The sequence below is a fragment of the Paroedura picta genome, chromosome 12 (genome assembly GCF_049243985.1).
Source record: "Paroedura picta isolate Pp20150507F chromosome 12, Ppicta_v3.0, whole genome shotgun sequence".
In the NCBI taxonomy this organism is placed as follows: domain Eukaryota; kingdom Metazoa; phylum Chordata; class Lepidosauria; order Squamata; family Gekkonidae; genus Paroedura; species Paroedura picta.
In genome coordinates, this window is record NC_135380.1 from 32,012,567 (window position 1) to 32,156,221 (window position 143,655).

Consider the following 143,655-nt stretch of genomic DNA (forward strand, 5'->3'; position numbering starts at 1 on the left):
TAAGCACAAAACTTGTTTTTAAAAATTTCTCACAGTCCAGGCATGGAAGGACCAAGTACTTTGTTATAGGTGAGGGAATCACATTTGAGAATATTCTCCTACACTGAAAAAAACCCAGCTAGTAGAAAACTAGTATAGCAGGAAGTAAAGCTAGATTATAACCTTACTCATTGAAGTATTATTATTTTTTTAAAGCGCAATGAGTTTTCCTCATAAATGAAGCATAAAAATTACATCCGGCACATGTAACAGTATGATGCACCTTACCATTTTAGGATTCTACCACTTCCTTCTGTTGTACGGGGGATGGTGGGATAGAATGGGCTGCACTTCTTCAGAGGTGGTAATCCACATTTTGAATACTCCTTTGTGTTTTTAAAAAAATTTCTTGTAAGTATAAAAAGGAGCACAGCAGAAAACAGGTTGCGCTAGAACTATTCTCATTAACATGCTAGATTTCTATTTGCAAGGTAGAAATTTTTCAACACAGGAAACTATTAAGCATCTCCTGGCTGTAAGGCTAAGCAAGACAGTTAATTCTATATAGATATGGGATCCCTCTGTTTGAATAGCCCCCTGATTAAAGTCCAACAAATTATAACTCCTGCCTGTAAAACAGACAATTAACCAAAAGGAAGAAGACCAAGCCAAACCGCCCCCTGCCCCCAAAAATGCTTCAGTTTGATTATTTTTTTAACACGGTGGGCAAGAAAGAAATAGATTATTTGTCTGAATGTCCTCTTGAACTAACCTCAACAACTGAAATTATCTCTTATCTCTTAAACACATAAATAAATTCAAAAACTACCGCAGCTAGCAGGCTTCAGATGTTCTTTCTCAGGTACTAGATTTGTTTTCCTTGCAGGAAAAGAGTTAGCTTTTAATAGGGGACAATACCCCCCCCCCGCGCGCCAATAGCCTAGAGTGGTACATTCTATTTCCTCCTCAGAATTCCTGTCTAAATTAATATCATTAATTCTTTTTTAAAAACCCTCATATAAAACTTTCATCAAAAAAGACAGCCTGTCGAAAGCGCTCTTTCTCTCTAGGAAATTTTAAGTTTAAGAAATGTAAATGTAAAGGACACGACATCCTCCCGGCAGCCCCATCGTAGCTTCCTGCTCTTCTCCGCTTCCCCGGCCCTCCGCCCAGGGTCTGTCACCTTGAGTGTCGTCGACCGCGTTCCCCACAGTCTTTCCCCCTTACGCACTCCCTTCCCGCTCAGGACTACATTTCCCAGCCGCCCCGGCATGCCTTTCCCCCTTTCCGCATGCGCGCTGCTGGTTCTCGGGCTGGGAGAAGCGGAGGTAGGTAGGCGGGCGGGCGGCCCTACGAGAAGAGCTCGCGCGGGGCGGCGGGTCCGGAGCGAGGACGAGGCGGCGGCGGCAGTGGTGTCGTCGAGGGCGGCGACCTCACCCTCTCAGGTCGGGCCTTCGGGGGAGCGGAGTCTGGCCAGTGCGACCCTCCCCCGAGTTCCGCGGTAGGGCTGTACAGGCATGGCGAAGGTATGGTGGTCGGGGGCAGAGTCCGCCCTGGGTAGGGGGCTGGGCCTGGCCTGGCCTAGTCTTTCTCCTCCCCCTTTCAGCCCACGGCTGGGATACTCCACCCCCTTGTCAGTCGGCCCCCCCTCCCAATAAATGTTGCATTGATTTTGCTTCCCACTCTAAAGAGAGGAGTTTTCTTGTCCTTTTTCTCTCCCCCCTCCCCGACGACTTCAATTTGAGATCAGGGTGTTTCTCGTTTACCCCCTCAATGTCATTTGGATTTGTTACCTCCCCCCGCCACATATTTTGCTTTGCTATCTTCTTACAGGAGACTCCGCCCCCCACATGCTAAGAATTCTCTCTTTAGTAGATATGTGTCTTTTCTTTACATACCTCTTTTGTTCAGTCTAATATGGGGTTATTCCACCCCATTACAACATGGTTTGCAGTGACATTTCACACACACACACACACACCCCTCCTTCTCTGACAGAAGGTTCTTCCATGCTGCCAGGGTCTCTTCTCTCTTTCAGCCTAAGTTCAGGATATTTTTCGTTCTCCTAGCAAATTTGTTTTTTCACTCCTCCACTCTATTTTTACTCACAGTTCCTTCTCTCTCCTTACAAAAGGAGTAGAGTTGTTTCTTCTCCCATTCCCATCACCCTAAGATCACTGTAAACCTACTTCCCTTGTCATTTATGTTCTCAAGATTTTCTATTGGCTTTTCTCCTCTCTGAATGAAATGTTTCCTCCTTTAATTATACCAGTATCTTCATGGGGTGGAAGGTTAAAAGTAAAGGGGAGTGCTAGGCTTTGAAGTCTTTCCCTGATTGTTTGGAAGAGTCTGATTCTCCACCATGTGTTGTAATTTCTAATGTGAAAAGTGGCACTTAGGGATATAGTTTGGGGAGAAGATGGCTCTAGCTTAAAAGGAAATCTTGTGTAGCGGGCTGGGAAAGACCATGAAGAGTGGCTGCCAATAATTTGGGCATGACAAGCCAGATTGCTGGCTGAGTATACAGCAGCGTTCTAAAATCGATCGGCATTAGGTTCAGTCCACCCAAAAGGAAGTATTTTTGACAGCATGTAATTAATGTAAGGAATTCACTGCCACAGCATGTGGTCATGCAGCTGCTGACTTAGATGGTTTTTTTCAAAAGTAAAAGTTGATTATGTTCAGGAGATAGTCCCATTAAAGGCTATTAGCAAGGTTAGCCAAATGAAACATCCATGTTTAGAGGCAGTATACCTCTGAATACCAAGTGCTGGGGAGAAAACAGAGGGAGGGTAATTCTGACGCTTTTATGCCCTGCAAATTGAAAATCTAATGCTAACATATATGGGCTTTCAATCTGATCTATCAGGACTTTTTATTTGCATCATAAGCCTGGCTCAAAGCCATGCCCTTTGATGCTGCGGAGCCTTTTCCCTCTCATTCGTTTAAAGTATTTCTACAGCAGTACTTATAGTGATTTGGAGTGTTCTGTGCTCTTCACGTATTTTATGTTGTCCTGTAGATAGTTAGATTGTATGTGAAGGAATTTTATATTGCAGGGATTCATAGTGTGGATGGCGTGGATTGGTGCGCAGTTTTGTATCTTTGCGCATGTGTGGGATCCCTGTCACTGAGGGACTTACACAATTGTGTGGGGGAGAGATCCTTTCATGGCCCTGTCCTATCTGATTGCTGAGGAACGAATTGTACATTGCAAAGACACCCCCTTGCCTCTGGAGTTTAAACTGTTTGCAGGATCCCTGAGGGTAATAAGTAGGCCGCCTAATGTCAGTACACTTCAAAGTGTAAGACTGCAGTTAAAAGAAAAAGTACAAGAGGAATATGTGGCTTCAGAGCTGAAATTGCCTCTGATGATACTAGGTGCTTTAAAAATCAAATATTTTCTTTCTGAATAACCTCTTTTCTCATTCCTGTTTGCTGGTTGTGCTAGTATGTAACAAAATATTTTGAGGGTGACCTTAGGAAACCTTTCTGTCTCCAATTTTATTTTATGTAATAATAACTGAGATTATATACACTGTCCTGCTACCTTCTTTAGGTACAAATGCCAAAGATTGAACCTGCGACCTTCAGCATGCAAACTAGGTGCCCTACCATGGTGCCTTGATTTCCGTTGCTACCTTAGTGTACAAAGCACTACAAAACTCTCAAGTTAAAATAACTTGCTTGGAGTGCTGCTCCCAGTCAGAGTCACACTAGGCTAAATGGGCCAGTGCTCTAACTCAGCATGAGGCAGTTTCATAAGTTTAAATAAGGAGGGGCACGCAAAAGGACCTTGCAATATCCAGTATAGGAAGTAGGATTTATTTGGTGTGTTTCTTAGTTGATTCATGGCGACCCTGTAGGGTTTTCAAGACAAGAGGTGTTCAGAGGTGGTTTGCCATTGCAGGCCTCTGCATAGCAACCCTGGCCTTCCTTGGTAGTCCCCAAGCCAATTGCTGGCCAGGGCTGACCCTGCCTAGCTTCTGAGATCTGAAGAGATCGGAAACAGTAGGTACTGAGACAGCCTTTGCCTTGTCAAGTGTAATAGGGAGCTGCTGCCACTTACATTGTTCTGGGCTAGCGATGTTTAAGAGGGGCCGGGAAAACATGTTCCTTCCCCAAGGAGGTTATAAGCCCTAAGGAAAGTAAAATGTTAGGAGCGGTGGAGGAATAACTGTGAACTTTAATATATATAGCAGTGGTTCCCAACCAAGGAGTTGGGACCCCTTTGGGGGTCGAATGACCCTTTCACAGGGGTTGCGGCAGGGCAAGCAGCTTGGCTGGGAGGAGGCGCCATTCACACAACAGCCTTGCGGGGTAGATCGAGATAGAGCATTCGTCTGTCTGGAGCAGTGGAAAAGAGCGAGATCGGCATCGGTGGGACAAGAGGCTGAACTGAACTGAGAAACCCTTAAAAAAAAAACAATGTATTGACAATCATGAACAATGGATCTTCACGCCATTGGTCAGTTTTGGTTTAATTTCTGTGAAAGAACACTTGCATAATTTTATGGTTGAGGAACTGTATTAATGGATCGTGGCATTAGGAAGGTTGAGAACCACTGTTATATAGGAATTGGTGTTGGCCCAGATGTATGGGGCGGGGGGAGCTGGTTGCTATTCCTGAAGGTCACTTTGCATGTTACACAAAAGTGAACCATTGATCATTGGGGATTTTGCCCTGAAGCTTGTTCTTAAAGTGGAAGGAACATCTGAAGAAAGACAGGGATGCTTTTGTGCTTATGTTAATACTTGTCCTTCCTCACTGAGGGCTGTTTCACTCAGCATAAATGTCTACACTGAAGGATTTTGGGTGACCATGTGGGACAGAGCTTTTTCTGTAGCTGTGGTTCAGTTATGAAATGCCTTCCCCTTCAGCTTGCGCTGAGTGTGTGATGCTTGCAGCATAAACTAAAGGTTTAGTTACCCAGGCTTTAAAAAATTAGCAATTTTAGTGAGATTTTAGTAGCATTTTTAAATGGTTTACATTTTTAAATTGTCTATAAGCAGTTTTGAGCATCTTTAGTAATGCATGACTGGGAGAGAAATTATTAAATAAGTAAGGAGAATGAAGAGTGTGAGATGCCTTTGAAACTTGCACACAAAGTTCAGGCACAGCTCCGATAAGACTATTTACAGACTGAAACAGACAGTGATAAGACAATCTTCCTTGCCTTGCTCAGCTCCTATAGTGGGATAAGTGCTCATCTAGTGTTGCAAGGCTACTGTCATCCTCCCCATGGGCAAATGAGGAGTTATGTTCACCTGAGAAATTAAAACTGACTCCAGGTGAGCAAACAAGGAAGAATTACAAAAGTTACAAGTAAAATGACCCTGGTATGTTAGTAACTCTTGTGGATGTATTTTTCAATGCTAGTTGAAGACTGGAAACATGTCAGTTATGAAGCCATGCCCTGCATGCTCTCCCCCTAACACTGGTTACCGACTTATGATTCGATGACAGAAATGTCACAGCTACATAAAGGTAAAGGTAAAGGTATCCCCTGTGCAAGCACTGAGTCATGTCTGACCCTTGGGGTGACGCCCTCTAGCGTTTTCTTGGCAGACTCAATACGGGGTGGTTTGCCAGTGCCTTCCCCAGTCATTACCATATGGTTGTTTATAACCTGGCTGACATATTCCTCGCTTTTCTTTGGCATTTACCTTGGAGGTCTGGAGTGCCTTGCTTCACTGTGTGTCAATAAAATCTTGGGTGAAAAATGTAAAGGAAATAATTTGGAATCTGCTCTAGTAACTGTGTGTTTATGTCCAGTGGCACCTTTAAGACCAACATATTTTTATTCAAGGTGTAAGCTTTTGTGTGGATGCACACTTCCTCAGATACAGTGAAATGGGAATTTACCAGTTCACACAGATAGGCAGAATAAATTAGTACACAGCATAATAAAAACGTTTAACAGATTCATGGATGATACAGGAGTAACAAGCTAAGTTGAGAAGATCATCACTTATTTGGGTTCAGCTCTGCTGGGAAAACATAGTGAAGGAAATAAATATGTCAAAACTGGAGACTAATGGACAGATGCATCCCCAATTGTGGAACACAAATTAACTGTAACAGTTTTTATATCTTTTTCTCCTCCTTCCTGTTTAGAACCTGGAGCCATGGACATGATGAATTTGTATATCTCACTGGGAGGAAATGAGGTTGCATCGTTTGGGATTTTTCAGGAAGGAGCATTGTAAGGGCTGCGTAGGCACGATCCAGTTAAAGAACTTCTGTCATGTGGATTGTGAAACAGAAAAGCCCTTAAAATCTACAGTTGAATTCAGTGTGGACTTGAAAAATGCCTAATTCATGGGCATAATCCCACAAGTCTTCACATCTTGTTCTAAAATTAGTTTTCTGCTTTAACTCTTAGTGTAGGGGAAATCCTCAACTTATAATTGCCAAGCTAAAAATTTTTTTTACATTCCTGGGTACCAGCATTTGATTAATGTAAGACAGGACCAAGTCTTTTGACCTTAACCCTGTACAGTGAAGATCATCAGTTTTCCAACTAGTACCATCAAGCTTCTGACTGCCCTGGCTTTTCCCCAGCTCCTTATAGTTGACATTGGCATCTTATTATCCCTGCTAGGGCCTCTTCTCGCATGAGCCAAACCTCCTACGCACTCTGACAATGACCATTCATGTGTAGCCAGGTATGCAAATATTAAACATAGCCAGCAGGCAAGCAGCCAAGAGGGCTGTAAAGAAAGAAAAAATCAGATTTGTAGGAACTGCTGTCATGCTTTTCAGTGGCCTGTGGTGCCAGGTCCTTCTAATAGAAGGTGCTTGTCATTTCTTTTTTCTAGCCCTGGTAGCTGGCCTACACAGGCAGTCCATGGATCAGCTGTTCAAGCAATTATTAATTTCCTATATAGCTCAGCCTTGTAAATTAGCTTTCAGTCCTTACTTACCTGCCATCACCTTTTCTTGTCTCACCAGTGCTGACATTTCCTGATCATGAGTTAAAAGAAAAAGGACTGGTTACTTTCTAGTTTACAAAAAGCTATCTCTGCCTGGTTGCCAGCCCTCAGTTCTTAACTTTCCACAGGCAGGTGAGCGCCTGGGTACAGGTTTGGTATTGTATAATTTGGATAGAATGGAATTAATAAGCCAGCTATCTGTGTCTTCTTTTTCCCTTTTTTTTTTTTTTTTACTTAGAGGACAGTAATTTGAGGCTAGGTGCTATCTAAAACAGCTTCCTCCTTTTGTTGTTATTTTTGTAGGTGGTAGGAAGTGAAAAGTGTTCTCAAAGGCAGGCTATTCCACCGTTGTTTTGCCTTGCTCTCAGCTTGTGCTTGACCTGCCTACTTTTTCGTTGGTAGATGAGTCCTGTGTTGGCTGCTGCAGGCAGCATTCAAGGAAAAACATAAATTCACTGAGGGTTTCTAAGATGGGAATCCTTATAGAGCTTGGTCTAAATTCTGTAATGCTTGATGTGGTCAGTTAGGGCAGTGGTCCCCAACCTTTATTAGGCTGGGGACCGGCAGGGCATTGGGCCGCGCCCGCAGGGACCGCGCGGGCCACGCCCACGAGCCGCGCCTGCGGGCCGCACCCGCGAATCGGGCCGCGCCCGCGAGCCGCGCCCGGCCGCGCCCGCGGGCCGCACCCGCGGATCGGGCCGCGCCCGCGAGCCGCGCCCGGCCGTGCCCGCGAATCGGGCCACGCCCGCGAGCCGCGCCCGTGGATCGGGCCGCGCGGGCGCGGCCCGGCCCTGATTCCCTGTCCCCGCCCTCCCCGCAGTAAGAAGCTTCCCGGGCCGCAAGCTTGCGGCCTGGGAAGTTTTTTACTGCGGGGGGGGGCGGGGAGAGGGAGCCGCGGCCCGGCGCCATGGCCTTTGCGGCCCGGCGCCGGGCCGCGGCCCGCAGGTTGGGGACCACTGAGTTAGGGCATTGCGCCAAAGACTGAAAGCAGGCCCTCCTGTTGCATGTGTTGTCTGAGCCTTGAATCATTAGTGGAACTGAATCTTACCTACTCTGTCACAAGCAATCAGTTTTCTTTCCTGTTTTGCAGACTTGATTCTCAGTTGCTGATGTCACCAAGGACAGGGAGCAAATTCAGGCCTGCTCCAATGTGGGTGTCACCACTTTACTTTCTCCTATATTGAGGATGAAGGGCCAGGCACTGCTATGCGAAGAACTGGTTTTTTTTTTGTCCCCTGCTTTTTGTTACCTGAAGGAGTCTCAGAGCAGCTTAACGATTGACTTCCTTTCCCCACAACAAACAACATGTGAGGTAGGTGAAGCTGAGAGAGCTCTGAGAGAACTGTGAGTGGCCCAAGTTGAAGAAAGGCAAACCACTACACTCAGGGAAGCATTTGAATTTAAATAAGCCCCGTCTTTCTGCTCCTGGCCCTCTCTGCCAAAGCAATGTGGCATCAGTCAGGGACCCCTGCCATATACCAGGTGGCACACGGTATCACCTCTTCAGGTCTCTTCTCAAAACTTTCTTTTACTCATGGCACATCTGGGAGTGCATTTTCTTGATCTTGAATCCAAGCCAAGATTTTCTGAATATGCAGCCACATTCGCCTACTCACATTCATCTCTCAGTATGCTCCTCCCTTCCTTCTCTTGGTATCTCCCCAAACACAAAGGAATCTGTTGTAACCTAAAGACTGAACAGGTTTAAACTTATATGTCAAGAAACCTGTTAGCCTTTAAGGTGCCTCGAGATGAGATTTTCATGTTTTCGGTAATAGTTTATTATGGGCACCACATTGGAATTTGTTTCCCCCCCCCCCTGTTATAAACTGTAATCTTGTGGTCAGAGATCTTTTTGCTTACGTTGGAAGGGGTCATGGAGAAATAGAAATAGTAATTTATAAGCATGCCCCCCTCCCAATCCATTGCAGTGACAGAAAGCCAGTCCTGTGTAGTGGGTAGAGCGTTGGGCTATGACCTGTCAGACTGAAGTTTGAATCCCCCTCTACCATGGAAGTTTGCTAGGTGGTCTTGGTCCTGTCATACATTCCCAGGGTTGTTGCAAGGATAAATAGGAGAGGAGAAAGATATAATTTGCTTTGGATACTGAGTGAGGAGGAAGGCTGGGTGTAAATGAAGTAAATAAGTAAACCCTCCTCCTCCAGCAGGCTGCAAAATAGGGTTTTCTGTTTTTCTTTTTGATTAAGCATGCAGTGGACTTCCCTTTTATAGCTGCTGTGCTGCGGTAGGGTTAAAGAGTTCAACAAGCCCAAATTACCCTATTCAGCACCTTTAATCTCTAAATGATCTCTGTTCTTTTGATGTTTCAGGATGAAATTCTCCATATTTTATACTGAGCTGTCCCAAATGAATAGGTTAGAGTCTGCTAAGGTGGATTGTGTGTTTTTAACACTTGAGTTGCTGTTTAGGAAGATGGGTAGTTGTGTTATAGTAAAGCACTCTCCTGACTGTATGCTTCTTTTGTACATTAGTATGGTGGCATCCACTATGAAACAAATTCTGTTTATTTTGCGAGCTTACAGTTCCATTTGCCCTGTGGGATGAGATGAACACATTGTTTCTGCTGTTTTTCAACCTGATTTTATATTTGCATGTTTAAGGCAGTCTGCACTTACTTTTGTTTATTCCATTGTCAATCCTGTTGAATTCAGATTGATTTGAACTCGGGTCTTCCTCTTCCGCCCCCCTCCCCATTGAAACAGGAAAGTGTTCTGCATGTGGTTAGGGTAGTTCAGAAGGGGAGGGGAGCCAAGACTCTTTCTTTCTTTTCTTGAGGGGGGGGAGAGGAGCCAAGCAGGGAGCCTCTTTCTTTTCTTGGAGGGGGGGGGGGAGAGGATTGAAGAAGGCAGAGAAGGGAGAAAAAATCCAAGGTGAGAGAAATTAGGGGCTTCTCCTTTAAGGCAAGCTTGTCACATGGCCACCTTTGGCTAATGAGGGTGTCTCTACCACGGAGGTTCAAAACAGCTTGCTTTCCCAATCTGAATCTTGAAATCTTGAGCATTAAAAGCACTCTAAGATATCGCACAATAAAGGTAGGGTCATTTCAAATCCATCCTTCTTGCTGCAGAAGAAAAATTTAAATTGCCCAAAATCAAAATGGAAATTGCATTCTGTGTAGATGGCAGGGACTGAATCGACCTGGGATTGGAATAAAAGCTCCGTGCAGTTCACACCCAAGATGAAGTATTGGAGTACTTACAGAAGTTAGTGTGTCAAAGGACTTGCAAACATTACATAGTTCCTATGTAATGGAATTGAAGCCCATGGCCATAAGAAGTCCAGAGCGCTTTTGCTCGTTTATGTGTCTTTGAACAACCAGTGTAATATCTCTGCAGTGCCAGCATAATGTCATGCTGTAAATTTATAAACAAGAGCTGGAAGTCTCTCATATTTGCTTCATGGAATTCCTTTTGGAAGCAGTGTATCCACCTCAAAAACAAATACAATCTATGCATTAGAAGATAAGATCTGAAAACCGAGTTAACTCTTGCTGAGTGGCTTTTAAAAATAATCCTCTGAAAACAAATATATGAAAAAGATGTATCAGCGTGGTTTGCTCTGGCAAGAGAGGTTCTGTCTTCCTATTGGTCTACTGAGAGGGCTCCTCCTTCACCCACCATTACCTGTACTGTTCCTTTGGGAAGTAAGTTAATAGTTGACAAAGTAAAAAGTGCATACATTTAAAATAAATAAATTCCAATAATTTTTCCAAATGGCCACACTCCTATGATGTCTTTATAAAGTAGTTCCAATTGTTATGCTAGAGTTGAGTCCAGGATTCCAATGTTTAGCACATGCGCTAGCCCAGTGAGTGCATCTTATCTTAATCACAGATTTGCTTTGCTTATAGTGGCTTGCCTGCCACTATGATTCCTCTCCTGTAATCATGAGTTGAAGTGTGCCTTGTTCCCTTCAAGAAATCCAAATGTAGAACATCTGTAATAGATGCCTTTCCAGCCTCCGCTTAGAAATCTCTAGCATTCTTCCCTGACTCAAGGTAATTGGTGAAATTTACCCTTTTGTTACTTAAGCCCATGAGATTTAGTCTTCCCCACAGGAACAACAGAGAAGAAGTCTTTATATTTAAAAGCCCCTTAGGTCCTTATCTGGCCAGATTGGGGAGAGTTGGGTGCATTTTATGGCTAGGGGTTACTTAGTTAACACATGCCTGGAGTGAGGCCCCGTGGTCTGTCCTCATCTGAGCTGGCACCCTGGAGTATTTCCAGTAGACTCCTCGGTAACATGCAGGGTTTCCTCTACAGAGAAATCAGATGTGGAAAGAGAGAAGGAAGCTTGAAACCCAGTGGCGTAATGCATCTTGGAATACAATACCCTGACCAGGGAAACTTGAGCGAGGCTGTCCAGAAGCAGCTTCACAAGTGCCAGTGGATGCTATCCCAATTCTGTTGTTAGTTGTGGAAAGCAAAAGCTCCCTGCACACATACAGACCTTGTTTTCCTCAACCAAATTGGGACCTCTTGAGCTTATGGATCTCAGCCTGTATGAATTTCCAAGCTCAAGCTGACCTTTTCCAGGGCTGTGGTGTGCCATTGTTGTAATGAAGGTTTTTTTGGGGAAATGAATATTCATAAATGTTGCACATCTGGGAGTGCATACAAGAGGCGAGGTGGGAGGAAATCCATCAAGCAGTATTTTATAAATTCATGCAATGTTTGTTCATGATGTTCTTTGTCAGACACCACAAGGACGCTTGGTCCTGCTTGTATTTTACAGTAGGTCCAAACAGTTCCAGGACTCTGAAATGTTCTTGGAAGATCATCCAGGGTTTCTTAGTGGGAACAACCTTGAGGAAAAGCTCTGTAGAACATATGTTTTTCCTGCAGAGAATTTTAATCCTGGCAACTCAGATAGCCGGTGAAAAGTCTGCTTTCCCCAAAAGCTAATCAAAATAAGCAGCGCTTAGCTAGGATCAGTAAGTTTTGGTAGAAGACAGTTTTGTGTGTCATTTCATACCACTTGCTCTGAAAGAGCCAGAGAAAAGAACAAGGATTCAGTAGCACTTTAAAGACTAACAGCATTTGTGGCAGGGCATGAGCTTTCTTGAGTCATTGCTTGCTTCTTCAGAAAGAGCCAGTTAGTCATTTTCCAAGCAGAGCACAATTGCAGCATGTAAACGATTTGTAACGTTCACTGTGGAAATCTGGCAAGGGAGGGAACTTCACATATCTGGGTTGTAATGATTACACTTTGCAATATGATCTTCTAGAATGAGCTGTGCTCGCAACATCCACACGGGTTCCAGTGAAAGTGAATCTGAAGGGCCCAGTCATCTCTCGACAATATTTCCCTCCTGCTTCCCATTTTGATGTATCCAAGTATTACTTTTAGTCACACACAGAGTTTTACATACTTCTGGTTCTCTCTGCTGAAATGTGGCAAGCAGCTTTGATCTCTGACTTCTAGTCAGAGTTATGGTTGATGCTCTTGGCTTCCATGGGACTGGAAAAGATATATAAACCAGGAGAGGGGGTAAGAGTTTCACAAAAGGCAAGAGCTGGAAATACACACTTTCAGGAGGTAGTACAAAGCTTGGCAGAGGCAGCTTGGTGTAGTGGTTAGGAGTGCAGACTTCTAATCTGGCGACCTGGGTTTGAGTCTGCGCTCCCCTACATGCAGCAAGCTGGGTGACCTTGGGCTTGCCACAGCACTGATCAGGCTGTTCTGACCAAGCAGTAGTATCAAGGCTCCCTCAGCCTCACCTCCCTCACAGGGGGTCTGTTGTGGGGAGAGGAAAGGGAAGGTGACTGTAAGCCACTTTGAGACTCCTGGTAAGAACCAACTCTCTTTCTCCTTCTTCTTCTTCTCCTCCTCCTCCTCCTTCTCCTCCAATTAAAAGGGTGGGGGCCTGGTGGCGGTGCTGCTCTTTCTACAACATGTTGCTCTTAAGCAGACTGGCTCAAAGCGATTTCCTAAATAACGCTTCTGTTCCAAAGCCTGCCTGTGACGCACTGTGTCAACAGTGCACCACCCAGTATGGCTGTATAAAATCTCTTGTGAGGACTAGTTTGTAGCGTTCCTTAAAGGGAGTCATTTTGCGAAGGAAACACAGTGCCCTTGTAGCAGGCTGTAGAAGCTGTGGCCACTGCGGTGCTGGAAGGCAGTTTGCAGAAGAAGGGGAGGCTACGGCTCCATGGAACAGCACATGTCTTGCATGCAAATGATCCCTAGTTTGATCCTCGATATTCATGAATCCGTTATGCGAGGAAGCAAGGTGGGTTAAAATGACTTGAATATATCTCTTGTTAAAAGGCTTAGCAAGTAGAAGGGCTGCCACGTACAGTCAGTCAAAGATAGACCAGTGGCCTGACTCAATAGAAGCCAACTTCACGTGCTTCCTTCTGTTCAAATGCCGTGGCACTTTTCTCCCCTTCCATTTCCAAGTGGTTGGCTGTGTTTGTGCGAGATGGCTTTGAAAACACGTTCTTTTTTCTTTTTCTGAGTGAATAAAATCATCCCACGCAGTGTTGTGTGAACATCTATTCTGAGGAGGGTGCGTTATGATAGAAATGCTGAATAGTTCTTTGACTAAATTGCTCCTTTGTGAAACATCAAGAATACAGCAGAAGCACACGCTGCCACTGTTTTGAAACGGAGCCTTTATGACATCCCATGAAAAGAGGCTGTTGGTGGGAGGTTTTTTTTTCTGTATGCAAATGTGTGTAAATTAAAAATATATATATGGCTTTTGTTTTTCAAAGGCCAGCATGATCCTGATATTGCAGCCAGAAGGAATCACTGCAATTATGTTACTGTGCACATCTTTAGAAGGAAGCCTGTGAGCGCATCAGAGCACTTAGCTGAAGCTGATCTACCTCTGTTTTTCTTCTTCTTTGCAGTAAGTAACCCACAGTTCTGCTCCCCCCTCCCCCTCCCAAGATGGTGAAACTGGACATTCATGCGCTGGCTCATCACCTCAAGCAAGAACGGCTCTATGTCAACTCGGAGAAGCAGCTTATCCAGAGACTGAACGCTGAGGTGCTGAAAACTGCAGAGAAGCTGTACCGCACAGCCTGGATTTCCAAGCAGCAGAGGATTAACCTGGACCGGCTGATCATAACAAGGTGAGAGCAAGTGTATCAGAAACAAAACATCCAAATCTCTCTCTTTCCGCTGCTCTTGCTGGATTCCACAGATTGAGTTAAGGAGATGTGTCCGACCACTCTGCTCAGCTCTGATGGTGATGTGTTCCCTAGGTGCCAGGAACCTTTCACAGATGCAAAAGGCTCTTCCTTTGAGCTCCTTGCACCAGAGAAAAATACCCATTGATTGTGCAGTTTGGAAGGAGAGAAGTCAGTATCTTCTGCTTGACTTTTTTCTCTTCTGTTGGTAAAGTGATGAGTAATGAAGAGTAGTTCTGAAGGTCTTTCTACTCTGAAGCAGTGCAAAAATTATACCAAATATCTTTTATACTAATTTCTAAACAGATAAATAAAAAATAATCTTCTTTGCCTTAAAAAAATCTGTCAAGGCAATTAAAAAATGTTTGTGATAAAAGCAGCAACATTCTAGAGAGATTAAAACAATCTGGAGGAAAAACACAGAGAAACTAAGAGTGGCCACTGTAAAGTGTATAGCTTGTTTCAAGTGTCGATATCAGATTCTTTTGGTGAACATAAAGGGAAAAAAGCTGTGTGCTAATTCCAAAGTACAACCTGCTTGGTCCCACATCTGCATGGGTATGGCTACCTCATACTCTGTGTGTGTTTTAAAAGCTGCTAAGTTGCTTCCAATTTACAATGGCCCTATGAATTAATGTTCTCCAAAATCTTTAGCAGCCATTCTCAGGTCTTGAAGCTGAGTGTCGTGGCTTCTTTTATTGAGTCAATCCATCTCATGTTGGGATTTCGTCTTTTCCTGCTGTTTTCAACTTTTCCGTGCATTATTCCTTTTCCCCAGTGAGTCTTGCCTTCTCATACTTTAAATAAGAGGAAGGTATATATAAAAATCCCTTCTTGTTAGTCTGTGTAAGGGAGAGGAGTTTTTAATCCAGGCTTCTCTCTGGCGTGTTGGTTTTCTGTGAGCAGGTTTTATTTTATTTTTACAGGCAGGAACATTCAGATATGCAGTCCTCCCCACTGCAGTTTGAAGATATGTTGTTTTGAGAGAACTCTTGCTAGAATTTTAAGCTGAATAGTTTGTGCCAATTCTTAAGCATTTTTTCCTAAAATTATTTGAATGGCTTACTCTTCCCTTATCTCACTGGGTTTATTGTCACATTATCAGTCACTAGAAAAGTAACATAAAACCTCAGCAATGAAACCACTGTGAAAGTTACAGAAGAATCCTGTGTTAACCAGAAATTGGATTCAGGAATCTACCAGTGAAGCTGCTAAGAAGTGCAGATTTCGCCTTGTTCCCTTCCTGCTCCTGTTCTTTCTAACCACAGAAAGTTGATTACTAGGGTAGCAGGACCTGCACATATTAATAATCATATATGTTGGGAGCTGCACTGGGGAAGGTGGTGAAATGATTTCCCTTCATTTTCTGTTTGTGCAGCTTTTTTTGCTGGCCCATGGGGGGTCCCCACAACCCTGGAGTTGGAAAGAACTGCTTTCAGGGAGGGAAACAAAGGAAGGATCCATCACTTGTGCTGATAGATCTCTGGATTGTTAACCCTGCGGACAAGTACTGAGAAGACATTTATGCTGGGGATTATTCTGCTTGCACATAAGGAAGAAGTTGTAAGCCGAGTGTTAGTTTAGAAAAAACTAAAGCAGGGATCATACATGAAAGATCACATACCCAAAACATAATTAACTTTTAGAATTCATTGCCACACTATGCAGTGATGGCTGCCACTTTAGATGGGCTTAAAAGAGTGCTAGACAAATATACCGTCTTCCAGTAGGTACTGCCATTATAGCAATATTAAACTTGAGAGGTAGTTCAAGATGGATAGTTGTGTTGGTATGTCTGTAGCAGTAGAAAAGAGTACAGGGTAGAGTGGGACTATTGCTTTCACCTCCCATTTGTGGAAGCATCCGGTTCTCCACTGTTGGAAACAGGATACCAGACAAGGTCTGATTCAGCAGTTCTGCTTTTAGTTTCATACAAGAACCTTTAAAAGTCTCAGGTCTGAGGTGTTGCATTTCTAATTGGCTTCGTTTTTTTTTAATTTTAAAGTGCTGAAGCTTCCCCAGCTGAATGCTGCCAGCATGCCAAAATCCTGGAGGACACGCAGTTTGTGGACGGGTACAAGCAACTGGGCCATCAAGAGACACCCTATGGAGAATTCCTCAACAGGCTGCGTGAGAATCCTCGTCTTATTGCTTCTTGCCTGGTTGCCGGAGAGAAGCTGAACCAGGAGAACACTCAGAGCGTCATTTACACTGTGTTCACCTCCATCTATGGCAACTGCATCATGCCGGAAGACGAAAGCTACCTCCTCCAGGTCTTGCGTTATTTGATCGAGTTTGAACTCAAGGAAAGTGATAATCCTCGGCGGCTTCTGAGGCGTGGCACTTGTGCCTTCAGTATTTTATTCAAACTCTTTTCCGAAGGGCTGTTTTCGGCTAAGCTTTTTCTCACCGCCACCTTGCACGAGCCCATCATGCAGCTGCTGGTTGAGGACGAAGACCACCTAGAAACCGACCCCAACAAACTGATTGACCGCTTTTCTCCCACCCAGCAGGAGAAACTCTTTGGAGAGAAGGGCAGTGACAAATTCAGGCAGAAAGTTCAGGAGATGGTAGAGTCAAACGAAGCTAAGCTGGTGGCCTTGGTGAACAAGTTCATCGGTTACCTAAAGCAGAACACCTACTGTTTCCCACACAGCTTGCGGTGGATTGTATCCCAGATGTACAAAACACTTTCATGTGTGGATAGGCTAGATATTGGGGAAGTCAGAGCGATGTGCACAGACCTTCTCCTGGCATGCTTCATTTGTCCCGCAGTGGTCAACCCAGAACAGTATGGGATTATTTCTGACGCCCCAATCAATGAAGTGGCAAGATTTAATCTGATGCAGGTAAAATATCTTCTTAATTAAAAAAACACATATACGTTTGAACTACGAGTGCGTGTTCAGTATATCTGAACCAATATCAAATTTAAAGGGCATTTAAAAGGGTTGCAGTCCCGTTAAATGCCTTCTGGCTGAATCACTGCTAGCAGAATACATTTAAAGGGGCAGTGAGCTCCTTTAAAAGTCTTCAGAGTTAGCTCGTGGCTTCCATTGAAAACACTGAAGGATGATGGCACCATCTTTTTTTTAATATATACCGTATTTGCCAGCGTATAAGATGACTGGGCGTATAAGACGACCCCCCCCCAACATTTTCTCTCAAAATATAGAGTTTGTTACATTACATTACAGTACCTGTCATTGTCACCATTGTACGGCCGCAGAGCGACCGCAGCGCCTCTGGCCCGCCCCTGCATCTCCCTATGACTGGCACTAGTGGGCAAATGCGCATGTGCGAGCTCTGCATAGACAAGGGGCGGGCCAGAGCGCCACTGCTTCCTGCCAAGCAGAATGGGCTGATCACGCCGAAAAGGCTGTCACTCCTGTCTCGCTGCTGATGCTTGCCGCAGCCACGCTGATGACCCACCGCGGCTATGCTGGATACCGCGAGATACTGGATAGTATGTAGAATGAGGTGGGCGGGCATTGGGAGGCCACTATGGGCACCAGGAGGGCATCGGGAGGCCATTATGGTCAGCTATGTCTATCCCAACTGAAGTGCACCCGGCGTATAGGACGACCCCCCCACTTGGAGGCATGTTTTTCGGGGGGGGGGAAATAGTCTTATACGCCAGCAAATACAGTAGATTTTTATTTTTCCAAAAAAGATAGAAATAGAGTAGATACATAAAATAAACATTGGTGAAGCAATTGTTTAGAGTCTAATCATATTAAAACCATCTTAAGATGGTTTTGTTCCTTTTTTGGTTTACCATCTTAAAAGGCCCATAAAATTGAAAGTTGGTAGGTTCTTCGAGGACAGGCACCAGCAGCTATGCTGCAAATTAGGTGTCTCTACCTCAGACATGCCCCAAAGCCCCAGATGCCTTGGATTGATTCTCCATTACACCCTATGGGGACCGTTGACTATAATGGTCCCCATAGAATATAATGGAGCTGAAAAAACTCAAGATTCCTAAATATTTACCAAATCTGAATACCATATTGGTATAGGGATTTGGGAATATTGGGAAATACTGATATTTTTGGGTCTGCTCTTCCTGTAGAAATCCATGCTCCGGGCCAAAGAAGTGTTTCAAAATTCTTGGTGCTATCTGCTATACCCCTCATATAATAAATAGTTCCCAGCTGCCATCAGGTTTTTTAGGAGCTCAAGCACCAGGAATTTTCTGCGAGTTTAGTTTTTAAACTGCTATCATGTGTTTTCTCTTAATGAGAAGCAGGACAGTATCCTAGTTTCTTCTTTATATAGGTGCTGTTTCAGTATCTTATTTATTATCAGGGTTAGGTGGTGGTGATTGATATTTTTCCTCTTTTGCTCATATAGTCTTTTTACTGTAAAAGGTGGATTTTAATAGGGGAATTCTTTGAGGGCAGCTGTTTGGGAAATTGTACAGGAGAATTAAGCTTGTATTTAAAAGGCAGTTTAGCATCAGCTCTTTTTGAAGTCAACTATAATGTTACAGTGAAGGGAGTGAGTGTACTGAAATGAATGTACGTGTAAGCTTGTGGTTCCTGCATCATTATGGGTAGCTTGGGGATTTGTGTGTGGAACCTCTTTGGGTAGAATCGATCCCACAGTCGGTTACCTATTGGCCTGCTAACTGGCCTGTCCCTTCTCTGTCAAGAAAACCAATGGGCAGGAGGGGGGAATTCTCTAAAGAGCTGCCAGTATGTACTTCTCATGTTTCCTACCTGTGCTCCTCTTCTTCTGAGTGCAGTCCTAAATAATTAATCCAGGCAAAATCCAATTAAATCAGTGGGATTTGACTGTAGTGACTCTGTTTTGGATTTCATTGACAAACTTCTGGTGATGTTTGTTCAATTCTTGGATGAGCTTCAGAAGACTTCAGGCTTCCTCCTGAGGCTCTCTCACTTGCAGAGTTCCCAGTTTGTACTGAGCTGCCATCTTTTGCGATACATGCATTGTGTGAAATGAGACTTTGCAGTTACTTCCTTGCATGCAAATCAGGGTTCCAAGTTGGGGTTAAACTGATGTGTAGACAACTGGATGGCCATTTGAATTCTCCCATCCCTTTTCTGTGAAAGCCAAGATGTCAATCAATTAATTAATTAGAAGAACAATAATAATAATTGGTTCTTATATGACACTTTTCTCTACCAGAAGGAGTCTCAAAGCAGCTTACAATTGCCTTCCCTTTCCTCTCCCCACAACAGACACCCTGTGAGGTAGGTGAGACTGAGAGAGCCCTGCTGTTACTGCTCGGTGTACCACATTACTGAATATGGAAATATGGAAATACAATACTTAAAATAAAGTTTAAATTTTAAATTAATTTAAAATAATTAACACAGTAAGTTTCAAATATCACCCATATTCAGAGTATCTGTTGCTGTTCTCCCCGAAGGCCAAGCTCCAATCTGGGGCTTCTTACATAGGGCCTGGTAGATGTTAACTTTGGCCCCAACCAAAGTCCTGGTGGAAGAGCTGTGTCTTGCGGGTCTTGTGGAACTGTGCCATCTCCAACAGGGCCCAGATATGTTCTGGGAGCTCATTCCACCAGGCAGGGGCCAGGACGGAGAATGTCCCAGCTCTGGTTGAGGACAGATGTACCTTCCTGGGCCAGGGATCACCAACTGGTTGCTGTTAGCAAAGCAAAGTGCTTTTCAGGGGTATATATAGAAAGGCGGTCTCTCAGATACATAGGTGGCCTTATGGGTAAGTACCAATACCCTAAACCTGAAACAGAATTCAACTGGGAGCCACTGCAGCTGCTGAAGCACAGGTCAAATGTGTGCCCTCTAAGGTGGGCCTGTGAGCACCCTGGCTACTGCATTCTGGACCAGTTGCAGTTTCCAGAGCAAGGATAAGGGTAGGCCTGCATAAAGCGGGTTACAGAAATCCAGTCTAGAGATGACCATTGCTTCAATGACTGTGGCTAAGTGTTACGGTGCCAAGTAGGGTGCTAGTAGTTTTGCTTGGTGAAGGTGGAAAAACTCTAGCTGCACTGCTCTTGTGACCTGTGCCTCCATAGGTTAGGAGGTGTCAAGGGTCACACTCTAGTTTCTGGCTGAGGTGGTAACTGACAGTTGGACCCTCTCTGGACAGGCTAGACCTCATTTCTTACCCAGCCACAGGACCTCCGTCTTTAAAGGGCTGAATTTCAGTTGACTCTGCTTGAGCCGTCCCATCACTGCTTCCAGGCATGTAACAGAGTTGTCTGGGGGTGTCTCCAGGCAGTTGTCCATCAGGAGACATTTTATATTCTGTATTTATGCAACAACCACACAAGTGTATGCACTGTGGTCCATGCATAGTCCTGTAGCTTGTTTTCAGTGCATAAGGATATAAATCCACTTGTCAAGCAATATTAAACTAGTTTGCTTATTAGAGAAAAAGGCTTTGCATGCATTCCATGTAATTTTGTACGAGCAGAGATATGAGAACTATAAAACAAGGCAATCTTTAAGTTGATGGAGAGGTAGTCAGAAGAGTTCTCAGAAGTACAGAAATTGTGTTCAGGAGCATTGCTATGAAAGTCTCCATATAAAATTTTCGTTCAGAGGCAGATGTATGCAGTGTTTCAAATCTTGGCAAGTGGAATATGAGTTGGTCTTTCACTTCATTTCAAGTGAGGAGGATGGCTTTTTTTTTTTGCCCTCGATGTCTAACTGGCTTCTTGTCCTAGGTTGGGAGACTTCTTCAGCAGCTGGCGATGACTGGTTCTGAAGAAGGAGACCCTCGTGTGAAGAGTAACTTGTGTAAATTCGACAAAGTAAGAGGCAGGACTCTCTCTCTCTCTCTCTCTTTCTCTCTGTGTGATGTATTCTCTAACCAAGACATAGTGCAGCAGCAGGCCTTTGCAAGCTGCACATACCCTGCCACTCCCCAAAATACTTTTGCTAAGCTTTTTCCCTGAGCTGTGGGCTGCTAAAATACCATAAGCCACACCTATTTGTCCGCCCTGAATGGGATTGTCTACTTTGACTGGCAGTGCTCCAGAATCTCATGGTGGAAAAAGATGCTTACTATGTTTTACTCCATGTAGTTTTTCACAGTTAAAAAGTGGGAGTAGCACACAACTAAAAGAATTTAGTCACTGAATGTATTAATTCTGCTACATCTGCCGAGATCTGCATATGTAAAAGAAAAAAATTGGGAAAAACAACTTTGAAATGATTTTTTAAATCCTTTGGCAGATACCTTTTGGTCTATGAAAATTTCTCTTCGTTATTCTAACTAATTAATTGTCTGCCCTAAATGTTTGCAGTGCCACTTTTAAAAAGACACAGGGTATTACCACTTACCTTATTGTCAGTTTTTATGTCATTGCCAGTTTTTATGACATTGCAGTTCTTACTCTCTCTTTTCTTCTGCTGTGCTTTTAATGGTTTTAGTATCTTTAGTTTTTTCTCTAATGCTGTATTTAATGCATTTAGTCACACACGTAACTTTTTTGGGGGGGGTTAGTTTATTGTTTAGCTTTTTGTTAGCTTTATCAGCTGCTGTGGATTTCTATGGGGAGGCACAGGAGAAAAATAGTAAATATGGAAGAGGTACTAACTGTTAACAGAATGTAGATGCTGCCTTCTGAAATGTTGAAAACGACTCACCAAAGTTTTGGCTTTTTTCTGCCCTTTGCAGGGTTGTGTAGCTGCATTTCTGGATGTTGTCATCGGTGGGCGTGCCGTGGAAACCCCTCCCATGTCCTCAGTTAATCTTCTGGAAGGGCTGAGCAGGACTGTGGTTTACGTGACTTATAGTCAACTTACTGGCCTGGTAAAGACTGGGCTGTTTGGTGGGATTCTGCAGACATTTGCTGGTTTTTACAAGGGGGGACATAATGCATGTGGGTAATGTTTCCTGCTTATTTTGATGATTCCTGAATTTTCAGGTCAGCTTTATGAGGAATGTCATGTCTGGTGACCAGCTGAAGGAGGATCGGGCAGCTCTGGAAAACCTCCTGTCAAACTTGCCCCAGAACAAGCCGGGGAAGAGCAGCAGCTTGGAAATGACACCTTACAACACCCCACAACTTTCACCGGCAACCACTCCAGCCAACAAAAAAAACCGATTGCCTATAGGTGAGCAAGGTCGAAAGTATGGGTTTTTTACAGGCATAATTTCCTGAGGGGGGCTTTGAAGGCTGCCCCCTCTTCTTTTGTTATAGAGCACTGGTTTTTAATTTTCAAATCTGCAGAACCTTTTTCTGCTCTGATATGTGTCAGTGAACTTCTGTGTACCTTCTGCAGTGCCATATAAATATTCTGGTGTAGATTGTAAGGTGTGCATGCAAATCACCCTAGGGATTTGGGAGGAGCCTTGTCAGTGCCGTTTTTGAACAAAAACTCATGCAGCCTCCTGAATTGTGGACAATCATTAGTCTTCTCATCAAGGAATTGCGAGTAAGCTTGCAAGGAATCACAACATCCCTTAATGCAGTTTGAAAGCTGCTGATATAGCATGTTGCTGGACATTTTTGTACCCCAGTCTTTTGCCACAGGTACAGCTTAGGACCTGATTATATGGGGTGTTTTACTGAATAGATGCAGTGGAATGGAATCAGAAGGAACATCTAATCCTTCTGGCCTTATTACTTTAAATCAGGCTTTCTCAAATAGTTTCCTGAAACCCTGGGGTTTCTTGATGGCCCAGGAAGGGTTTCCTGAATGGGTGGGAATTATTTTTTATATATATGTATTTTAAAAAATCGTTAAACAATTATTGGATGATATGACCATATATGATCATATCGACCTGCCTCCCCTCCTCCAATTTTTAATGATGGGCTTGGAGGGGATGGGAAGATCAGGGACCCCAAGTGGGTGTGTACACAGCTATGCTTCCCAACCATATTCTGCACAATTGCGCAACTTCTCTGGTTTCTCAATGTTTCAGGGGGTTCTCTGTGGTAAAAAAGTTGAAAGGCTGCTCTAAATAGTATTCTAGTACTATGTTGGCTTCCCTTATACCTGTGTGTGGAGTTTCCTACTGGAAATAGGCAAGGCTGTAAAAATATTCATCATCTCCTTATCACAGTTTGATCTTGTCTTTCCTCCCAGTTGCCCAGGGTAGTGTAAATAGGATTAACCCATTTCATTATTACATTAACCCTAAAGAGTAGACTAGGATGAGCACTCAGGAACTTTACCCAGGCCACCTACTGTGTTCAGGACTTGAGTATAGTTTTCAACTCAGGTTTCCATTGAATCATATTAATCTGTTGGTGGCATGTGTATTCTCACTGGTTCCAGGCCTTTCAAAGGCTTATTGGTCTGACTCCCCATTCCTGTTCTGTTTTTGTTTGTTTGTTTGCTTTAATACAGTCCTTATTCCTTGGTTGAAGGATGTCACAGGCTTTCGTAGTAAATGCCCTATTTTTAAATGCTGCAGCAAGAAAAAGTTGGGCTCTTTTTTTTTAGGGTCCATCCATGGACACAGCGTAGGGTTGTGTGTACTCTGCACTGAAATAACCCACCTGAATTTCCACCCAGAAGAGCGAAATTCTTTGACCTGCTAATATGATGGAATTCCCCCTGTATTTTGCTTATTTACTCCATCTGTTATTTTTACTACTGGGTAGTAGTCTTCTAATCACTTGGAATCTTACTTGGAATCATCCCTTCACTCTTTGAGATTTTTCCAGATATATTGAGTATATCTCTACAATCATGTGTTAGCTTAACTTTACAAAAACCTTACTAAAGAAACTGACTTTTGTACCCCATCTTTGTAAAACTATATTCCTCTGCTGGGTTGGAACCAGTTACCTACTTTAACAAGAATGACAGATTTTCCTTGCTTCCTACAGCAATCCTTTCCAGCCATGGGAAAGTTGATTCTGAGGGTTATAGAAGGGACCTGGTATAATAGGCACACTGATCTGTGGGCTACTCTAAGGAGCAAGAAGAGGGTAGAATTATACCCACCTGCCTCTTTCATCGGTGCTGTGCTGACAGGAGAGACAGGAAGTGTGATGTTGCTTACTTCCTCATTGTTGTCCATGGACCTTCATGGCTTCATGCGAGGCCCCACAACCCCCAGAATTCAACTTTCCTGCCACTGGAAGGGACTGGTCGGAGTGGAGGAAAGCTGGTGAAAATGGTGGCTGTCAGAACCTTGCACTGACAGATCACTTTATTCAGTTGACTCTGAAATAATTCCTGGGTTTCTGTGTCCTTTATTTTATGTTCTGAGACATTTGCTTTTATTTTTCCTTCACAACTGAATATCTCTCTTGTCCAATGGCTTAATTCCTGTTTCTTTTTAACACTGTCAACTCAGGACAACAGTTGGCAGCCATCACTGCCTGGGACACTTCGGCCACCAACCTGACAGCTCACATAAACCTAGTAACCCCTTTTGGTGGGTAACAGAACCCTTCCCTCTTTCCTCTTTTTATTAGCACCTCCAGAAAGCCATTGCTGTTTTGTGTGCATGTTTGTGTCACTAGCTACCCTTCCAGCAGTAAACACCTTCTTGTTAGAAGCTTGCTGCTTTTCTGAAACAAAAAAATTAATAGCTGGAGAAAGTATTGGAAAACTTCAAGTCAATTACTGCATGGTAAACTGGGGTTCAGATTCAGAATGTGACTCCTTGAAGTGAGCATAATGGGGAGAAAAATTCAGAAAGCCTCCACTTAAATAATATATTGCAGTTGTGGAACACCCCCTGAGACCTGGAAGGTTCCCCCATGATCTAAAGAGGTGCAGTGAAGCACTGCTGCATGCTTTCTAGGCTGTCATGTTTACTTTCTTCCATGCGCATCTTGTACACTGGAAGTTGTTCTTCTGTAAATTTCAGGAGCAACTCTCCAGGCGTTGCACATTGTTCATGCTTGCAAAATCCACTGATCTCCGGCTCCTCTAGTGTCATCATGTTCATGTAAATTTTCCCTCAACATTTAAAAAATAGTAACCTGCTTATTGGATATATTTTTTTAAAGCATACTTGTAATCTGCTTTTCAGTTTTAAAAAACAAGTTCTCTTGTCAGGGTTGTTTAACTTCTCCTTTGCAGTGGCTAGCTGCGCTTTGAGCCAATTTATATAAAAGCAGCAGAATCAAAGCTGCGCCTGGATTTACCACAGCTGTTTCTTGGATGGTGGTGATGGTGTTTGAATGTTGTCCCTTGGGGGGGGGCATCCTCTCCATGTATGTTGGAAAACAGCATGTAAGTGAGACATGGTCAGCCTAGTGAATGTCTAGAAATGCAGATTTCTATTCATAGAAGGGTGTTCCTCCCAGGTGCATTGGGCAACATTAAAAATTACAACGCTGCTTTGCAGTCTGAAATAATTCAGCCCAGTTAGAAAGTCCAGCAACCTGCAGCTTGCTTACAGGTTAACTGGATTTAGTCCCCACCACTTACATAAATTCTGAATCAGAGTTTAGTCTAGATTTAGAATCCTGGTTTGGCAAGAGGGTGAGTGGGGACAATGCTGGGTTCACCTAAGAGCTCTCATTTCATGCATTACAGGTAACGTGAGCTAGTTTCTGGCAACAAGCTGGCTTTGTGAACGCATTGATTCATTATTGCCTAGTATCATCTGAGTGCAGCTTTTGTGTGTGTTCTAGGTTTCTCCCCAGGCTTGCTTAGGTTCCCTCTTATGCATTATGATTGCATTAAAAGAACATTATTTAAAAGGTTCAGAACTGCTAAACATTATTCTGCATACTCTCTAATGTTCAGTTATTTGCTTAGGTCTTGGTGTGGTACCAATTGCTTGAATGTAGTGACTGTCCAAAATCCAGACCCTGCTGTTGTCTGGGCATGGAGCTGTTTCAGCAGTTGTCACATTTGCAGGATGTACTGCTATGTAAGGGTTTTTTGCCATAGTGGATTATGTGGAATGCTCTTCTCTCCCATAAGTTTGCTATCGTCTCTGCCATGATTTTTTTTTAATTTTCCAAGAACGGTGAGGTGGAAATGAAAGCATGCAGACTGTTTTGCAACTGATGGTTACTAGATGGTTTAAAATAGCAGAGCACCCACACTTAAGATGTGCTGTGGTCCCTTTTTGCTGTACTCCATGTTTTTATCTTCCAGGTTTATTCAAACATCATGGAGACCTTGTTTGTATTGGTGGCTTAGGGGTATCACTATTTAGCAAAGGAAAGGAAAACCTCTGCTGTTTGAATTGTAGACAAGCTGGGAAGCTTTTTAAGGATCTGCAAAAGATGTCAGTACCAATATGAGGTACTAATATATGGACTTCTCATTGCTATTTCAGAAAGTGCCCCCAATCTACAGTATTTGAGGCTCCAGAACTCTGAATGCAGTGTAGATTTGAGATGCAAACAATAATGGAGGTCAGATTATTAGGTTGAAATGATTCTACCAGGTTAGGTAGACTTGATTCAGACATAAGCCATGGTTCATTTTAACAATGGCTAGTTTTTGAAGCCAGTATTTCTAGAGGAGGGGCTGTCTATCAGTGGCACAGCATCTTCTTGGCATAGAAAAGTTCCCAAGTTCAATTCTCACCATCTCCAGCTAAAAGGAACACATGACCGCGATATAAAGCCTGAGACCGTTGCTAGTCTGAGCTGACAGTTCTGACTGCGATGAACCAATGGGCATTATATTCAGCATAATTCCGCGCTGCGGAACAAGACAGAATATATGTGTTTATTTGTCTTATCTGCGGTTTTGCATGAGTAACTGTGGTTAATAAACCAACATCAGATCATGATTTCAGATCCTGGTTAGAGGAGTGGCTTACTTCTAGGCCATCACACTGCCCATCTTTGAATACATTTTTTCTGTGGTGTTTGAACTGAGCCATAGATTTCCTTTTCAAAGAAAAGGATGATGGAGAGTTGGCATTTAAATTTCTGGGAAGTAGTAGGATCTGATACTAAAATTACTTGTGGAAGAGAATTGTGATTTCACCTTTGCAGCGAACAAAATACTATGGAAGCTGTATTCCTTGTAAATTCAGAAATGGTGCAGAAGAGGGAGTTTTTTTAGCAAATGGAAACATTTTCCTTTTGCTAAGTGAGGTGTAATAAGACCCAATTTTTTTCTTCGGTATATACAGCTTTGTTCTCTATTGAAACTGGCCATTGGACCTTTGGATGGTCTGTGATTCCGGGACTTTTAGCCTAGTGGGAATGTGTAATGTTAATGTTTTCCCTGATGCCTCTTGATGGAAAAGGGTGTGGCATTGAGATACTAGTATGAACTTCCACAGCAACAGCAATTGAAGGGGGGATGTGACTATAATGTTGCACTGCCCATGTGCTTGTCCATAAATGTCATCTTGCATGTTCTTCAGTCTGCATGCAATAGAGAATGATCACCATGCAAGGCCCTTCTAGAGTTTGCACTTGTTCTGTTTGGACTTGTCAAGTAGTATCCTTGTATAAAATGATCCCACAAATGTTCCAGCCACTCGCAGCAGGAGCCGGTCAAATATCCAGATGGACCAGCATGCTGACCACGATGGGCCCTCCCAGGAAACAATACAAGAAGTTCAACCAGAAGAAGTTTTGGTTATTTCTCTTGGGAACGGACCCCAAATAACTCCAGGAATGATGTCAGAAAATGAGGTATTGACCCATGTGGGGGTTGTTAAGAGCTGTGTGTTGCAGGGCAGACTATTGTCTCTAATACAGGAACTGTGGGCTGCCATGAAATTCTGCCATTTTAAATAGCAACCAAGCATCCTGTCTGGATGTGCTCAGCAATCAAGAAGTAATACTTCCTTTTGTTCAGCCCAAGTCATAGATTGTTTCCCTGCACTTAACATAACTTTATGTGCACTTAAATATCATATGCCTTATAATAAGGCAGAATTTAAGAAGAGTCTCTAAATACAGTTTAAAGATGCACCAAACAGATGTATAGAATGAGAGGAATTTGGTTATGAAATTCCAGGACTGTAGTGAACACAGGTCCCATATCTTGAGAAGACATGCATTTATTAGCAGGATCCCTTCATTAACTGTATAGAAGCCATCAGTACAAGATGTAGTGGCAGTCACTACCACGGACTTCTAATCTGGCATGCCGGGTTCGATTCTGTGCTCCCCCACATGCAACCAGCTGGGTGACCTTGGGCTCGCCACAGCACTGATAAAACTGTTCTGACCCAGCAGTGATATCAGGGCTCTCTCAGCCTCACCCACCTCACAGGGTGTCTGTTGTGGGGAGAGGAATGGGAAGGTGACTGTAAGCCGCTTTGAGCCTCCTTTGGGTACGGAAAAGCGGCATATAAGAACCAACACTTCTTCTTCTTCTACCAGTGATGGCTTTAAAAAAATGGGATTAGATAAATTTATTGTGGATAGGTCTTTTCATTGCAGTTAGTGCTGCTAGACTTGATGGACATTAGACTTAACCCAGCAAGGCAGCTTGAACATTCTTAGAGGACCTCTGGGCAGGAGTTTCATTATTCCAGGCAGAATCCTGTACACCATAGACTCTAAATCAATGTTGCCAAATACCAAGGGATCACTCTCCCCATTTTTACTAGTTTCCCATTATTTTTCCCTTGCTTATCTGTTTTGGGAGATAACTAAAACCACCCATTCTTTCTGTATACACAATAATGAGCTTCTAAGTCTTAGCATCTGCTTTATCATGGGCTTTGGATAGCAGGTGAGCTGTTTTTCAGCATCTAGATTTGAGGAACTCTTTGCACTAATAAGGCTAGCCTCGTGTCTGCCGTGCCTGAGTTACATGCCCTACATTTCTGCATATAATTAACCCTGCTGAATAAGAGGCTCCCTTGATGCCTGCTGTGTTTAATAATGCTGAGCAAATGGGAGAAGTATTTTCACTCTGAGCTGCTCCTAAGAAACTTTTGATCTTGAAGGCCCAGAGAAGCTCTATATTAAACCTAAATTTCTACCTTGGATATTTAGCACATAGTAAAATGTTTCCCTGAAATCCTGACTTATATCTTGTTCCCTTGCTAGGTTTTAAACATGCAGCTTACTGATGGAGGGCAAGGAGATGTCCCTGTTGATGAAGCCAAGCTCCACGGTAAACCTGATAAAACCTTGCGCTTTTCCCTCTGCAGTGATAATCTGGAAGGAATATCTGAAGGTGAAGGGTCACTTTAGTATCTTGTGTGTCAGACAATATTTAAAGGAGCTTCTTTCATTGTAGCTAGTGTGTATTTTGGCCTGTGTTGTAAAAGATGTGGTAATCTGCTCATTCCATTGGCTGATCCGTGTGGGGAACATGTTTTGTCTCCAGGCTAGCATGTTCTGTCTTGCACAGCCTTTTTCACACTTACTGCTTATGCCTTTTTTTTTTACTGGACTCAGATTAACAGCAGAATTTCTTTCCACCAGGCCCTTCAAACCGCTCTAATTCTGTGTCCTCACTGGATTTGGAAGGGGAGTCTGTGTCTGAACTAGGTGCAGGCCCGTCAGGCAGCAACGGGGTAGAAGCCCTCCAGCTTCTGGAACACGAACAAGGTATTGCTGTGAGGATAAATTGGAGGAAGTACAAACAGTGTGTGTCACTGTGAGCCCCCTGGAGGAAAGAGAGCCAGTGTGGAGTAATGGTTCGAGCAGAAGTATTCACTCTGGGGCTTACAAGCTGCTTATGGCTCTTTCATATTCCACCTGTGGCTCTACTTTTAATTTTGGTTTTCAGGAGTATGTTCAACACCTCTGTGGGTCAGGCTGCAAATGCACAGATGCACTAGAAGTAAGGCAAGGTCGGCAACAAATTAGGGTTAGAGACAAACACTTTAAAGAGAAGCCATCCAGGAGAAAGAGGGGAAGGCAGGAGAGCAAACAGAGGCAAAGAAGCCAAGACAGGAAGGAAATGGCAGTCATACTGTAGTCACATGACTCTCTTGATTGATTATAATTGTGAATTATCTGCATGTGTGCTCCGAGTTATGCACTGGCACCCGCGCCTCCCCCCCCCCATGGCACAGCAACCCTATTGTGAATTTGGCTCTTCACAAAACTGTGGTGTGAGTAACGCTGGGTTAGACGGCTGGGAGAACTGGATGAGCTTGACAGAAGGAAGCAACGAATCCAGCTCTCTGAAGAAGGATGTTTATATGACATATAAACACATGTTTATTATTATATACATGTACATAATGTACTAAAATGTACTCAAATACACACATGGACATATTATACATTGGGCTAGGGCTCTGTGCCAATGGCAAAGTCTTCTGATGAAAGTAGTACCTTCTGTCAGCAGGAGAGAATCAGTGGATCCAACCCAGTGTGTGAAGCCGCTCTAAACCAACAGAAGTGCTGGATTTCTTTATTGGCAATGCTGTTTACAGCTTTGCATGCATTTTTTGTAGTCATTCTTGGTGAACTAGAGACATCGGGCTTCCATGAAATGTTATGTTTTTTTATCAGTTTTAGAAGAGCATCAATGCTGTCTTTAAGGGTATACTGAGTTATACTTGCCTACAGGGGTGGGATTTTTCTGTAGGACAAACTCTGCTTCTCGCTGCCTCTGCTGACATCATTCTGAGCTTTGTCTCCAATCAATCTTTGTGGCATTTGTTGAGAAAAAACAATTCAGGGGCCCAGCATATTTACCCTTCAGTCCCCCATCCTTGACCACCCCCTCCTTCCACTTCCCTCCGAGGCTCAGAGGCTGCAGATCCCTGCTACATGAGAGCTACCCCTGCCAGTAAGTTCCCGTCCCGGTAGCCTCCAACCTGCAGCCTTTCTAGGTCTTGGGGGGAGGAAGAGGCCCCCCCCACATTCTTCCACCACCACCCCTCCTCCGATCTAGCACCCGTTGTATTCCTGAATGCAACGGGCTTTGTCACTAGTAAATACATAGTTACCAGTCCTCACCATACCAACCCCATCCTTCAAACCCCCCAGCTGCCATATCTCCAGGGATGTTGTTCTTGCTGGACACTTAGAGAAGGGGCAAGATTTCCCACTCTACCTGGCCTCAACCAAATGCCTGGAGGAAGAGCTCTGTCTTGCAGGTCCTGCTGAACTTTGGCAGCTCTGTCAGGGTCCTCAGCTCATTCCACCAGGCTGGGGCAAGGGTCGAGAAGACCCTGGCCCTGGTTGAGGCCAGGCAAACATCCCACAGACTGGGAACCTCCAGCCTGTTGGCAGTCACAGAGTCTAAAGCCTTTTAATTAGATGTTTGTTTAGTGTATGTTTAAGTACCAGTTCTCTTTTCTATTGGTCTTAAATATCAGTCACTATGATTACAGCTGAGAAGTATCATTGTGTAGCATCTATCTATTAAGTAATAATTCATAAAAACACCTTTCTTAGGGTGTGTCATGGGATGTCAGGATTCTTTCCCCAGGAAGAAGCCCGCCGTCCCCTGGAAAGAGTTATGATGATTCCTGCTTGGGTGGCATCCTTTGCAAAGGGAGATGGGAATTGTTCTGAATCAAGCTCCTTGTTTTCCGATAGCTACCACTCAGGATAATCTTGACGACAAGCTCCGTAAGTTTGAGATTCGTGATATGATGGGGTTAACAGATGACAGAGACATCTCCGAAACTGTGAGCGAAACTTGGAGCACTGATGTTCTGGGGAGTGACTTTGATCCAAATATTGATGAGGACCGCTTGCAAGAAATTGCAGGTAATGCACATTCCTTTTGATGGAACCCATCTTTGGCCAATACGTTGATTAAATGATATAATCACAAACAAACCTGTTTCTGCCTGTTTGAGTTTTCTTTTGCAGTGATAACAGATGGCCTAGTTAGTGGTATGAGGGCTCCTGATACTGTAATATTAAGGAAGCTAAAAAGGATCGTACTGCCTGTGCAGGTGACTACTGGGAGCCCTGCATAAACTGCAACAAAAGAATTATCTTAGCTTATCTCTTGCCAGCTTGAAGATTGACGCTGCTTACTAGTCATATGTATTAATAAAAACAGCAGTACTTTCAGGTTAAAATCTCACAATGTTAATCTGCAGTTATAAGCATTAAAAAGTATTAAATCCAGTCACAAGCCAAACAAGACCTTGCTTGTGAAGTGAAAGGGTTTCATCTTCTACTTGAAATTGGCCACATTCCAAATACCAGGGGCAGACCCAGAGAAGCCCATTTTCCTGACCCCTGGAGGGGGCACCGAGAGAAGGGCCTCTACCAAAGATTTCAGTCAAGCTTGGTGACATGGGTTACTTCCTATAATAGTTCCCCATGGCTTCTAGGACAAAGGTGTGGCAAGGGAAGGAACCATGCATCTTTAGGAATTGCTCCTCATACACATTACAGTTGTGATGTTGGGTCTGGCCATGGAAAACCTGCCACCTGATTCTGACTTACTGGGCAAGCCTATAATAGGGCATAGCATGAGCCCATGTTTCCTTGCACTCTTGAGCCCTCTTGCTCTGATAAGTCTTCTGCAGAGAGTGTTGTTGGATCTGAGCTGGCAAACAGCGGTTTGAGGCTCCTTTGCAGGCCAGTATTTGAAACTCTATGGCATGGGTGGTCAGACTGTGGCTCTCCAGATGTCCATGGACTACAGTTATCCCTTCTTTCAGGGGCCCATGGTAATTGTAGTCCACGGGCGTCTGGAGAACTACAGTCTGGCCACCCTTGCTCTATGGGTTGTAGTTTCCCAGTTCTGATTTGGAAGACAGGCATCATCCATCATCTGCTGAATCGGAAGCAAAGGCTTACCATGCACAGGAGGGAAAAGGGCACACGGTGTGGGAGGGGAGCATGCAAGCACGAGGTTTGTCCATGTAATGCCAAACCACAGTTTGAATTTCCATGTGAACCCAAACCACTGCTTTCAGCAATAGCTTTATCCTATGTGCAAATCGAGCTTTTGACCATTTAATTTAGGACAGGAGTGCTGATTGAAGCAAAGGAGCTCTCTGTGTGTGTTGGCCACAGTTAAGATGTTTTGCTTGTGCTTTCTAGGCACAGGTCTTTGCAGCCAGCCTTTGGGGGATCCTTCCTGAGGCCCAGGGGGAGGGGGTTTGATGCGATGGCTTTGGCATACCTCCCTGCCTTTTCAATGCTTTCAAGGTTGCTTCCGCAGGTGCAGCAGCTGAGAATATGCTGGGGAGCTTGCTATGCTTGCCCGGTTCAGGGTCAGTGTTGCTTGACCCCTGCACGGGTTCAACCATCTCGGAAACCACCAGCGAAGCTTGGAGTGTGGAAGTGCTACCGAGCGATTCAGGTCAGAATGCTTCACTTAAAGGACCCTTTGTCTGTTGGGTGGGAACCTCAAAAGAACGCAGCCCCCTGGCTGCTACCGTAGATGGAACCAGTGAAGGGAGCTTGCCTACAGCATTAAGATTCCTGCACTGGTTTTCCACCCCTTTCAGTCTCCTTGTCTTCAAAGACCTTCGCTTCTCGCCTGTTGACCTTCCTTTTTCATCCTGTCCCTTCCTTTGGCCTCCATTCCTCCAAATTCAGTGCAGCGGAGGAGTTAACAATGTTGGGGGATCGAGAATCAAGTGCTCTGCTCTCTGGGAGATTCAGTGGGTGACTTTGAGTGAGTTGCTTTCAGCCAATTCTACTTCTTAGGGCTGTTGTGAGAGCATAATGAATGGGAGAGGACTGTGCGCGATGCCCTGAACTCAAGGGTGGAAGGGTGGAACTAAAAGGAAATAAACTCTGCTGCCCTCCATTTAAAAGTTTTTTGCTCATCTGCCAAAGGCAGCGTAAATCGATGTAGCACAGACTTCCTGAAACTGCTGATGCTTCAGCCTTGGAATGATTGGCATGAGCCCCTGTGTGTTCTGTTCCCCATTTAGAGGCCCCAGACCTAAAGCAGGAGGAAAGGCTGCAGGAGCTGGAGAGCTGCTCTGGAGTGGGCAGCACCTCCGACGACACTGATGTCAGGGAGGTCAGTTCTCGCCCTAGTACGCCAGGGCTCAGCGTGGTGTCAGGTGAGTCTTGTGTTCCTGGGGAAAGACGGTCATGTGATGCAGCCTTGGAGCGTTGGCCCCATAAGCCCTGTCTTGGCTGCCCTGGTAGCATCTTTCCTGGAGCTCTAAGATCCCTTTAAGGGGAGATGCCTGGGACTGGAGCTGGGTCCTTCTGCCTGCAAAGCATGCACTCCACACTCACCTAAGCATACAGCACTGCTTTGTCCTGAGTAAGACTACTGGCCCATTGAACCCGGTATTAGAGTTCCCTGCTAGAACAAATAGACCAGAAGCTGTCAACACAAAATACCAGTCACTTACTAAAGCCCTGAGGGAATGGTGCCAGGGCCCATTTTGGCACAATATGTGAGGCAAGCGTTTCTGAAACCTATAGTGGGTGGCTTGGGCTAGTATTATTAGCTATTTATTTATTCCATTTATATACTGCCCTCCCAGCAGGCTGGCTCAGGGTGATATACAATATGAAATAAAACTAGTATAAAATAATAGCATATTAATATCATATCTATAACTAACAGCAACATTGGTTACAGCTATTATTTCTAGTGCCGTCCCCTTGAATAGGTCTATTATGAGATTAAGATGTTGACACCGGGGTGTTTTTTTTTTTAAGGGAGGGCCTTTTAGATCAGTGGTCCCCAACCCCCGGGCCGTGGCCGGTGCCGGGAATTGTATTCCATGGACATCTGGAAGACCACAGGTTGACTACCCCTGCCTTATGTTAATTCATTGAACCATCTGTTTTAGGGTTGTCTGATCAGCAGTGGCTCTTCAGGACCCCAGGCAGAAAGAAGTCTTTTCCCAACATAGAGGGTCTGAGATCTATTAATTGAGTCCTTCTGCAGTAAGAGTCAGAGCTATCAGAGAAAGAGGAGACGAGGAGAGGCAATGAAGAGAGGATGCATTTATTTATTTGCTTTGGGGTTTATATTCTAACTGTCTTTGAAAATGCAGGGCTATTGTGATCAGATTTGGCTGTGTGAATGTAGCCTTGGTTTTATTTGGGGATTAAGGTGTCGGAAGACCTCATGGACAGAATTCTGACTGCATCTCATGGGAAAGACACCTGGTGGGATGAGGTAGCTTGCCTTCTTTTTCATCTGTTTTCCTTCCTCATCTTTATCCAAGATGTGGAATGAGAGAGGAGAAACTGTGCACCCTTATGTACCTTTGGGTGTACCCTTAGGGTGCAGTTATTGCCTTGGCTGGAGAAGGGAAGGCCATGAAGGTTTTTTGGCCTCCCTGTGGAGGATCATTGTCCATGGGCTCACGATGGGTTGGACACAACTTCGCATCTAACAACAACAATCTTGTCATTTGTGTAAATTTTCTCTGCACTGAAACATCTGAGCTAAATAACAGTTTAATGTCTGTAGTATTGATCTCTTTCCTCTACAAGGTATTCTTCTTCCTCTTTGCTAAGGTATTAGTGCAACCTCTGAGGATATTCCGAACAAGAACGAAGACCTCCGATCTGAGTGTAGCTCAGACTTTGGTGGAAAAGATTCAGTAACCAGCCCCGATATGGATGAAACTGCTCATGGTAAGAGGCAGTGTGACCATGCTGTGCTGAACTTGCACAATATTCCAAAGTGTTGCCCCAAATGCTTAACTCGCCATTCCAGCCACAAAACATGGGCGTGAAAACTGATGGGAAGGTTTCCTGTCAATGCATGTTTCTATGGAGAGACTATAATGCCTCCTTTTCCTGTTGGGGTGGACAGCCTTTGTGCTTAGACAGTGTTCTCTCTTTTGGGTAGGAGATGTGTGCAATATGATTGAGGCTTCTTAGTGTACAACAGAGAGGAGAGATTGCTGGCAGTCCCCAGACTTGCCTATCCTAGGGCATGGAAACTGTTCTTGTCTGTTAAGTTTTGATTCTCCTCCCATCTTCTTAGGCCCCCCTTTCTCTGCCTTCTCCCAATAGTAAATAGGGGCAGGTACAAGACTGCTGACTTTCAAGTATAATCCAAGTCCAAAGGGTTCTTGGTCTGCTGCCTTGCCTCATCAGCTAAGATGCTTGTGGTGCTTTCTGACCCATTTCTCCACATTGCAGGTGCCAGCCAGCTGACCTCTCCTCCTTCTCAGGTGGACTCCTTGCTTGCTATGTTCGACCCCTTGGTGTCACATGAAGGTAACTTCCAGCATTATTGTTACCTGGGGTGCCATTCTCTTCATAGTTGCAAAGCAGCTGTGTGTTTGGCTTAACAGTAGGAAAATAGCGGTGAGCATAAAGTTTTGTGTCATCTGAAATCTGTGTTTTGTCCCACAGTGGTGAGGCCGAAGGTGCACTATGCAAGACCTTCACACCCTCCTCCAGATCCCCCGATCCTGGAAGGGACGCTGGGCGGCAACGAAGCCCGCCTGCCCAATCTTAGCTCCCATACTGCAATGCTCATAGACTCGGAAGCATTCAAGCAGCGGCATTCCTATCCCGAGAGGCTTGTGCGTAGCAGGAGCTCCGATATCGTTTCGTCTGCTCGGCGGCCAATGAGTGATCCTGGCTGGAACAGGCGGGCTGGAAATGAAGAGAGGGAACTCTCTGTGCCCCCTGGAAGCATGGGGGGAGCTGTTTTGATGACAGCACCTCAGTCCTCTTCCTCCTCTCCTAGCAAAGACTTCTGTAGAGGAGAGGTAAGAGAAAGCGCTGGCCCCAGCTGAGTTTGCATTGAGTGCTTGTTTTTTTTCTGGCTACTTCCTTGATACAGTCTCTGTATTTAAATTGTACTTCAGTGGCCCCCACGTTTGTGTATCCATTGGGCAGTCTCCCTGTTAGCTTGGAGGCCATCCATGGTAGCCCTTTAAGCTGAGTGCATTTTGGGAGACTTGGGGTGGGGTGGGGGGCAGCAAAGCCAGTTTGTAAAAAATGAGAAATCTGACAAAGGGAGAAAACATGTGCGTCTCCCAACAGGTTGAAGATCGGAAAGACAGCGATGATGAGAAATCTGACAGGAACAAACCGTGGTGGAGAAAGCGTTTTGTTTCAGCTATGCCCAAAGGTGAGGATAGAGATTAGATCTCCGGGTCAGCTTTATGGAGAACTTACTCTATACTTCTTAGCTTTTGTTTATGCTTGGATTTATAGCTGGCTAGTGAACCACAGTTTGTATTCGTGTTGTCGTGATCTGGAGTCACAGACCACAGTGGGTTGAGTAACATTGTTCCTCATGGTTTCCTTTGTTACAAAGGATGTTCTCCTTGCTGAAGAGGCCAGAAACAGGCAAGCCAAGCCAGAGCTTACAACACGGATCTGGTTGCAGACATTGACTATCCAGGATTTGTTGAATAAACCATGGTTATTGTGGTGGCTGAAAACAGCCTATATTGTAAATTCATCTGCAGTATTTGAAAAGTTAAATTTGAAGCCTGGCAATTAGACTCTGGGCTACCTGTTAAAATTGCATGGAGAAACTGGTGCAAAAGATAAGAAAGGAGATATCCCTGAGAGAGATTAAAAAACCAACTCTGTTATCTGTATCTGTACCATAAATAAAGCCAGATAGGGATAGTGGAAGGAGTTGGAACTCATTGTGTACCTGATTGGCTGGCCGTCCAACGAACGGTCAATCAGGTAGGCTGTCCCACCCCTGGCCACCTCCCCCTCCACTGCCAGCTCACTCCACTTGACTGACTGTGAGAGGTAAGGCAGCCAGCAAGCACCAGCTGGGAGGAGGGGGAAGGGCCTGGGACCACAGCCAGGACTGGTGCCTGGGAGAGAAGGGAGGCAAGCCCTGGCCTTGCCGGTGCATGGGGGGCAGGGAAGGCTGCCACCCCCGCCAATGCTCCCCCCTGTCAATGTTCACCCCATCATGGTCTCTCCAGGCCTTGGTGGGCCTACCTTGGTGGGGGGGGGGAGCGAAGATGTGAGTCCCTGCCACCGCTCCCTCCCACCCCAAGAAGGTCTGGCACAGCCTCTCCGGGCCTGCCTGGGGTGTGGGGAGAGAAGGCTAGTGCCCGTTGTATTTTAAATTACAAAGGGGCTGTTTTACCAGTTTATATATACAGCATAGAAGACCACTGAGGATGAAAACCTGTGGCAACAGACTGGGTCCTTATCCTACCACTCCACTGAATAAAATCCAATTTCCTATGTATATTTTTACAATATTTATACTGCTCCTTTCTTTTTGGCTCAAGTTTGTCTTCCAGCCTAAGGAGCCTTTCTGCTACTTATGCAGCTTTTCTGTTGGAGGAAGAGCCACTGAGGCTGGAAGAAGAATATAGGGAGTTTGGCTGGAACATCCCAGTATTGCTTTTGTGTATGAGTGGTGGGGGGAGTGGAACAACTCCTTCAGTATGGCAGGGCACTACATTGAATATTAAAAAATGGTCAGCTGGACACTGTTGAAATGAGTTTTGTTCTCTCCATTTTCTGTGCATTGTCAGGAAAGCTATCTATTGAAATGTGCACACATCACTTTTGCCTTACTATGAATATAAAATTGACTTCTCTCTCCCACTGGGATTTCTGTCCTCTTTTTTTTCTTCCGTTACTGTGGGTGGGAAATTTGTTTTCTTGTCTGTCTGGAATCTAGACTATGATACAGTCTCTCTTGCTTCCAAGTAAAATATTGCTCAACCCAACTTTTCTCCCCCCAAATATTTCCAGCTCCAATCCCATTTAGGAAAAAAGAAAAACAAGACAAGGACAAAGATGAGTTCATCCCAGACAGATATGGATCTCTACAAGGTCTGGAGTCAATACTACTCTTTTAAAGCTCCTGAATCAATTTTTTAAAAATGTTTACTGAGCATAGAGCATTCTTAGTATAGTTTGTATAGTTTAAAAACAGAAACAGTGTACAATTTTTTGAAGACCTTAATAGAATGGGATCTGCCTTTCCTTCACACTTGGAGACTCCATTTGTTACAGTCATCACAATCATGCAATCATTCTTTTCCTGGACTGAATTCCTGTAGGGACATGGCTAGGGGGTGGGAGAACATGTTTCATCCTCCATAAAAAACTCCTTGCACAAAGAAAAGTAGCAAGTGAGAAAAGGGGCACAGCCAATCTCTCATTGACCTACTAGGTTTCTACATGCAGACTGTTTCCCTCCCCATCGGTGATCACTTAAATGTACAACTGGCCCAGGGGCATCCCGTAGTGGAAGGCCTGTGGATTGTTGTCTCCCTTGATTTTTCTGATTGTGGGAACCAGCTTTTAGATATGTATGTCCCTGTCAGTTTAGCAAGTGCAGGATGAAGGGAGAATTTGCCTTAACTACATCATTTCGCCCAGAGAATGCTAATATCAGGCTTTAAATCCCGATGTGGGAATAAAAGTTGGCCATTAAAATTTGAGTCTCCCTGGTGTTTTATTAGCTGGGCTTCTTTTCTGAACTTTTGCTTCCCAGGCAGAATTCTTTCCGTCTCCCTTGGCTCCTGCAGCTGTCTGATTTAGGGAAGATAAAATAGTCTCCCTAACAGCTTCATCCCCTGGTAGTACATCTGGGTTCTCAAATGCAACCATGTTGGTGGTGGTTCTGTCATTCCACCCGCTATATCAGAAAAATGAGTTCATTTCTGTGATTTTAAAAAAATTTACTTGACATTTTAGATGATTCCAATCCTAGGCTGAGTGCCCAAGCACAGGCTGCAGAGGACATCCTGGACAAGTACAGGAATGCAATTAAGCGGACCAGCCCTAATGAAGGCGCTGCAGTGAGCTATGACAGCGCAGGTGAGAGTTGGGCCTGACCCATTGCGCTCCTCCCATGGAGAAGACTGGCTGCTCCCTTCTCTAAATGAGAGACAGTTCAAATTGTGCACACATGCTGCTTTGTTTAGATGCCATTGGAGACGGTGAAAGCATCCATGATTCTCCGCGCGATGACACCTTGCAAAACATGTCTGCAGACGACCTCCCGGATTCTGCTAGTCAAGTGGCTCAGCCACAGGATTCTGCTTTCTCCTACAGGTAACTGAGAGACACGGGAAGACAAAGACTTTAGACAGGGCAGAGGAGGGATAGATCCGAAGTTGGGCACTGACCAGGGATTTCTGCTCATGAAAAACCCAGCAAAGAGGCTTTGGGTATGTAGAGCGAGGCATGCAGAATTAGGGAGCAGTGAAGCAGGACTGTCATCTGCTGAGCACCACCCTCTGGCTGTGGAGTCCGCTCAGGTGCCCTCTGCTGGTGGAGGGTAGAACTGGCAACCTGTTTTCCAAATTCTCCTTCACCATCTCAAAGGCTAGTTAGTACCTTCCATGAATCAGGAGCCATCCTGTTTGAGTTACTCTCCTGCAGTTCTGTTGCAAAATTGGGAGTGCAAACTGAACCAGTTGTTTTTTTTAGCAAGTTGTTCAGAAGGTTACATCATTGCTGCTGAGGATGAGGATAGAAGTAAGGTGTTTTGTTTGGCGCAAAAGAATTTTTGGATGACTCTATAATTGACCAGCAGATGTTATTTTTGGCATTGTTTTTTGCAGGGATGCCAAGAAGAAATTGCGGCTCGCGCTCTGTTCAGCGGATTCTGTTGCCTTCCCCATGTTGTCTCATTCAACACGGAATGGGCTTCCTGATCATACAGATCCTGAAGGTAAATACTTTGCTGCCATCCTTTTGGGAGCTGAAGTACATCTGAAGTACTGGAGGTGCCCTGGACTTATGTACTCAAGGGGTTACTTTTGTCCCTTGTATCCCTACAAGTTTCACTGACCTGGGAATCCCTCCTGCCTGGAGGAAGGGAGAGCACAGAGCAGTAATAGAGATTTGGGGGGTGGGATCTGTGTATGAAGACTGATAGGTTAGTTTAGTTTAGCACAGAGGCATATTAGGGTTTCCCAGTTCCAGTGGACAGGAGAAGGTAAGAGGCGTGAATCGTCCAAAGCTTCAGCAGGCAACCTTTTGGTGTGTTCCTGTGCTATAGAGGAGCCTTGAGAGCCAGCTACTAGCTAAGAGTGGCAGCCTCTAATCTGGAGAACCAGGCTTGATTCCCCAGTCCTCCTCCACATGCAGTCAGCTGGGTGACCTTGGGCCAGTCCCAGTTCTCTCACGCTCATCATCTCCTGCCTCATAAGGGAGTCTGTTACTGGGAGAGAAGGGTAGGTGATAGTAAGCCGCTTTGGGACTCCTTTAGGTAGTAAAAAGCAGGGTACAAAAACCAACTCTTCTTGTGTATGGAGCTCAGGTAAAGCTCTGGATTACCTTGGGGAGAAGGGGGGAGGCCCTCTCTTGATCTTACAGTGCTTCACCTGAGGGGTACTGGCATTTGCACTGAATGCTTGTTCTGCAGAAGTTAGAATCCTGAGATGTCAAAAGACATTTTCTTTCTCCAACTTTTCTCTTCCTCCTTTCTTTAAAAACTCCAGACAATGAAATCGTGTGCTTCCTAAAAGTTCAGTTAGCAGAAGCCATCAACCTCCAAGACAAGAACTTGATGGCCCAGCTCCAGGAGACCATGCGGTGCGTTGGCCGTTTCGACAACAGAACCTGCCGCAAGCTGCTGGCTTCCATTGCTGAGGATTACAGGTAGCCTCTCCTGCCTCCCTATGTCACGGCACCAGGTGTTGTTTGTGTCCATCTATTTGCAGTTTGGGGCAGAATTGCCATGGTGGCAGGTGCTTTAGAATTCCTCCTTAGTAAGGCTTTAATTTGTGTGGCTTGGTGCTGGTCAGGCTGCCCTTGAAGACTCCTTGAAAGTTTCAGCTGGGGCAAAACTCACTTGCTAGGGACAGAACCTGTATAACAGCCATGCTTGCCAGTCTGCGCTCACTTCTTCCTGGCTTGGTGTAGTGCCAGTTTGGTATAGCGGTTAAGAGTGGCAGCATCTAATCTGGAGAATCAGGGTTGATTCCCTGCTCCTCCAAGTGCAGCAAGCTGGGTGACCTTGGTCTAGTCGCAGTTCTCTCAGAGCTCTCTCAGCCCCACCAACCTCCCAGGGTGTCTGTTGTGGGAAGAAGAATTGTAGGCACCTGTAAGCCACTTTGAGACTCCTTGGGATAGTAAAAAGTGGTTACAAACCCCAACTCTTCTTCTACAGAAGCAGACTGTTGCACAGTCCGTGGGGCAAGTGGTGAGCTGGATGTTTTTCTCTCTTCCTCCCATGCATCCCTTTATGATAACAAAAATTTGCTCTCTTCCTGGACATGAGGTCAGCTTAAGTCTGTACTTTCTTTGATGGCTGGCTCTGCCTGCAAGTGGGAAGTTGTGACACCTCTCAAGAAACATTTGGGTACTCGTGTCTGTGGTTTTTATTAGTAACTCGAGAAGTGACCTCCCCTCAAGAACAGAGCTGACGCAGTTCTGCTTGGCCTGTGAAACGGTGCTCTTCTGACAGGCCTGTGGTTAAGGCCAGGATAAAAACAAGAACAGCTATGGGCCTCCTTCCATCCAACTCCCACCTCTCCTATCGCAGTTTTCCAAATACAACTGGATGGTCCTCCACATAGAAAGATCGCCTAACCATAGCTCTGAAAAACTGATAGAATGCCGGGGGAGTTAGGAGAAGGATATTGCAATAGGTCATTTTAACTTGTAATGTTTTAATGGTTTTTATTTATGTTATACTGGGGGCCAAGCCCGTTGCATTCAGGGAGAACATTGTAGACAGCCTCCTCCTCCCCCCAGAAGAAGAAGAAGAAGAGTTGGTTCTTATGTGCTGCTTTTCCCTACCCGAGGGAGGCTCAAAGTGGCTTACAGTCTCCTTCCCTTTCCTCTCCCCACAACAGACACCCTGTGGGGTGGGTGAGGCTGAGAGAGCCCTGATATCACTGCCCGGTCAGAACAGTTTTACCAGTGCTGTGGAGAGCCCAAAGTCACCCAGCTAGTTGCATGTGGGGGAGCGCAGAATCGAGCCTGGCATGTCAGATTAGAAGTCCGCACTCCTAACCACTACACCAAACAGGACCTGGAAAGGCAGCAGGCAGCTGTTAGGGAACTCACCGGCAGGAGCAGCTCTCATGCAGCAGTGATCTGCAGCCTCTGAGCTTTGGAGGGAAGTGGAAGGGAGGTAGTCAGAGGTGGGGGATGGAAGACGATTGACTGGCTGCTGGATAGGCAAGCCGGTTGGAGTAGGAGGCACTCAGGGCTGGGACAGCTGCCCTGAGTGGGTGTTAAGCGCTGAGTGGCACTTAATCCATGAGACATGCTCCTCCTCCAAGGCCTTAACAGAAATATTAAGTGGATCAGATTACTGTAAGCTGCCTTTAGCATGCAGCCTAAAAATCAAAATATAATAATTATTATAATAATGATAATAAAGAACTGTTGCCAAGGATAGATCAGGTCTGCACAGCCCTTACTTCCAAGGCTTCCTGTACAAACAGTCAGTTCATTGAGCTTCTGGCCATTTAGAAACCTCTGATTGTGCTCAAGCTGCATGCAGGTCGCAAAGGGGACATTGAGAATGTTCTTTCCAGCTCTGTTGGGCTGGCACTGGTCACGGTTCCTCCCCGTAGGAAAATGCTGCCAGGTGTACAGCAGGGGAGAGATCTGCACTGAAGAAACTCCAGTTAAATTCCTCACTCCTGAGTTTTGCTCACAGCCACAACAACTCCCACCAGTCCAAGGTGGTTGGTGCTGAAGAATGTACTTTCTTCTTCCCAGGAAAAGAGGCCCATACTTTACGTACCTGACTCGGTGCCGCCAAGGCCTGCAGACAACCCAGGCTCACCTAGAAAGGCTGCTGCAGAGGGTCCTGCGTGACAAAGAGGTGGCTAACCGGTACTTCACCACTGTGTGTGTGCGGCTGCTTTTGGAGAGCAAAGAGCCAAAGATCAGAGAGTTCATTCAAGGTAACCCTGCTGCGGTGATTGGTCTGATTAGTGTCAGGTTTGATGCAAGTTATCTGCTCACCTCCTAAAGCTTCTAGATAGCTGGGGATGTACCGTGTGCACCTATCTGCATTTGATGCTGCCTAGAGCTCTTTGGGCAAAGGGTGGAATAACATAACAAATTTCACTTTCTGGTGTGGTAGCAAATCTGCTAGTGTTGATGACTCTTGACAGTGATTGGATGGGCTGTTCTGCTTTTGCAGGAGGGTTTGACAGATACAGAAGCTTAACCCATGCTCCCATTGGCTGAACTAGTCCGATGTCACAGGAAGCCTAGAAAAGGCATGGCAGAAGATGCAGAGGGGACTGCTTGACAGTCAGTTGTAACCCTCTGGAAGTGTCCTTAACCCAGGGAAGGGAGTGTTTTTGCAACCGTAGTGCATCTTAAGAGTTAAACCTGGCAGTGTTGAAAATGAGTGTCATCACAGCCTTGCTTGTGGTATGGTGGGAGTAGTTGGTTTGAGAGGGCATTGAGAGATTTCTGAAATTGAATGTGGGGAGGGTGCCCACAAGACAGCAGTTCCTCCCTTCTCTTCTGTGGCCAAAGATTTCCAGAAGCTGACTGCAGCAGATGACAAGACTGCCCAGGTGGAAGACTTCCTCCAGTTCCTGTACGGGGCAATGGCCCAGGATGTCATCTGGCAGAATGCAAGTGAGGAGCAGCTTCAAGATGCCCAGCTGGCCATTGAGCGCAGCGTCATGAACCGCATCTTCAAGCTGGCCTTTTACCCTAACCAGGACGGAGACATCCTGCGTGACCAGTGAGTAAAACGGGCCTCAATGGGGTGTCTTACCCCTTAATAACTGCCCTCCTTGTGGGGGTCTCTTCTGCTTCCTGGCACTTGTGATGGTCTTTTTTTGATTTTAGAAAATTTCCTTCTGCACACCCAACAAACCATACCAATTTGTTCACTTTCACATTTTTGTTCTGAACTTGGGTGGCTGAGTTTTCATTAGGGCTCATCATGTTAATGCAGGGGTAGTCAACCTGTGGTCCTCCAGATGTCCATGGACTACAATTCCCATGAGCCCCTGCCAGCAAACGCTGGCAGGGGCTCATGGGAATTGTAGTCCAGGGACATCTGGAGGACCACAGGTTGACTACCCCCGCTTTAATGGATTTGTCCTTGTATGTGACCAATTGAGTCTTTATAATGATGGATGAAAGAAATCTGCTGCAATACTGACTATGAACCTAACAAGTAACTGAAAGGTGGCTGGGCCATATTCCCTTTGCCAGCTTGGATGCAAAAAAAGCCAAATGGTTTTTTCTTTAGGCCTGCTGATCCATTATGTCACATTTTGTGCTTGAAAGGGGACTGTTCTTTTCCCTCAGGACCCCTAGAAAGGCCCTTTCATGGAGCCTTTGCAGTCCGTAAAGAATAATTTTTAAAAATAAAATTGATCACGCAATATCCAGGTATTTAATCTGTCAAATCTTCTGTATATTTGTAGTACTGCAAGAGAAGAGCATTGATGGGTCGGATCTAATGCAGCATTCTGTTTTCCACAGTGGTCATCCAGATGCTTTGGGTGGCATCTGGAAGAGGCACAGGGCTTTTCCCTGATCTTCAAAGGCATAGTTCCTCAGACATGGAGGTCCCCTCTAGCCATCATAGCTAATTCTTGTTGATGGACCTCCTTCATTTTTGTGGGGGCAGGATATGGAAAGGATGGATGTCAGAAGGAGAGCATTTGGGATGACTTCTGATGATGATGAGTTGTGTCCAACTCTTGGTGATCCTGTGGGTCAACTGTCACCACATTTTTCAATCTTGCACCGCTGCTTTTAGTTATATAATGCTCTGGCCAGTGTCCATTTTGATCTTTTCTAACTACCGTGTTCTTTGTTGGCCTGGTTTCCTTTCACCACCAACCAATCCTAACATAATCGCTCTCTCCTTTGAGTTGGATCGCATGATATGGCCAAAGTAAGTGAGCCTGAATGTTGTGATTTTTGCCTTCAAGACTGTAGATGCCCAAAGCACCTCCTTTACTGGGACAGTTGTCCTTACCAGATTTTGTCACTGATTTCTAGGCTTCTCCATGATCACATCCAGAGGCTATCAAAAGTCGTCAGCGCAAACCACAAAGCACTTCAGATACCAGAGGTAATCTACTATGAAGTCCTCCATTGGGGCACATTCTGTGAGACCTCATTGTAATCTTATGCCTGGACTGTACCACTCACTTCAGGCTGAAGATTTGGGGGCTCACAGGATTCCCTTTATTTATTTCACAGGAAGCCTTTTATTTATTTTGAATGAAGCAGTATTCCATCCTGTGAGACCCAACTTGCAGACCTGAAGCATGCAGCCTTGCTCACTGGCTTTAACCACCTTCAGGTGGGGAGGGAGGGACCTAACCTGAATGACTAGATGCCCTCCCATTGAATTTGTCCCACAGGCTCCAAAGGGGAATTAACTCAGCAAAAATGGAGCCTGCCTTCACCTTGCAGAGATTTTGGTAGCCTCTGCCTCTCCTTAGCCCAACCCAGCCAATGACCCTTCTTTATGGCCATGGTTCTAACCCTCTTCCTCCCCCCACACAAAGTCAGGGATGCAGTTTCCCAGTTTCACTCACTTTGTTTTCACCTTGTAGCTCTAGTGGAACTGAAGGTGAAACTAGACCAATAGTCCAGAGCACGTTACAGTAGCCAAGCATGGCTGCCATTAAGTATGCTTCTTTCCTTTGTAGGTCTATCTCCGGGAAGCTCCCTGGCCATCAGCCCAGTCCGAGATCCGCACAATTAGCGCCTATAAGACTCCTCGGGATAAGCTGCAGTGCATCTTGAGAATGTGCTCCACCATCATGAACCTGTTGAGCCTGGCTAATGAAGACTCAGTTCCTGGGGCAGATGATTTTGTTCCCGTCCTTGTGTTTGTACTCATAAAGGTCAGTGCCCTTCTCTTCTACGATCTCTCATTTTAAAGCCCTGGCCAGACTGTGGATTTGGCCTCTTATCAGCAGGGGGCACATTTTTTTCAGGGCATCGTTGAAAAGGTGGGCTCAGCTTCCCTGTCCAAAACATGCAAGAGTAAACTGTACCCCTCCCCGAGCAATCTTCTCCAGACACCAGTGTGACTGGGGGGGAGGGCCGGGGGGGGAGCTCTTATTCATGGCAGCCTTCAGTACAGTTCAGGGACACACAAAACACCAATCACTTGCCAACCTTGTTACAATAAATACTATATTGAAAAATTGACTACTGGGCTGTGTTCAGACATCCATTTATTTTATATTTTATTTATTTATAATTTGATTTATATACCGCCATTCTCAGAAATCCTGTCTCATGGCGGTTTACAACATGTAAAATCGACAATAGAATCACCTCAATAAACCCCCCTAAAAAAAATCAGAAAGATCTCATAATTCGCATACAAAAAATCCAAGGTATACAGCGTAAAACAATCAACTCCCATCTAATAACATCCCTGGGGGTGGACAGAGGGGTTCCAAATCAATCTAATCCACCAGTAGAGTAGCCCATGAAAATAAAGAACTGTGGCTTGTTTATGCTCAGGTTTGTTCAGGAGCCTCTGTTTTTACCTGCCAGACATAAGTAACAGACTCCAGCATGCCTGCTTGTGGCTCTCCACTCCAGTTATCAGTGGGGAGGACAATCTTTCTTTACTGTTCTCTTTATGGCCAGATGTTCACATGGGGCAATGCCACTCTAAGCAGTGGCTTGCAGTTCAGCATGGCCACAAGTCTCAATGGAATGGCAGCGGTAGTTAACAGACCAGCTGCAAGCCATGGTCTGAAATCCAGGCTTGGTGCCGAATAAACAAACTCTGGCCCTCCTGCATTCAGCTATTATAACCAGGGTTTGAATAAGCCATTGTTTAGTCTGACATGTAAATGCAGTACTCCAGTTTAGGCAGATTTCCCTCTTTACAGCACATGAACACTTGCTGCCTCCTTCTCTACCATAATGTAAAAGGTTGGGTGTTTGTTTCTTAAGTAATATTTTGAGCATGCTTGTTTAGTCCTTGTAATGTACGCCTGCCTCTTTCCTCCTCCAAGGCCAACCCACCTTGCTTGCTGTCCACTGTCCAATACATCAGTAGTTTCTACGCCAGCTGTTTAACTGGAGAAGAATTGTATTGGTGGATGCAGTTCACGGCGGCAGTGGAGTTCATAAAAACCATCGACGACCGCAAGTGATCCAAGCCAGCATCTTGCCGAATGGAGCTGCCCACTGAGAAGGACCTCTAAGAATGTATGTCACCTGTGCCCCCCCACCCCTCCCTGGCTACAGGTGTGGGGGAAAAAAGAGACTTCTGAGTGTAAATTTCTGTACAGGCATTTTACAACAAACATTTACTAATCATACTAGTTTCAGTAGGGAGGTTCGGGGTAATGGTTTGGTGGTGTTTTATCTTTCTCTCCTCCCTCTCACTCACCCCCCCCTAGAAACTTAGCACTGTGTCAAAATCACAATTAAAAGGGACCATGATTTATAGACATTCTGGAGCCTCCAGGCCTTTTGCTGCCACAATTGTCTTGTAGACGTCTTTTTCTAACACTTCCAATTCACATTTAACTTCTTTTTCTTTTCTTTTTAAAGCTCTGTTTTTTAACTTCAAAGGCAAGCACTTTCTAACAATCCATATTTAACACATTACATGTTTTCCTTGGCAAGAGGAAAGACACATTGGATAGCTTGCCATTGGGCGGAGGGCAAACTTCAGACACGGAAACAGTGTACATAGATAACCATGATTTTATTTTAACCAATTTCTGCTGCAGCTGGCCTTGTTAGCCTGCCTGCCTGGCTAAGAGATCGTGGCTCCTCTTTTCTGGGCAAATGCTGTGACCTCTGCAGATTGTGGGGGGTGGGGGGTGGGTGGGATGGGGACAAGCCAGAGTATTTATTAAAATGTCAAAGCATATGGAACTTGAACTAAAACTGGAAATTATTTGCAGAGCTTTCTCCTTAGCAAACTTTCTTCTTCCTTCCTTATAAATTTTGGACAGGGCATTAGAATATTCCTTCCTTGCACGGAAATGGTGAGGTTTTGGCTCTCTAAATTGAGAAGGGACTTTGAAAAGAAATAATATTTAAAAAGGCATCAATGCATTTTGTTTTTCTTTTTGAAATACTGTGTATACTGTACAAACCCCCCAACAGAATTTTCCCTATGAAACCAGAAACTGTAATATATATTTTGATTATTCATATTAAATACGTACGCCAGGGGTTTTGGTGAAGTCGTTCCTTTGTTCTTTCTATGCTCTCTCTCCAATGTGAAAGGGCAGGAGGGGCCCCAATTCAGAGACAGACTTGTTTGTTTTCATGCAGGTTTTCAAAATAGCCATTTGCCTGTTTGCTTGTGGTGAATTTCTGGTGCTCACACAAGGAGACTTTTGTGCACTGGAACAATCTGAGCCAAAACTATCACAGAATAGTGTCTATTCCAATCTCGTCATCAGGTAGAAGCTGATTTTTTTAAAGCGAGTTGAAAGAACATTGGTTCATGCCATGATCTTAAGGCCGCAAGACACTGCAAACTTGGATGGACCAGATGGTGCCAATTAATCTCCAGCTTTCTTAATATAACAATTAACTCCATTTTCTTCTGTGCTTCTCAGCCTTCATATGTTCTCTTTGGAGCCAGGGATATATCCAATCAACTATTTTCTTTTTAAAATACATGATTTTTATTAAATAAACTGTAATAATTGTCAAATGTTTTTTAAAATTTGAATTTCTCCTGGGGACTCATGTGAGCTACTGCTAAACAAAGTGAGTTGACATGCTGTCCCTCTGATCATTGATATCCCAAAAAAACAGCAAACAGAGATGCACCTGAGCAGGAAGGCTATGAAATGTCTCTTGGGCTAGTAATTATGCAGACTTATAAAGCTGTTCTTCCACTACAATCAGATCAACATGTTTGCACGTTCCCTTTTTTAAAATGCAGAATAAGTGAAATGATACCATTAACTGGGCCAGGTAATATTTAGACGACTGGGAAGAAGCCCACTGACTACAGATGATCTTCTCTGGAATAAACTAGCATGATAACCTCATACTGTTGGAGAAACACTGCCTCCCAATAAGCATTCTTCTAAAACTAAAGCCAGATTTCTAGCCCCACAGAAAACTCACACTTACCAACTGCCTGTGGATGAGCTTGAAGGCTTTGTATCGTCTCTTTGGATCGCAGTTCATCATTGCTGCCTGGTTTATGAGTGGTACCACCCAAAGGAGCATCCTGCAACAGAATTGATTCTCTCTTGTCTGTGTGCTAAGATTTACAATTACACACATGCACAAACGAGCTGAGAGGGGGCAGATTTGGTCCCTTGTGCAAGAGGACAGTATAGCCCAGAACCTCATTTCCAGGATGTAGTGAGGTAAAGGTAAAGGTATCCCCTGTGCAAGCACCGGGTCATGTCTGACCCTTGGGGTGACGCCCTCTAGCGTTTTCATGGAAGATTCAATACTGGGGGGTTTGCCAGTGCCTCCCCCAGTCATTACCGTTTACTCCCCAGCAAGCTGGGTACTCATTTTACCGACCTCGGAAGGATGGATGGCTGAGTCAACCTTGAGCCAGCTGCTGGGATTGAACTCCCAGCCTCATGGGCAGAGCTTTCAGACTGCATGTCTGCTGCCTTACCACTCTGCGCCACAAGAGGCTTTTTGTAGTGAGAGACAGAAGCAAAATACCATAAAACAACTGAAAACGTGTCTGTTTTCATGGAGCCATGAACCGTGGGGGCTGAGACCAGAGTATGCATCTGGCTGCAGAACAGCAATAAATTCAAATGGAAATGTTTAGAGAGGTCTTAACTAGAATACCTGAGACGGTTGGCAAGATGTAAATGTTCTCCACCACTGCAACATGCCATCTTTGCCAGAAACTGAACTTGAATTTTGTGGGTTGCCTGAGGTTCATGTTTGTCCTAGTCACAGCCATTAGCTGGGCGTGTCACATAGTATTTGATATGGCCTCCAACTGAAGAGGCGGAGAGACTCCCTTTGCTTGGTTTATCAGAAAGCTAGCTAGAATGAAGTCATGGAAGGTAAGCTTATTGTTTATTAGCCTCAGTAGCCAGACTGCCTCTAAAGAGCAGAGACCGGGAACAAGAGCAGAGGTGGCCCCTGCTGGAAACACGATGCAGGAATAAATGGATATTTGATCTGAACCCAGGCCACTTTTTTAGGTTTCTATTAGTACCTTCCCCCCCTCCCCCGCGTCCCATGCACGCTATTCTGATACATCCCAGACACAAAAATGCTATCTAGGGTTGCTAACTCCAACTTTGGAAAAATACGGAGATTTGGGGGCACAGTCTGTAGAGGGTGGGGTTTGCAACGGGGAGGGATCTCAGCAGGTTACAATGCCCTAGAGTCCGCCCTCTTAAGCTGCCATGATTTCCTGGGGAAACTGCACTCTTTCAGCAGGAGATTAGTTGTAAATCTGGGAATCTCCAGCCCTCTCCTGGAGTTTGGCAAACCCTGATTCTGCCTGTATTTTTGGCATGGCTCTTGCAGGTTCTAACTCCCCCTTGCCCAGCATAAAACTGCGGACAAGCGTCTCTTGAACTCTGGTCTGTTGTGCCACCCCTGAAGCCACAAGATCCTGGCCAGGAAAAATAAATCACACAGCAATGCTAAGCAACAGACTAAGAACACCAGGGCAGACGTACCCCAGTTCCAGGCAGAGCTGGGCAAGGATCTTCATGGGCACTGCGGAAGCCGGCTTCACACTGCTCCAGCAGATGCTGCTGTGCGCTGGAAAGGGCTTGGGCAGGGAGAAGAAGGCTGTTCTTCAGGGTGGAGCACAGGGCTGCCTTTTCACCCCCTGCAAAACCACAGTGTAGAAAATTTGCAAGGCCATGGGCTGGGTGGGCATAAAGGTCAAGGGGCTGGCCTTGCACTGTTGCCAATGGCAATATATTTAATCATAAAGGGGAATTTAGGTTAGAGAAAATGCAGAAGGAAAAGCCAATGTTTATACTGTGGCTTTTATGGTTTAAAAGTACTTATGTACATTTGGATGCAGGACAAGCTAGCCTTACCCTCGGCTCCTGACTCTTTGCTTGTTTCATGTCTTCATAACTAGAGTTTCAGGGAACTGGTTAGTCGGAAACTTGTTGAACCATTTAAAAGTTGTCCCTGAGTAACTGTGCAGCAGACTTAAACAGATAAAAGTGCTTAGGGAAAACCAGGGAAGGTATTGCTCTGTCTCTCCACAGGAGGGCAGGGGTGGATTGGGACATTGAAACAGCCCTAGAGCAAGCTTTGCTGAGGCCCGGCCTTGCTTAGCTGGCTCAATTGCTCCTGACTGCCAGCAGCCTTCCAGATGCAGGCAAGTCCACTTTTGCAGGAAAGAATCTCTTCTGAGATGTGACCTGTCATGCCACGATGCAAGCACGATTCGAAAAGCAAGCAATATCTAATCAGAACCAGCATACAGAACACACAACACATCAAGTTCACAAATCAAAAACAAATGAAGAGAATCTACATGGTTTTAGTTATTCCCATTTGTTTCTAACAGTTTAAGGATTTTTTAAAAAAATGCAGCCAGTTGTGGCCATTTCTTGTCATTAAAATATTATATTGAATGGCTGTCAGTTCCCACATATTGGAATCATCATCTGCCATAGGCACCACTGGTTGTTTCCCAATAACATGCAAGTACCATCCTCACAGAGATCAGAACATGTAGTAATACCACTCTGCGATAAGCAGTTATATCAATACATTTAAGAGATCAAATTCAGGTTTCAAATTAAGGACCAATCCCAAAGATTGCCTTTTGTAGTATTTTCTATTAAGCATAAACCCCTGGGACACAGCCACCATGCATGAATATTGTCTCCTTTTGGAGAGGCACAAATCCAACCCTTTTGCATGCAGGAGTAGCTTTTATACCTCCCACCTAAGGCTGCATTCCTTTGTTCCCCAAAACAACATCTGTATTTTTAACAGTTGCATATTTTCCTAGCAGCAGCAATGGGGAAAAGCTTGAAATTGCAGGGTTTCCTCTCTGCCTATAACAGATACAGGACATTCAAAAAGCATGGCTTTTCTCTACAGAGGGCTGCAGCCTGTTGAATGTCAGCCTGCTCTGCCACTATTAGTAGGAGTGTGACTAAATTACAGGCTGAACTGATCAGGCTAGGTTTTCTTTCCTGTAGTGCCATCTAGTGGTCACAGGTCCCAAAAGCACCCTCAGTGAGCAGTTCCCCTTTTGGAATCTGCCAGTAGGTCATTGAATCCACCCCCCAAAACAGCCATTTTCTCCAGGTCAACTGAGCTCTAATCTGGAGACCCGTTGTAATTTCCAAGTCCTACCTGGAGGTTGGCAAGCCTACTGAATTCTGTTAATTACTTTGATGTAGGAAGCTCTCAGATCTTAAGCAAACCAATAAACTAAAACTGCAGTCCTAAGATCCCATACTTAGGGAGTAAGTCCCACTGAATTCAGTTAGATTTACTTCAGAGCAGGGGTAGTCAACCTGTGGTCCTCCAGATGTCCATGGACTACAATTCCCATGAGCCCCTGCCAGCAAATGCTGGCAGGGGCTCGTGGGAATTGTAGTCCATGGACATCTGGAGGACCACAGGTTGACTACCCCTGCTTCAGAGTATTCATGCTTGAACCTTGGCCTGTATGGCCTGGTCTCATCTTATCTTGAAAGGGAACCAGGGTTGGTCCTGGTTAATGCTCAGAGGGGAGATTCCCCAAGGAAACCCAGGATTGCTACACAGAAGCAGGCAAGGGCAAACCATGAGTCAGCTACAACTTGATGGCACTTCTACCACCATACATGATTAGGATTTCACTGTGACACACAGTGACAACACACACACATACAGAGAGAGAGAGAGAGAGAGACTGCAGTGGGAGGTGCCGCCAGCTGGTCAGTTAAGTAGTGGATCCCAGGGAATCAACTAGTGATGTGTGAATACTTTCCAAGCAAGGTGTATATTGTTCTGCCCCCAGCCTCTTGGGTTGCACTGAGATATCACAGCAAACTGTGGTTCGATCAAACCCCAATCAGTTATGATAGCTGAATGAAGACAGTCCCAAAAACTCTACACTGTTGATCGGCACCAAACCAGGGTTTCAAATGAGGGCTTATAGCTGGTTTGCTAGTGACAGTTTGTGGTTTGCTGCAACATCTGAATTCACATGCTATAGTTTGCTGTCTGTGCTCTTGCCCGTTCTCCAGCTTTGGCAGGGGATATCCCACCTCTGGCTTTCCGTGCTGCTTGTTGAAGCAGCAGGGAGGTAATGGAGGGTGTGGTTGTTGGTAGAAATTAGGGTTAGCAGCACTGAAAAACTGCTTCAGCTCACATAAGGTTTGGGTCACTGCTAGAGTGTTGCATAACCCCCCTGATGTCACTTCCAACTATTTATTTACTTTTGGCTCAAGGCAGCCTACAATAATAATTAAAAGATCCCCAGCTAAAACCAAGGATAGAATACAAACCTTGGATCCTTCTCTACCCCCTTAAAAGATGGCTGCTGTTCAGCCCCCCTCAAATGCCCTGGCTAGCAGGCAGGTTATGCAGCACCTCTTGCGTACCTACAAGGGCAGGGAACCTCTCACTTCTTCAGGAAGCCCATTCCACAGAACCAGAGCCATGATGGAAAAGACACCCGGGCTTTGGTCGATGTCAGACAGGATAGGTGACAGATGGCGGCCTTATGACCACAGCTGGCTCAAAGGGACATAGTGAAGGAGATGGTCTTCCAAACAGTGGGTCATAGGCCTATGAGGATCTGGGCTATACAGCCCAAATGACATCATGGCATCCCTCAGCTCCTCACCTCCCAAAGCTTTTGGGAGTTGCTATCATCACCCCTCATGTCCAGAGAGATGGGTCATGTAGGAACGAAGGTGTCTCTGCTGCAAAGTGGGAGAAGTGACAAGAAGTGGGCAAAACAGGGCTTACCCACAACGTGCGATTTGTCACATGCACCTGGTCAACTAACCAGAATTTGGCGCCCAACAAACCACAGTTTGTCATGTCTTTTGAATGCAGGCATGGAAGTTCTGTGTCTGTGTGTGTCTGCATGCCTGAGTGACTTCACAGCTGTTAGGATGAATCCTTCCTGACCTGGTTGGGCCTGCAAAGGCATCTCCCCAACACTGGGGCGTAAGTCACGCCGTTCCGGTCCTTCCGACAGCAGCCATTGTTCGTTCTGTCAGTCCCTGCCGTGTGATTGACCTTGAGTCTCGTTCGTTCGTTGCCGGCATTTTTCATCCCTTGGAAGGTGGCGTTTGGGGACCTTTCCATCATTAAGTGGATTTACAGCAATTTCCTTATGTGTTTTCTCCAAGGGATTTTGTTATGAGAGGCACATTAAATCTCCATTAATACCTCATTATCCCACTTATAAGATTACCATGATAATGAGGCAGAAATTCTAATTGTCTCACTTCTTATTGTGCCTTCCATTAAATCATATACCTGGAAGCATGAATGGGGGGGGGTCTTTAGCCAACAGGCCTAGGGAGGAACCAGACAGATATACCCCCCCACCCCTCTTCTACAAAAGTTTGGGCGGGGGAGGGAGGAAATGTGCACCTGAGATTCTCTCGGGCATGCTATTTAGCAAAAATGCTGATGATTGGCTTGAATATTCTAGCGCTGTCAAAAACCCCCAGCATTTTATTGAGTCTGACTAGTAAGCACATTTCCGTTGGACTGTCATGATCGTGTCTGAATGGCCAGTGACCTTGAGATGGTGCCACAGCTTGCCAGTGCTTTTGGGCTTCACCTATCACTTCCTGGATCTATATGTGCCAACCCTATTTGCCAAGGACAATCGCTATTTTCTTTTCCCTGTTCCCAGTGAACCACTGTCCCTATTTGAGTGTGTGCGAAGTCAGGTCACAGCCAATTTGTGGCAGTCCCCTAGGGCAAGGGACAAGCGGTGGTTTCTATTGCTTCTCTCTTCTTAGAAACCCTGGAATTTCTTGGGGGGTCTCCCATCCTAGCTTCCAAGATCTGACAAGACGGAACTGGGCCATTTAGGCCATGGTAATAAAGTCTTGTTAAGTTGCAGAGGACTGGGTGACCCCAGCAAGGAGGTTTCAAGGCAAATGAGAGGCAGAGGTTGTTAGCCGTTGCCTTCTTCTGCAGAGCCTTCCTTGGTGGTCTCCTTTGCATATATTGAACCTGCTTAGCTTCTGAGATCTGACAGAATATGGCTATACTACCTTCCCTCCTGAGGGGGCCAGGGTGGTGTAGTGCAGGGGTAGTCAACCTGTGGTCCCCCAGATGTTCATGGACTACAATTTCCATGAGCCCCTGCCAGCATTTGCTGGCAGGGGCTCATGGGAATTGCAGTCCATGAACATCTGGAGGACCATAGGTTGACTACCCCTGGTGTAGTAGTTAAGAGTGGCGGCCCCTAATCTTGAGTACAAGTTTGGATTCCCCGACTCCACCATGTGCAGCCAGCTGGGTGACCCTGGGCCAGTCACACTGTCACGTGGAGAGGAAGGCTAGGTAATAGTCAGCTGCTTTGAGACACATGAGGCCTGCTGGGTGACCCTGGGCCAGTCACAGTTCCCTAAGAACTCTCAGCCTCACCTACCTTAATAGGTGTTTGCTGTGGGGAGAGGAAGGGCAGGCAATTGTCAGCCACTTTGAGATTCCTTTGAGTAGTGAGAAGCAGGGCATAAAAACCAGTTTGTCTTTTATTAGCCCTTGCCTTTTGAGAATGGCCTTGCTGACATTTTTGATAGTATGAGGTGCTGGAACTGTCCTTATTCAGGGTTCCATTCCTGTGCCAGTGGCTCTTGAAGCTGGGGGAGAGATGCCTCTTGTGTGTATCACACATACAGATAAAACCATGCAGATTAGGAAACTGTAGAATAAATAATTACAGTTGTTCAGGAGTCCCCAGAGTGGTACCCGTGGGCACCAAAGGGCCAGCCAGCACATCGCCTGGCACCCACCAAGTGTTAAATCTGGCAAAAATAAAGAGTAAAGCAGACCTTACAAGGTAGAAGTTGACTTACTCCTGGAGGAAATAGTAGATTCAAATGAGTAGCTGTGTTGGTCTGAAGTAGCACAACAAAATATGAGTTCAAGAGCACCTTTAAGACCAACAAAGATTTATTCAAGGCGTGAGCTTTTGAGCCCATGCACTTGAAAGCTCACACTTTGAATAAATCTTTGTTGATCTTAAAGGTGCAATTGGATGCTTATTTTGTTGTCCTGGAGGCAATGGCAGCTTCAGAGGGTGGACTCTATGGTATCACATCTTTGCTAAGTTCTCTCCCCCCCCCCCAACTCCCCCGCTGAATCTACAGGAATCTTCCTTCCTAGAGTTGGTAAGCCTGTTCTCTTGACTTGTCCGTTTCTCTCCAAAGGGGCGTGAGGGTGGGGGGGGGGGATTTTGTTCAATGAAGCCACATCCAAGAAGCCCCTTTAAAAATAATTATGGGGAGATCCAGCCAGGGTAGGGATGCCAGTCTCCAGGTGGGACCTGGGGATACCCCAGAATTGCAGCTCATCTACCTAGTTGTCCAAGAGAAAAGGAATGCTTTGGAGGAAAACAAATGCTTTGGCATTGTACTCCATTGAGGCTCCTGTCCTCCTCAGCCTCTATCCCAAATCTCCAGGAATTTCCCAACCTGGATCTGGCAACCCTACGCTCTCATCCTCCTCTAGTGGCTGAGGGGGATCTGGGAGGCCTGAGCCAAGGGTCTTCTGGCATCTTGTCTAAAGTGAAGCCATGTTCCCAGAGAAGCATCCTTCTAAGTGACCTCATACATACCTACAGTAAAATCACATAACGTGCAATATGGCCATGGAGGCAGACTTGGCAGATCTACAGACTTGCAGCTCTAGTTAGCTGCTCTTTCCCCCCTTCCTCCACCAAGGCCGAGCCGCCTGTGCCGTGGAGCTGTTGGCAGGTGCCCTGATTGACAGTGTCCGCTCCAGCAATGGCAGGAGAAAGCCACGCTGCGGCAGAGGCAACCATTACTCACCGCCACCCTGCCAAACACTCCCCATTGGCCTAATAATGAGGCCTGCCATTAAAGGCCGGTCTCCCACAGTTCAGGCGGTTACAGCCGTGGAGCCCTTGCTGGGCTGATGGCTGTGTCTGCTGCAGACGGGATGGGATGGCTTGACCCCGCGACAGATTTCAGAGCCGCAGAACTCAACAGGCTGCTGGAAGCTTAACTCAGAGCGAAGGGCAACAAATCATTAAAAGCTATCATCCGAAATCAACCTGTGCAGTCATTTAGAAATGGCCGTTTAAAACTCATGCCAATATCTCAGGCTGTGCACTTTTGATCCTGCATTGCACACTGTGGTGTGAAAATAGCAAAAGGAAAGTCAGGAAGGTCTAGATTCAATCTGTCTGTCTGTCTGTCTGGAAAACCTATTGTCCAAACAAATAACAGAGCATATCTGTTTTTGGCATGTCTGTCTAACTCCTCCTGAGCCCATTAGATCAAGCAGCAACTGGCTGTTGGTTGGAAAGTGGTGTCATCCTCATGGAACCGCAGTGCTGCAAAATGGTTGTAAAGCAGCCATCAAGTTGCAACGCAGCTATGGTGACCGCAGGCAAGGGCTTTCAAGGCAAGTGAGAAACAGAGGTAACTTGCAGTTTGCCTTCCTCTGAAGAGTCTCCCTTGGTGATCTCCTATCCAAGTACCAACTTTGCTTAGCTTTTGAGATCCGATGAGATCAGCTAGAGCTGCTAGACCAATGGTTCCCAAGCTTTTTTTGGGCTGCCACCCTCTTGGCTCTCAAGCCACATCCCTAGTGCCCCTTACACACACACACACACACACGAACACACACCTCTTTCCTGGTGTTAGGTCTACTGCAAATTCAAAACACACTATATTGCCTATATTACTTTTTTGGTGGTTCTGCAGTGGTCATATTTTAGTCTGAAAAAAAATTATATAGGTTCTTTGTAAAAGTCATTTGTAACAGTCACTTTGGGTCCTCGAAGGAAGGAAGGAAGGAAGGAAGGAAGGAAGGAAGGAAGGAAGGAAGGAAGGAAGGAAGGAAGGAAGGAAGGAAGGAAGGAATCCGATGGCCAGGAGCAATCAGGAAGCAACCAGCCTTCCAAAGATGGAGACTTTGGGGGGAAGGCTGCCAATCCGAGCTAAGAAATTCTTAGAGATCTGGGGTAGAGACTGGGAAGGACAGAGTCTGAGGAGGGGAAGGAGCTCAGCAAGAATATGATCTCATCCAGCCCACCTTCTGAAGCTGCCGTTTTCTTCAGGAAGCTAATCAGGGTTGGGCCTGGTCAGCACTGGGATGGGAGGCCACTAAGGAAGTCCAGGGTTGCTACTACCCAGAAACAGGCAATGGCAAACCACCTTGGAACATCTCTCACTAGGAAAATGCAGCCGCAGCCCCCCTACTGGTCCCAAATTCCTCACTGCCCCCCTAGATCCTTCCACTGCTCCTGGGGGGACGCATACCAACCACTTTGGGACCCCCTAGGCTAGACCAGACCACTTCCCTCCTGTAAAGCAGCTTACAGTTGGAAAAATGCATTAGTAAAGCATTCGTAAATGAAGTAAAGAAAGATGCATTAGTAAAGCTTTTCCTGGGGTGGTTGTGAGGTTTTATTAAAAATACATTGGCCCAAAGGACAAAGTCCCTCTGAGATTGAGCAGAGTACCTTTCCTGTGTTGCTAGCAGTACTAGTTATACCTCCCACAGCTTCAGACACCAGCCTGGGAGCCACTGGGGTTGAGAGGCTGTTTCTCCTGCTCCTTCATTTTAACACCCTTAAGGCTGCAATATGCTGTATATTCACATGGTGAGAAAATCCCTTTCAACTGCCTGGATTTAACTTCTGAGCAGAAGAACTGGTGCCCTTACTGCCTGTTTGGTGTAGTGGTTAAGAGTGGCGGCTTCTAATTTGGCAAGCCAGGTTGGATTCCCCGCTCCTCCACGTGCAGCCAACTGGGTGACCTTGGGCTTGTCACAGCCTTGATAGTGCTGTTCTCACACAGCAGTAACATCAGAGCTCTCTCAGCCCCACCTACTTCACAGGGTGCCTCTTGTAGGAGAGGAAGGGAAGGTAATTGTAAGCTGCTTTGAGACTCCTCAAAAGTAGCATATAAAAGCCAGCTCTTCTTTTGCTTCTCTATCATCTGATATGCATATAGCCCTTCATCCAGTGAGTGTATGAGAGGTGTTGGTTGTACCTTCATAACAATCCTGTGAGGTTAGGCTGAGGCTGTAGAGGGACTGCTGGTCCAAGGCCGCCCAATGAACTTCAAGGCTACCTACTTTCCCACACAAGCTGACTGGCATTTCACTGTTTTATTCTTTCTGGACCAGCAATTTCTCCATCAACTTGTTTACTAAGGAAGCCCCTGTGTGATGCAAAAGATTTTGGGTAAGCGTGCCATCTGGTTCTTTATTTCAAGTCATGTTTCCTTGGTAGAAAGAAAAAAGGAACCTCTTTGTGCAAAAAAGCACTTTAGTACATTACTAGGGTGACACTCTCTGATAAAGTCCTGCTGATGTTATGGCACGTGTACTGCATCATTCTGGGAATCACTGTGCCGTAGCAGATAGGGTGCTGAATAAGGATCTGGGAGATCTGGTTTCAAAGCCCCATCGAGCATAAAGATCTGAGGTGAGGCATTCTTCTAGCACAGCTTACCTCACAGGGTTGCTGGGAGCATAAAAGGGGAAGAGAGAATCACATAGAGCACCCTGATCTTGCAAAATGTTGCTTAATTTGGACTTCTTCAGGTAGTGGCCATCATTCTGGAGTTCATCTGGAAGTGTGCATACAATTCCTGCCAGACTCCTTGGGCTCCTTGCTATTGCGCAAGTTTGGCTTATCCCATACCGCATCAGAGTTGTGGCTGGCAATGCATTCAGGGATGGGGTAATTTGAGGTGGGCCCTCTGCCGAAACGTGGCTACCATGACTGTTGACCTCTTTGTTCAAGAACTCCTGAGAAGCTCCATCTCCCACAGAGGCTCTCAAGAGCCCCGCCATCCCTCCCCACCTGTTCCCAAACCCACAGCTGCACCTGTATGGCGCAGGTGTAGCTTGATGGATGCTTAGCCGAAACGTGCCGCCTGCCTTCCTTCTGCCAGCCGTGCATCCACTTAACCAAATCGCATGCAGATTCATTGGGTTGGGGTTAATCAACATTCATTCATGTTTCCAAGTTTAAATGGAGCATTTGTTTAATTATGTGCAAGTAGCAATACATTCTGGCCATTATCTAAATCACTATTTTATTTCCTGGATGTGGTTTCACAATGCCCGGCTTTCACACTCCAGCCTCTGCATCATTAACACAGAAGAGTTAATGAATATAAAAGCATAAAGGCTAATTACACTTTAATTTACAATCATGATCTCATTTTGGGACTAGAGGAAATCTGTTTTGAAAAACAGCTCCCCCCCCCCTAAAAAAAGACCTCCCCGTTTTAAACGCCTGAAGGGTGGAATGATTTGGATTTTTCAGCATTCCATTCTCCCCACATCAGGAGAATGTGACTTTTGTTAGGGGTGCATGAGCATTGGGGGCACAATGGGCAAAGGGCTAGTGGAGGAATGGGAGAAAGAAAGTCACCTCCCTACAGCCTCAGATGCATTGAGAGATCACCAAGTGACCAGAAATACAGTCTTGCCTATTTGTGTGTGTTTAAGCACCTGCCCATATTTGCATCTCAAACTCCTATTACAGGCACAGGTGCAAAAGCCAGTTTGAAAGCTGGTTTCCTTGCACGTCTCCATAAATACCACCTTGTTCACCAGTTTTTTGTTTGTTCTTTTTACCAGGAATGTGTAATAATTCCCACACAGGCAACAGAACTCCTAACATACCACCAGAAATCAAGACATTAAGTAACGAAAGTTCTCTTCCGACACAGGCCACCTGCAGATAAGACTGCCTGTTGTGTCTCTGTGTGATTTCGCTGTTCAGCACTTGCCTTCTTGTAACTGGGCTTTGTTGCAGAGTACAGATTATCAAATACAATACAATCATTTGTTTGCTCCCGATGCAGACACACACGGCATAATCACCTGCCCCCTTGCAGGGAGCTGCTTGTTGCATCTTGGAGTGAGTCCTTCATTTGTACTGCCTCCTTCTAAACAGAAGGCATGCCTTGTGGCTCATAGACAAGAACATCAGAAGAGCCCTGCTGGGTCAGGAGATCTTGTCCAGCTTCTCGCTAGTGGCCCACCAGTTGCCCTAGAAGGCCTGTGGAGGGGGCACAGGTGCCAAAGTCTCTCTGTTATTGTCATCCACCCATTGACATCCAGAAATCACACAGCTTCTTCTGACCACGGAGATCCCTTTTAGCCATCACGGTTAATACCCATTGCTGGGCTTCTCCAGTATTTTTCCAATCCCCTTTAAAAGACAGTAGGCCAGTAGCTTTACTCACTACATCCTATAACAGTGAGTGAAGAAGGGCATGCTTTTGCCTGCTCTGAATAAATAAACTTCAGTTTGTGCCCATGCGCCCAAGACCTGATATTTTAGAATAAGGAGAAAGAGTTCACTCCAAGAACTGCTGCTCCTTAGAGCAGGGTTAGTCAACCTGTGGTCCTCCAGATGTCCATGGACTACAATTCCCATGAGCCCCTGACAGTGTTTGCTGGCAGGGGGTCATGGGAATTGTAGTCCATGGACATCTGGAGGACCACAGGTTGACTACCCCTGCCTTAGAGAAGAGCAAGATATTTGGGGCATAAGCTTTCAAGAGTGAAAATCTTTCCCCAAACTCTTGTGGGGCTCTAAGATGCTACTGGACTCAAATCTAGCTGCTCTCCTGTGGACCAGCACTGCTACCTTTGAAACCACGTTCTCCCAGGAAATATTTTGGCTGGCAAGCACTTGCAGTTTTCATTCCAACCCAGATGTTGCTCATCTGCCTGTTTGTTCCATGAAAAAGGATGCTGGGCTAGATATGCTGTCTGTCGGATATAGGAAAGTTCTGCGTAGAGTCCTGGGCTCAAAGTCTGTGGCTCAGTGGTAGCCAGTTTGGTATGTGAAAGGTTCCCAGCTCAATCCTGGCACCTACAGTTTATATTACAGGGGCAGTCAAACTGTGCCCCCCACTATAATTCCATGAGCCCTTGCCAGCGTTTGCCAAGCCAGCACCCATATTGCAATGGGACTAATCCCCACTGCCACACAATGTTGGCGCCGGCCAGTCCCAGTCCCGGGCCTGGTGTGCTTTAGGGCCTCTGTTGCACTGTGGCAAGTGAATGGATAAATCCCTGCCATGGGGGCCATCAGGGCCTATCTAGCCGCAGACTCATGTGGATGGGGAAGAGGTGGGGACAGAAAATGCCCCACTCGGCTCTGCAGAGCTTTGCGGCACCGCAAGCCCAAATGGGGCATTACAAAAATTTGCACAAAGGTTAGATTGTGTTGTAACACAATCCCACCTTTATGCAAATAAACAAAAACCCTCCACCACCATCCCTGCAGTGGAACTGTTCTGCCCTGACTGCCTACATGTGGAGGCAGTAATCGGGGGTAGATATGGATAGCCACCCAAAAACATCCCCCGTGGGGAAGCAGCAAGCAGCAGGGCCATCCCAGTGGCAGCCTGTTGCGGTTGCTGCTATGCAGAATCGAGGGATTTGCATTTTGTGCATGTGGCCAGGCACCATGAATCTTCACAAGTCCCAGGTTTCATTTGAAAAATTAGCAAGTTTCCAGACCCTTGCAAAAAGCAAAAGCAATAATGGCACCTCAAAAATCTAGAAGTTCCTAGTCAGAGAGATATAAAATGAATTCCTGTAGCAGCAGGAATGACTAACACCTAGGATTGCCAACCTCCAGGTGGTGGCTGGAGACCACTGCTATTACAACTGATCTCCAGGTGACAGAGATTCACTCACCTAGAGAAAAAGGCCACTTTGGAAGGTGGACTCTATGGAATTATATCCCACTAAAGTTTTTCCCATCCCCCAAACCCACCCTCCTCAAGCTCCACCCTCTAAAACAGGGGTAGTCAAACTGCAGCCCTCCAGATGTCCATGGACTACAATTCCCAGGATCCCCTGCCAGAAAATGCTGGCAGGTGCTTCTGGGAATTGTAGTCCATGGACATCTGGAGGGCTGCAGTTTGACTACCCCTGCTCTAAAATTTCCAGGTATTTCCCAACCTGGAGCTGGCAACTTTGCGTACTTTATTCATCCTGTTTTCAGGCACACACTGAAATAATGCACTTTCAATCCACTTTCAAACTGCATTTTGCTGTGTGAAATTGCTTGCAAACAGTGGCTGAAGTGGAACTGCCCTATTTAGCAGGTGTGAAAGTGCCCCTGTCTCTGCGCCCCCCCCCCCACTTTGCTGCAGGTTCCCCAAACCTGGTCTGATACGATCTTTTCAGAAAGATGTTTTCATGCTGTGTGGACAGGAAGGTGCATATGTTTTTTCCTGCCCTGCCCATATTAGTTCCATTTTCTGTGCCTCAGGCCCTCATGGCAGCCATTTTCTGCCCAACAGGGGACATTTTTCAAGGCTTTAAAAAACAGTAATTGCTGTATTGTTATAACATTATGTTATAGCAATGTATCAACTATAGACATTTTTTAAAAAGTCCTCAGGTGGTATGGAAATGAGAACTACAATTTTCACCACATGGAAGCCTCCTTTGTACAGGGGACAGAGCTGGGTAGAGTCCTTGAGGGCCTTGTGAAAAGCGTTTTGTTGTTTGGTACAAAACACACACTGTATCTGAGCTGCCGTATTTTCTTAGCTATTTGTTTCTTTGACGTATGAGAGAATGGCACCGTTCTTTTCCAGTTTGAAGAGGCAAACAGCAAAAAAACATCTGCAGCTGCAGTTTAAACAATGACATGGAGACTCAGGTGAAAGTACCCCTTGCTTGCAGCAGCCTGGACACAGCTTCTGTCTGGAGCTGTAGGTGACCCTCAATTCAGCAAAAGGGCAGAAAACCCCAAGAATGTGGCGTTGAAGGCCAACACTCAGCTTCCTGAGAATTTCAGCTGCTTTTCCCTGTTGTACACCTCCAGCTTCTGTTATTCAGCTCTATACTTCCCCTGTACATTGAGAAGGTTCTTGTAACTAGCAGAAACCTTCCTAAGGTTGCTTCTACATCAGATATTTGATCTGGTTCCAATGCTCATGTGAAGCATGTGTGTCGTCGTCCCTTTCCATACAGCATTGTGGTACTTCAGTGCAACTTTCAGCTTCTCCGCAATCTTTCCTAAATCTGCTTTACTAGTCTTTTAGGAAAGATGGCAGTACAGCCAAGATGGCTGCTGGGCGGGCAGGATAGTCCCGATATTTCCCGGTACCACCCAGGGCCCTCTTAACAGCATTGTGGGAAAGCATTGCACTGGGCCCCTACCTAACAGCCTCTCACAGGAATAAAGACGTAAATTGTTGATAAAATTAAACATATATTTATCGGTACCTCTCACAAAACCAGTGTTTAAACATTTTAAAACATTCTGTACAGCAAATATTAATCAACACAAATGTTTGGACATGAGCCTTGAACTTGAAAAACAAAAATTCCAACATCTAATTAGTACTCGATTGGTAAATCACACAGGCGGGGATGGCACAGTATGAAATCACTATGAGTTATTTATTGTTAATCAAGTGTTTAATGCAAACATTTATTTATTTTATTACATTTATATACCGCCCTCCCCGAAGGCTCACATCACAAACTATCAATACATACATAGACTAACATGGGGCCTGTGTGTTCGTGGGACCCCCAGGGCACTGCCCAGCATGCCCGTGTGTTCAGACAACCCTGGTGCCACCCACATTGGCACCATTTCCCCTACCACAGTCCTCCACCCCTTCTGCCACAGGGGGATTTTTTGAGGGGGAGTAAATTAGCGATACATCACTATATCATTATGCATAGTGATTTGTCTATTATGAATCTTTTTGAAAGCCTGTTCCAAGAGGGTGTGGTGGGCAAACAGGGATTGACGGAGGGGAAACGTGGGAAAACAGAGCCTTCTTGCTGCTGCATTCAGCCAGTAGCCCCTGAGCCAACAAGACAAGTTGCCAACATCTTTGCCTTAAGTCCACTTCCAAACCATCCCGTTTTGGAAAAATGGATAAGCCAGTCAGTTTCCTGGCTACCCTGTCTCTACCTTTGAGTCCAACAAAGAGTGCTTGCCCTCGAAAGCTCACGCCTTGAATAAATCTTGGTTGGTCTTAAAGGTGCTATTGGACTCTGTTTTTGTTGTGCTACTTCAGACCAACACGGATACCCACTTGAATCTACCTTTGAGTGTTGGTCTGAACTTCTCTCTTCCAAAGCAAGCCTTTTACCCATTTAGTGTGCTGTGGCCTCTAGATGGCATGAGTGAACTGTTTAAAAACCTATTTGCAGATCCTAGTCGGACAAGACCTTCCTCTCCAGGGGCACAGCTATAGGATCGCAAAACCTTGCAAGAAATTGGTGAGAAGTGATGTGTGTGTGTGTGTGTGTGTGGGGGGGGGGGGGTTGCTTTCAAAGATGTGGAATGAAACATTTGAAGTTCATCACAGGCATGGCTACCTCTGGATGATTGCAGCATCAAGTGATGATGTAACTCTGCCTGCATGACAGGTCTGTCATAGATATGCAACTGTACAGGGAAAACATGCAAAAAGTTTTGGGATTGCCTCTCCTGGCTGATTGAGCAATTTCCTTGTGTGAAAGGGCTGTTGCAGGACTCTGCAGTTCTCACCAAGTCCCTTGCAGAGAGGATGCTTCTGTAGTGGAGGCCCTTCAGGCCTCAGAAGGTACGGCTGGATCTCTGTTCAAGCTACCTGGGCAACTGCTTGGGATGCCCCAGTGAAGACTATGTGAGTGCATGGCAGGGGTTGGCATGCTCCCAGTCACCCACATAACACAAGAGGGGGTTGGCATCCCCTTCTATTTCCCAACCCAGAACTGGCAACCTTATGATGCATATTCTGAATTTTCAGGGCAAAAAACCTAATTCTTAGCTCTTCTTGCCAAGGAGTGGACTTCACTGCCTTGAATAAACCATGCAAATCATTTCAAATGGCAGAATTATTTGTGCATGTCAAACAAAAGCAGGAGCCAAAAGGAGAAGATAGCAGACTGAGTCAATATAGGACTACCTTGGAGGCCTGGTGTAAAGACTGCCGAGATTATGAATGCAAAACACAAAAGTTATAAATACACTAGCAGAAAAGCTCGTTATAGAAAAAAAACAACAGGTGCTAGTCTCCCCCCCCCCCAAAAAAAAAAAAAAACCACGGACAGGCCTGCTGAGGCTTAGCAAGGCCATGGTAGGGCCGCTCAGGGTGGGGGCAAGCGCTGGTGGGGGCTCCCCCCCACAACAGGCCTGGCGAGGCTGCAGCGGGTCTGCTTGGGGTGGGCGCTGGTGGGGGTTCCCTCTGCCCTCTGGACTCAGGCAGCCCTGCTGAAACCAGGCCCTGCCTCACAGCTCCCACTCACTAGCTGGCTTACCTTTAGTAGCCAGTCCAATAGAGCGGGCTGGCCCTTTTCCCACATGGAAGAAGTTAGAGGGGGATGCAGCCAGAGGTGGGACAGCCTACCTGAATGGCCATTCATTGGATGGATGGCCAATCAGGTAGTCGATCAGTCCCAACTCCTCCCACCACCCCAGTGGTGCTTTATTTATGTTATATAGATAATCGAGCAGGAAATAAAGGGGGACCTATTGGCCAGTTCTGCTAGTTTTCTGAGAGGACAAATTAGGATGATCCTGGTTTGATCTTCTACCCTATTCCTATTGGCACACAGCACAATTTACCTTACATTGGCTGAGACTAGTACAGATATTTCTTAGACAAACTAGTAGCAGGTACACCCAGGTATGAAAGAAACTATCCTTCCCCACCAGTACCTTCTCTCTCTCTCGCAAGAGCTCAGAGCAAAAGATTGGACATAACACTCTGGCCATATTTGTGCAGATATTCCTCACTGGTCCACACCAGGTACACACCAACCAAGGAAAAAAGCCCTGCTGGACTTGGTGAGATGTACTCTTTCATGCCAATATTTAAAATGTTTATGTATGGCTTTTCGGTCATAGACTGAAATACATTTGTTAAAAATGATCAAGAATCTGTGTGTCAACAATACAAGCCTTTGTCACTGCTGTGTGTCTCCTTAAGGGAATGCTGTCATGTTGTGTCAAGGGAAGAACGGGACCATCATTTTTGTGCAACACAAGAGCAACCCGATTAAGACATCCTGAAGCCCTAAGATCAAATTTCAGAGAACCCCTAGCATTACCCCCAAAAGGTATATCATTTTAACAGGGATGCTTAGTAGTTTTTACAAATTTATTTAATTTAGAGGCTGTTCATTATCTGAAGCCTTAAAATGCAGTTTCCTTCATTTACGCATAAATCCAGCTCTGTGGACAGTGCTACCCAGCAGAGCAGGTGTGAGCTCGGAAGTGAAAATGGCTCAGGAGCAAGCCAGAGTGTTTCCCGCTGCTACAAGCTTGCCCTGCAGGGCCACTCAGCTCAGTGGGGCTGCTCACAGCCTAACCCCTGCATCATTCTCCAAACTGGAAGCAGAAAAAGACATTTGATGAGCTAGCCCAGACAACTATGGCTGAAGAGTGATCTGGCCAAGCAGCTCCTGAGGCTTAGGCAGAGTTGCTGAGGCTAAATTTTGCTTGCTCCCAGTCAGGGCTGTGGTTCACCAGAGAATTTCCCTGTAAATTAAAAGGCCAATCTGCCCTTGCAGCAGAGGTTTCTAGTGTGACCTGGTTGTCAAATGGCATTTAAGAGGCTAGGGGCTTCAGGTTGCAGAACCTTCGCATGCTGGGGAGGGAAATTGCATGTGTGTTTGTCTATTAGAGCCAGTGTGGTGTAGTTGTTTAGAGTGGCGGCCTCTAATCTTGAGAACCGGGTTGATTCCCTCCTCCTCCTCCACATACAGCCAGCTGGGCGACCTTGGGCCACTCTAAAGCACTACATAGTTCTCTCAGACCTAGGGACCCCCTGGAAGTATAGCTCATCTATAGACTAAAGAGATCAGTTTCCCTGGAGAAAATGGGTGCTTTGGAAGGTGGATTCCATGGCGTTATACTCCCCTGAGGTCCCTCCCTGTCCCAGACCCCACCCACTCCCAGCACCACCTATTAAATCTGTGGAGAAATATTATGAACAGTGGTCACCTTTCTGGAGCTACATGAAGAAAATCTTTCTGGGCATTGCAAAATGTTATAAAACATAAAGAAAGTGAATCAGCTGACCATTCTAATTAGTTGTTTGGCACAGGAGGTGGGTTCATTTGTCCAGGAGGGTGAGTTAGGTGGGAAGTCGAATTTTAGGTTGTGATGTGATGTTTGTGTTATTTTTTGTGTGTTTGTGTTGTTTTTGGTTTTGTTGTTATGTTGTTATTTGTATTTGAACAAGCAGAATAAATGGCATTTTTTAAAACAATTCTGTGGGTTCAGAGGTGGACATAGACACTGGAAGCACTTTGAGCTCTTTATTAGGACCCCAGCATGTTACAAGAGTAACTAAACTGAACTGAAAACTGAACTGAACCCCCCCCCCCCCAAAAAAAAAAAAACACAACTTATATACATAGGCAAATAATGAAACTTCCTGCCAGTGAGTGTTATTGGTCAGTTTCAGTTTAAATGGACTGGACCTGGCAGACAGGATCTAGCCATGCATTGGTCAATTACATGGTAAGTTACGATCCTGCCTTGGATTTCAAGATTGGTCCTCAGCAGGTCTACAGATGCAACACCCCCCCCCCCCCCCCAATATTTACAGGTGTTTCCCAACTCAGAGCTGGCAAACTCAGAACTCTTTCAGCCTCACCCTACCTCACAGGGTATCTGTTATGAGGAGAGGACGGGAAGCTGATTGAAGCCACTTTGAGACTTCTTCGGGTAGTAAAAACAGGATACCAGAAAACAGCTCTGCTTCATCTCTTCTGTATAAAGTGGAGGGGAGTCCACTCTTAGTTGCTGTTTCTGAGAAGCTGATGCTTCTTTACTGCCTAGCAGTGATTCCACTGATTCCACCAGCATCAGTCGGCAAAATGGATTTGGAACTGGCTGCCCCTGGAACTTTCTACCATTCAAGCAAGTGGGGAGTAGGTCGGCTGGAGGATGCCCATTTCCCAGCTTTGATGATCCCACTTTCAAAAATCTGGAACTGGGGGAGAATGATATCGGCCTACTTTCCATGACTGCTGCACCAAGATGATTGGGAAGTGTTTTGAGAGGCCTGAAGGAGACACACAGATGCAAAGTGCAATTTTTAAAGCATTATTGTTGTTGTTTTTTTACAAATATTTCCACCAATCTTTAATGTTGATTCACCAAATGAATTTTTTTTAAGAATTAGAAGGTAATTCATGAGACAGAAGAGAACAAACCCTATCCTTCATTCTTGACTCTTATGAAAGTTATTTAGGAGATTTTTATGCTGCCTCTCCTAAGTTCTGGTCAAGACATCACACATCTATAGCAGCAGATCACATGCCTTGTTTGCAAATGACAAGGGCTAGTATCTTGTACTTCATTTAAAAATAGATGCTACCGTTTATTTGGTGCTTTTCAGCCAGGTCTTACATGACAGTTGAGAATTTCTGCAAAAGCGTTCAGAGTTTCTTTTGCTTACCTCTTCTCTTTTCTGTTTCTGTTTCAAATGGCTGGACTGTGTGTCCTTCCACTTTTCAGGGGCGATTGCTACACGTGGCCCAGCAACCATCTGCTTGGGTGAAATTTCAAGAGCTCAGCATTTGCGGTGGCCTCTGGAGACTCCGTCCAGCACACTTTGCAAGAGTGTCTTCTCATGACGAATGTGCTGAACCCAGGTAGAGAAGGCCAGCTCTCTCCCATGGGCATCCCTGCCTTCTGCCAGGGACGGGATGCTTTCCTCCATATATGTACTTTAAAGAACATTTTTAATGCAAACAATGCAATTTTTTAAAAACTTGCATTGTTATTAATTATAGTACATTCTTGTTAGCCAATGAAATTAGCTTTAAAGAAAATATATTATCTCAACCTCAGTCTTTTCTTTCCTTTCAGACTCCATGCAACTCCAAATCTTCCATTAACTTCCATTAAAATACAGGGATTAAAAAAAATGATTCTTTTATGCATTCTACCACCATTCATACTTCAATAGACATATGAGGGAGAGAAGAAACTGGAATATACATCACATGTTAAAATCAGCTTACAGAAAGTCTTAGTGACTAAGAGAATAAGTGAGAAAGATTCCTGGTGCAAATCTTGCCTCTGCCATGAACTCACGAGGTAGCCTTAGGCATGTCACTTAGCCTTCTGTATCTGCTCTATGGGGCTAATACTGCCCTACCTTACAGAGTTGTTGTATAAGTACAACAAAAAGAATGCATGAAGCACCTTGAACTCCAAAAGTCCTATATGAATGCCAAGTATTATATCTCTCAGTATCTTATATAAATACATCATTAAAGGAGCAACAACATCTGAGAAATGAATTTTCTCTACAGAACTAACTACAAGCGGATGTCAAGTTACTTTAAGTTTGTTTGTTCCCTTTCTTCTATATACAAAAACTGCTCTTTAGTTCATTAATCTATCATATGTTATTATTATTATTATTAGATTTATTTCCCGCCACTCCCTTGCAGCTCATGGCGGGTAACAGCGTCCCAGAATCCCCATTAAAACCCCATTAAAACAATAATAGCATTACCAATATTACCAGCATGGCAAAGAACGGCAACTCAACTTCCCCCCTCCCACTACTAGCGGGTGGAGAGGAGGTCCTGATGATGTTTACTTCGGGTCCGAATCCCGAGTCCCCGGGGGGGGGGGCATAGATCTATATTATCAGCCCCAGCCTCAACCATAAACCTGGCGGAAGAGCTCCGTTTTGCAGGCCCTGCGGAACGCTGAAAGATCCCGCAGGGCCCGCAGCTCTCCCAGGAGCTCATTCCACCAGGTCGGGGCCAGGACCGAAAAGGCCCTGGCCCTGGTCGAGGCCAGGCGTGCTTCCCTAGGGCCGGGAATGACCAGCAGATTTTCACCCGCAGAGCGCAAGGCCCTGTGAGGGGCATAGGGCGATAGGCGGTCCCTCAGATATGTGGGTCCCAACTCGCGTAAAGCTTTGAAGGTTAAAACCAGAACCTTGAACCGGATCCGGGCAGCAATTGGCAACCAGTGCAGCTCCTCAGCACTGGCTGGATGTGGGCCCTCCAAGGTGTGCCACTGAGGACCCTAGCAGCTGTGTTTTGCACTAGCTGAAGTTTTTGGATCAAGGACAAGGGAAGGCCCGTGTAGAGCGAGTTACAGAAATCTATTCTGGAGGTGACTGTTGCATGGATCACTGTGGCTAAGTGTTCGGGAGACAGGTAGGGCGCTAGTAGTCGGGCCTGGCGAAGGTGGAAAAACACCTGGCCTGCTACTTTTTTGACCTGCGTCTCCAAAGTCAGGGAGGCGTCAATGGTCACACCCAAATTCCTGGCCTGGGATGTGATGGTGAGTTGCGTCCCTGCCAGGGTGGGTAAGCGCGCTTCCTGATCCCGCCCCCTATGTCCCAGCCACAGGACCTCCGTCTTGGAGGGGTTGAGTTTCAGGCGACTCTGCTCGAACCATTCTGTCACTGCTTCCAAACATCTGGCAAATGGTTCCGGAGGGGAGTTTGGGTGGCCGTCCATGAGGAGATAGAGCTGGGTGTCATCAGCGTACTGGTGGCAACCGAGCCCGAAACTCCGTACCAGCTGGGCCAGAGGGCGCATAAAGATGTTGAATAATGTGGGGGAGAGGACCGCGCCCTGGGGGACCCCACAAGGGAGTCTATAGGAGCGCGAGAACTCATCCCCCGCTGCAACCCTCTGGGTCCGGTCCTGGAGAAAGGAGCGTATCCAGCAACACATATGTGTTGCTTTGGTACATGGAAGTTGCATTTAGATCACAGCTAATAGCATTACCAGTCCTAAGAGTCCAAAGACTGACATTTCTGACCCTTTCTCCCCAATAGAACTGTGTAGACAGCTCTAAGAGAACTGTGATTAGCCCAAGGCCACCCAGATGGCTGCATGTGGAGGTGTGGAGAGTCCAGCCTGGTTCTCTAGATTAGAGTCAGCTGCATTTTACTACTACACCAAACTGGCTCTTGAGACATTTGGAGACATAAAGAGGTATCAATTGAAGTACTTTGGGTTGATTTACTTTGTTGCTTTCAGAACTTGGCCCAGAAGGTTGCTGTAGGAGATGAGCTGTGACCAGTATGGGACATGGTTCCACAGACCTTGGTCTATGCTCTGTTAATCTTGATGTAAAGAAATTATTTGTGGCTTTGGCATTGGGTGTCATCAATATGCTGATGACACCCAGCTCTGTATGTCTTTGTCCAGACGGCCTGGCGCTGCTGGGTTGGGATGCTGAGCCAGGGCCCGGCTGCTGTGGTTAAATGGCTAAAGGTGAACAAGCTGAAAATGAATCCTGACAAGATGGAGGTGATGTTGGTCGGGAAGGCTGAGGTCCCAGAAGGGCATGGTGCTTCCCACATTCAATGGAGTTCAGTGAACTCTTGCTGACTTGCCAAAGAGTCTAGTAGTAAACTTAAGAGCAAGATGAGCCTTGCTGGATCAGACCAGCAGTCCATCTAGTCCAGCAACTGGATCCAGCATTACCACTGGAAAAGCAGCTGCCAAAAAGAAAAAAAATTGCCTTGCAAATCTGGCTATATGGATCATGTATTAGCTCACCAACCTTCAAGTAGTGGCTGAAGATCTCATGGGATTTCAATTGATCTCCAGGCGACAGAGATCAGTTCACCTGGAGAAAATGGCTGCTTTGGAGGCTGGTCTCAATGGCATTGTAACCTGCTGAGGTCCCTCCCCCGAACCCTCCCCCTGTGGCTCCACTCCCAAAACCATGGGGCATTTCTCAACCCAGAGGTGGCAAGTGCAACCCTGCATAGTACTCTCAAGGCTTCACTGTTGCCAGGGTCTCTACATGGATCTGCTCAATTACTATCAGGTGCTAGGGGGAGTATGAACACCACACCCCTTCTGCAGTCACTCCATTACTAATGGATTACTTTCTAGGTTCAGTAATAGGGTTGCCAGTCTTCAGGTGGGGCCTGGAGATCTCCCAGAATCACAATGGATCTTCAGACTACAGAGTTCAGTTCCCCTGGAGAAAATGACTGCTTTGGAGAATTAAGTCTATGACATTGTACCCTCCTCAAAACTTTCCCTTCCCCAGCTCCATCCTCAAATCTTCAGGAATTTCCCAACCTGGAAGTGGCAACCCAAATTCAAAGTGTTGGGCATTATCTACGAAGTCCTTCATAGTTCCAGGATGTATATCTCTGCGGGCCTGGCTCTCCTGACAAGCCCTGCTGCAGCAGCTCTGCTTATTTAAGCAAAGTCTTAAATAACCTGCTCCTATTGGACCTGCTGAAAGGGCCACCCTGCTGGGTTGTTTTGTTCCCTGCTTTTTCCTACCCGAAGGAGTCTCAAAGTGGCCTACCTTTCCCCACAACAGATTAAGTGAGGCTGAGAGAGCTCTGAGAGAACTGTGACTAGCTCAAAGTCACCCAGCTGGCTGCATGCGGAGTTCTCCAGATTAGTGGATGCCGCATTGAGCATTCCCTGTGGTGGCTCTGCCTGATCGGAGTTCAGAAAGTTTCCCATGTTGCTGAAGAACATGTGAAACAATAATTCAAAATGGCAGTTTTATAATGTGAATATGTTTGTAGTTAAATGTTGGTGGAATTACCTTCATTGTATATATTATGCTAAGTTTATTGCATTGTCTTTTAAAGTTTGTAATCTAGCTTTATTACATTGTCTAGTGTATGTAACATAAAGCTCCCCTTCCTTGTTCACCAAACTTGTAACTCATACTTTACTGTCAATTTTATACTGTACAAATGGGAGACCCAAAAGACTTGCAAGGGTGTGTGTGTTTCATTTCTCCCCTCCCTTACTATTTTCCTTTTTTGTTTGCCTGGAAGCCCTGATAGGTGCTCTCTTTTATTTCATTCATTCATTCATTCATTCATTCATTCATTCATTCATTCATTCATTCATTCATTCATTCATTCATTCATTCATTCATTCATTCATTCATTCATTCATTCATTCATTCATTGTTGGATTTATAACCTGCTCCTATTGGACCTGCTGTCTCCCCTCTAGAATGGGTTGGTCCTTGGGGCGGGTGGTAGGTAGGAGTTGTGTTTTTTTCTGCCTCATCTTATTGTAACTGTGGTTAGAATTTATTGTTGTTTTATTTTGTATAGAGGTTTTTACTGGGATTTTAAATGCTGTAACTTGCCTCGAGTCTCTGGGGAGAGGCGAGCAATAAATCTAAATAATAATAATAATAATAATAATTCAATAGTAGAATACATTTAAAATCATTAAAACATTAAAAAAATTAAAGAGCCAACTACTGGTGACGTCTCCATTGCTGGTCTTCTTAGTAGGAAGAGGATGGGGAAGCACATCTAGATTTTGACAAGGAAGGGCCTTAGTGTTGATATCCTCAATTGTCTGAAGAAGTCTCAACCATAAAGCCTGGCGGCCCTGTAAAGGTAAAGGTATCCCCTGTGCAAGCACTGGGTCATGTCTGACCCTTGGGGTGACGCCCTCTAGCGTTTTCATGGCAGACTCAATACGGGGTGGTTTGCCAGTGCCTTAGGACTGTGCTAGTTCTGTTAGGGACCTGATGTTCTCAGGGAGCTCATCTCACCAGGCAGAGGCCAGGACCAGTTGACTTCTTTGGGGTCAGGACTGTCAGACTGTCAATCTGTGGTCGCAGAACGTAGTGCGGTTCTCTAACCAATTCCCTATCCACCTATCTGAAAATCCAGATTGCAGTCCTTCAACTTATCCATCAGAACATCACGGGGAACCTTATCAAAAGCTTTACTAAAATCCAAGTAAATGACATCAACTGAATTTCCACAATCCAGCAAACCTGTTACTTGGTCAAAAAAGGAAACCAGGTTGTTCTGACAGGACCTGTTGGAGACAAATCCATGCTGACTTCCTTGGATCACTTCCTTGTGGGTCCTAGGCGATATAGAGCTTTAAAGATCAATGCCAGCACCTTGAATTGAAGCCAGAAGAAACCAGAGCCAGTCTAGATGGAACAAGAGTGGTGTGATATGACCTTTATGACCCATTCCAGTCAACACTAGTCAGGCCCATCTGGCCAGTGGTGGTGGTGGTGGTGGTGGTGGTGGTGGTGGTGGTGGGTAGAGTTGCTAGATCCAGGTTGGAAAACTGGAGATTTGCAGATGGAGCCTGGGGATGGCAGGGATCTCAATGGGGCCCAATACCACAGATTCCACTCTCCAAAGGATCCATTTTCTCCAGGAGAACTGAACTATGAGAGTATAAAACTCTCCCTGTCTACAGGGGGGCTGAAAGAGGCAGTGGTCTGAAGAAACCATCATTAGGTCTACATGATCCAGCCAGCTACCAAGGGACCACCTGGCTGACTATATCCCCTGAAGAGTGCTCTATTTAGCCAATCCAAACAGGCTAGTGATCCTCAGACTTAGAGATGTATGTTTGGCTTCAACCAGGGTCAGGGGCATCTCAGTCCCGGCCCCTATCTAGAGGAATGAGTTCCCGGAAAAGCTGCAAGACCTGCCAGAGCTTTCTCAGTTCCGTAGGGCCTGCAAAATGAAGTTCTTCTGCCAGGCATTTAGTTGGGATAAATGAACAATATTAACACCACAGAATGATCCCTCCCTCGATAATTCACCCCCCTGAATGGGAGAAGGGATTGCTAAAAAAGTAAGTTTTAACGGTGGTTGATTCCAGTAGCGGCTGTGACTGATTTTTATTATTTTAATTGTGATTTTACTGTTTTAAAGGTCATTTATGGAATTATGAAGTTGTTAATAATATGATGTGAACCGCCCGGAGTCAGCATGCTGGGAGGGGCGGTTATATAAATCTAATAATTAATTTTGTCAGAATTATGCTTTTGTCAGGATTATGCTTCAGCTTGTTGTTATTCCCCCTCTGAGGGCATAAGTATGTGTCTCTGAAGCAATTGCTGCCGTTTAAAGTTTGGATCAGTGACATGAAGAGTTATTTCATTTTGAATCAGCTACAGTCCTGAATGTTGCAAAAGCGAGGTGTGACTGTTTTACAAGAGGCACGTTCAGATTAGCTCTTTAAACAGTATGCAGAGCACAGTTGGATCCGGTTTTGAACTGCGGACGGTGTGGTGTGTTCCTGTGGTGCCTTGCCATTTCTTTTTCGTTGTTCTCTCTCCGTTTTGCACTGTATTGTTATATCAAAAAGCTGCTTTGGTTTTTCACAAATGTAGAACTGAATGAGAAAAATAAAGCGTCTCATGAGCATCCCCATGGCTCAAAAAATGTGACAATATGACAAAACCTGAAGCAAAGTGGTTTCACAAAAGCGGACCCAACTGTCATAGAAAGGAGACAGCATTGCTTGCCCTTTAAGACATTTGAAAGGGGACAAAAATAAGCCATTTGCCATCACCCTCAGCAACAGTTTAAAGAGTCTGCCTCAAGATGATCTGAGAGAGTGAGAAGCAGACAGAGGGTGGGGAAGTGGCTAAGCATTGTAGGATGCAAGATCTCTCTTTAGGGATTTGACTCAGGGTGGTGGGTCTGCTATCCTGCAAAAGTGCATCTTTGTTTCCACCTATATTTGTCAGTAAAGCAAATATTGCAAGAATGCTGTGTTCCCTGTGGTCTCTCAGCCAGTTTGGTGTAATGGTTAGGAGTGCGGACTTCTAATCTGGCATGCCGGGTTCGATTCTGCGCTTCCCCACATGCAGCCAGCAACCTTGGGCTTGCCACGGCACTGATAAAACTGTTCTGACCAAGTAGTGATATCAGGGCTCTCTCAGCCTCACCCACCTCACAGGGTGTCTGTTGTGGGGAGAGGAAAGGGAAGGCGACTGTAAGCTGCTTTGAACCTCCTTCGGGTAGGGAAAAGCGGCATATAAGAACCAACTCTTCTTTTTCTTCTTCATCCAATGGAAGCCAAATTTGGAAAAAGTTGCCCCTGGAATTTCTCACCACTCCAGAAAGCCAGAATGATGCAACAGCATTGCTGGGGCTGCGAAGTTCAGTCAGTCTTGGGAGAGACTGTCCAGACTGAATCCTTCCGTTAGATGTTCAAATGTCATTGGTTGTGCAAAGTATTTTGTATCCACTTTGGCCAGTATGTGAGTGAAAACCCCTTTGGGAAGGAAATTGTTTCCCCACAATTATCCATGTTCTGGCTACATGCTGGCTTGACTACTTCAGTGCACTCTATGAGAGGCTTCCTTTGAAGAACATTCAGAAGAGTCAACTTTTTAAAAAGATTATTTTCTAATAATGATGCATATAGCACCAACAGTGCAAGGCAGATGATAGGTCTCTGCCCTGATGACTTTACAACTTGAATGGATGCCTGAAGGGAGGCAACTAGGGGAGGGGAAGGAGGTGGAGGGAGGAACAACAAGACGAAGAATGCGCCTTCATTCTCAAAGCATGTGCTTAGGGAGAAGGTAACATTAACAGAAGTTCACTGTGGAAGAGCAGATCTCATCTTCAAGGAGACATATCCCATTCTCTTACACCTGAGAAGGAACACCTCCTTTGCCAGACTTATGATCACTTATTATGGAGGAAAAACACCCATGTAGATGAAACAATAACATACATAAAATTGCACTCTAGTTGAATTCAATCGAGGTGACTTCCAAGACTTATGACCCAGGACAAGGCCTTGGCTTCTAGAACAGATTCTGGACTTGAGGACAGGTAAGCACTGGATCCAGGTGCAACGTGCGTGTGTCTCTCATTTGTACTCTGTGTGCTTGCCTCTTTGTATTGATGGCGGTGTGTCTCTTTTCCAACCTCAAAAACCTCACAATGGTTCTGTCATCTGGCCTGTCACTTGGTAATAAGGCCATGTCACTAATGAACACATCAAAGGGGTCTAGATGTTTGCCCTGGCTAATTGAAAGTGCTTTCCATTGGGAATTAAATGTGAACTTAGATACAGTGACCCTAGGCAGCTATAGCTTACAGATAAATGATAAAATGGTGTTTTTGTTTTTATATGGATATGCATACATTCTAGTAAACAGTTTGCATTCTGCAGTCACCAGTAGACATTGTTATCTCTGACAGACAAATGGAGCAATGGAACAGCCAAGGCTCAATGTGCTACCCCAACTGATCCAGTTCTGCCAGCTGTACCCCGAAGGACTGAGAGCCAGTGTGGTGTGATGGTTAAGATCAGCAACCTCTCATCTGGTGAACCGGATTTGATTCCCTATCCCTTCACATGCAGCCAGCTGGGTGTCTTTGGGCCAGTCAAAGTTCTGTTGTGGGGAGTGGAAGGGAAATCAACTGTAAGATGCTTTGAGACTCCTTTAGGTAGAAAAAAGTGGGGTATAAAACCCACGTCTTTTGTGAAACAGATGTCACATCCCTGTTCTTCTCTAATAGATGTAAAATTATTGCCTGCCCCATCCTTTCCCTTATCTTAGATTACCGTCGTAACAAACATCACCTTTTCTAGATAAGTTGCTTGACTGTATTGGATACACCTTGGTATAAGTGACTGATTTTTAAGACTTCTAATTTTTATTTTCTTCTTATAATCAGGGTGCACTAAATTTCTATAGGTTACATCTATTTATTTATTACATTTATTAGTTGCCTTTGCACCTTATGAAACTCAAAGGCTGCTTACCATATAAATTAGAAACACAAGTTTAAAACTGCCCCAGAATTACTCAAATGCAGTCCTCCAAATGAGCTTCTTTGGTTGATGATGAGATAGTCAGGAGGGCCTCTCTGTGATTGCCAGATCCAGCCTGGGAAACTCCTGTAGGCATGAGGATGAAGTCTCAGGAGGACACAGACCTCAGTGGATACAATGCCATACAATGCCTCTAAAATATCCATTTTCTCCAGGGCAAAAGATTGGAGTCTGGAGTAGAGCTCTAAATCCACAGGAACTCCAGGTCTCACCTGGGGGCTGGCATCCCTAGCATCAACATGTCTAGGTCTTATGAGTTCGGTAGTGAAATGAGCGAGGCCCAAGGTTGTCTTGTATAATATGCTTGTCGAATAGTTTCAAGTTGTTACTTGCCCCCAAATTCTTCTGGTCAGAAACTGAAAGCAAAACAAGCAAGACTCGAGGCTTCTGCGGTGCTCCTAATAGGAGAGATCAAAGTCAAATGGGGCACATGGGAATTTCTTGGAACTCTTTGGGGGAACCAGCATCCCTGGGAAGTCCCTGTGACATCCGTATAAGCCTGTCTAGCATCATAGGTGCCGTTCCCAAGTTCTGCGTGGCTTAATGTGCTCTGCTGCTTCCCTGGAAACATTGCCCTTATCTCTATTGTACTGGAATGTTTTGATTGGATTTCTGCCCAGCCTTGATCTATTTATCTACTCTCCACCCCTCCAATTTCTGTGCCGGCCAAAGCCAGCTTGAAATAAGTTAACCAGCTTTTCAATATTTCATCACTGCTCCTGGTAACCATACCTTCACTAGCTGCTTCCCTCAGGCTAACCCACCCAGCCTGCTGTCCGTCTTTCAGAACATTAATAATTCCTGCGCCAGCCTGCTCAGAGCGGCCCCTTCCCATTGGCTGACGCTGGGCAGAGCAGCCGTTGAATTCATTAGAAGTCCTGATGATCACAAGCCATGCAGAAAACCACCTGCATCGCCAGCCTGTCAGCAAAGAGGGCATGCAACACAGACCAGCTGCTCAGGGAGCCTCGAGAAACCGACGCATCCGTCGCTCGCCCGTGGAATCCGCGCACCAGGCCCATGACATGACACTGAGTCTTCCAGTTTGCCCATCTGAGGATGTCTCTGTGGCCTGTTATGATGGGGCTCTGCTTGCACCAGTGTCCCCATTATGGGCTTCCCAGAGGAATGATCCAATGGTTGATCTCTGGAAAAGGTAACGTTGGGCCTTGAGGTGCTTGGAAAGAATGAAGAGGGCCTGGATCATGCTTGCCGATCGCAGCAAATGATGGGCTTCTCTGTGTTGAATGAGCTACTGCAAATGGAACCTCCAAATCCTTTCTGATGGAGTTGGTTCATATGCCCAGTGGTTTCAAACTGTCAGGTGTTATGCCTGCCTGTGTGAACCACATCTAGCAACACATTGCTCAAGACCTAAGTGGTTGACAACTCATGGTTCTGAAGGGCAGGGGAGAAACAGTGTTAATTAATAGCTCTGAAAATGGCCTCCATTGAGTTTGCAAAATGATTTCCTCTCTGTCAAGTCTGATCTTTGATTATTGTCTTTGATGTCTGAGAGCCAGTTTGGTGTAGTGGTTAAGAGCTGAGAATCCAGGGAAGTGGGTTCGATTCCCTACTCTTGCACATGCAGCCAGCTGGGTGACCTTGGGCCATTCACTGTTCTATCAGAGCTATTCTTGCAGTTATCAGTTATCCCAGAGCACTCTCAGCCCCACATACTTCACAAGGTGTCTGTTGTGGGGAAGGGAAGGGAAAGATGGTTGTAAGCTGCTTTGGGACTCCTTCGAGTAGTGAAAAGCAGGGTGTAAAAAAGCCATCTCTTCTTCTTCGCATAACTGTCTGTTGCTTGATGCTGTCCATTATCTTCAAGAGCTGAACACACGTGTGAGCTGTCTGAAGCTCTTTGAGACACCAGAGATGCTTTGGGTTACTCAGAGCCAAGGGGTGACAAAGTCACTCTTGATTTCTGTTCCACAGACAAGGTGTTCAACGAAACTACTAGGTGGAGCTGGGCAAACTTTCTACAGCTCGGATAATATCCACATCACCAACACCAAATATTTGAGAAAATATTGTTTGATCAAGAATTCTAAATTGGCTCACATTTGCCTCTGCTGCAGGAGCGTCCTCCTCCTCCCTCTTAGCAGTTGCAGTTGATGTGCCTTCTGAATACTTCCTGCATCATAACAAGACCTAGCCCCATATTTGCCTGCAAGAATCCATGAAAGTGGAGGAGGACGCAGGGAAAGCGGCATTGACTGAGTTTGCAATACAGTTATACTCACCCAGCATGGAAGCCACGTAATCAGTTTCTGAATAGGCTGCCTAAGGAGGTGGTGAGCTCCCCCTCACTGGCAGTCTTCAAGCAAAGGTTGGATACACACTTTTCTTGGATGCTTTAGGATGCTTAGGGCTGATCCTGCGTTGAGCAGGGGGTTGGACTAGATGGCCTGTATGGCCCCTTCCAACTCTATGATTCTATGATTCTATGATTCTATGAATATGTGCCAGCAGGGCTTCCCCCTGGATTGGTCAAACCACTAGTCCCCATTGTTCTGTACTGTCTGACAGAACAGGTCTTGGGCAGCGAGGCCTTTCCTAGCCCTGCAGCCTGAGTTCCTCTAATAGGGCAGGGCTAGAGATGGCAAGGATTCAAGCTGGGGCTCCCTGTACACAGGCCCTCCTGCCAGTCTCCATCTCTCATGGCAGACCTTGCTGGCACACAAAAACCCACAAGCTCAAACTGCCTCTCATTTTCAATTGCAAGTGGCGTAATCATCTTAAGGCAAAGGTGATGAGAGACAACTATTTGCAGACTTGGTGACATCACCATGTCTGTGGTCGAAGGGCTGGAGGGCCCACGCCCACCCCAGGCCTTGATATTTTTTTCTTGGTTGCCTGCAGCTCCCTCCCCAAGGGGTTGGTGCAAAATCAGGTGCTTGTTTGGACATTTATACCTTGCTTTACTCCTCAGAAACCCAAAGCAGCTTACAACATTGTCCTCCCTACATTGTGTCCCCACAAAAACAACCCAGCGGGGTAGGCTGATAGTTACTCGTTCATTGTCTCCCATGGCAGAGTAGAGGTTTGAACCTGGGTCTTCCACATCATATAACCACTCACTACACCACACTAGCTTTATAGGAATTGAAAAGCAACCAGGGCAGAGTCCCCTGCTTTTTACTGAGCAAGGCTTTCTAACTCACAGGGAGCATCACCTGACCTGATCTAGACAGTTCTGTCATGTTCATGGCACTTCATAGGTGGGATTTCCACCTGCCCTCTTCAAGTCATGTGTTGAAGACCTACTAAGCACTGATGCCCTGATTGATTCCTCACAATCCCACTTTATAGATACACTTTCTTGCAAGCAGACCAGCATGGCCCAAGCACATGGGGGAATGGGGGATCAAACCTGGTTATCTAGGTTAGAAGCCACTGCTTTTAACCATTTCACCAAGCTGGTTCTCTGAGAATGTCGCCTGCTCTCTGAGTATGCAAGATACACAATCTTGGTAAAAAAAATGGCAGAGGGTATTAAACCAGAAGACCAAAACCACAGTACCCCATGGTGCAAGGAGGCTTAGCTGAATTCCATGGGCACAGAGCATCATGGTTAGCTGGGCTGTGCCCCTGGCATGTGAGGGAGAAGAAGCAAAGGTATCTGGCTGAAAATTGAATAACCAATGGTGGATGAAGCATTGTAAAGTTCAGCAAATGTCTTGTGGTGTGAGGCTGTATAGGGGAAAGTGGATGAGGTACCTTGTAATGGTTTCCAGAAGAATTTATTTCACAATTTCTAAATTCTGGAAAGACTCATTCTTCAAAGGAAAAGGGCACATGTGCCCCAGTCCAGAAAGGAACTAAGTGATCAGAAGCACACAGTCCCATGTGCTGCTGATACAGGTTCCCATCTGGTTATTGCAATGCTCATCCTGGCCCTATTGAAGGGAGCAGATGAGTCTCTTGATCCAGATGGGGGAAACATTGTTTTATGTTGTTGCACACAGCTAGAGCTGAACGGGGGCCAAAGGACTCTGTGGTGCATAATACATGTTTCTTTTTAAAAGGGCATTTATGTCTTCTTCTCTCTCTTTTTTTACTTTAACCATTACTTTGCCATTGTGGGAGACGGAGCCTGTCTTTGGGAGCACTGATTGTCTTGATCCTGCGTCGTCTCCTCACTATGCCTGTTTTGCACTGTCCATTTTTGGTCTTTATGTGATAGTACTTTATGTGATAGAGCAGAGCAGGACATGGTGCAAAGTATCTTTCCCTCCCCACTGAGCAAATCAGTCTCTTTCCATAAAGGCAGAAGTGTTGGGCAAGGGAGTTGGCCCTTTGCAAATCTGTTGCAGCCCTGTCACTCAGCAAGAGAGCCAGCAAGCTTTTTGCAGGCAGTAACTTGTCATTTCATCACAAGGATTCAGGAGTGACACAACTGGAAGTTAACCAATTTGGTGTTATTCCTTTGTACAGTCTAAGATTTGCCCTGGAGCTCCCCTTTGTGTATTGCAGATGCAGAATACTCGCCTGCAGAGGAAGCTGCCTGTTCCATTGCTGCATGAGTCACTTTGCAGGGGTTCCCCATATTGAGATCACTGATTTATAAAGAAACACAGCGGGGTAAGCTCTCCTGAGGGTGGATAGCTTTTACTCTCCACCTGTACATTCCTGTAGTAAGCCCTTTTAATAGGGTTTCCAGCTTCGGGTTGGGAAATACCTGGAGATTTGGAGGGTGGAACCAGCAGAAGACAGGGTTTGTGGACGGGAGGGTACAATGGCTCACTGGACGGGAGAACCAGTTTGGTGTAGTGGTTAGGAGTGTGGACTTCTAATCTCGCAAGCTGGGTTCGATTCTGCGCTCCCCCACAAGCAACCAGCTGGGTGATCTTGGGCTGGACACAGCACTGATAAACCTGTTCTGACAAGCAGTGATATCAAGGCTCTCTCAGCCTCACCCACCTCACAGGGTGTCTGTTGTGGGGAGAGGAAAGGGAAGGTGACTGGAAGCCACTTTGAGCCTCCTTTGGGTAGGGAAAAGCGGCATATAAGAACCAACTCTTCTTCTTCTTCTACAATGTCCTAGAATGCATCTTCCAAAATGGACATCTTCTCCAGGTGAACTGATCTCTGTCATCTGGAGATCAGTTGTAATCCCGGGAGACCTCCAGCTGCCACCTGGAGACTGGCAACCCTACCTTTTAACCTGTGAGAGAAAAACATTCCTCTGTTTTGATTTTACTCAGTTGGTGTTGGGGGTGAGCAAGCACTGTCTTTCAGGAGTGTGGGAAATGGTGGTTCAGGTCGTTTTTGCCAAGGCAGTGAGATGCGACATTAATGTGGCTTTTGGGCTGCAAGCTGAATGCACCGTGACAAAAGCCCTTCATGCACAGACAGACGTTGAGGCGCTGCCAGCCCTCTTCTCCATAACCACCCTTGGCAGCAATGCTTGGCTTCCCAGGCCAGCAGCCGGAGCCAACGGAAAATGGACTCTAATGAAGCCACTGTCTGCTCCTTGCACAAAGCGGCGCCCTCCTCGTCCCCGACAGACACATCTCCATAAAAACGCAGCCGTGTCGCTTGTTCAACCTGCTCGCGTCTCTACTCCAAGGGCAATATCCAAGCTGCTGAAACGCATTGTACAAGCCATAATGCCGGCTGTTAGTTCTCGGCAATGGCTTGCGCGTTCAGGAAGTACCTTTTTTCTAAACTCTCAGCCTGGTAATCGGCTTTTGAAATTTGCATCCTGGGGGAGGAAGGGGAGGGAAGGTGTTGATACAGACCACGGCGGTGGAAAAAGGTCAACTAGCTTGGGCAGTGGAGATGTCAGCACTGAAAACCAGACACTGGAGGTCACCTTGGAAGTAGTTTTTACCTCTGCTTGGATCCCTACTCCAAGGTACCTGGTTCCAGTGTTAGCTGGCAGTTCTAGACATTCTGGTACTGTGGGTGGAAAACCAAACAACAGGCCTCCCTCTTGGTAACTTGGGACATGGTTGCTCCAGAAGTTCTCCTGAGAAGGCCTCCAGAAGCACAATCCTGGTGAAGTTTTACTAGAATATGAAGAGCCCATAAATTTGCCACCCAGCTTTCCACATTTAAAACCAGTTGCAAGATTAGACGTTGAAATTAACACGGAGAAGCTGTCTGGGCTTAATCTGACCAGTTTTTTGCTCCATAAAATCAGAGTCCAGTTGCACCTTTAAGACCTACAAAGTTTTTTGCTGCTCGCTTTCCCAGGTTAATCTTCTTTGCCTCGTCTCCTCCCTCCTCTTTAGAAAAAGCTCAGCTGGCCACTTTTCTAATTCTTGTGAGATTCCTTCCTCTTGCCACCCTTTTGGTTGCCAGATTCTTTCCTTGGTGAGAAGGAAACCATCCTCCATCTCCAGAAGGTCAACATTCTCTCTCCTCCTTCTTCCTTTTTTTTGGAGCCCTCTTCAGAATAGCCCATCTTCTTGAAATCTGCTGAAATAGCGACAGTGTCCTGACTAGCAGTCACAGATCGGCCCAGCATATTTTGTTCGTCACCATTCCCAATTTTGCTGTGTCTGGATGCTGCTGCTTCTCCTGGTCATCTGCTTGTGGCCTTCCTCTCCCCCAGCTGGGTCTCCTCTTGCACAGAGCATTGGCTGCAACGACAAACAAACTCCTTCCCTCGCCAACTCAGTGTGATCAGCAGCTGCCTCCTGTTCCAACTGTGGACCTCAGATGTCAGGTCCCTCAGGCTACAGGGTGACCTGATTGCAGATGAAGAATGCTAAAAGACGAGCAAGATCTGCTTAAAGCATCACCTAACGGACTACACAGAGTGGCATCTGTCCCCTGCTGGTACCTTTTCTGAAGCAGCAACATAGACAGGCAAATTGCCCTGCGAGATGCACAACTAACTAATCCTCTAAGGAGGAAAAAAGAACTTTGGAGGAGAGCTGTTATTAGAAAAGATTGATCATGTGCACCTCTTTACATTTTCTGTCTTACTTGTCCTCCTCCATGGGTAGCAGGTATGGTTCTGATTTCCTCCATTTTTTCCTTACAACAGTCTTGTGGAGTTGTTTAGCCTGAAACAGTGGAATCAAGGTCACCCAGTGACCTTGGTAAGGATTAGAACCCAGTTCTCACTGCTATTTTTAGATCATAACTTTTTGTGTTGTAGTGATTAGACTATGCAACTAGGTATGGGGAAACCTGAGCTTAAAATCCCCATATTTTTTGCCATGGAAAAATGACCTTGGGCCAGCGGTACTCTACCTATCCTACATCACAGGGTTGTAGTGATGATAAGATGGAGAAAAGGAGAATTGTGGCTCCTACTCTGAGCTCTTTGGAGGAAAGGTAGGATAAGCATGCTAAATAGACTTCTAACAGCCTTTTTTATTTTCTGCTCTGGAGGAGTGGGTCATGGAGCAGGAAGCAGGGAAAGGGTGGGGGGGGCAGGCGGGAAGCAGACTTGCCAAAGGTAAAACACCCAGACTTCCATTACAAACAAACAGCCCCCCTTCCATGTTGTTTAGAGTGCAGTAATTGGATTAGAGCTTCATCAGTATGCTCCCTTGGTGGGGGAGGCATTGTGAACCCGGGGGCTATGCGGTACTAATCAGGAAGGGCAGGGGGTGCCTTCTGCTCCCCGGCAGGGGGGAATCCCATCTCAGTGGAGAGATTTAACTTTTATTGGCAACTAATAATGTTGCACTAAGAGCGGAGCACAAGCAGGAAAGTGTCAAGAGTGTCAAGCGTGGAAGGCTGCATTTGCAATAATAGGTTTGTGCATCTTTGCAAGTGTGTGTGTCTGTCTGTGTCTTAATTATTAGTATTTGCAAGCTTTGGCACTGAGATGACTTAACCCCCTAGCAACATGTCTTGAATGCCAATGGGGAAAGAGAAAGGAGAAACACACTCTCGATTCAACAGCCTCATGCCAAGTCAGACCTTTGGTCAAATGGTTTTTCTGTCTTGCCTGGCAGGGGCTTGTCAAGGTCTTGGGCCAAGAATGATCTTTCCCAGCACCTGAGAGGCATACCTGGGATCTTCTGCATGCTCCTTTCCATACCCCTGTTGCTAACTCACCAGGGTAAGCGAAATCATAGGCAAACTCTAGATCAGGGGTAGTCAGCCTGTAGTCCTCCAGATGTTCATGGACTACAATTCCCATTTGCTGGCAGGGGCTCATGGGAATTGTAGTTCATGAACATCTGGAGGACCACAGGTTGACTACCCCTGCTCTAGATGACAGAGATCAGTTCCCCCAGAGAAAATGTCTCCTTTGGAGGGTGGATTCTGGCATTATACGGTGCTAAGGTCTCTCTCTTCCTGGAACTCAACCCTCCCCAGAACAGCTTTGCAAGTTAGGGTGGCTTGCAAGAGAGTGACGGTGTGTCTAAGGGTGAGCAAGGAGGTTCATAGCTGTGTGGGGATTTGCCTACTCCTCTAGTCTAATGTCACTTGGTCACTTGGCGCAGCTGACACTGCTAAGCCTTCAAGATCTTCGCCCATTCAGACTAGTCTTTCTCAACTTTCCCACCCCCTCCAGGCCCATCATTGGCCATTGGGGTGGGGGGCAGATTGACATGACCATATATAGTCATATCACATACATGTTTAACAAATTCAAAGATGTTTGGGATTGAACCTGGGGTCTTCTGCGTGCAAAGCCAGAGCCCACCCACTGAGCTACAGCCTGCCCACCCCAGCAGCTCTCCTGCCCCTCTTAGTTTCAGATGAGGGCAGGAGAGCTACACTCCCACCAGAAAATTGGAACTTGTCGCAGAAGCCCCTGATCTGTTGACTGGGATGTATGCCTATCGGGTAAGCAATGTATATAATTTAAATAAATTATTTAAAACCTACCTTGGAATTTTTTTTTGGAGTGTGGTAGATTACATTGGGGGAGTCAGAGACGAGTGGCAGATTCTAATCTGGAAAATCGGTTTGATTCCTCACTACTCTACCACAGGTAGCCAGCTGGGTAACCTTGGGCCAGTTGCAGTTCTCTCAGAACTCTCTCAGCCCAATCCACCTCACAGGGTGTCTGTTGTGGGGAGAGGAAGAGTAGACGATCGTGAGCCACATGAAGCCTGCTGGGTGACCTTGGGCTTGTCACAGTTCTTTCAGAGCCCTCAGCCCCAGGTGTATGTTAGCCGCTTTGGGACTTCTTCGGGTAGTGAAAAGCTGGGTAGAAAAAAACAACCCCCCCCCCCCGCAGCTGAATGGGAGAGAACAGGGTAAACCACAAGTATCCAGATTCCAAACTCAACACAATAGTCACCATTGCTTATACCACCTTATGGCACTGGCTCAAAGTAAAGGAACCCCACTGCTGTGGCAAGCACAACAGAAGATATTTTTCTACTGCTACAAGCCTCCGCCCCCCATCCCTCTTTACTTCATACATATAAACTAATCTGTTAAACTAAGCAAGTGGTTGAGAAACACTGAAATTTTAATGCCTGTTAAAAGGGAGGATTAGATTCTAAACTCAAATTTACATAGAAATATGACATTAAACTATATATATTTTTAAAGCTCTCCAGAACTCCGGGGACCTCCTTTTACTCAAGAATATACAGACACAGTTCTAGCATTTTCAAACAGAATTAGCGTTGAAATACTTCTTGTATATTCATGTCGAGCTAATGCATAAAGATGGGGAAACAGCCCCAGGCGTTTCTGTAGATGGTGTGGAAATCACATTTGCCAAATTGCGTGTCTCTCAAAATGGGAAATTTGGGAGTTTGCAAAAAGAGGGGAGGGGGAGAGAGGGAGAGAAGAGAAAAGTGCTGAGCAGCTGTTTTGACATGGTGAGATATTAGCATGAATTGACTACTTTGGCATTTTGGTGCCAAAAGTCAAGGCTCGCCCCTTTCATGTTCAACTTGAATTTTTGCAGGAAACTGTAAGACTCACTCTCCGTTCATAACCAAGAGATGTTAAAGAGCTGGATTTCACTGATGAGTCAGGTACCACTGGTGGTGTACCAGCAGTACCTCCCGCAGAGTCTTGTTTTCATTTGAAGGAGAAGAAGGAGAAGAGTTGGTTCTTATATGTCGCTTTTCTCTACCTGAAGGAGGCTGAAAGCGGCTTACAGTCGCCTTCCCTTTCCTCTCCCCACAACAGACACCCTGTGAGGTGGGTGAGGCTGAGAGAGCCCCGATATTACTGCTCAGTCAGAACAGCTTTATCAGTGCTGTGGCGAGACCAAGGTCACCCAGCTGGCTGCATGTGGGGGAGTGCGGATTCAAACCAAAGGGAGTGGACTGAAGTAGAGCTCAGGCAGTTTTCCTAATGCTACCAGAGACTCTGTGGCAGAAGTACAATTTGAACCCGGGCCCTCTCGATTCATAGTTCAGCCAACCGCATCCCACTGCCGACTCTGGCCAAACAGGATTGATGGGTTTTGAAAATAATCCAAATAACTATTGACAAAAGCCAAAAGTGGGATGAGTGTCCAAGACTGTAACAATCCTTCATTTTATTTTTAAATAGCTATTACCTCCAACCTAGATCCATTCCAGGTCTATGATTCCAGACTGTAACTCCTTCAAGAGCTCTGCACATGGAGGGCTCTGGCTGGTTTACTTCCCATGGCCTCAAGGTGGCAAGCTAAGAATAGAAACCAGAATTCTTCTCTGTGGCCCATTTTCAGAACAAAGGCATATGAGCCCCTCGCCTCTGAGGCAGAAAAAAAAACCCAACTTGCATCAATGGGCAGAAACCCTCAAAAGGGAAAACATATTACAGCTTAGAGTGAAATTTTTAAAAAATGAAACAATGTCCTTGTCTGCTTTACTTAGGGTTACATGTAAAGCGCTATACAAATATTATTTGACTGATTTCTGTGAGATGGATACCCATCCTGAGGCCGAGGGAACTACAAATCCTTCATAGTGTTTTCTCCACCATGTTAGAATATCATGTGAAAGGTAGTAGAAAAGAATTTGTCTGACTGACAAAAGAAACAGAGGTACACTAGGAGAAATTCTGTGGGTTTGTGAGCCCCTCTCCCCCCAATTTCTATGTCAGGGACACAAATTGTTTCTGCTTTGCTGAGGAGCTTCACAATATGGTTAATGAGACCGCAGGAATAATGAAGAAGAAGAAGAGTTAGTTCTTATATGCCGCTTTTCCCTTCCCAAAGGTGGCTGAAAGCGGCTTATTCTCTACCCAAAGGAGGCTGAAAGCAGCCTTCCCTTTCCTCTCCCCACAACAGACACCCTGTGAGGTGGGTGAGTCTGAGAGAGCCAGTCAAAGACTGCTTGGTTCAGAACAGTTTTATCAGTGCTGTGGCGAGCCCAAGATCACCCAGCTGGCTGCATGTGGGGGAGCGCAGAATCGAACCCGGCATGCCAGTTTAGAAGTCTGCGCTCCTAACCGCTACACCAAACTGGCTCCACTACACCAAACTGGCTCAGTTTAAATAAAACTGTGGAAGCTGAAGCAAAACCACTTGAGAGAACCACTTTCAGAACTCTGAGGTAAAGAAAGGATTGATGAGGGCTGCAGACATGAGCAGGGAAACGAGCCTTCTGCCATTTTGTTTTCAGCCCTCTCCTTGCTATCTCCTCAGACACCTCCAGCATTTAGCAATATAGGATGAGGGAAACTGAGGTTCAGCTCCCCACTCATCCATGCAGTACACATGGTGCTAATAGCCAGCCCGGGAGTGCACATAGAAGAATGTAGACTCAGGAGTGCACGGTCTCCAGCCCAGCTCCCCTGAGTTTGGCTGCTCATTCTGAAGCTGAAACATGAGTAAGGACTGCAGATTTATTACAGCGCTGGCCAGTCTGGAGGCTGCATGTGGTTAATCGCAGAAATCACTGTTGCCCACCAGCATTCTGGGCCCACCAGACGTTGGGCACTCATAGCTCTTGCTAAGTTAAATCTGAAGCTCAGGTTCCGGTTGAAACCATGGAATCCCTTAACATGCTCTAATCTACCTTGCAGGGTTGTTGTGGAGATCACAGTGCTCCATGAAGAAAGGTCGAGGTGCACATTTAAACCAATATACTCTGGAGAACACAAGCTTATCTTGGATACTTTAGGCTGATCCTGCACTGAGGAGGGGGCTGGACTAGATGGCCTGTGTGGCCCCTTCGAACTCTGTGATTCTACTATACATAAGGAAGATCTGCTATTGATTTTTTTACAGGGTTGGGGACTGAACTTGAGCACTACGGGTCACGCAGGTGAGTGGAGAAATTAAAGCTGGCAAAGCAACAGGGGAGTGGAAAATTTTGTGAACCTTTTTCCTATTTCTTTCAGGCCCCACCTCAAAGTCCAGCTTCCACTTTAAGGCTTTGTCTGAAGCTTCTTCATGCAAAATGGAACAAACTCTTAAAGATATGTCTATGTTCACCCATTGTATATTTGGCCTCTTCCCTTCACTACCTCCACTGACATCTGTAATCTTGTGGCCAAGACCTGTTTTTTTAGTTTGTTACTCAGTATGGCACAGTGGTGCTATAATCACAGTTATTTAATCTTTCCAATCCTCATGGGAAACAGCTCTCTCTTGCACTTTAAAAATTGATTGAAAGACTTATTTATGACTGACAAGTGTTGAGGGGTGGCTATAGTAGAGATTTCTACTTTATATGCTTTGTTTTTCAAACAAAATAATTGTGTTTTTAAAAGTTTTTAAAGCACCCTGGATGCACGGGGTGGTGGGATGGTGGTGGAATGGTACTAATGTGGGTGTGACTTGCACCATTCACCAGGTTTGATATGAAGAAATAATTTTCTCAGTGCTAACTGTTTGATTTTAGGAGATAAGAGAAGCCCCCTTGCAGTGAGCCACCCTGTGACAAAATCTCCCCCTGCTCAGGCCATCATGTGAAAGGTTGCAACATTCCACCTTTGACCAAAACTGGGTGCAGCCCATGATTCTGCACTGAGATCGGAATGCGGCACCCTGGGATGCTGAGTTCCAAACCCTAGGGATTAAAATGAAGCGAGCTTCTAGTCCTTGTGACTGCCAAGACGGGTCCAATATAGGTCAGTGCCTGGTGAAATCACTGGAACTGGGAGAGGACGCAGTAAGGATTTCCCATGGGTGGAAAGGAAACCTGAGTCGGAATACCTCCAACAGCCCCTTGCCCTTCACTGGGACTACCAGACTCTGATCAATTACACCAACTAAGGGAAAATGAAGAAAATTATTTCAGTTTTACATTTCATAGCATCCAGCATCTCTCAGCGCAGAATTATTATTCTTTTTCTTTAGAACCTGTTGGGCAGACCCTCTTCCCTGGTTTTCTCTTGAGATCTCTCTTGATCCATGCTTGCTTTCTCACAAGTAAGTCCCACTGAATTCCATGGGATTTATCCTCCAGTAAGTGGGATCGGAGGCTGAGCTTTCATCCCCTTTGGACTGGCAGAAGGTAGTCCGGTGGAGCACTGGTGTCAGGCAGGCCCCCTTCCTGGCTCTCACTGGGCTGACATCCTGACCCGATTCTGCTGTCACAACCAAATGGAAATGCACACCCCGCATCTTGCCAGCTTTTAAGCTCAGCAACAAGTGAATCCATCAAGCCCCCCCTGCCCCTCCTAGGCCCTCACTTAATCATAATAATGAAAGGTGCGAGTTGCTATTAATTTGAACACGCTAGCATTAGCTCTGCACTCAGCTCTCGGGAAGGCAAGGCCATTTTCCAAATGAATGTGCTGGGGCAATAAATTGAAAAGTACAGCTCTGACCGACAGCTGCTTCTCTTGCCTCGACAGAGCAGTCTGCCCAGAGAAGCACTTTACTCCCAGTCTCTTTAGTGAGGAAGCCCCCCTCATCATGGCAAAGTGGCAGCGAAAGTGCAGCCTTAAGTGTGAGAAGAGGATGCTTAAAAACATATTTAATTCATTATAAATAATCTCAGGGAATGGGAAGCCTGGAGAAAGGCTTGCTGGCATTACAACAGATGCTGGGGAGAGATGACAAGCAGGAAAGAGGAGGCTGGTGCCTCAAAAGGCCACAGAGTCAGGGTGCAACAGTCCCTGTGGTGGCACCCGACCCAGAAGGCAGCCCTGGCCCCTGGCCCCATTCTTCAGGCTTCAAGAAACCACAGAAATGGTGTGATCGTGCAGAGTATGGCTGGGAAGCACAGCTGTTCCCCTTCTCACTGTCTCTTGGTCCATCATTGACCTTTTTGGTCGACATGACCATTTCACCCAATAAATGTTTAACAAATTTTAAAAATATATTAAAAATGATTAACTCCCACCCATTCAGGAAGCCCTTCCAGAGACATCAAGAAACCCCAAGGTTTTATGAAACCTGGGTGAGAAATCCACCTTGGTGTAGTGGTTAGGAGCATGGACTTCTAATCTGGTGAGCCGGATTCTGCAGTCCCCCACATGCAGCCAGCTGGGTGACTTTGGGCTCGCCACAGCACTGATAAAGCTGTTCTGACCGAGCAGTGATGTCAGGGCTCTCTCAGCCTCACCTGCCTCACAGGATGTCTGTTTTGGGGAGAGGACTCCTTCAGGTAGAGAAAAGTGGCATATAAGAACCAACTCTTCTTCTTTATGAGGATAATTCTGTAGAAGTGCAGAATTACGCATGGAGTCCGCTTTCAGGGAGAGGCTATAGCTCAGTGAATAAAGCATGTGTTTTGCATGCAGAAAGTTCCAAGTCCCATTCTGGTTAAAGATCTCAGGAAAGGAGAAGACCTTTCCCTGCCGAAGAGCTTGGAGAGCTGCTTCCTGGCAGGGCAGAGAATCCTTAACCAGATGGACCAATAGATTGACTTGGTGCTTTGCTCCCCACGCTAGTTTCTTCCTTTGTACACATTTCTTGGGCTGTGCCTGCATGCAGAAGGTCCCAGGTTCAATCTCCAGTAGTACTAGTTAAAGACAGCAGGTCTTGGGGAGAGAGCTTTCTTCGCCTGAGAATCCTGGCAAACCACTGTCTATCAGCACTGGTGACCCAAAGGAACCTCATGGTTTGACACTGCTGTACATGACTGCTTCGTCTATTTTTAAATTCTGTCAGTATCAACAAGAACCCATACTCAGCTAGAATTTGGTTGCTCAACTTTCCTCCTGCCATAAGGAATTAAAACACACACACTACATTGAAAGCAAGGAAGGACATGTATCTCTCAGCTCCAGAAGCTGTACAAACAAATACATTGTGGGTGGAAGTGACTTCCATGCTCTGCACAAGTTCCTGGCTGTTAATTTTCACATGCTGCGCAAATTTACTGCTTTTCAGGCCCTGTCAATTCTGCCTAATCACAAGAGGCGGTGAAATACTCTAGCCTGACAGTCCCAGATCAAGAAACTCCAAACTCCTAACGCAGGTAGATTGCACTCATCGCTTATGTGCAAAACAGCAAGATGCCAGGCCTGGGGAATGATGGCAGATGACGGGGGGGGGGGGGGAGAGAGAGAGAGAGAGAGAGAGGGAGAAATGCCCAGTACATCCTACAGGCTTAGAGCTTCCCTGATGCATTACTGAATAGAAGGAGGAGGGGGCAGTTCTGGTAGCAGAGACTGGTGCCCACTGGTATGGTCTCCCCCTGCAAAAACAAACAAACAAACAAAAAACCCTGGAAAGAAACAAGGTGACTGACAGTTGTGTAAATAAACTTTTTGCTGCTGTAGCAAAGATTATCTCGGGTTGATTCAAAAGCATTTGCCTCCAAATGGAATTCCTTTGTGCTGGTGTTGTAGACAGTATTTGTGCAAGCTTGTCAACACTTTTTCTACGAAAACACCCCTTGTTGGTTTTGTGGAAAAACATCATATCCTTCTCCTGCTTGTGGGGACCAATGCTGGCAGGTATCCAGTCTTTCAGAACCATGGACAGAGTCACCACCTGGATCCCTAGAGGTGAGGATGTGAATGGAACGCTCTGCATTTGATCATTTTAAATAGGGGTGGGGGCATTTTGACTAAATGAAGCAGTCAACTCCAGAGGCAGTAGACTCCTGAGAAAAAGATGGTAGAGCAGGGGTGGCCAAACTGTGGCTCTCCAGATGTCCATGGAGTACAATTACCATGAGCCCCTGCCAACATGGCAGGGGCTCATGGTAATTGTACTCCATGGACATCTGGAGAGCCACAGTTTGGCCATCCTGTACTAGAGGAACACAACAGGGAATGCCTGTCAGCTTTATTTCCAGAGTGACAGCTTCCCAAAACATCTGGCTGGCCACTGTTGGAAACAGAGTGCTGGTTAAGTGACCCATCTAGTCTGATTGTGGAAGACTTATTGACAACTATTGGCCTTGATAGTTAAAGGGGACATGTGTTTTCAGGCACAGTATATCTCTGAATTCCAGATGGTGGGTGTGGGAATGAACTTTAGAAATATCTGGCTCTCTTGGAAATAGAATGAAGGGCCGTCAATGACCGTATGGTCTAATCCAGCGAGGCAATGGTGCTTGGATTGTTTACTCAGGACCAGGCTGCAATCCTGCAACAAGGGGGCCCTAGCCACTTTCAAAGCATGTTCTCATAGCGCCATGTGGCCACCTTTGCTCAGCTGTAGTCACTTTCCTATTTATAAATCACAGCATACCTCTGTCTATGTTTTAGCATTTAAGGTGCCTTAGTACATGATCCTGAAAAGGAGAAATTAATGACAATGATGCTGTTGCTCATTAATAATTGCTTCATTACTCCATACGATTGCAGCCTCTTGACAATAACGGAGTTTGCCCGGGAATTTCTAATTATCTGCCATTTCAGCTTCCTAATGGAGCCCCCAGAATCCCTTTCTGTGGAAAAAATTGTGGGCACAGCATGGATGAGATGGCACAGAAAATTCTCCCTGCTTTCTGCTTTGCAGACGTTGATTAATCATTCAAGGAAGGAGGTAACTGTAGCGTTCATGTGGAGGAAAGCTCTGGATTACTGGATGCTTAAATGTGGGACTCTAGAGCCATGCTGTAGCTAAGCGCATCTACTACAGCTAACAAAAGGTAGAAATTAGGAGCTAGACTTTCTATCCCTCTAAGATAAATATTTCAAGATTCTAAAAAATAGTTTCCTAATATCTCTTGGAGGCTGAAATAATCTCTGATTAATCTCTACACAACATGCAGGGGTAGTCAAACTGCGGCCCTCCAGCTGTCCATGGACTACAATTCCCATGAATCTCATGCGAATTGTAGTCCATGGACATCTGGAAGGCCGCAGTTTCACTACCCCTGGTGTAGTAGCTAAATGGAGGAGAGGAGAAGGGTGTAAACTACTTTGGGACCCTGTCAGGGAACCGCTTTGGGACCCCTTCAGGTAGTGAAAATCGGGGTATAAAAACCCAGCTCTTCTTCTTCTCTTCTTTTAAATTGGCTGCTTTTGTGCATGGTGGGGGGATAGAGAAAGCAAAAACTGGCTGTAATTGAATTGGTCACACCATCCCTTTTGGGGCACCAAGTCAGCTACTGTAACGCCAGCACCTGTGCTTGCTCAGAGGCCTGTCTGAGTCAGCTGGGGAACGGAGGGGAGCCTGGGAGTCTTTGCTGCATGAAATTCCGGGAGCCCTTCTGCCTTGGGAAGAGAAAAGAGGAGGAAGAAGCTGGAATTTTACAACCTCCTCAGGTAATTAGCAAAATTTGGAGCACACACTTTTCTGCCTGCGCCACTGCATCTTGTCACAGGGGAGCTGCTAATTAAGTGGAGGTTTGGAGAAGCTTGTGATCACTGCTGCCACAGCAGAACAGAATGCATCTTCTGGGGGAGGCACTGCCACTTGGGCCCCAAAGGCACCGTCCTGGGGACACAATGAGGTGTGCTCTCTCTTCTGCTACCATCAGGAGAAGTCCCACAGCCATGGGGACTCCCCAGATGCTTGGCACAAAGAGCTTCATGTTGCAGTCCATTGCCCATTAGTGCCCATTGGTGCTCACCAATGCCCAGGCGGAGGTGGGGCGAACAGCTCCCTCCACCCTCCAGTCCCACTGTCAGCAGCTCTCTGCTGTGCACTGCAGTTTTGTGTGTGGATATTTTCTGTTTAGGGGTGATCGCACAAGATTGACTGAATGTTGCAAGATTTATACCCATGGGTGAGACTTCTGAAACTGAGTCAGGGGAGCTAAACTGTTTGTGGGGGTGGCATGGGGTACGGTTTTGATAAAAAGGTGGTGGGGTGGGTTTTTAAAATTTGTTTTTTGACTTTTGTGTTCTAATTCAAAAATTTTTGAGTTGTTTTGTGCCAGCACCTTGGTTTCTTTTTTTTAAAAAAAATTCTTGCCTGTTGTTATATATTTTAAAGTTTTTCTTTTATTGTAACCTATCTTGGAATACAAAAAGGTTCCAAAGCTTTTCTGGAATAAATTTCATTAGGCTACAAGGTACTGTGGAATTCTGTTGTTTGTTATGGTGTCTCACTGTAACAGTCTAACACAGCTACCCCTCTGGAATTTGTATCTTTATTATTTTCATTTATTAGTTCATTTATACCTTGCCTTTCTCCCTTTTGGGGTCCCAAAGTGGTTTACCCTATTTTAGTCTCACACCAACCTTGCCAGGTAGGTTAGACTGAGGGTGTGGCCAGGGGAGGAGTTGTGGCTTGTCACCACCCCTCCAAGATTGTAAATATTAGTCCCCGGCTGGGAGTATCAAACAAGCTGTCAGTAGGAATTGTCTCACACCTAGGTGAGGGCGGAGGTCTCGATGGAGTGAATCTGGTTCCACTGGAGAGGGATGAATCTGCATCTTGATGAGTCACACAGTAGTGGGAACCATACTCCAGTCAACCAATAGGGTGCTTTGAGAATGCAATGTGCACTGTTCACTTGGAATTTGCAAATATCATGCCTATGAACCCTATTTTTTTGGGGTGGGGAGGAACACGGGGAACAAAGGCATCCAATTCTCAGTGGGTTTCAAACCTGTTGCTGACCCAGAGCACAATTCGCATTGCTTCTTGCAATGGGCACAATTTGCTTAGGGCTATGCTAATCTTAAGAGCCTCTTGTGGCACAGAGTGGTAAGGCAGCAACATGCTTTCTGAAGCTGTTTGCCCAAGAGGTTGGGAGTTCGATCCCAGCAGCCGGCTCAAGGTTGACTCAGCCTTCCATCCTTCTGAGGTTGGTAAAATGAGTACCCAAAACGGTAATGACTGGGGAAGGCACTGGCAAACCACCCCGTATTGAGTCTGCCATGAAAACGCTAGAGGGCGTCACCCCAAGGGTCAGACATGACCTGATGCTTGCACAGGGGATACCTTTACCTTTACCTTTATGCTAATCTTTCCAATTTAGTATATATGCTACAGAGGTGAGCACCAAGTACCTTGATGTTTCTTGTCATGTAAATGGCAGAGATGTGAATATTGCCCTCTATGTACAGATCCCCTTGTGGCTTTCTGGCATAACTCCAAGGAACCTGTATCCTCCATGGAGTCATCTGGGGTCCAAATGGACCCACTGTTCTTGAATCATGCATACAAAAGAATCAAAGGCATGTCTAATATCCCTGAATCTCAACAGTCTTATTTATAGTCTAAACTCATGTCCTGACCAGGTATCCTGTTTGATAACATTAGCACTACGTACTCCCCAGCGAAAGAAGGAGGCATCAGTGAAGATCTCAAAATCACCTCTAGATATTAGATGGGATGGTTCACCATGTCAGAGATCTTTGGAATGTCCTGGGAATAGTGATTTCCTCAGCTAGGTCAAAGGGCAACATATTATATTCATAATGAACAGCATTATGGACAAACACAGTAATATTGTTACAGTTGGGGTGTATAGCAATGTGAAAACCAGCACCCTTAAGTTTGATTATGGCAAGCCATAAGTCTCTTGATAAACAAGGGAGAATCTTGGATCCCTTTGTACTTAGTCACCCAAGGCATAGGATAGGACTTTTACCTTCAGTCCTTAGACTATTATTCATATTTTTCTCTCTTCTCACCATACACCTATACACACATATACCACAACATTTTCTTTGAGGATGGCTGCTACTTCATTGATCAGGAGCAAAGAATGGTCACACAGAAGCTACATATAGAGTTCTAAATGGGAACTACATCCTATCATAAATAACACCAAGTATTTTGCATTACTGTTTTCCACACATGGGAACAATAGGATAAGTTTTCAGAACATATACAATGGACCTCCAATGCTGGGGCTGTGGATTAAATGGAATTTCCACTCCTAGTTTCCCCTTAACCTTTATATTGAGGGACATATGGTTGCCTTTGAATGGGCGGGATTGGTTGGTAGATCTGGTCGGGATACCAAGAGATCCCCACTATGTGGAACCTGTGTGCTGACCTTTGCCAATGTTTTGGCGGTGAACCTGAATGTCTTAATATGCACAAATCTCCCATAGAGCACAGCAGAAAGAGCATTAGATGGCAGAAATACGCAGCTAGGGGCTGGGGTATATAAAACATCCATAATTGGGACACTTGTCTATAATAGCAGAGCCTCTGCTATTATAATATTTATAATATTTATTAATATATCTATATTTATTTCTGAGAATGGTCTTAGAGCCAAAGGTTCAACCATGGTGTCATCAGGCAATAACATCTATGTAACTTTGGGCCATATGTACCACCTCCTGCCCAATCTGTCATCAATGTCAGGAATGCAGGTGGAGCTTACCTCTGGAGCTGATACTCAGTGCTGGGGGGGGCACCATTGCCTAACCCCTGAATTCCCCCATGCCTGATGGTGATGCTTGGTAGCAATGGATGCCAATGACATTTGGCAGGAAAGATCGCTGGTGGTGCTCGGAAGTGATGCCCAGTGGCCATGTTCAGCAGCAATGCTTGGCAAAGACACTCAGTGGTGAGCATGAAATGCTGGGGGGAATGGTTGTCAGAACAACAATTCTGTCATCAATGACTCTTGGTTGACGGTTACCCTTGGGTTACCAGTGTTGATCAAGAGAGTCTGCTGACATCATTGCACCTCAACGTAGAGAGAGTGCCTGCTGGCATCGAGGAACAAATCACCTCTAGAGGAGAGCAATAAATGGGGCAATGCCCGACTTTTTCTCTGTCTCCTTCATTGGTGGGCTAGGTGAGACCCTAGACAGGGCAGATTCCTCATCTGATTAAGCACCGCTGGGACTGGGATTGAACACACCAAGATGGCTACTGGCCATATATCAGCCACTTGAGCTCATTGTGAGTTTGAGGCACTGAGGCTATTTCCCAGTGAGTTTCCAGATGAGCCACTCTTCCTATCCTCGATTTCTGGGGTGATTTGTAGGCAAGAGCGAGTATTATTGAGTTCTTCTGTCAGACTGAGGAGACATCTGGGACTCTTCTTTCTTTCTTTCTTTCTTTCTTTCTTTCTTTCTTTCTTTCTTTCTTTCTTTCTTTCTTTCTTTCTTTCTTTCTTTCTTTCTTTCTTTCTTTCTTTCTTTCTTTCTTTCTTTCTTTCTTTCTTTCTTTCTTTCTTTCGACAAGGCCATGTCCTCACCAACACTGGCCGATAATATAAGGATTGTAAGTCATTAACCTCTCATCTTGCATCTGAGGTAAATATTCTTTCAGCTTGCTCAACAGGCCTCTCCCAGAGGTGGCAGAAAGAGAAATGAGGGAGAAGGGCTCACCTCTCCCACATCACATGACTTTTTCGGCGGGAAAGTCGGCCTCCTCTGTGATGGGAGGGGAGAACACTCCTGAGAGCTAAAAATGTCGTTTAAACTGCCGCTTAAAATCTTCCCCATGGCAGGCCTGCAAAAGCGTTGTCCCCACGTGGGGCAGCACAGATGAAATTTTAGTGCCAGCTCCTAAAGAGCACAGAGTCTCCCAGGATCACCCTCTGTGCCAATTTCTCCTTTTGGTCCCTTCCTCCAAGTGTGCCGTGTCCTGCCTAGGTCCCTGTCAAGGCCTTTCCCACTGCGGTTGTTCTTGCCTCATCACATGGATTACCTGAGGTGGCTTGGGAAGCACCCACCATGGCTGTCCCTTTTTAGGGGGCTCTTTCAAGGGGGCAGGCCTTAAGCTGCCTGTGAAGTGAATAAATTTTTTCTGTCAGGTGATCCGTCTAGCACGGCTCTCTCTGGGAACTTCGAATGCTGTGATTTTACACTGTTTAAACTCCATTGCTTGAATTGTGGTCATGCTTGTCAAGTACCTTGGTCTCAATAGGAAAGGCAGGGCAGACTCGTTTGAAAGGGGGAAAAAGACAAAGGAAAGGATCATTCTTCATTCCTTGCCTAACTTCTGGGTGAAAACTAAGCCACCCCCTTCTCTATATGTGATTCTTCACATCCCCTGGCTCTCCGTGGGCCATTCAATCCACTTCTGCTGACGCTCTGGGGCCTCTTCTTGGCACACCTGAGAGCGGCCCTCCTCATTTGCAGTTAGAAAAAATGTATTGTGACTTGTCAGAAAAAGGGAACAAATGATAGCATTATTTTTTCATTTCGGACTTCAGCGTCTGTTTGTCTAATCAAGAAAGAGGGCCAGGAAAAGTCAACCATGGCTGACGCGCACACATTTTATTTAACTTTTCCTCTGTCAAAAGGAGTTTAAATGTGTAATGAACAGGCCGTGCCGATTTGAAATATAATCCCATTACTCTGATGAGATTACCAAGGCTGGGAGAGTTCACAAATCATGCTTAGGGCTTCCTTTTTTTTATAGCTAACATCACCCTGTTGAGATTTTTACATTTAAAGCAGAGGTGTGCATTGAGAATAAAACATGACAGCCCCCTTTTAACTGTTTGATCGCTCAGCCCACAGCCAGCTGGCTCTCAAAGAAGGGGCTGCTTGGGAAAGACTGCATGCTGGAGAGGTAAGATCAGTTTATCCAACAGCTGGACCCTTGGAGGCTGGAATGACCCATGCAGAAGTATGAGGTGGTACAGTCCTGAAGTGGCAGATTGGTCTCTGCCACTTTGGAATGGAAGCAGGCTGTACTTGGAGGAAGCTTGTCACACAAGGAAGCCCTCACCAATATGACCCTCTCCCACATTTCCCACCTCTGGATTTTACCCCCCTCGCACTGCTGTAGGCATAGATCAGGCCCGCAAGCAGAAGAATGTGGACAGAGCCCTGAGCGGGACGATATCAGTTTTCCCCCACCCAGGGATTGGATGACTGATATCTGCTTCAGCTTGTGATATTCAACATACTTTGCCCACTTCTCTATTTGCAGCACTAGAAATGTGTACACATAAAAGCAGAAATTATTTGGGTACTGATGGTTTTGAGAGTGGAGACAGACTTAGTATGTGTCTTTTTGAGAGCCAGCGTGGAGATAGTGGTTAAAGAGCAGCAGACTCGAATTTGGAGAACTGGGTTTGATTCCCCATTCCTCCACATGCAGCAAGCTGGGTGACCTTGGGCTATTCACAGTTCTACTAGAGCTGTTCTAGCAGAGCAGTTTTCTTAGAGCTCCCTCAGCTCAGTTTTCTTAGAGCTCTCTCAGCCTCACCTACCTCACAGTGTATCTGTAGTGGGGAGAGGAAGGGGAAGGTGTTGGTAAGCCACTTTGGGACTCGTTTGGGAAGTGAAAATTGGGGTATAAATCCCCCAGTTCTTCTTCTGCTGCTGCTCTTATGGTAGACTATGGAGCTAGAAACTGTGGCTTTGAAACTGTATTCCAGAGAATCTTGGGATTGCTGTACTAGGTCACCACAGGTAAGATCAGTTATGACTGATGGTCAAGCAGCCCATAGGTACCCAGTTTCTCCATACCATAGCACTGAGTTTGTGCTCTTAGTGCATTTGGGTTTATGGTGAAGTCCAAAAGGCCTGATCCTGTTAACCAAGTACATGCTTTAAGATATGCCCCAGAATTCTTGGCAATATGAAGGGCTTTCTGCAGTAGACACACAAACAGGGGCACCTCCATGAAGAAGACCCCTTGAGGGAGAAAGTTTACAAGCCATAGCTTTCCGGCAATTCTCTCTCCTGTGAGCTTTGGGTCCTTTTCTTTGGCACATCATAAACACCTTCCTGCTCTGAGACATGGCAGAGGCCATGAAGAAGGCCACGTGGTGCTGGAGCTGATGATTTAAGCAGCATTAATTTCAGCCGGAGCTCCCTCCTGAAATGTAGCAACAACTCCAGGCGGCAGATTCCTCCGGAAATTCATGGTTCCATTACAGACGTGTCTCTGTGAATAACTGCCCCCATTAATCTTTGCTGGGCTGCACCCAACCACTGCTTTAATGAGGTTCCTTCCTCTGGCTTCTCCCAGAGATCGGGCACAAGAGCCTGGGATTCATGCATCCCATAGACAAAAAAGCTCAGCTTTTCTCTTGGACTCATGAGGAGGCTCCCGGTGGGAAACAAATCCCCTGTACAAGAACACAGGAGACCAACAGTAGGCAGCTAGAGGCTGTGAGCCAAATCTGCCAGAGGTCTGGCTGAAACTGAATACGTAAATCTACCTTATGCTGAGACCTCCTTAGAATTGTAGAATTGCAAGGGACCTCCAGAGTCATCAGTCCTCTGCACCATGCGGGAAACACACCTGCCCACCCACAATGACCTCAATTCCATGCCCAGATGAGGCACCCCCACCTAACCAGAATCCCTGACCAATCTGGCCTGGAAGACATTCACCTCCTGACCCCAAAGTGGCGACTGGCATTTTCCTGAGCATGCAAGAAAGGGTCACAAAAGCCAAGCAGGGACACAATCCCTTCTGCCCACTCAATCACAATAAGCCTAAGTTCACATAATCATCAGAAAAAAAGAGACCATGTAATAGTTGCTCTAAAACTACAATTAAATAATGCCTCCAAAAATAATGCCTCCAAAATATTTACAAAGTGTCATAAAGACAATAATCAGTCATCACCATACAATACTGTAAATTTGTGTACAACAATACAAACAATAGCTCAGGCAAAAGTCTAACAGGTTAGTTGCAACTGAAGGCCACTTTTGCAGGCATTATTTACTGTAGTTTTAGAGCCACTATTACACAGCCTCTTTTTTCCTCGTGCTTTCCTTACTGTGTACCCCAGTTTTTTATTGTTTTCACAGAATCAGCATTTGTCAGATGGTTATTTAACCTATGCTTAAAAACTTCCAAAGAAGAACCCACCACCTCCCAAGGAAGCCTGTTCCACTGAGGAACTGCTCTGTCAGGAACTTCTTCTGCACGTTTAGCTGAAAATTTTGAATTAATTTCAACCCACTGGTTCTGGTCTGACCTTCTGGAGGAACAGAAAACAACTCTTGAAGAAGTTATCATATCACCTCTTAATCATCTTCCCTCCAGGCTAAACAGGCTAAAATCATCTTCCCTCCAAGCTCCCGCAACCTTTCCTCATACAACTTGGTCTCCAAACCCCTCACTATCTTCATCGCCCTCCTATGGACATGCTCCAGTTTGTCTACATCCGTCAATTGTGGTGCCCAAAACTGAACACAATATTCTTAAGTGAGGTCTAACCAGGGCAAAGTAAAGTGGTGCCATCATTTCACATGACCTGGACATACTTCTATTGATACAGTCTCAAATCCCATTTGCCTTTTTAGCCTCTGAGTCACACTGGTGACTCATGCTCAGTGTATGGTCTAAGACCCACCCCCTTTTTCACATTCTACTATTATGATAAGTCTCACCCACTTACATTTATCACTATTGAAATTCAGTTTATTTTAGCCCAGCTTTCCTGCCTGTCAAGATCATCCTTGGTCCAGCAAGGTCAGTATTGTCTACTCAGAGTGGCAGCAGTTATCCATGGATTTAGGCAGAGGTCTTTCATGTCTCCTACTGCCAGATCCTTTTAAGAGGAGATGCTGGAGATTGAACCTGGGACCTTCTGCATGCAAAGCTGAGGCTCTATCACTGAACCACGGCACCTTCCTAAAGCTGCTTAAATCCTCAGCTCTAGTACCAGGAGCTATGACAGCTGCATGCTTGTGTGCGCTTCTTCTTTCTGTCTTCTGGCCTAATGGGGCAACTGGTTCTTGACAAGTCATGTGGGACTCAGCTATGGACAAGTGCAGCCTCCACAGTGCCTACAATGAACACTTGGGTCTGGAAGAATCCCAGAATGCTTCCTTGCTCCTAACCACACTACGAACATAACCAAACACCCAATAGCCCTTCAGAAAGAGTACATTTGTTTATTAGTAGTAAAAATGGATACATTTGTCCTACAAGTCTGTTTTGTTTTTAAGAAATTTGATCATGTCACAAGCGATACGTCGAGGGGTGTTTTGTGTGTCAGGGCGTTTCAGATGGAGGCTGTGTGTGTGTTTGCGGGTCACTTTGAAGACCCATGACAGCTTTCCTTGTGATTGTACAGTAGAAAGTCCTATGAAAAAGAAAAGAAAGAAGACAACACGCCAAGCCTACAGGGGCCTCTTCGTTGCCCCAGCCAGAGGTTTCGGAAGCCTGGCCACCTGTTCTCGGGTTGATATGGCTCTTAGTTTCCATCGATGAGTGACGCCAGTCGCCTAAAAGCAGGCTTGTCCTGCCAACCTTTAAAAGCACAATTCCTGCCCTGGCTGGCTTCTGCACTCCCAGGCTGTTCAGGACATAGCCTGCTTTGAACTGAGCAGGAAGATTCCTTGCTTTGCTTTTCTGTTTGTTTCTCCAGTTTTGTTCTAGCCCAGCCTAGACCTCGCTACTGTCCTGACTTCTTTTCTTTTTGGAAGCTAAAGCTGGTCCTTCTACTTAGCTTCCTCTGCTTCTGAGCCAAGTAGTCTGCTCGAGCGGTGCTGGCACGGGACTCGAGGATATAATTCACCTAGGAAAGACGGAGAAAGAGGAGTTCAGTCCCAAAGATGCAGTGACACTGGGGACGGGGTTAGATCAAGGAGAAGTGGTACTGATAAAGAAGACGACTTAGCATTTACATGGTATGTTTGGAGTGTTCAAAGCGCTTTGCATATATTACCTTGCTGTAATCCTTACAGACACCTGTAATGAAGATCCTTATTACTGTTATAATTTTTTAGAAATTGTGGAGGTGAGGACTGAGAGGCAGTAGTTTGCCTAAGGCTACCTCCTGAGATTCCCTGAGACTGTACATTAGAAATGTCTAGATAAAAGCAACAATGCTGAGCCAAGCCTACTGGGTGACCTTGGGTTAGGCACAATTCTTAGAGCTGTTCTCACAGAGCAGTTCTGTCAGAGCTCTCTTACCCCATAGGGTGTCTGTTGTGAGGAGATAGATTCGGGTGTGTAGCTGTGTTGGTCTGAAATAGCAGAACAAAATCTGAGTCCAATGACACCTTTAAGACCAACAAAGTTTTATTCTAGGTGTGAACTTTGTGTGCATGCATACTTCCTCAGTCAATGAAACAGGAATATTCAGAGTACAGATATAAGGAGTAAATGACCATGCACATGAAAGCTCTCACTTAGAATAAAACCTTGGTCTTAAAAGTGCCATTGGACTCAAATTTTGTTCTGTTGTGAGGAGAGGAAGGGAAGTCGATTGTAGGCCACTTTGAGAGTCCTTTGGGTAATGAAAAACGGGGTATAAAAAACAACTCTTCTTCTTACTGCCCCATTTAATTTATGTGAGCTAGTGCCCCTTTCTGCTGCAAAAATATGCTAGTCCTTAAAGTGTTGCAACAGTTGTTTGGGTATCAGCAGGATAATATGGCTTTTCTTCTGGGGCTTTTCTTAATGTAATATCACACAGAATCTTTTTACAGTTGTGTGGTGCTGTTTCTAGGGGCGGGGAATGAGAAGAAGGTAAAAAAAAAGGATGAGCAGAACTGTGGTTTACAGACAATGCTTTTTATGCCCCTTGGAACTTTCCTGGTCAACTCCCCAACAAGGCTGCCCCTGTCCCATGCCGGCTTTGTGCCACCTAGGAAACTACCATTGGTCCAGCTCTCATGTGCCAAATGAATGCCAGAAAGGAACTGCTATACTTTCCTCATCTGTTAACCATCTAGCACAGGGGTAGTCAAACTGCAGCCCTCCAGATGTCCATGGACTACAATTCCCAGGAGCCCCTGCCAGCATTCGCTGGCAGGGGCTCCTGGGAATTGTAGTCCATGGACATCTGGAGGGCCGTCCTTTCCTTATGAATCTTGTGCACTCTGCAATTCCTAGGCATGCAGTTATGTTTGGGCACATGTTACTTGATGAAGGCATTTTAAAATGATATTTAACAAGCCAACTCTTCCTTAAATTTATTATCTTCTAGTGCTCGGGCGATAATCACATAGATAATTTTAATGGAAGGTTAATGCAGAAATCAAAAGATAAGGACGCCCTTTGCTCCGCCATTAGGTGGTTAATACGCTGTGGCTTCAGACTCACCCAATTTTATGCACTGTGGAGGATTTGCTCTTCCACAGCAAATGAGGGGCTCGAGGCGGGGGAAAATAGAGGGAGTTTTCATGGTCAATAAAATCCTGGGACTTTTATCTCTTGATCATGTACTTGGGGGGAGGGGGGGGAGGGGAGATATAATTTGAGAATCCTTATCTGATCCTATCTATTCTACTTCCTTTAGCAAGAATTAAAGAATTAATGAGGGAATTTATGATACAAGCCTCAAACCACACATACCAGAGTTCCGTACAAGTTACATTTTGATTATGTTCTGTGTAGTGTGACTTGCTTGCATGAGTCATCTGGAAATCTTACTTACCCTTCCCGCTCCCGTCCAGTTCCCCTCTTCTGACATCTAGGGGTTTTTCTGTGCCCACTGATTCCCAAATTTATGAAGAGAGGCATGCTCCCTCCCCCCAGTTTGAATTGGTGGCACAATTAACTAATGGGGCTGAACAAATCGGACTTTGCCCTGGAGAAGCCCAACCCACTGGGCTTTATGCCACTCTTTGTCCGGGGATGGAAGGGGGCAAACCCAGAGCAGTGACACACACAGAGTTGGAATGAGAGTTGAAACAGGCTCCCTTGGCGAAGGATGGATAATTCTGGGAATGACTGAATGACCCAGCCTGACTCACTGGGGAGGTGTGGCTGAACTGCTTGTCCCTAGACAAGTCTACCTGGAAGCAAGCAAATCTACAGAAATACATTATGAAGATACACATCATCTTCTGTGGGCAAATGCTTTGAAATTCACAGTAGCCAACTTAACTATTCATCAATAAATTAATTTATTTGTTGTGGGGCGTACTAGGAACAGCTCTCGTTCTCAACACAAGTTTTGAAAAGGGTTGCTCCAGGTGGTGCCCACACACTCTCATGTTTATTTTGAAAGTTGGGTTTAAAGTTTGTTTGCTTTTTAAAGGAAGATGAAAATGGCAGGATGCGGAAAACGTATGACTTCCCATGCTTCCGCTGCAATGGATGGACAGCAAGGTATAGATAATCTGGATTTTAACTATTCCTTCCTCTCCTGTTGTTTCATAGAATTAGAGAGGTGAATAGTTCTCAGTAAGGGCTCTACCCCTTCCTACCCCCACAAAAGCTCCCCAGCAATCTGCCCTAAGAGGGCTCCAAGAAGCAACATCAAACATCCTTCCAAGGATGCTAGAGATTTTGGGGGAAACAGCAGCTTAGGGAAGACAAAAGAGGAGGAGGGGGAATATGTCAGTGATAGAAGTTCATGCTTGTTGGTGCAAAAGCAGTTACAGCTCTCCTGCTTGGGTGGTGGGCGAGAACTGAAATTCCTTAGCATATGTCAGTTATTGAGCACTTCCATAAGCTTTACACGGGAAAACCCGTTAAGGACTGGAAATGGCACATAAAGCTTATCACTTGAAAATTTTAAATTGCCATAAAAATAATAGATGGCAGAAAGTTCCGTTTAACCTTCCAGCAGCGTTAGCGTCTTCGTTTCAGAAAGTAAATCAACCAAAGCGTACAGCAAGCTATATTTCCTTAAATAAAAAAAAAGTAAACCCTGGCAATAAAAAAATCATCTTCCCTAAAAAAAAAAATGCAAATATATCTGAATGGAGAGATGGTGCAATGTAGCCCTGCTAAGGGGGCGAGGATCGGCTGCTTTGGCTCGTGAATGACCCTGGGGCTGAGGTTGGAAATATGGGCCCCCGAAAATTATTCAGATGTCAAGAAGGTTGTTGCGGTTTTAATGGAATACTCCTGAAACCTCACCAGTGAAACGACTGGCAGCAATATCCTGCGTTCTGCTCAAAGGGTGTTTCTGCTAGGTATGCAACTTAACTGAAACCTATTCCAGCCCCCAAAGGAATGGAAGGCCATGCCTGTGCTGGATGCCTGCTCCTGATGGTGCAGAAGGTGTGTAAATGCACTTGGGCAAGAGGCAGAAGTGCAGAATTCAGATGAGCAGCATGCCACATCAGCTGCAGCCTATTTATGGCATGGAGTCATCAAATGCCAATCCCTCCCCTCAAGCTGCTCTGGGCATCTGTGACCGGAATGGCCCTGCTTCCAGTCCTCTCTGGCCATGCCTCACTTTTTTCTGGTGGTGAGTTTAAAAGGACCTCCATTTACCCTATCCTTCAAGCAGCTCAGGGCGAAGTACCTGGATCTTCCTTCTGTTCTGTCCTCACAGCGACTGCTCTGTGAAGTAGGTTAGGCTGAGAGAGAGAGCAACTGGTCCAAGGTCACCCAGTGAGCTTCATGGTTTTATAGAGGTTGGAACATGCATGAATCTAGTCCAGCACACTCACTGCTGTGAGCTTTCTGTAGGCATGGAGGGGGGATTTATTTGAATCGGACGTCATTGGCTGAGTTTTACAAATGCTCGTGTAACTCAGTGGTCCCCAACCTTTTTATCACCGGGGACCGGTCAATGCTTGACAATTTTACTGAGGCCTGGGGGGGGGGGGGCGAGGGACATCGCCGCCACCTGAGGCCCTGCTCCACTTGCTTTCCTGTCGGCGCCCCTGACTTCCCACCGCCTGCTGGGGGGCTCTGCCAGCTGCCCAGTGCCATGCCGAGGGGGAGCCCCAGCCATGGTGGCTGCTGGAAAGCACCAAAGGTGAGCCGGCGGCAGAGTGGCAGGGCAGCCCCCGAGGCAGCAGCTGGGAAGGAGGATGAGGAGGAGCCGCGGCCCAGTACCGAATGATCCACGGACTGGTCCTGGTCCCCAGACCAGAGGTTGGGGACCACTGGGCTGTAACTGATTAATGTGAGGTCAGAAAGGAATAACCCTTTGCAACAAATAAGCTAAATGTCTCTTTTGCCCTCTTTTACCATGTGCTGGGTGACCCCCTTGTGCATCATTTAGTATTCAGTATTTTAATACATTTATTTATTTATACCCAGTGTAGTGTAGTGGTTAAGAGCAGCGGCTTCTAATTTGGTGAGCCGGGTTGAATTCCCCACTCCTCCTCCACATGCAGCCAGCTGGGTGACCTTGGGCTAATCACAATGCTGATAGTGATATTCTGACCAAGCAGTCCTGTCAGAGCTCTCTCAGCCTCACCTACCTGACAGGTGTCTGTTATGGGGAGAGGAAGGGAAGGCAATGGTAAGCTGCTTTCAGACTCCTTCAAGCAGTGAAAAGTGGGGTATAAAAACCAACTCTTCTTCTTCTACTTGTTGCACAAGATGGCCTGAATTTGCACACAGGGTTCAGCATCTGATAAGTGTTTTGCATTTTGCTTGCTTTCCCTTTTTTAAAGAACAATTTCCTAGTCTTTAAGCAATGCTCAGTAAAACCTAAGAAATCAGGAAAAGAAGGAAGATTTGAACTAGGCTCCCTGTGGTCAGCAGGCAGGGCTCCAATGCCCACTATACCACTTTGTTTGTTACTATAAGAAGCTACAGACATTATGCAAATTAAGAACCATGATCACCAGCTAAAGAAATCTTAGGCAGTTAACTGTGCATTTTAGTTGATTAAATCTACATATAGCTACATTAGAATTAAAAAAAGAAAGGCAGATTTGGTGTTTAAATGATGTTCACTAGCAGGTATAATTTCAGAAGAGGCATTCCCTTCTGTGTAAGATAAAAAGGAGGACTGTCACTTATAAAAACAGCAGACGGCGAGCACCATCACCTTTGTGGTATCTGCATTTAAAATAATCAATTTTCTTTATGAACCAGCTGCCTGATAACTTGGGGCTACCTTTTTAGTTGATCAACAGATTTTTAATTGCCTAATCAAACTAATAAATTGAATAGACAGAACATCGCAGCCCTGGAAATTAGCAAACGAATGCAGATCTGCATCCCTTACCAAGGTCACAGGGAACTTAGTCCTCCTTGGTACAAATCTTTTCTGTTTTAAGCATTAACTCAGCCCTGTTATTAGAGTAGGATCTCCCCAGTGAAGAATTGTGGAATCTCTTAGTTGTGGAGAATCTACAGTGAGTCCTGGAATCAGGCAGCTACAGACTGATTCTCTGTTTCTGAACCAGGACTGCTGACTGGAGGAGGGAACTGACAGCCCTTCAGGGCAGGGCATATACCCTGCCATCGAGAACCCTCTTGACCCAGAGAATCAGGTGACCCCAGCTTTTGTCAGTCCAGGAACTCAAGAGTATGGCCACCTTGAATCACTGCCCCCTCCCATTTCATTATGGAACCCACATACCTTCAGTACAATCTCGTTGACGGTAGCAGCATCAGACTCAAAGTAGAGATGCTTGTAGTCATGATTGCTTAGATATGTGAGTTTAAATATTGCATGGCCTGTAAGGATTTAAAACAAAGAAACAGAAAAACATGAACATGATGGGAGGGATGCCAGGGTATGAAGAGCCCCCCCCCTCCCACACACAATACTGTTGTCCAAACTTATGACATCTGAGAGTACTTATTTATTTATTTTTGTATTTATATGCCGCCTTTCCCCGAGGGCTCACAGTGGCTCAGAAAAGTTAAAAATACAGTACAATATAATATAATATAAAAAATGTAAAATACAAGCTATCCTTATTTAAAAACAGATAGTGGCAGATGACTCACATGCAACAGTCATTGCTTTGAGACTTATCTCACTGTCATCAGCTTATCATGTGGTACAGGGTAATGCTGTTCACAAAAACATTTCATGAACGTTAAACGTTTGTCTCATTAACTAGATTTGTGGATCATGGCCAGTGACTATTCAATCGATCAATAATCATGGCTGACTAAAATACAGCCACCGCAACACCAGAATCAGGTTTACCTTTAGGGCATGATCTAGTCAAAATGTTTAAGTCCATTGACTTCTATGGGAGATACTTCAACATGCACTCACTATTGAGTCACGTTGGCTGGATCAAGTCTTTAAAGAGGGGGAAGAGTCAGAATTAGTTCATCTTTGAGGAAGCTGATCTCCCTGTATCCATCTGAGTCACAATTCTGAACATGCTGCCTTCCCCCATTAGAAGGTGGTCAACCTAAATCAGTGACTCATGCAGAGGTTTAAGGAGAGGCCTCCTTTGAGAGCAGGCAACGAAACAGCAGCCTACGGTGACTGGAGGGCAACTGGGCCAGAGTAGCTTCAAATACAGAAATGGCTACTCAACAGCAGGTAATTTTGCTGCATCCCTCCCCTGGGAGTGACAAAGTGATCCCATCATACTTTATGCACAATCTGAGCAGAATTACATCCCTCTAGCAGAGGCCAAACAGGAGGAGACAAGAGCAGAGCAGTGACTCATGTAGCGACTCAACAGGCAGCCTTCCCTGGGCATGTTAGGTCTACCAAGACTCTCCTGTTATACAGGACCCAGCCCCGTCTGAGTGCATACCAGCTGATCCCCCCCAGAGAGTCTGCTGTGTCCCAGCACACAGTTTGGGATTTACTGCTCTCAAAACTTTCAGCAAAAGCTTTTGGGCATGACAGAAGGGGGGAGGTAAAAAACCCCACAGATGGTGATCTTCACATACTGCCGGCTGAACAGACGGCGCGAAGGAGCCTGACAGCCTTTCCATGTCATTTCAATTTAAGGCGAGTGGTGTCTTACAGGAGCCGTTGAACTCCTTTCATTAAAGTTCACTCCCCCCCCATCGCATCCCCCCCCCTACACAGGCAAAAAATAAAAATAAGAAAATGCAAATATCCATCAAATGGGTACTTGGGCATGAGGCAGCCCTTAGACTGTACTTCTACTAATCGACCCCATTAGAAACTATTTTAGGAAGCGTTCCTGGTATATAGCAGTCATCTTCAGGGGGGAGGCAATGGGCTTTATTATTATTTTTGTTTTCTACAATGGCTAATTAACCTAGGAATGATCAGAGTTAAAGCTGGCTATTTGAAGTGTAAATGAAGAGGAAGAAGAGTTGGGTTTTTTGTACCCCACTTTTCACTACCCAAGGAGTCTCAAAGTGGCTTACGATCGCTTTTCCTTCCACTCCCCGCAATAGATACCCTGTGAAGTAGCTGGGGCAGGGAGAGCTCCAAGAGAATTTTGAGTGGTTCAAGGTCATCCGGCTGGCTGCATGTGGAGGAGAAGTGGGGAATCAAACCTGGTTCTCCAGAATAGAGGCCCCCACTCTTAACCACTGTATCACATAGAACCACAACATTTAGTGGAAAATAAACCCTTCTATGAAATCTCAGGTCTCACCTTCTGCTAAGGCAGGGGTCATCAAGGCCCGGTGGTGGGCCGCAAAGGCCACGGTACAGAGCCGCCGGCAGCCACGCCTGCCTCCCCCCGCTGGCAGCAAGAAGGAAGGGAAGAGGCAGGCACAGCTGCCAGCATGGCGGTGACGCAAACGCGCATGCGTGCTGTTTCCGCACATGTGCATTAGCGCCACCTGGTGGCGAAAACATGCATGTGTGGCAACTGCGCGTGCGCGTTTTCGCAGCACCCGGGCCGTCGGCTCTTCCCTCACTCCAGAGGCGGTCCCTGACCTGAGGAAGGTTGGGGACCGCTATGCTAAGGGATCTCTGTGGCTCATTTCCCCGCTTTAACAAGCATTTTAAAGACAGTGGGGTTCTCCTCCACCTACAGCAGGGGTAGTCAAACTGCGGCCTTCCAGATGTCCATGGACTACAATTCCCATGAGCCCCTGCCAGCGAACGTCTGGAGGGCCGCAGTTTGACTACCCCTGACCTACAGTTTCTAGTGCAGCCTTTTTCAGCCTTTTGACCATGGAGGAGCCCCTGAAATAATTCAGACTTTTTGGGGCCCCAGAACTGGGCTGGAAGAGGTCAGCTGGCCATGTCTCCCTGCCATGCCCAAGAGGGCTGGTGAGAGAAGGGATGTGATTTAACACAGGATTAGGCATTCCTTGACGTGACGAAGGGGCGAACTAGCCTATTGCAGAGGTATGATGATTAGGCATTCAAGGCAAAACCAGGTGTCCATGCTCCGTCCCCTTTCCCAGACATGGTAACCACGCAAGATCAATGGAAGTGGCTGGTTCTCTGCTTTCACAGCAATACTGAGATCACCTTGGGGCTGAGTCCATTAAGACAGGATATAGGGGAAAGTCTGGGGAGTACCTGGGGAATATCTCTCTCTCTCTCTCTCTCTCTCTCCCCTCTGACTTCCAGCTCCACATTTTTTCATTTCCACACATTAAATCTGGGCAGGACCACAAGGAGCCTTTTAAAATTGCACAAACAGTGCAATCTGACAGACAGCTTGCTGCCCCTACTTTAAGGTAAGGAAGTTCCACAGCTGTGGGGCAACTATGAATCCCCACTACATTTCCAGGGGACATAGATGATGCTATCAAAACCATCAGGCATGCCAAGTATCCTTCATTCGTATGAAAATTCATGCACTGGCAATTAAGATTTAGCATATAATGCTCATTGCTCCATTTTCTCTTTAATGCATTCAGTCCAAAGGTCCAGCTTAACTCATCTACACCATAACAGTTGCACTTTGCTGTAGATTTATCCTTTACTTCCTTTTCCCGGAGGGGACCCAATTTGAAATCTTATTTACAGTAGCTAATTTTCCAGACCTCTGAAAAATAAACTGATATATGGGCAGCTAACTAGAGACCTCGATATTTCATCCCAGCATGTTAATTAAACACTATTATCACACGCTAATCAGAACTTATGAATTCTCTATTGAAAAACTGGCAAATGATCAAAACCCAGACTTTAAATCACTGAAGAGAAGGAACAAAAAGCCAAGAATTCCTTAACTGGAAGTTAATAGGTAGAATAATATATTCATGGCTCTCTGGTGCTAGGAAACCACATTCTTAAACATTCCTGAAGCACAACGAACAGAATACATGAGAGATGAGACCCTTTGTCAGATGGCTACATCTTCTGAGGCTAATTGGTGGTGGCCCCTTGTCTGTGGGATTTCTCCCCCACTACCAAAAAAAGAAGACATCAAGTCTGTATACTCAGCCCATTCAGAGGAGCTGCGTAAAACATTCCTGGTTTTTGTTATACAGAATTTATTTACTTACCTTGCCAGATGATTTTGATTATTTTTGGATAATGGTATTTGACTGATTAAATTATTAAACATTTCATTTTTATACTGTAGGACTCTCAAGTCCCATTTATGGAGACACAAAACCATCAAGATAGACCAGCAAATGTATGCATATCCAAAATGTACAAAATCCCTGAGGAAGAGCCAGTGGATCTATGCAAGGATGATGGTCTAGATCAGGGGTAATCAAACTGCGGCCCTCCAGATGTCCATGGACTACAATTCCCAGGAGCCCCTGCCAGCGAATGCCGGCAGGGGCTTCTGGGAATTGTAGTCCATGGACATCTGGAGGGCCGCAGTTTGACTACCCCTGGTCTAGATGACCCAGATTCTAATTCTGGCTAAAGTCTAAGAACCTGCCTTACACTGACTCAGAGCACTGGTACATTTAGCCCAACGCTGTCTACTTTGAATGGTAGCATCTTTCCTAGATCTCTGCCAGAGAAGAGATGGAATTGAACCTATGAACTTCCACATGAGCTCTGCCACCAAGTAATGGGACTTCTAAAGCTGTGACCAGCCAGGGACTCCCTAACTGGTCATTGAGAAAGGGCTGTGTGTAAACTCAGATGGATCTTGGGGATAGCAGCCTAATTGTTTACAGTGCATTTTGAGTGGAAATGGATGTACTCGTTGTCTCTGTTGATCCTTCTGCTAAGCCCAGAATGCAGAATTATACAGCAAGTCCCTTCATGTACATTATCACACCATGATCCCTGCAAGAAGTAGTCTGTACTCTCATCCCCGTACTGTAGATGGAGCAGTTGAGAGAGTGCCTTCCCAAGGCCACAGGCAAGGTTCAATCCAGGGGTGTAGTGGTTAAGAGTTGCACCCTTGAATCAGGAGAACCTGGTTTCATTCCCCACTCCTCCTTCACATGCAGCCAGCTGCATGACCTTGGGCCAGTCACAGTTTTCTCAGTGCCCTCTCAACCTCACCTACATCACAGGGTGTCTGCTGTGCGGAGAGGAAGGGCAGGCAATTGTAAGCTGCTTTGAGACATCTTTGAGTAGTAAAAAGTGGGGTTCAAAAAACTAGTTCTTTTTTGCTTCTGAGACACCTTGCCACATAGTATGCTTTTAAACAATTATGCTGAAGTCATTAGATTCCATGAAACATTAGCATTTTTTTTCAAAACCTTCATATGCTCAGAGAGCCATTTCCTTATTCATCTGCCAAGCTTTGTCTGCACATCTTTCATGGATGCCCTTCCTTGTTGGAGAAAGACTCTGGGTCATGGTCAGGGGGTGCATTCTTAGCTCTTTTATTTATATGGTGGTGGTGAAAGGTGCCTTCAAGTCACAGACCCTGTAGGGTTTTCAAGGCAAGAGACTTTCAGAGGTGGTTTGCCATTGCCTGCCTCTGCACCGTGAACCTAGACTTCCTGGGTGGTCCCCCATCCAAATACTAACCTGCTTAGCTTATGAGAACTGATGAGATCTGGCAATCTTCCCTCGAGGGCTAATGGAGGCACAAGGAAAGAGCTCTGCTTTCCAAAGCCTCTAGAAAACTGTGCAAGGTTGAGATCTTCCTCACATCCTCAGGAAGCCCCTTCCATAACAGAGGGGCAGCCACAAAGAAACCATGAGCCCCTGCAGCAACCGGGGGGCGGGGGACAAATAGTAAACCCTTTGGAATCGATCTGGGTGGACACAGTCTCAGACACCAGTGTCCTGCCTCATGAAGGGCACCTTGAACTGCACATGGCAAGAAACTGTCAGCCTGTTTAACAAACCCAAATTTGGGGTGACATGTTCAAAACACTTAACCCCCAGCCAGTGTAGCGAACTTAAATTTGGGGTGACATGTTCAAAACACTTAACCCCCATCAACAGTCCAGCTGCCGCCATCTGCACCAACTGCAGCTTCTGCTCCTGTCTTCAAGATCTCGAGGCCCGCCGGTGAAGCCCGTTGGCTCACACCAGCGATGGGGCTCAACAGTCCCCGGGGGCTGTCACACGACTGGCAACTATCACTGTGGGTGGACAGAGGAAGTCTGCCTGCCGTAAACGGACTTCCCAGCAAGGAATCCCTGAGAAGCTTGCAAGGACTCCTTAGGAACGTCATTTGAATAGAGCACAGCTTGCCTTCTGATCTAGAAATCATCAAGACTGGCCTCCTGAGGCGAGGAACACAATACAGGCAGCAAAATGCCACAAGTGCTGCAAAAATTAACAACCATTGGTGGTTTGGGTGAGCAAAACCGCTTAAAATGAGCTGCTTTTTTTCTTTCAGTTTGGGGGGCTTGGAATCAATTAAAAAACAAACAAATTGCGAACTAGTTGCCCATTAGGGCCATTGAAGTGGTGCAGTGGCAAGGGGGAAAGGACTGGGATCTGGAGCGGGGATTTTGTGTCCAGCAGCATTGACCAGGGGCCATATTTGGCAGGCAGCAACCCCAGTTGACTGGCTCTTGTGCTCTAAGCATGCACGGAGCATCGGAGAAAGGCTGCTGATCCTGGCCCTTCTCTCTTTTAAATCCGGTGATTTATCTCGTCTCTTCTCCTCTAGTATTTCACAACTGACAGAAGCCGAACACGGAACTTTATTTCAGTTTCTTATTTTTGGCTTTTTTAAGGAGTCAGCCATTTTCAGAGGCCATTACAGAGTCAGAAATGTCAATAACCCTTATTGCGGAGAGACTAACAAGAGGAAAGGTTTCAATCCATCACGGCAGGCAGAGGGTGAGCGCACACCCTTCTCGGACTGCCCAAGACCTGGTTTCTACAGCCAGTGTTGCTCTGAACCTTCTCATAAAAGCACTTTTAAAGTTAACGTTCTCAGTTAAATGACCAGTGCTGCCAGCATGGGAACCTTGACTGGGCCATGGATTCCTGACATGCATTTAAACACAACAGGGTGTTGTCTGCGTCTTTTGTAATTACTGCGAGCGTCACCAATATATATTTCACCATTAAAGTAATCTGGCAGGTAAGTCTTACCTTGAAATCACATTCTATTTCACTTGGTAGTGAGTTCCAAGGGCCAGTTGCAATATTATTCCTCCCTTTGGTTGGGGTTTAAATCTGTTTATTTCAACAAATGCTTCCCGACTATTATCAAAAACATTTAACGGGAAAACTGGAACCTAATATTAATTTGGCAACTGCCAAAATTATCTTATTCCTAAAAGTCTGTCTTGAAAAGAACACAATATGCCAACCCTCGCCTGGGCTAATTAAGTAGCAAGAAGGGCTGCACTGCAGATTTACAGGTCCTGAAAAGTGATTTAAGGAACAAGAGCCAAAACGACTTTTCTGCAGAACTGGGTGAAGTTTATGTCCAAATCTCACACTGTTAACGGCGGAGTGAAATATTCGTTTGGCAAAACGATCAAATTGGCACTTTGCTTTGCCGCTATTCGGGCCAGACATGTGTTTGTGGACTGTGAAGAGGTAAATTGATTTCCATCTCCAGGAGTACTTAGAGGACATGATATATGGGCTTGGAAGCCAGGTTCCTGATGGAATGGCACCGCAAGGGTCTTCCAGAGTCTGAGACAGGTTTCAATATTTTTCATCTCCTCTGCATAAAAAAAAAATGATTCCAAGGAGCAATGAAAACAAAGACATTCTGGCCAACATAATGTGTAGGAAAATAATTGGGTTCCCATTGCACAGTGACTCTGTGAGCCTTGTAGGTTAACCTTTTCTGGGGATGTGTTCAAAGGGTCTCTTGTGCTGTGGCAACTAAGAGGATGCAAAGCTACCTGGGGCATCTTCTCTCTGTTTCTACAGCCAAGAAAATATGAGCCAGAGCCGCTTCTAAAGAGGGTGATGCTTTTATTTGATTAGTACTCTCCAATTAGATTGTTTTAATGTTGATGTTTGTAATTATGATACGCTGTATGTATAAGATTGTAATGGCCTTTGGCCACAGATGATAAACTTTATCGTATCGTATTTACCTCTGCTTCTAGAGGCCCTTAAGCAATCCACCTGTAAAGGCTCAACCATACCGCCCCTCTGCAATATGGAAGTAACAATGCTAGCTTATATAATCATAGAATCATAGAGTTGGAAGGGACCTCCAGGGTCATCTAGTCCAACCCCCTGCACAATGCAGGAACTCACAACTACCTGCCCACCCACTGTGACCCCCATGTCATGCCCAAGTGATCCCTCCACTAAAAATCTCCAGATTTCAGCCTGGCCTGGAGGACGTTCACCTACCATCCTATAGCGGTGATTAGCAATTCCCTGGGTATGCAAGGAAGGACCACAAAAGACAAACACTGGCACATCCCTTCCTGCCCACCCACACAATCTACCTAAGTTCATAAAATCAGCATTTCTGTCAGAAGACGATCTAGCCTCTGCTAAAAAACTTCCAAAGACAAACCCACCACCTCCCAAGGAGGCCTATTCCACTGAGGAGCTGCTCTGTCAGGGACTGCTTTTGGACGCTTAGCCGAAAATTCTTTTGAATTAATTTCAACCCAATGGTTCTGGTCAGACCTTCCAACAGGAAAATGGTCCTGGTCTGCTTCTTGCTGATCATGACAGAAGTGCTGTCAGCTGCTTGGATGTGCTCTGGCAGAACCCTGAATTTCTCCTTAGGAAAGCAAGTGATATTTAAGAGCAGCCAGTAAGCAGTGCTTGGAGGACACAGGACATTCATGAATTTCAGGGAAGATCAAACATATATTTATCTTTCCAACTGGAGGTATTCCATGCTAAATCAACATCTTAGCTACCTAGTGACCCCATTATATTTTTAAGCTATTCTTTAAAACAGGCGTAGTCAACCTGCGGCCCTCCAGATGTCCACGGACTACAATTCCCATGAGACCCTGCCAGCGAACGCTTAAAAAAAAAGCTACAGAAGTCCCAGCCAAAAGGCATGCTGGCCAACAGTGGAATAGTTCAGCGGAATAGGCTGCCTAAGGAGGTGGTGAGCTCCCCCTCACTGGCAGTCTTCAAGCAAAGGCTGCATACACACTTTACTCGGATGCTTTAGGATGCTTAGGGCTAATCCTGCGTTGAGCAGGAGGTTGGACTAGATGGCCCGTATGGCCCCTTCCAACTTTATGATTCTATGATTCTAACAGATTAGCGGGCTGTAAAATAGGGCGAGTGAACCTATCAGCAGATCAGCTCTATTAGCCGTGAGAACACAATGGAATCTCCATGTACCGAGGCAGCATGTCTCAGAGTATTAGATTCTATGAACTAGCATGCTCTGCTTTGTGAGTGTCTCAGGGGCATCTGACACCAGAACACTGAACTTTGGTCTCCTTGGCACAGTAATTTCTACATCCGGCATAGTAATTTCTACATCCTTAAGAACCACTTTGTGGTCCGGCGTGGGATTAGAGGAGCACGTCTCCAACGTGAGCTTTGAAAGGATGTTGGTACTTCAACGGAGACCAGAAAGAGTTAAACATAAATGGAAAACGACCAATATATCCATCTCCCTGTGCTGTAAAAGCCACGTTCCTGTACCTTGCTGATTTATTTAAAATACTGAAAACAGAATTAATGAGAAGAGACGCTTTGCTTCTCCAGTAACTCGCCTTTGAGAGCTGGCTTGATGTAGTGGTTAAAAGCAGGAGCCTCTAAACTGGAGAATGGGGTTTGATTCCCCACTCCTTCTCCATGGGCAGCCAGCTGGGTACCCTTGGGCTAAAGGTAAAGGTATCCCCTGTGCAAGCACCAGGTAATGTCTGACCCCTGGGGTGACGCCCTCTAGTGTTTTCATGGCAGACTCAATACGGGGTGGTTTGCCAGTGCCTTCCCCAGTCATTATCGTTTACCCCCCAGCAAGCTGGGTACTCCTTTTACCAACCTCGGAAGGATGGAAGGCTGAGTCGACCTTGAGCCGGCTGCTGGGATCAAACTCCCAGCCTCATGGGCAGAGCTTCAAACAGCATGTCGGCTGCTTTACCACTCTGCGCCACAAGAGGCTCTAACCTTGGGCTACAGGTGGCCAAAGGCTACCCAACAGACCTCATGTGTCTCAAAGGGGTTTACAATCACCTTCCCTTTCTCTCCCCATGACAGACTTCCTGTGAGGTAGGTAGGCTGAAAGTGCTTTGAGCATTGTGAGTGGTCTAAGGTCACCCAGCTGGCTGCATGTAGGGGAATGGGGAATCAAACGTTGTTCTCCAGATCAGAGGCCACTGCTCTTCAACCACTACACCAAACTGGTTTTCTGCACCACAGAGGATGCTGGTCATTATAGCTGGTGAAACAGCAGGCAGCTGAAGCTGGGACACAGCCAAGGCCATCGATCTTTCAAGTCCTGGGAAGTGCATCACCCCAAGGGGCCAGCTCCATCCCACTGGATCCTCTCTGCTGTTCCCCTGAAGTTGAGGATGGGGCTTCCTGTCTGCCTGACTTAGCTACTTGCTTTTGGGAGGGAGGCACGCACAGGCTAATTCTAGGTCAACCACAATTTAAGCAATTGTCTAATTTTAATGTTTAAAAGGATGATAGAAGATCAACTCCCCTCCTTATAAGGCAGACTAGATCCACTCCCTTATAAGGCAGTTTTTCCAGAAGACTATCAGTCAGCAACCTCATTTATTTTGGTATCTATTTCAGCCTGGCCTTCCTCCAAGCAACTCAAGGCGATGTAACATGGTTCTCTCCTCTTTTTTAAATTATCCCATGAGGTAGGTTAGGGTGTTTAAGGAATCTAAAGCAATGGCTGTTATTGAAAGTGTTTCCCCTGTTCCTACAGGCAGGTTCTCATGAAGATGATACCATCATCAGACGATTTAGTTCAGCATTGTCTTCCCTGACTGGCAGAGGATCTTCAGGCTTTCCTAATGTCTGCTGAGATGGTTTGACTGAAGATCCAAGACACTGTTTGCAGAGCAAATGCTCTACCACTGTTATGGACCCACCCCTGCAATTCCACTACCTAATGCCATCTTTATTGCATGGATCACTGTGGCAAGGTGCTCTGGGGACAGATAGGGCGCTAGTAGCCTCACCTGGTGCAGATGGAAAAACGCTGTGTGGGCTAGTGTAGTCACACACATATTCCTGGCCTCGGGCGAGATCGTAAATTAGGCTCAGAAGGTGCACTTCCTGATCTGACCCCTTCCTTCCCAACCACAGGACCTCCGTCTTGGGGTGGCGTTGAGCTTCAGGCGACTCTACTCCAACTATCCAGCTATGGCTTCCAAATACCTTGCACATGTATCCAGGGGGGAGTCCAGGTGACCATCCATCTGGAGATAGAGCTGGGTGTCATCCACATATTGTTGACAATCCAGCCTGAAACTCCGAGCCAGCTGGGTCAGAGGGTGCATAAAGATGTTGAAAAGCCTGGGGGAGGGAATTGCCCCTTGTGGAACTCCATAAGCAAGTTGAAAGGGGCAGGACATCTCTTCCCCCACTCAACCCTCTGGATCTGGTTCCGGAGAAAGGAGATCAGCCACTGAATGTCTGTCTCACGTATCCCAGCATTGGCAAGGTGGTGGGCTGACAACTCATGGATGACAATGTAGTACATGACTGACAGATCTAACAACACAAGGATAGTCGAACTGCCCCTATTCAGCTGGCATCAAAGATCATCCACCAGAGTGACCAGCACTGCCTCCACTCCATGGCTAGGACAAAAGCCAGAGTGGTATGGATTGAACTGATCCGCAGCAGCCATTTCAATGACCTTACCCAGAAACACAAGGTACAAGGCCACGAGGTAGCTGGCCAGGTCCTGTAGATCAAGCATTGGTTTCTTCAGTAAGGGACAAACCACTGCCCCTTCAGTGACTCTGCTAACTCCCCGGATGACAGGGAGAGGTTGGCAACTTCCCCAATAGGGCCTCTGCTGGTCACCTGTTTCAAGTAACCAAGATGGACAGGGATTGAGGGGGTGCCCTCACCGACCCTAGCAACTAGTCCACTTCAAGAGCTGCCTGAAGCCATCAAATGTCACCTCCCGAGATGGCCACAGAGCCTACAGTTCCTTTTTTGTATCATATGTGGCAAGTAGCTCACAGCGGAGCGACAAGACTTCATGCTTATATTATGGTCAGTGGAAAAGGTATCACAGAGATATTTTACTCCATAAATATTGAGTCAGCTGGTTGGCTCATCTAGGTCAGTACTGTCTGCTCTGAGATCCATCTGAGATCGTTTCAACTGGAACTGAACCTGGGACCTTCTACATACTGTCAAGCCACAGGCTAACAAGCATTAATTCTCACCACTGCCAAGAACTGCTAAAGGGTGTCAAAGAACCAATATTGGAACAAAACCCCCCCTTTTTGTGCCGGAGCTAGGGATGTGGGGGCGGAGTCTTCCACTGGCCAGGCAACCATTGGCTGGTATCCCTTTTCAAGAAGCCCTCACCTCTCTGCGAGCCCCGAGCCCCCTTGTTTGGGAAGAGATGATAAATAAATCAAATTCCACTAAGCAGCCTTTCCACAGTTGCAGTCGGGCTCCTCCGATGCGTCTGCACCTCATCAATCACACCATTGTCTGCTTGAGAGGCGAGCCTTGTAAATGTCATATCCACTCAAGCCCAAGGAGAAGCAAATCCGAATGCAGCAAAGGAGTTTTAATTGGATAGTGTAATTAAACTGAGGGGGGAAAAAAACAGACCCAGCAGGCTGACTTTGACAGGATAGATGAAGACCCCCTTTTAATAGGGCTACAAAACATATTTGTTAAAGAGGATGAGGCAACGCTCACTTCCTGATGGTGCTCCACAGCAATTTGCATGAAAAGGCCCTTCTGGAATGGAGGCGTTTAATAGGCAATAGGAAGATCTGTTGGGGTGGGGGGAGGAGACACTAGCCTCTCAGTGCTTGGATCCGGCCTTGAAACGTTTGAAGACTGTGCTTCTGAGCATGAACAGAGAGCACCAACAATACAGTAAGCTGCTTTGGGTCCCTTGAGGTGTGGGAGGTACCTCTTTGGAGGCACTGGAGAGCCGATTTGGTGTAATGGTTAAGAGCAGCAGCCTCTAATCTGGAGAACCGGGTTTGATTCCCCACTGCTCCACATGCAGCCAGCTGGGTGATCTTGGACCAGTCACAATTCTCTTAGAACTCTCTCTGCCTCACTTGCTGCACACGGTGCCTGTTGTAGAGGAGAGGAAAGGCAGTTGATTGTAAGCTCCTTTGGGTAGTAAAAAATGAAGTACAAAAACCCAGTTCTTCTTCTTTGCCCTCTCTCTGTATTTTATTTACCAGCATCCTACAGTTTTTAGTACGCAGTTCCCAAAGTTATATTCTATTTAATAAAAACACAGTCACTCCAAAACATTGTTACTACGTTGGGGGGAGTTCACACCATGAAGAACCACACAGGAGCTGCTTAAACCTTACCCCAGTGGCATCGATCACTATGTAATGACCCGCCTTGTCCCAAATCAGGGTTACTACCTCTCCACAACCACAGATGTCCAGAGAAGCTGACTAAGAAAGTAGTGCTGTGTAGGGATGTGCGGCTCAGCTCGTCTGCCTCTGTAATTACTGAAGCCCGAGGCCAGTGCCACAGCGCAGAGAGCAGTGGTGCTGGCCTCCTATGTGCTGACTTGGGCTTCGGTGGTTGCCGTGGTGGCCGAGCCGAGCCGCACATCCCTAGTGCTGGGTGCTGAAGGCTGCAGGGGACTGCTGCTGCATGTGGCAAAAGGTACCATGAGGTTTGCTCTTAGGAGGCCCTTCCTCGGCTCCAGGTAATCTGAAACCCTACTCTTGCAATCTTGAAGGACCAAGAGTTCCAAAAAAACAAGCTGAACCATTTCATAGGACGGGTGGGCAGGAGGTTACCCATTATGGCTTGACCATGAATAGTGTTGTCAGGTCAGTCAGACCAGCTGGTAGGGGATGGGGAGGAACTTACTGGGAGCTAGAAGTGACGAACCAGGAAGTGAACCAGGAAGTCCCTGCATCTCCCGGAAATTGTGTAGCACATTGAGGATGTCAAGTGGTGATGCTCAGGTTTGTGGGCCAAACCTCTATAGTAGATCTAGCTTCTTATCATAGAGTTTTGGCCAAAATAGAGCGTCACACACCAATGTCTCTATGTCACTTCTGGATAAGTTCCCTCAGTTTCTTAGAGCCTTAAAATGGGGGGGGGGGGGAGGAGAAAAAGCTCCAAACTGGGGGATCCCCTGACTCCAACTGAGGATTGGCAACCCTACCCATGAAGGAAAAAACACAGTACTAGAAAGTCACACTAACAAGAAGATGCATCCATAGTTCACTCATAAGCAATGGGACCATTACACCTTAATGAGTCTCAGTCTGGCCAGCTAGCTCTAGCATATCTTGATAGTCTAATGACTGCACCTGTTTCATAAATGTGGTTTCCAAACCTGCACATTCCTTTTGTGCCACACATCTTGAGGTAGCTTAACTGAATGTGTGGAGAAGCCCTTAGCTACGTAAATATACTTTAAGTATTCCATTGACTTCGGCTGCATTCCAATCGTGAATGACATAATCAGATCACGAGCATATTTGATTCCTACTACACCCCATGAGTAGCATCCTAGCACAAAATGGTAACTTTGGCTTTGTTTGCAATGTTTAAGAAAAAAATAAGAAAGGGGGGAGGGGAGGAGAATTGGAGGTTGTTAATTTGGCTATCACTTACCAGCCAGTTTGAATTCTGCTGGAAAAGCTATTTTCGTGCAGATGTGGAATGCACCGGGAAAGACTGACTCGTGTAGCAACATCAATCAAAACGTCGGCTCTCTTGGCAGGTCTCGACAGTGAGGTGGGTTCAAAGGTTGCAGGATAAAGGAAAGGGGGGGGGGACTCTGGTTCAGCTCTAATATGCCCTCGCTGGAAGTCTTGCAAAAGGTACCTACCCCCTTCTGTATTAGGCAGCTTTCATTAATCTTCTTGCCATCTTCCTTAACTAGCCATGCAGAACCGCTCGATAGCAAGACACATAATGGGGAGGCCCTGTGCCTATTACCAGGTTAACATTCTGTTAAGCCCCAGCACAACAATGGAATAGGAATCTCAAGGAAATCTTAAAGCCGCAAGCCGCACCACCAGCAATTAAATTACTACTTGGAGCCACCAATGTGTGCGTGAACCCATAGAGAAAAAGCGGCCTTTGTTTGACCCGCCTGAGAATTGAAGCTACTCATGGCAGCAATAGCCTTTTAAATAGTATTGGTTATAAAAAAAGATGACTTTTCCTTGGTGTGGTAAATACTGTTTTGTTCAGGAAGTCATGCTGGGAAACAAACTGGAGTACACACTCAAAAGGAGAAGCAAATCAGTTGTGGTCTCTTGTCTAACCTGGAGCTCGGCAATAAAGTCTCCAGATAGTCTGCTGAGTGCTACCATGTGGGTGGCGCAAGCCTGTGCGCAACTTCAGAGTCACCCAAGAAGTTAGATGGGGAGGGGAAGGCAGAAAGAAGGGTTGCAATGTCATGAATTTGAGGTGAGGGGGTAGGCAGAAGCCAAAAAGGAAGAGGAACTCCCATCATGTAAGACCTGAAAAGGTCGTAAGGACATTCCTTCCCAGAGTTCAGGATATCTTCTGAAGTCTTTCTTTGTGTGCCCTCATTTTTAACAAGGGTGCTTCAGGTGTTCCGCTTCTGGTTCAAAGGCTGTTACAGGGTTTGGACTGGTGTGACTGCTCCTGCTGGCCATATAACTGGTTTTGGGCGGTCATGATTTTAGCAGTTCTGTTCTTTTAAGCTTTGTTGCAAGCTGCCCTGGAGATTCTCCTTCATAAGGTGGAACAGGTGCCAGTGTTTTGATAAAAGGTGGGACTTGGAGCACGTACACGAATGGCTGAAAAATGATAAAACAAGACCCAGGGTCCTCAGACAGAGAAGAGTCTTTCCCAGCATTGCAGGATCTTTTAACCAAAAATGCCGGTGATTGAGCTGGAGACCTTCCGCATGTAGAACATAAGCTCTGTCAATGAGCCATTGGTGAAGCCAGGCAACATTTCATCCTGGTAGACACTGTCTCACTGAAAGGTTGGGACTACCAGATTAGCACAATGCTGCTACACCCATCACTGTCTATGGTCTATACATGGGGCAATCTTTCTGAAAAGGGCAATAGCTTGCGGAACTGAAGGCCAACCCTCCTCTTCCTTCAAACAATGTAAAGAGACATTAAGAGAATCAGATTTCCTTTAAATTACACCATTCCCCGAGAACATAATTGCATTAAGCTTATTAGGTTGCTTCCTTAAGACTTTATATTATGTACACTTAATTGAGATACAGGGCTCTTTTTGGGCAATAAAAATGGCAGCTCCTTTATTAAGGTTTAAATCTTACATCTTAACGACAGGACGCTTCCCCTCAAGATTCAAAACCTGCAAGATCTTTTGTGATAATCAGATGGCAGCTGATTTAAACAAGCACTTTATAGATATGGTGTTTGCGAGATTCTAATAGGGCCTGGGAGTTTACTAGGGAGGCCATTAGCGCCTCTCCCTGTATCTGAGTTCACGAAGCTGGATTTATTTGGCAAATAAAAATTCAGAACCTGAGCCAGCCTGGCGCATGGGGCACAAAGATGCTCAGCTATTCCCAAAGAGAGAAAGTAGCGGCAGAAGTGACATCAGTAGACCAAAGTGGAATGGAAGCCATTTTGAAGTTCAGCAGACTTGTGAATGAGATGCCTGTCAAACTGGGGCATTAGTGACTATTCAAGCAGCCTGGAAATAAGAAATTTGGAGAGATGGGGTGGGGCATGTTAAGGATTTTCTTCAGCTGGTACAGTGAGACCTCTCCCATGACAGAAAACAACAGCAAAATATCAGATATGGATCGGAGCAGTCTGGGAATCAGTCTACAGCAGGGGTAGTCAAACTGTGGCCCTCCAGATGTCCATGGACTACAATTCCCAGAAGCCCCTGCCAGCGAATGCTGGCAGGGGCTTCTGGGAATTGTAGTCCATGGACATCTGGAGGGCCGCAGTTTGACTACCCCTGGTCTACAGGATTGGACTAAAGCATTCAGCTACAGAATTAAGCAAAACTGTTAGTGAGAGAGGTAGAATGAGATTAATTCCCAGGACAATCTTCCAGTTTCTAGACACAGAGGATTGGAGAAGAGCAGGTAGCATGCCTGGAGGAACTGGGAACCAGGGATGGTTTGCTGGGGTGGGAAAATGTAGTGGGAGAATTAAGAGGGGCTATTTTCTTAAGAGAGGAGGGGGCATTTTTAATGGGACAGAAATTAGCACTGACCAATCACAGGGTTAGAAAAGATGCGCCCCCATACCTGGGCCCATGAAGGCACATGCCCACTGCTTATCATCCATGCTTGTGTTTTGCATACAGAACCTGCGGTTCCCAGTAGCTCCATAGTTGGGAAGCAAGGCTGGCAAAGAACCCTTCACCTGGGACCCTGGAGAGCTGTATCCAGCCAGAGTGGGAAACACTGGCTGGACGGACTGGTGGTCCAATAGCAATTAAAGAACATTGTGTTCAAAGCACCCTGTTTAAAGGTGTCTAACACAGGGGTCTTCAACCTGGTACCGGGCCGCTAAGGCCATGGCACCGGGCCACCAGCGGCCGCGCCTGCCTTCCCCCCCCCCCCGTGCAGTGAGAGGGGGGAAGAGGCAGGCGCGGCTGCTGGCACACCAGCGACGCAAACGCGCATGCGCGGAGCCACCGCGCATGCGTGTTTGCGCCCCCTGCTGGCAAAAACATGCATGTGCGGCTGTTCTGCGCATGCGTGTTAGCGCCACCTAGTGGTGAAAACACGCACGTGCGGCAACTGCGCGTGCGTGTTTACGTGCAGCTGCTGTGGCCGGGCCGCCGGCTCTCTCCCACCCTCGAAGGCGGTCCCCGACTACACGAAGGTTGGGGACCGCTAGTCTAACACATGTCACAAGGCATGGGAGAAGTTCATAATCCAACCCACAAATAATGCCTTTGGAACAAGCATCTTCTTTAACAAAAGCGCAACAACAAGCAGGCATCTCTTCTTTAACGAAAGCGCAACGACGTCTTTGCACCGCCAAACTATCCGTTTGTGACACGTTCCAGCACACCTCAGGACTAGATGGAGGATGGTTGTGTTACAAGAGATAAAAACACGGAAACAAAATATATTGCAGAACTCAAAAACCCTTATCTCCCTTCAGCCTCGCTCCCTTTGCTGTAATTCATTCAAGGAAGCCCCAAGAATAATTTTTTGATGTAAACTCTGCTACAAACATATATCACTTTGCTGATAAGATCACAGGCAAAACGGGGGCTATGAAAGAGAGCTTCGTTCCTTGCTGCTGCCCAAATAAGCTCCCCATCCTTTCTTTAAAAGTTCAAAAGTGATGGATCCAAGAAAGCCCTGGAGTGCATGGCCACCGTGTCTTCCACCCAGAACTCCTCGCAAAGCACTCTGGAACAACATCAATGAATTGGGGCAAGCTGAGAACAACTGAAAACATTGCTCTTGACTTAAGAACACAATTGAAGAGAGACTAAAATGGCACTGAGTGACCTCTGGTTTGTGGCAAGCAACCCCCCCCCCCTTTCTTCTCCCCATATCGAACAGGCATTCTCCCAAGCAAGGATTCTTGACTTAAATTCCAGGAGGAGTTTGGAAAGAACGATCTTTGCCCTGCTGAACGGGGATGATGCCCAATGTAGTTAAGAACAAACTTCCTTTCAAGCCACGTGCAACTCACAGGCAGTGCTCAGCGTCCCCAGAGACTCCCCTGACATTTCGAGTGGGAGAATGAAACAAAAAGATTTGGCTGCAGAAGCAGGACTGGCTGGATGCTGAATAATTACAGGCCACAAGGACCGTTTGGGAACAGCTTTTAGAAAAATTCCAGTTTACAAAGACAACGTGGGTAGGAGCCAAAGAGTCCCACTTCCTGGGGAACTTCAGAATAGCACAGAAAATTTGAAAAGCAAAATCCAAGGGTGTGCAGAAGAAAGTGCTTGGGTGTGAAAATCTTTGGCTTCCGGCTCACTGTATATATTTATTGTTAGCATTCATGGAGTGAACCCTTCCACTCAGGAGACACTATGAAATCAATGCACTGGTAGGCATCCAGCGATCTATCTGGTGAGCAGAAGGCTCTTCTCATGGAAGGTGGGGGGAATCTGTGAAATGAAGTCCTCTACACTTGTTCCTATACAGCTTCTGAGGGTCCTCCTGATCCTTGGGACTAGCTCTTGGGGCACACATGGAGCTGCAGAGGAATAGGGTAGCTGCGAGAGCCCTGGTCCATGCATAAAACTCTATTTGTGTTATTAAGGGCCTGGAGAACCACTGACACTCAAGAATGGACATTGCTGACCTTGGTACGTATGAGACAGCTTTACATGTTCAACTGTTTGGTCAAAATATACACCCCAAACATTTTCCTTATCCCCGTTGTTTCCCACTCCTCAAGACTTTGTGGGGATCTACCCAGGCAGGGATTTTTCTACTGAGGTCCTGCATCGGTGAAACACCCTCACAAGGGGATGCTAACCTAGAATCTTGGAATTCGTAGAAACTCATTTAAAGCTTACTTTATATCTATTAAGGTTTTCTGGTGAACTGTTATTTTGGTAGAGTTGCAACTAGGGTCAAATTGCTACTTTTCTGAGTTTCATTCATTTTAACTGTTGTTTATTTTTATTTCATTTAAACGGACATTATTTAGAATATATATACATCATGTTGGATATTTACTTCAAAGGGAGATGTTTTAAATTTCTGTTTCTTGTTTTTCTTCTCTCACTTCCCCACAAGAGTAAATTTGCTTGCCCATAACTGCAGACGAAACTAGCTAAGTTACTAGCACACAATAAATGTCCACCCTGTCTGGTCATACATACCTCTCACTGTCATAGAGAACAAACAAACAAAATACCCACCATCTTTTCAAAAAACCTCCCTGTGTGATTGTGTGGAGGTCATTTTTTAAACTCACTCCAAATGACCAGGCAAGTGGTCACTAACAAGCTTCTGCTTTGTCTATAAAACATGGAAATCAATACAGATCATCCCCCCGAGCATAGAGTTTGACACCAGAATTATTATTTAGAGGTACTAATGGCCAAAATCTGCTTGGGTCCCCTGAGATCGCAGGTCTTTGTAACTCCCCCAACCATTCCTGCAGATATCAACAGCCCTCATTCCATCTCCAAAACATTCAGGGATTGTAACTTTCAGTTCACCTGCTGAAATTTGTACATGCAAAAGATTAAACTGGTCACTAGCAGCAAGATGCGAACTGAATTTGTCTCTTCTTCCCTGTCCTTTTCCTCACAGCTGGGAAGCACCTTGCCAAAATATATCCCCTCCTGAATATTTGTTAGTTAGCTGATTCTGTGGATGTGAACTGAAAGTTTGCTTGTGCATATGGTTCTGTGACCCCCAATTTAAGCTGCTGCCAACTGAGGCACTACAGAAATATGGCCATGAAGTAAGGAGAGCGCCTAAGACAGTGGTTCTCAACCTAGGGGTCACGACCCCATTTGGGGTCGCCTGGCCCCTTCTTCGGGTTCCCTGGTTGGTTGCTGTGGCGGCAGCAGCCAGGGGCGGCAGCGGACAGTGGCAGCGGTGGCCACAAGCGGCGGAGATCGGCAGCAGCAGGGCAGTGGTGGCAGGCAGGGGCAGGCAGTGATGGTGGGCGGCAGCAGACACCTGACGGCAGCAAAGCCATTGCAATGGCCGCCTCCATGCTGCCCGACTGCTGTGTGCCTGCGCTCCTGTGCAGCAGACGGCTGACGGCAGCACAGCCATTGCAATGGCTACCTCCATGCTGCCCGACTGTTGTGAGCATGCACGCCTGCGCACCTGCATGCCTACGCTCGCATGTGCACGTGCACACTGCCTGCGTCTGAGCACATGCTACTGCTGCCGCCGCAGCTGGAGTCATGGCATCGGAGCAGTTGAGAGCCACTGGCCTAAGGGGTCATTTAATAATTTTAGAAAAAAGTGGTCCAAAACTGAGTACTATTGTGGTGTAATGGCTAAGAACAGTGGCCTCAAATCTGGAGAGCTGGGTTTGATTCCCCACTCCTCCACCTCGCAGCCAGCTGGGTGACCTTGGATCAGTCACAGTTCTCTCAGAGCTCTCTAAGCTCCACCTACCTCACAGGGTGTCTTTTGTGGGGAGAGGAAGAGAAGGCAATTGTTAGCTACTTTGAGACACCTTTTGGTGGTGAAAAGCGGAGAATAAAAAATAATTCTTCTTCTTCTAAAAGGCCTTCTGGAAACTAGCAATTTTTGCATTATGATATTAAAAGGTGTTCTCTTGGTGGCAGAGAGTTCCATCAAGTCCCAGCTGACTTATGGCCACTCCATAAGGTTTTCAAAGCAAGACATGAACCAAGGTGTTTTGCCTTTTTTGCCTGCCCTTTCACAGCAATCCTGGCTTTCCTTCCGCTGCAGTATAAACCAGGGCTGCCTCTGCTTGGCAACCAAGAACAGATGAGATCAGCCTAATGTGGACTACCAGATCACGGCAACAGCTCCCATACAATCTCTGTTTTTGGAAATGAGCTTTTGCATCATCTAGAAGGACAGGCATTTGTTAGGAAAACTTTGAGCACGAGAAAGTATCTGTGGGCAGTATATGTTTCTCACACTGACGGGGGAAATGAGGGATGACAAGGAGAAAAAAAATCAGAAATTAAAAACTTACTTGGGCTCTTTTCTTCTGCAAGATCACAGGTACAAAGAAGTTCTGAGTCGATGGAAATTGGCTTCTGTTTAATCCAGAACTTCGTACTGGTTTTCTGGTTTGTCACGGGATCCACCTCCACTTTGTCTCCTGAGATACCTGAGCATCGAAAGAAAAAGAGCCCTGCCATTAAACTATTGAGCAAGGAAGCTTAAAGGCTCTCACACCTAATTTCCAGCATGGATGGCACTTTGCTCAGGGAAATACTAAGGACTAGCAGCAATCTTCATATTCGCTGAAAGAAGCCTCAACAAACGACACCAAACAAGGAAAACCTTGGACTGCCAAGAGACAGTTTCCAAACATGGCTGAAATCTCATAAGCCTTGGGGTAGGGTGCTAATCACTAAGTAGCTGGTAAGGAGCTTCAGCATTCCTGCTCTTCCCATAATTATGCAAAACAGAAAACAGGTATATTTGGGCAAAAAAAGCTATATTAACATAAGCATGCTCAATCTGCAGGAGGTGGAAAGTTAATATTTTTTATTAAATAAATATTTACAGATTCTTCAGACTCCAAGTACTCGTCTTGACCAGAAGTTCAGCCATCTAGAGATCCATTGTGTAAAGAGTAGAGAGCTTGCTTGGCCTCCACAAATCTAGTTTGCTAGTTTCAAGCTCAGGCAAGCAGAATTCACCAGTGCATCAACATGATTACAGCCCTGGGTTCAACCCTCATCAGAGCCACAAGCCCACGTTGTGGCCTCATTCCATCTGTAAAATGGGCACAGTGTTACTAGCTTAATTTACAAGGTGCTTTCCATGCATCTAATCCTCCCAACTACTCTACTAAGATAATACATGCAAAGATCATTTAATATTCAAGAATACAAATATGAATGTAATAATTATAACAACAGTAAGTCTATCTGTCAGTGGCTGAGTTGCATGTGGAGAAGATTCAGCAAGCAGTCCACAGTGCCTTTTCATATAAACAACTGTGTGCAAATGATTCTTGCGAGACTATAACAGATCTCTCTCTCTCTCTTATAAATTTATCCCTGTCTTTGTGCAAAATCTTAATATGACTCTGCATTCAAAATTCTGGAACAAGCCTCAGATGTGGAAGTAGAAAACGGGGGCTGTATTTGTGCCATTCTGAATTTCACTGGTGAGTGAGCAAAGAAAACCAAACAGGCGTCCCACTCATCCAAGATGCCAAACGAGCAAACTAAGAAGTTAATCCACCCTGGGATAGACTCAGTAATTTATAACAGATTCTATTATGGGCTACCCCCCTTCTCCCCTTTTCCAAAGCAACAACCTTGCCTTGCGGAGCAGAAACGGACAGCATCTCATTGCTTAACTTACAATTACAAGGTTCTCCTCTGACATGAGTGACCAAACCTCTCTATATACTTTTTCATAGTGGCAGCTGTGCAGAGAAGGACTTAAAAGTAATTACATTTTTAGGTCACGAGTTATAGGTCAAGGTCACTCTGAAATAGGCAAAAGGAATAAGGAGTATTTAAAAACAACATGGGGGGAGAGACTGTTTCTTTGTTTAAAGCAAAGCAACGGGAGAGAGAGTGTTAGGCTGCTCGCCTTTGGATTTCTTTGTAAATGACAAAAGGATCTAAATGATTAAAAAAATGGTATGAAGGGTCATTCAACAGACTAAAATTGACTCTATTTCTTCCTTTACTATGTTTGCTAAATTAAATATCACATAAACCACAAAAATGTGACAAAACAATCAAGTGTATTTTTATTTTGCTGCAGCAAGCTAAGACCGCTGCCTCTCAGGGAAACATTCCTTCTCCAACATTAGGAGACATTCTCTTAATTCCCAATTACCCATTCCTTCCTTGAAAACCAACAATCCAGTCCTTTCCTTCTTTTTAGGAATTTGGAGTTTCTAATCAATTCAAAGGCAGAAATTTAGAGAGGAGGGGGCAGGAGGGAAGGTCCTGCAAAATTTCAGAATTTCACTCTGCAGATTCTCAGAGGCAAGCAATGTCTAATCAAACCTTCCTATCTTCCTGCTAGAGTACCACCCTGCGGTGTGCAACATAAAACAACTGCAAGAACAGAGACTGCCAAATGAAACGTTGATTTCTCCGTAAAGAGAAATACCTCTTTTGAAAGAGAAGTGGAAAAAGAGAGCATGAGATGTTAATCAATGCCTCTATGCAAAAATAGGCACACTTCAGAAGGAGAAACCCCACTTCATAATAGCTCTACCCAGCTCTGTGAGCAGTATGGCCCCGATCCACAGTGTATGCACACAGCTCTAGACACGGAAGTGCTCCCCACTTTGCTTCAAGAATTAAATAACAGATTTTGTGAACTGCTTCCCTGCCAGGATTGAAAGACAAGTTCTCTAAATTGTTAAAATGGGGGGATCAAGCTGCACACAGCCGAATGTGTCAAAGAAGATCAGAAATACGGATACAAACAGCAAGTCTGGTGCCCTGTCAGCCTTTCAACAGATGGAAACAGAGGAATGCATGTGTCTGTCGATCATTACTTCAAGGATGAGTGGCCAGACTTCCCCCATATTAAGGGCTCTGCTCCCAACTACCTTAGTTATTTATTCTACCGTACAGTTATTCTTCATTGATTTAAAAGCCAGGAGGGCGACAGTGTTACTGGCCAGCAAGAAACTATCTGCAGTTCATAATATGCTGCAGCTGTTGCAGCGTGCACTAAGGGAGGTGGCGCGTGCACTGTGCCTTAGTGTTCATGCACACCGATCTGTCTGCATGCGCACCTCCTCCCCCCGCTTAAGAGACTGACACGCAAGACATTCTGACGAAGGATCTGGACTCTGAAGAGTGATGAGTCTGGTGCATTTATCACGTTTTAATAAGGCTGTTTCCAAAAGACCCAAAATAGGGACAAAGCTTGGAGCAGGGGCCAGGTAAAATGGGCAATCACACAAGAGCGCAATTCCATTATGGCACACAATGCACCATGCTAAATATTCGATCCAAACATATTGTTTCGAGTAGTCAGCACGCCTCAGCTTTCTGGTTCTGCAGGACACACTGCTTTCACGCTGCAAGAATGAGGAAGAGGGGGCAGGGCATTCACACACGTTTTTGGCAACCACTCCTCTGCTATGGGTTCAAAACATCCATGTGGTAACTAGGGACAGCGCAAGCATTTTGGGTGCCCTGGGCTAGGGAACCCAAGCTGCCACCTCATACTACATTTAGGTGGGAAGATGGCGCCCAGCCTCCTCACTGCCCCCCCTCCCCCCACGTTGTGGGGATCTGGAATCCAGTGCCCTCCTTCCTCTCTCCAGTACTGTGTTGCAAAGCTGCTGCTTGCTTCCCAGTAGAATGCAGGAGCAGGCGTTTTCCTTTCTCCCACACTATGGAAAGAAGAAACTAATGGCCTTCTTATGCCCCCTCCCAAAGTCAGACAAGAAAGAAGGGAAGAAGCTCAGCCCCCGCCCCCCACAGAGGTAGGGAAGGAGAAAGCGAACTCCCCATTGGGGCTCCCCACTTCTCAGGGCAGACTTTGATGTTGAGGATGGTTGGCCGGGTGCGGGGTGGCAGCTGGGCTGACTGGTGTCCCTCCACCTCAGGTAGTCTAGGCCAGGGGTAGTCAACCTGTGGTCCTCCAGATGTTCATGGACTACAATTCCCATGAGCCCCTGCCAGCAAATGCTGGCAGGAGCTCATGGGAATTGTAGTCCATGGACATCTGGAGGACCACAGGTTGACTACCACTGGTCTAGGCAATTACCTGTGGTGGGCTGACCCTGGCTGTATCTCAGGACAAGATGCAGCCTAGGGTCATTTTGAAGGCAAAAAAAAAGGGGGGGGGGTAGTCTGTGATTCTCTACAATGCTAGTCTTTTAAAAATATGTACCATACTTTGTCAGCCACCAAAATAACATTTACCGTTGCCACTGACAACTGCATTTGTGGGGGCCTGTTGATATGCAATCAGATAAATAACACTTCCCATAGTTCAAAACTCATGCATTTGGCTATCTAAATATTTAACTAACTGTGTGAGTATTTATTTATTTAATCAGCTTCGTATCCCACACCCTCTCCCCCGAATGGGATGAATGGAAGCTAACCACATTCAAAAACACACCATTAAAAACCTTCCAAAGGTAATCAATATAAAATGGTTAAGAATCTTTCCCCATTAAAATCTAACCACTGTGAAGGATGCGTGGATGGCGAAGACACAGTTCGAGTATACCAGCATGGAAGAATAGGTCAGTTAATCAGATAAATCAAAAATATTTTGAATCCTCTAATGCTCATAATTAATTAAGCAGAAAATGTTGAGCTATCTCAAAACATTAAAACAATCTTAAAACAATCTTAAAACACGCATTCCTGGCAGGGTAAGGAGAATGAGCCTTCAAACACGAACTCATCGACACAAATGCCAGCATCCTCCAGAACAAAGCACTTTTTCTTTGATGTGTTCCCCCCCCTGCAGCTTTAATCAATTAATCAACTAAAATTCCTATAATGAATCAACTACAGTTGAATCATTTGAGAACCCTACTCATTTCTAATCAATATCCAATCACATTCCTTCCCCCAAGATGCAATAACTTTCTCCAAATCTTCAAAGGACATCCTGAATTTCTCCTGCATTAGAAATACAGGTTTCACTTGTTTTCTGCAGCCTTAAATGTGGCCTCGTTTTCAGCAAGGCCCACATTCAAACTTCTACAAGGAGAACAAAATTTGCACCTTGTTTGGATTTGCGCCTGGCCACTTCAGCGCTGCCTTTCCTGAGTGTACAATCCCAATGGAATGTTGCTGATATTTCAAAAGACAATGCAGGGAGGTCCTGCTCCTGCAAAACTCAGTACTTAATGGGCTTTTTAAATGTTAGTGCCATAGCCTTGATATTGGCCCAGAGAAAATTAAGATGGCCTGCTGGCAGATTTGTATTCTACTTTCCAAGCAATGTTCTCCCGGGCAGCTCACAAGAGATTAATGGAACGCTATCCTTCCTTCATGCCTGCAATTCCTACAACAATGGAAAGCAGAAATCCTTCCGGCATGGAGGAAAGAAACATGATTGCTGTGGATGCATATTCTCTGGCTGGTGGCTGGGGAAATGGTGTTCATTACATTTTATTCTGCCTGCTCTAATATACATAGTTCCTTTCCTCCATTTTATCCTTGAGACAAACCTATGAGCTACGTTGGGAGTGTATGTGTGAGAGAGAGTGTTGCTGATCCACTAAGTCACAGCTTAAAGTCGGATTTAAACCTGACTCTTAAAACTGTCAGGTTCTCGAGAGATTTCCTCAAGTGAGTTTGAACCCTGGTGTCCTCAATCCAGGCTCAGGCCCAATAATCTGAGGTTCACCAATCATAATTCAGTTTGGGAATTCTTGCTGTAAGATGGGAAAATCAAGTTGAAAAATCATGATATGGAGAATTCAGGCCATGTCCCTTTGCTAAAAGGAAGGGAATAGTTTTGATGATGCATTCCAGTACTGAACTGGGTGCATTGGAGAATTCCTTACGGCTATACTAACAGCCCATTTGCAGCAGCACTTCTCTTTCTCTGCTGTGTGGGGGAGCAAATTCCAAACTGGCGGCCATGCTGGAAGCTGCAGTGTCTCACAGCGACACAGATCAGGCTTACAATTTGCTTGCCACAAGTAGCAGTGTGCTCCTGTGGGACAGAAAACGATGGGGGTGGCCACTATACATTCGGGAATCTCTTTTAAGGGCGTGGGGGAGGGGGGTGTCACAGTCTCTTGACCCTTCGTGATTTCCAAAAGCCAGATCCGAAAGAAAACAAGGGCAGACAAATGGATGATCTACATGCATGTTATGTTAACTTCAGCTTCTGCGAAGGCCAAGTGCAGTGTTACCCTTGTTTGGAATCTGACCACTGCAGTAAAGCTTTGAGCAGCTCCTGCAAACAAAGCTTGCATTTCAATTAATCAAACAGTGCAATTTATCACTGAGCACCCCTACCATCCCAGATACCATATTTCAATTACAGACAGCGTCAAGAGCCCAAAAGGATGCTAGGAGGGTGAAAATAAAATAAGAAAGCGGGATTCTCCATTAGGAGAAGGATTCTTTATTAGGACGTTTCACTTCAGGCAGCCCTGATCATTAGGTGTCCAAAATCTACATATCTCCCCTGTGAAAATATTATCAGCAGCTGTCATCTTGACATTAAACAAAACTTGGTTGCATTTTTGCTCTGCAGCAACCCAGGAAAAGCAGTGCAAAACAGTCTGTGCAGATCCTTTGTCATGGAAATACACCAGATTATTCCCCTACCCACCTTAATACATTTAAAAAAAACAACCCCAAACTCAAATAACCTCTTGTAGGCCTTTTCCCTTTTCTTAAGATGCACAGAACACAAAACATCTCATTTGCCGCAACTCCCAAGAATTCGCACACTGGAGTCAATATTGTTAATGTGCCTGTGTTAATTTGATAGGATATGTCAGGTAACTCCACTGGAAAATTATATAAAACTGTTCCAGATGAACAGATGATAGTGACATGAATTAAAGTGATAGAACAATAGTGGAATATAAACCAGAAATGACACCCAAAGTGGCTGTTGATTTATTGCCATCCTGAGTCTGGTTCTGGGCTTCCATGTATATTAGCACTACAAATCTGGGTCCATTTAGCCGAGAGATGCTCATACATACATCACCGGCTCCTGTTCCAAGCCAAGGTCACTTCTCGTTGCATCAATCTTTTCCTGCGGAGGCTACTTCACAAAAAAGGCAGGGGGCTGTGCAGCCATCTCAGATGTAACCGACTCCTCTCCCACCCCATTTCATCTTTCTTTTATCATGTAAAATACACTTTAAAGTTCCTATTATTTTTATCTGCAAATTGTTGCTGTATACTCCCATCTATTATAGCTGTATCGCACCATCGCTTGCACCTGCTCGCACACGCATGGATCTGCAGGACCGGATCCTTTGTCAAGTCAGCCCTTTCTTCCCCTCCCCCTTTATTTTTTTGGCATTCCCTGTGCCGCTGCATGTTTGGCTGTCAGAACTACGGAGGTTACTGAACTAGGTGAATTGGGTTTTGGTTCCCCAAGTTCCCGTTTCGGCCACAGTTTCAACCCAATTGGGAAGACCTCTCCACCCCGCCCCACAAGACTGCACCCATGAACTTTGAGGGAAAAATTACAATTGAAATTTGCGCCCATTCTTGTGCCAATGGCAGAGAAGTAGAATATGGTGTCAAAATAATACAACATTAAGGGTGTCTCCATACATACTGAGCTAGAAGTAATGTGGTTGATCGATTTGTAGCAGTTCTTGAACAATCAGTTCTTGAAAATCTTAACTTAGGACCAACAGAGCAATTCCATGCATTGATCTCAATGGAAATAGACAAACCTTTTGATTATGGAGGAGCCCCTGAAATATTTTTCAGGCTTCAAGGAGCCCCAGAACCGGGCCAGAAGTGTGGCCAAGCCCATTAAGGCAGGTTTATAGGGGAAAGGCCAGGGAGCTTCTGGGGAGCTGTCGTGGAGCCCCAGGGATCCAGGGAGCCTTAGTTGGGAATCCCTGGAATAGCCTGTTCCTATATACGATTGCACTGTAAATCATGTTTATTTAGAGGAATCTACTTCCAGGGAATTAAATATACTTAGGATTGTAGTTGTAGGATCTCTGGCCTGCTCTTCCTCGCTTCCTTCATGTCTGGATCTTCCTCGTAGAACACCTAAATGATGACCTCTCTCTTTCTCTAGATCTCTTATCACTGTACTGTTTTAATTGTCATCCCCAAAGAAAACTAAGCCTCAGCACATGTAACCGCATTGGCTTCCTTTTGTTCTTTGCTGCTCTGGCCTCAACCATCCCTCTCTCTCCCCCACCCTCTAAAGTGAGATGGCACATTCCTTACGGCATGAATTTATTCTTTTTGTAAACTGTTAGCAAAGCAGTATACACACTGCGGGCTGTAAACACCCAGTGCTACTCAGTGCTTTGTGGCTTTGCACCCCAGTTCACAGTCATGTGCGCAGTGATGCTCACACAAAGCTTCTGCTTGCCTCCCTCTCTCTTCAGATGACAGGTCACGGAACGCTCCCTCCTTCTCAATTCCTGGCACACAGATAACTGCTTTCAAATCACAGGGCGTCTTCCCAGTTTGGCCATGTTCTTCCCCACCTGGTGAAGAGGTCACAGAAGACACATGCTAGCATAAGGCCCTCCCTTCATCTCAACGCAAGAAAAAGGCTGTGTGTGTGTGTAGTTTAATAAGGGGGATGTCGACACAGCCCTGCAATGGAGTTAATTTCAGAACTGATTTTAAATAAGGATTACAAACTTAACTTGCAGGAGGGTTGATGGCGGGGAGGAGGACAGAAAACGTGATGGCTCCTCCAGAAATGGGCAAGGCCCATCCCTTTGCTCTGAAACAAGACAAAGCCATTTGTTTCCTTGCTAACAGGCTCTCTGTGTTAACCATTTATCTTTAGTGATCTGTCACGACCTTTTCAAGCTCCTACTCCTGACAGCTTCCAGATACAAGTGAGTCAAACTTCCCTGGAAGGAAACTATCACCCCCAGATAGTTTGCTCAAGAGCAGAAAACACACTGCCCTCCATCAGCACCAGCGTATAAATCCTTTCCTTAACAAGACAGTACAATAAAAAAAAATACAGAAAAGAAGAGCCTACAAGTGGATATAACTTTCTAAGGAATAAATATCTATACACACAAAGAGGGAGAGAAGATTTAACGACTGGACAGGGAGGAGGGCTTAAATTCTCCAAGGTTTCAAGTGGGGTGGAAGGAGCTTTCGAAAAGTAAAATGAACAAAAGAAGCCAAATTTTGCACCCTGTCTGTATTATGTAAACTATTCCCAATCAGATCTGTCGCAATGCCTGGGACCCCGGAGTTTCCTGGCTGTGGTCTCTCAGTTGCCTTTGACACTCATCCCACCAGGAGAGCCCTGGCCTCATGCCCACAGGACAGGGGGAAGACGACTGAGTTCTGGGGGCCACATGAGAAGTGGCGGGGTTGGTGGAGGCAACAAAGACCACCTTGGGCTGTTTAAGCCACTGCAAGCTGGGGCCAGGCAGGAATTGGTTGGAAAGGCTCCTCTCTTTACTGGACCATGCCAGAGAGACCAGAGAGGGCAGGGAGCATCCCAACAGGAGGAAGAGGACGTGGGTGGCTTGAGAACCCTTCCCCTCCCTATCTGAGGCATAAAAATGGCCAGCATCTTCTGCATCTCCCAGTGTAGGACACATGTTGGCTGGCACTGTGACAATTTTGGGGCTTCATTTGGGGGGTGCATCACCAGGACCCGCGCCCCCATGCAATAAAGAAACAAAACATTTGCAGTCTTTGTTTCTGACAATTCAAAACAAAAATTTGTCACATATATAAGAACTCTTAAAAATCCAGCTTGGTCCATCTGCAAGGACCCCTCCCCCGCCCCCGCACCAAGTACAAGTGTGAAGGGGGCATGTTTCATTCTCACAAGGATGCTCTCTGGGTCTGGTCATGGGGATTACATTCAAGCAGGCACACTGCACAGGTCTTCTATGGCCAAAGCAAGCGCTGAAGCCTGCTGAATAGGGCTGAGCGCCCCTGGCTTTCTGGCAGCATCAAGCAGATAGACTGATTTACCTAACTGAACATCTGTGGTGAACCGCAGCCTATGGATCATGCTGACTTTGAAAGACTTGTAATGGTGGCTGCTTAGCATGTCCTGAACAGTAGCGATATCAATCTGTGGATCCTCTTCCGAAATCTCCTCTCCTCTCGAACCTGCAAAACAATAACCATTGGGGGAGAAAAATGAATAGGAAGAAGAAACACATCTGGTTCCTGTCAAAGTAACATACATATTGCAAGTGTAAGGCTGGGATGACAGCCATCTGCAGAACTGCAGAAGAGATCAGTAGATGTACTTAGGACCCACCATAAAATTTAATGGAAAGGGAGATTCTGTACTGACGTGAATCAAGTCATGCCTATCGGCCAATCTCTGCATAGGAATGCACCAGCGTTTGCCTATATTTCATAGCATTCAGCTCACTGCTGCTAGTCAAGGGGAATAACAGGAATATTCAGCACTCATACCGCACTGACCTGGATAGCCCAAGCTAGCCCAATCCTGTCAGATCTCGTAAGCCAAGCAGCCCCAGCCCTGGCTAGAAAACTGATAGAAGATCTCCAAGGAATACCAGGGTTATGATCTGGAGGCAAAGAATGGCAAACCACCTCTGAAATCTCTTGGAAATCTCCATAGGGTCATTATAAGCTGTGACTTGATGGCATTTTTCATCGCCACACAGTGCTGAGAACATTATTTAAGTGCTTCATACAGATCATCTTAGCAGCAAGCCTGTAAAGGTGCTGTCCTGGGATATCTCCTGTCTTGCCACACCATGGAGGGCACGAGCATCACTGCTGCATGGACTGGGAAGACAGAGAATGTCGGTTTGAGTGCCCTGGCAGCTGAGAGACTTCACCCCCAAGTGATATACAAGCATTTTTGGGCACCTGCAAGTCAGACTCCTGCGGGGGGGGGGGGGACACTGAGTGGGGAAGCACTTTTTGATGGTGAAAGAATAGGGGTTCCCATTTGGACTCACCC

General features: G+C 45.8%; 2 protein-coding genes and 1 long non-coding RNA gene across 11 annotated transcripts in view; 1 reads left to right on the top strand and 2 right to left on the bottom strand.

Annotated features, from left to right (window-relative positions):
• Positions 1–1,247: 1,247 nt before the first annotated feature.
• On the top strand, positions 1,248–48,872 carry GAPVD1 (GTPase activating protein and VPS9 domains 1). Of its 8 annotated transcripts, XM_077306004.1 has the most exons (28): positions 1,354–1,505; positions 8,006–8,227; positions 13,794–14,018; positions 16,081–16,924; positions 20,752–20,838; positions 21,708–21,842; positions 21,958–22,147; positions 24,348–24,428; positions 27,455–27,615; positions 28,987–29,116; positions 29,368–29,493; positions 31,444–31,617; positions 33,035–33,175; positions 33,756–33,890; positions 35,314–35,433; positions 35,947–36,024; positions 36,163–36,524; positions 36,802–36,889; positions 38,500–38,580; positions 39,451–39,573; positions 39,681–39,810; positions 40,323–40,432; positions 41,205–41,364; positions 43,441–43,628; positions 44,215–44,428; positions 45,706–45,778; positions 46,365–46,562; positions 47,697–48,872. In XM_077306004.1, the coding sequence occupies exons 3-28, from the start codon at positions 13,834–13,836 to the stop codon at positions 47,835–47,837; spliced, it is 4,455 nt and encodes a 1,484-aa protein (XP_077162119.1). In that variant the 5' UTR covers positions 1,354–1,505; positions 8,006–8,227; positions 13,794–13,833; the 3' UTR covers positions 47,838–48,872. The 8 variants fall into 8 exon arrangements, with proteins under 8 accessions (XP_077162121.1, XP_077162120.1, XP_077162118.1 ...); XM_077306006.1 differs by lacking the exons at positions 1,354–1,505; positions 8,006–8,227 and adding an exon at positions 1,248–1,307; XM_077306005.1 differs by lacking the exon at positions 8,006–8,227 and having other exon boundaries at positions 1,293–1,424.
• On the bottom strand, positions 18,858–70,345 carry LOC143821716 (uncharacterized). Its single transcript, XR_013225885.1, has 3 exons — positions 70,254–70,345; positions 49,792–49,891; positions 18,858–19,141 (listed from the first exon to the last, which is right to left on the bottom strand). It is a non-coding gene; the product is annotated as an uncharacterized LOC143821716 (long non-coding RNA).
• Positions 70,346–105,349: 35,004 nt separating this feature from the next.
• Positions 105,350–143,655, bottom strand: part of MAPKAP1 (MAPK associated protein 1) — a 175,668-nt gene continuing 137,362 nt past the window's right edge. For both annotated transcript variants that reach the window (XM_077305441.1, XM_077305440.1), the window contains 4 exons: positions 142,683–142,823; positions 133,067–133,204; positions 111,708–111,805; positions 105,350–105,995 (listed from right to left, as the gene is read on the bottom strand). In XM_077305441.1, coding sequence (XP_077161556.1) covers positions 105,873–105,995; positions 111,708–111,805; positions 133,067–133,204; positions 142,683–142,823 — 500 coding nt within the window. In that variant the 3' untranslated portion in view covers positions 105,350–105,872. The remainder of the gene's footprint in view (positions 105,996–111,707; positions 111,806–133,066; positions 133,205–142,682; positions 142,824–143,655) is intronic.

Bases quoted from the DNA above. Each gene is read 5' to 3' on its own strand.
- GAPVD1 (XM_077306006.1), top strand. From the start codon at position 13,834: ATGGTGAAACTGGACATTCATGCGCTGGCTCATCACCTCAAGCAAGAA. The intron at 16,925-20,751 runs GTAAAATATCTT...TTCTTGTCCTAG, and splicing joins CAAGATTTAATCTGATGCAG to GTTGGGAGACTTCTTCAGCA. The intron at 36,525-36,801 runs GTAAGAGAAAGC...GTCTCCCAACAG, and splicing joins AAGACTTCTGTAGAGGAGAG to GTTGAAGATCGGAAAGACAG.